General features: G+C 44.0%; 1 protein-coding gene and 1 long non-coding RNA gene across 4 annotated transcripts; both read left to right on the plus strand.

Annotated features, from left to right (window-relative positions):
• The first annotated feature begins 5,757 nt into the window (after positions 1-5,757).
• LOC134351011 (uncharacterized) lies at positions 5,758-23,595 on the plus strand. 3 transcript variants are annotated; one of them, XR_010019044.1, is made up of 4 exons: positions 5,758-5,998; positions 10,120-10,213; positions 21,501-21,639; positions 23,185-23,320. It is a non-coding gene; the product is annotated as an uncharacterized LOC134351011 (long non-coding RNA). The 3 variants fall into 3 exon arrangements; XR_010019045.1 differs by lacking the exon at positions 5,758-5,998 and adding an exon at positions 9,323-9,456; XR_010019043.1 differs by lacking the exon at positions 10,120-10,213 and having other exon boundaries at positions 5,773-5,998; positions 23,185-23,595.
• An 11,617-nt stretch (positions 23,596-35,212) lies between these two features.
• Positions 35,213-71,209, plus strand: LOC134350276 (beta-microseminoprotein-like). Its single transcript, XM_063055309.1, has 5 exons — positions 35,213-35,371; positions 54,463-54,697; positions 56,730-56,814; positions 67,749-67,851; positions 70,908-71,209. The coding sequence occupies exons 2-5, from the start codon at positions 54,689-54,691 to the stop codon at positions 71,014-71,016; spliced, it is 306 nt and encodes a 101-aa protein (XP_062911379.1). The 5' UTR covers positions 35,213-35,371; positions 54,463-54,688; the 3' UTR covers positions 71,017-71,209.
• The last annotated feature ends 72,970 nt before the right edge of the window (positions 71,210-144,179 follow it).

Genomic DNA, 144,179 nt, shown 5'->3' on the forward strand with positions numbered 1-144,179 from the left:
GTTCTCCCCTATCCACTCTACTAGTTACATCCTCAAAAAATTCTATGAGATTCGTCAGACATGATTTTCCTTTCACAAATCCATGCTGACTTTGTCCGATCATTTCACCGCTTTCCAAATGTGCTGTTATCACATCCTTGATAACTGACTCCAGCAGTTTCCCCACCACCGACGTTAGGCTAACCGGCCTATAATTCCCCGGTTTCTCTCTCCCTCCTTTTTTAAAAAGTGGGGTTACATTAGCCACCCTCCAATCCTCAGGAACTAGTCCAGAATCTAACGAGTTTTGAAAAATTATCACTAATGCATCCATTATTTCTTGGGCTACTTCCTTAAGCACTCTGGGATGCAGACCATCTGGCCCTGGGGATTTATCTGCCTTCAATCCCTTCAATTTACCTAACACCACTTCCCTACTAACATGTATTTCGCTCAGTTCCTCCATCTCACTGGACCCTCTGTCCCTTACTATTTCTGGAAGATTATTTATGTCCTCCTTAGTGAAGACAGAACCAAAGTAATTATTCAATTGGTCTGCCATGTCCTTGCTCCCCATAATCAATTCACCTGTTTCTGTCTGCAGGGGACCTACATTTGTCTTTACCAGTCTTTTCCTTTTTACATATCTATAAAAGCTTTTACAGTCCGTTTTTATGTTCCCTGCCAGTTTTCTCTCATAATCTTTTTTCCCCTTCCTAATTAAGCCCTTTGTCCTCCTCTGCTGAACTCTGAATTTCTCCCAGTCCTCAGGTGAGCCACTTTCTCTGGCTAATTTGTATGCTTCTTCTTTGGAATTGATACTGTCCCTAATTTCTCTTGTCAGCCACGGGTGCACTACCTTCCTTGATTTATTCTTGACTGTGATATGACTGTGGAGAGAAAAACTGCTGCCTCACAGCTGCAGTAATATTTGTCAAATCCTAACCCTGGTTCCATTTGTGGAGACTCTGCATATTTTTATAGAAATCATAGAACTCTACAGCACACTACAGGCCCTTCGGCCCGCAATCTTGTGCCGACCATACAACCTAATCTGGAAACTGCCTAGAATTGTCGAGAACTGCTTTTCCCTCAATTTTTCTGAGGTCTATGTACCTATCTAAGAGTCTCTTTAAAGACAGTATTATATCCTTCTGATGACCAGAACTGTACATAATACTTCAAGTGGGGTCTAACTAAGGTCTTATATAGTTTTAACATTAACTCACGGCTCCCGAACTCAATTCTACTGTTGATGAAGGCCAAAGACATCACAGCAAAGGCCTTCTTAACAACACTGTCAACCTGCTCAGCAGCTTTGAGTGCACTATAGGCACGGACCTGCACACTGGCTGATCCTCCGCACTGCCAAGAGTCTTACCATTACCATTATTCTCTGCCTTCAAGTTTGACCTCCCAAAATGAACCACTGCACACTTATCTGGGTTGAACTCCATCTGCTACTTCTCTGCCCATTTCTGCATCCTATCGATGTCTTGCTCTAACTTCTGAAAACCTTCTTCACTATCTACAACACCCCTAACTTTAGAGTCATCAGCAAACTTACTAACCCACCATTCTACTTCCGCATCCAGGGCATTTACAAAAATCACCAAGAGGAGGGGTCCCAGAACGATCACAGCAAATTACCACTGGTCACCGATTTCCATGCTGAATACGAGAAATTACAACCACCCTTTGCCTTCTGTGAGCAAGCCAATTCTAAATCCACAAAGCAAGGACTCCTTGTATCCCATGCCTCACCATTTTCTAAATGAGGCGTGGATGGGGAACCTTATCAAATGCCTTACTGAAATCCCGTGGCTGGACACTAGTGCTCCAGATTTTACTCACGTCTCCAACATGAACAGGCTGGGATCTGATGTGAATGTTTGGGAATAAAATAGGATTGAAGTAAGATTAAAATTGCCCCTTTATCTTTGACACAGACGTGGAGGTTCTGTCCCTCTGCTCTTCCTCAAAAACAGTACTCCATATCCCATTTCATTATAATATGCCATTTTTACACATATACACAAATCGTCGTGTAATGGAGGCCAATATAATCATTCTTTCTAACAATTGCCTGGATGCTTACTTTCAATAGGCTACTTCAAAATGGGGATATGACCATAAGACCAGAATGCATAGGTGCAGAATTAGGCCCTTTGTTCATCAAATCTATTCTTCCATTTCATCATCACTGCTTAATTATCCCTCTCAACACCATTCTTTTGCCATCTGCCTGTAAGCTTTGACGACCTTATTAATCAAGAAACTATCAAACACCAGTTTGAATACACCCAATGAATTGGCCACTATAGCAATGAATCCCACAGATTCACCACGGAAAACGATCCCTCTTGATCTCCATGCTAAGGGGATGTCCTCGTATTCTGAGACTGCGTCCTCCAGTCCTAGATAGGAAACATCCCCTCCACATTCACTTTATCTATATTGGACCGCGTGATCAGGTCTATTATCACTGACATATGTTGTGAAATGTGTAGTTCAGCAGCAGCAGTAGAGCGAAAGAGATAAAAAGTACTATCATTTTCGAGAACAAAATGATAGTTCAAAAGAGGAATGGTGAGGGGCTGTTCATGGGTTCCTGGTCCAATCGGAAATCTAATAGTGCAAGGGAAGAATATCGAAGCTTGGTAAAAGCAGCAAGGCAGACCTCCATGGTAGTAATCTCTGGATTGCTGCCTGTGACACATGCCAGTGAGGGTAAGAATAGGATGCATTGGTAGATGAATACTGAGGAATTAGTGCAGGAGGCAAGATTTCATATTTGAAGATCATCAGGATATCTCCTGAGGAAGGTACATTGTGATTTATATAAAGAGGATTGGTTACACCTGAATCTGAGGGGGAACAATATCCTTGCGGGCAAGTTTGCTAGAGTTGTTCTGTAGAGATGGCATGAGCATGGGAAGTGGAGTGATAGGGCTGAGGATGGGCAGTTGGTATATAAATAGATGCAGTGTGTAGTAAGACTGTATGGAAGGACAAGCAGAGTGGTTGTGGCAGTTCATCAGTGTTGGAATGGCTTTGGCGAGTTAAGTATTCGGTAAGTTTCTTCTTATTCTTCATTCCTCTTCTGTTTGGGTCGACTTACTGCAATGAGAATGGCTCCAGGGGCACTGTTTTGTTCTGTGTGTGAGAAATGGAAATTCTGGGAGACATAATAGGAGCTACAGGGAGGTGATCACCCCGAGGCTGCAGGATGCAGGTCACTGGGTGGCGGTCAGGAGAAGCAAAGGAAACTGACAGTAATTGCAGAGTACGCTTGTGGCCTTTCCTCTCAATAATGGGTATACAACAATGGATATGTTTGTGGGGGGTGGGGGGGGATGGTTGTGGTGATCTAACAGGGGATAGTCACAGTAACCAGGTCTCTGTCACTGACTCTAGTGCTACGGCTCATAAGAGAACAGAGATGAAGAGGACCTAATGGAGATTGGATATCCCATAGTCAGAAGAATAGAGACAAGATGCTGTGCACATGATAGAGGCATCTGGATGGCATGTTCCCTCCAAGGTGCTCAGTTCAAAGAAGTCTGGATCAGGTCAACTGTATTCTAAAGCATCCAGAAGTCTTGGTACATATTGGCCCAATGACATAGGTAGGAAAGGTGAGAAGGTCCTGAAGAGAGATTTTAGGGAGCTAGGTGAAACAATTAACAGACGACGCTCCAGGCAGTAATCTCTAGATTGCCACCCATGCCACACACCAGTGAAGATAAGAAGAGGATGATTTGTCAGATGTATGCATATCTGTGGAACTGGTACAGGGATAAAGGCTTTAGATCTCTGTATTAGTGGGATCTTTTTGGGGGAAGGTACGACAAGTACAAAGGGGACGGATTACATCTGATCGCAAGGGAAACCAATATATCCACGGGCAGATTTGTTAGAGCTGTTTGTGGGGGTTTAAACTGATTCAGCAGAGGGATGGGAAATGCAGTGAGAGGATTGAGGATGGGGTAGTTGGCTAAGAAACAGAGGCAGTGAACAGTGAGACTCCTAGCAAGGGGAGGATAATGATAGGGCAAAATCACCGTCAATGGGGTGAGTTGCAGTGTGAAAGGCAGCCGAAATTGAAAAAGGGGAATAAGTCAGCACTGAGGTTGCTATATTTGAACGCACACAGAATACAGAGAAAGGTAAATGAACCTGTAGCAGGGTTACAGATTGGTATGAATAACATGGTGGGTATCACTGAAACATGTCTGGAAGAAGATTATAGCTGGGACCTTAACGTTCAAGATATACGTTATATCGAAAGAATAGGCGGGTTGGTCTTCAAATTACAATGGATAAAGGCCACTAGCGGATCCGGTATTCCGGACTGAGTGTTCTGCAATGAACCAGAATTAGATAGAGATCTTAAGATAAAGGAAATAGGGGCAAGTGAGCATAATATAATAGAATTTGCCTTGCAAATTGAGAAGAAGAACGTGGTAATGGGGATCAAGGAAATAATGGACGAACTAATAAGTATTTTATATCAGTCTTCACTGTGGACGACGCCAGCAGTTTGCTGGAAGTTCGAGAGTGTCAGGGGCAGATGTGTGTAAAGTTGCCATTACTGGAGTGAATGTGCTTGGGCAACTGAAAGGACTGAAGCTGGATAAGTCACATGGACCAAATGATTTACACCTCGGCAGTCATCCTGGCCCTGCATCCTAGAAAGCATCCCGGCTCTGCGTCCTAGAGAGGCTCCCGGCCCTGTGCTCCAAGGAGGAGTTCCGGCTCCGTACCCAAGAGCCTAACCAAGCTGAGTCCAAGAGCCGAGCCGAGCCAAACATAGTCCAAGAGCCACGTCCTGCCCTGGAGAACCTCGTTCAGTTCACGTCCAAGGCTCTCAGCGTCCAGTCCGCGTCCAAGGCTCTCAGCGTCCAGTCCACGCCCAAGGCTCAGAGCGTCCAGTCTCTGGTTCCGGAGTAAGACCCCTTTATCTTTCCCCTTACTGGTTTTTCACCTGGAACCTACCAGCCTTCTCCTTCCCACCCTCCCACCACTTTCTTTATAGGGCCTCTGCCCCTTCCCTCTACAGTCCTGACAAAGGGTTCCAGCCCGAAACGTTGACTGATCATTTCCACGGATGCTGCCCGACCTGCTGAGTTCCTCCAACGTGTTATGAGTGCTGCTTTAACCCCAGCATCTGCAGAGTATTTTGTGTTTACTGTATTAGGTAACCGCAGGGCAGCATGACACCACACTCATCTTCACCATAGATCTGTACGGACACTCTTCTTTCATTGTACCTAGTTCTGTTTTGACTTCATCCATCAAAGTCCATTCCATTTACGTACAGGGTTTGGTAGTAGCGAACGCACACGCATTCAGCTAGCCTGGCAATATCTATGGAGGGGAAGGGGCAGCTGACATTTCGAGATCAGTCCCTCCTTCAGGACTGGAAAGGACTGTTTTCCTTTGGCGGGTGGGAGAACCGCTGAAGACAAATGGGACGTGGGATATCCCAATATAAAAGATTGATGACTCCTGAAGTCACTCTCCTGTATGAACATTGAGCTAAACTAACTCCAGAAATGGCCCAGGAGAGAAACAAAAATCTGTTGCATAGCAGAACTCCTTCCTCTCGTTCTCACCCGGGTTCCACGAGAGGTAAATAGGTTAATGGGAAATGTTTACCAAGGTCAAATACCTCTAGGGCCCGCGCAATATTTCCCGGCATTTATGTTGTTTCCCAACTGGGTTTGACCTCAGCATTCGCCACTGGTTTATTGAGCCTTGGGAAATAATTAAACAGACATTGTTTGAGTTGCCAGCTGTGGAAACCAGCCTCATGCAGGTCGATGGTACTGGTATCACTGGTTTTCGGGAACTCGCGAGGCACCCTGCCCAGTCGCGCGCGCAGATAATATTGCGGCCGATCATGAACACGTAAGCTGTCGCAATACTTGCGGGGAATCATGACTCCCAAATCGTGCACAGGATTATCTCACATAGCGAGTGATTGTCAGCAGACGTCGTGTTTCATATATTTCAGGTGAGCACTAATTCTAGCTCGGGACTGGACATAGGCGACGTTGTTTAGATGAGAGTCAAACTTATATTGAATTGGGGTAGCCTCCCTTCCAGTAGTATGAACACTGATTTCTTTTGTTACCTGTAACTTATTGTGCGGGTGTCATTTCTAACTTTCATGATTCCCACCCAAGGTTTCTCTCCTTGTGGGACTTTTCTCCCTGTCCTCCTTATCTAGATTCATCACCTCGTTTACCTGTCCCAGCGTTCGTTTCTTATAACTTATTTCAACGTTCCTGCTCCGCACTCCCAGCTAGTTCTATCTGCCATCATCCCTCGCTTATCAGGCTTTCCCGATCACCGGCCAACCTCTGTCTCCACCCTTCCTCCTTCCTCTCATACCTTGCAACTTCATAGTTTTGGATTTGCTTAACTTAGGTATCACTCACCATGCCCTCTCACCCCACCTTCAAATTTCTATAGAGTGTCCATTCACTCTCCACTCTCAGCTCTATGTAGGGTATCGACCCGACAAACTGTTACCCGTTTGTCTGTAGAGATGCTTCTCGAACTACGGAGTGCACCAACTTTTTGTTCCCAATTTCAGCATCTGCAGTCTCTCGTTTCTTCTTTCTAATCATGATACGGGTTAATAAACTGAAAGGCATCGGGCTGAATAACATTCGGTGGAATATTTCCGAGGGTGTGCATTTCTTGCGGTAGGAGGCGGATTACCCTCACTCACGTCTGGGAATTGCAGGCCCCATTCCACTCCCTCTGGCAGTGCAGGGTGAGAAGGAAGAGTTATCATCGGGCCCATCTGTCTCAGCAACCGAAATCCCAACTCTGGGGTGGTAGTGATTGCGGGAGAGTATACAGGGACGCCTACTTCAAACCTCTCCGCCCGTCATCCACCGCTGCCCTTCATAACCGAACGGGAAACAGGAAATGTTTACATAAAGTGAAGGATGTCCGAGGTAGAAACAATATTTCAGATTCGTCGACAGTTGCACTGTTTCGCGTATGGATTTGGCCAGACTTTGATAAACGTTCAAATTTTGAAGATAACTTCCCAACTGCTGTACTCAGTACTCTATGAAGACAATTGTTGCAATTTTTCTAGTTCTGTTTTAAATCCGTCTCCACAGTCCATTCCATTCCCGAGCGACTCGCTACATGATTGAAGGCTCCCGTCTGGTCACATTGGGCTCTCGACAGTTAACCTCATGCCATGCCATCGGTACCTCGATCACCCTCCCACAAGAACAGTTGTTCTCTTAATTTCCTGAACCAGCTTGATATAAAACTGCTCTATCTGATTCAATATCTACCAGCTGTCTTCCAAACAAGAAAAGCCTCTCCTGTTCCCGTATAAAAGTAGATTTATAAACCCAAATAAACTAAGACAAATAGCTGGAGGATCCGACTAAATCTGTAAGGGCAAAGGAATAGTCCTCGATACGGTTCAACATCCTGCGTTGAATATTAGGTCTAATGATCACCCACCCCACCCCACATTGCGTAACTGATTGCCTTTGTACCTGTAATCATTCTGAGCAGTATCGGCCAGTAAACATTTACATATGCTTCACATGGGAAGTCTCGAATCAGGGACTCACTCGGGTTATCGGAAAGGCTATTTGGGACTGAAATGTCTTCACCCAGATCTTCTCTACGCAAGACGTTCAGTCTTTAAAAACTGAAATCAATGGGCTTGCGGATATTAGAGGAAGCATGAGATCTGGGAATAGGACAGGTGAGAGGTGTTGACGTACAGGATGACCCGGGATGCAATTTAATGGTGGGAAAGTCCGAATGGGACAAATAACGCACGCCTACTGTCATTTATTATTTGAAATCGAATCCATAATGACAACCAGAAATTGATTGACAACCGTTCACAAGTTGCCTCATTCCAGACAGACAACACCTCAATTTGCACTGGAACAAAGACAGCAATTCACAGGGTTGCCAGAGAAGGACGCAACACGTCCAAGACCATTGCACCAGTTTGTCTCGGGTTTGGCTTCTCCGGGACAGGCTATGTTGGCTGAGCAGCGCAGGATTACTTATGTCGTGCAGCAAACATAACACTCAGCACGGCAGATGCATCTCCTGCATACCGGATCCAACCATGATTCTTCTCTTGGGTGTGACGAAACGTCGTATGGGTCAACGCAGTTGTTGGGGTGCTCTGATACACTCGCCTCTGTTGTTGATAAAGATAGGTTTTTGTCAGTGTTCTTGGGTTCTGGAGTCTTGGTTAAGGGGTTACCACAATACCTAAGCATTCTAAGAGAAGCCATTCGGACCTCTGGGGAAGGGCGGGATCCACGCCCGGTGTCCGCTGAAATGCACTCGGGACTTGAGGTCTACGGTTCAGCCGTGCTGCAACTGGTCAACGGCGCACGACCCAACACCCAGCTCCAGCGACCTCCGAGCCGCAGGTGAGAAATGGATGTTGGCATTTCACTCACTCCCTGCCAGCAATCGCTGGGGGATTAGCAGACACTAAATACGCTTAACAATGACAGCAGTGTAAACCCCTGGGCCAGTTTAGAACCCAGATCTGTAGGTGCTGAAACGAATCACAGGGTGCGGGGTTGGTGTAAGATCTTAGAACCTTTGGTGTTGGCTGAGATGAGGGGTGTGATACGGCCGGCAATTCAGCTGCCATCTATGGTAACTACCCGCCCATTCCACAGCCACAACTCTATGGGGAGAATAAATGCGATTTGACGTCGTGGCAGTGTTATTCACTGGAAGCGAGGCAGTCGCCTGACTGACACCAGCGGCTCGTTACTGATTTGGCTCTGGCTTGCTCATGTTAAGAATGTTGCCAGACAACTTATAAAGAACCTGAACTCACCATAGGGATGTACCGCGTACACGGGACTCCAGAACAGGATGGGATCAAATCCTCCACTCGTGGACTCGAATGTAACATTCACCCTTACATCTCTTGGGTGGTGGGGGGGGGGGGGGGCTCCCTGATGTGATTGAGGACTTACGCCATTCTGAAATACAGCGCATTTCCTGCCAGCAACTCGCTGATGAGGTGTCGTCGTTTTGGCAGGGGAAGCATGGCTTCCGGTAGTTGCACAAAATGATCCTCTACAAACAAATGATCGTCGCTGGTCGATTTGCTTAGGATGCGGGAGCACACGCACATAATTCTCATCAAATCCTTTAATGCGCACGTGGACACGGTAGAGTATTGCAGCCGAAAGGCGGCAGAGTAGCCCACCCCAAGCTAAGGACTGTTCGTGGGGCACAACCTCCAATACCGTCAGACTCTAACCCGACAGAGCTATAGGAGGGGAGCCAACAGCAGCGAGCGTTAGCGCTGCGCCAAGAGTATGATTACCGTTCAGTCCATTCAATGATATCCCAGTCTTGTGCAAATGGAGCAAATGGTTTCCGACAGCTGAGCAGCGAGCAGCAGCAGAGCGATGCGGTGTAGGAGTTTCTGCAGAGGAAGTAAGAGAAAGATTTCAGTGAGCGATATTTTTAAGTTATTAACACTGAGTATGTCCCGGTTACTTTAACTTCGGAGGAGGAAAGATGCAGCAGCTCAAAGCTTCGCTACTGTGTTTACCCAAGACGAGGCAAGCAGCAGCATGTACACAGTTGCCCCATGATCGTCCCAGGCAGGGACGAAGGTGGTAATTGATGTCCCCGTGAAGCCAAGTGCAGATTTTCCTTTTCCAGTTCCACTGCCACGCGGGTCGTTCAAAATTGGCTTATATTCTGAGCAGGCTGGTGTGACAGACTGAAAATTTCGGTGGTGCGGGGGGGGGGGGCGGGTTGGAGTGAAAACGGGATCAGCGGTGAGACTTTCCAATGTGGATTTCTTGTCACTGTAGTGGGTAAGCTTCAGTCTCGGATGGGAAATGGAAAATCCCCTATCTGTCTTCGTTATACCCAAAAAGTAGTGCAACAATTTTTAGCTCCTGGCCCTTCTTCACGTTCCCAATTAGATTCTGAATGTTACCCTGCTTTCATCAGACAACTTGTTGATATAGATTGTGCAGGCTTGGAACGTTATCTCTGGTGCCTTGCTCTTTAGCCTTTGCCTGTATGCAAGTAGGTACTGATGTTCAGCAAACTTGGATGAATTGTACTTTGACCTTTTTCCTCCAGGAAAGGCAAATGCCATATTGTCATTTATTACAAGAAGCATGGGTCTGTTGAATGTCTGCCGCACTACCACTGAGGCTGGCATATCCTTCTTCAGGTAAAAAGAGAACAATCATCATTATACTACTTCAGACGTGGTCTCGCCGAGATCTAATTAATAGTAGTAAATAACCTTTACCTTTCTGCTCAAGTCTTCCTACAATAAAGGCCAATGTACCATTCGGCCTTGAAATTACCTGCATGTTTACTTTCAGCGCTTGCATACAGGGAGATGCAAATATAGTTAAGCATCAACATTTGTCAATATTCGTCTTCTAAAAGCACACACCTTTGTAAAGTTTTTTTTAACTGAAGGAAGTAACATTTTATTATTCTACACTGTACTTCACAACGCTATTTTTGCATCCTCGGAGCTCCTCGGTTTTCCAATGTTTAGAACTCGGATACATCAGTCAGGTTGCTATCATGGATTGTGAAGTGTTCGGGCTCCACAGAGGATCTCTGAAGGAGCCCATGATTCACAGTCTGACAATTGGAGAATTTAATCCTACTCATTCTATTCTGTCTGCTAACCAAGTCTCAGTCTCCAATTTCTTGTACTTTAACCTTGGTCACCCAGCTACTGGGATCTTAGTGAGAGGTTCCTGGAAAACAAAATATGACACTTCATTCATTTTCTTATCATCTACTCTATTTGTTATATGTCCTTAAAGTATTCTAATCGATTAGTCAAACACACGAGGACTTACAAAAATTCATATTGACTCTGTTCAATCATATTATTATCTAATTATCAGACCCGGGCTACATGTCTGAGGGTTCTGTGATGTTTACTTGGCTCTGCGCTGAACTGAGGCTGAAGTTGTGTCCTGCTCTGGCTGCTCCAGGCTTTGTGTCTATGGGCTCACTTTTGTTCTGAATACTATGTGCTTACTTTGCACAATTTGTTTTTTTTTCTCTCTGCATATTGGGTGTTTGACGATTTGTTTCTAATGGGTTTTCTTTTGGAAGGTCTTTGTTTCATGGCTGCCTGTGGGGAGACGAATCTCAAAGTTGTATAATGTATACATACTTCGATAATGAAGATACTTCAAACTTTAAATTCTTTAGATTGCAGCTTCTTCCCACCTGCTGCTGTGTGTCAGCAGATTCCTATTTTCACTTTGTTGCCATCCAATCTGCATCAATCACAGGGACACAAAAAAAAAGACAAACTACTATAGGAAGTGAATGAGTCGGGCAGCATCAATAGAGGGGAATGGGCTGTCAAAGTTTCAGGACAAGAGCCTGCAGCATCCGTTTCAGGATTCGTTGAAGGAAACCAATGCACCCACATTTCTAAAGCTACTCCTTTGTGGATCCAGGGGATTTCATAGTGTTTAAACTATTAACATCTGTTATAGTTGTTATGAAATTGTAACGTTGTTGAAATGAACCAGCAGCAAGAGATTTCACACTGAGTCAGGTTTTAATGTTAAAACCACTATCTTTATTAGTATCTACTTATAATATAGTAACTCAACCAAGATAAACAAAAGTTAACAGTGTTATGCGTATATATGTGCGTAAATATAACTCCCAAACTATTGAGCTTTGGGGAACAAGGCTTAGAATCTTGAGATGGTAAAGTAGGAAAGTTCAGTAACCCACGAAATAAATGATGGGAGAGAAATATTTGTTATCCACGTTGTAAAGGAGAGGGAAGGTAAGTACGAAGTATAAGTATTCCATAAGTTCCACGTCAGGTAAAACGAGATAACAGTCGCTGTAGATCTTGTCCATCGTGACGTTCCAAATCCACATACGAATTATCACCAAAAGTGACCTGTCACAGGAATATCGTCTTCCAGTGGTTACCACACATCATACCCGGGCAAGGGCTACAAAAGTGGTCCCACGAGATATCCCCAAAATCCACTCCTATGGATTATACGAAGTGACAGTCACACATTCGTTGTGCATCTTGTGCCGATATTTAAACCAATCGTTTGGACTTAAAAGAGTTCCAAACCATCGCAGTGACCAGCCGACATCCCGACAGCTGGTTTCCTCTCTCTCTACTACGACTGAAGCGCTCTCTCTCTCTCTCTGTAAAAATCCGAAGCGAACTCCTTCAGTCTGTGACTGACGTCATAGTCCGCATCACTCAGGCGCAGTCTCACAGTACGACCCAGGCTCGTAACATAGTACTCTTTTAGCAAACTCGATTTAATTTACTTTCGCATTGATTAGCCGGTATTCTGTTTAATCGCTCTGCCTATTCGTTAGATATTCATCTGCCATCAGTTTCGAAATGTATTTGCTTTCATTTGCCTTCCTGGTGACTACCGCAGAATTAGATCTTTCAAACATTAGATTCCGTGCCCTCCTGCGTGCACTCAGGCACAGATATACAAACAAGCACACATACGTGGACAAATGCACACCTGCCTTTTTTTACTGAACACTGAATACATAGATCCATTCTTTTCACTAATTTCCATAAAGGTTTTGTCACACACTTGAGAAATCACACCCATTTCTAAATGAATGACGGGAAAATAAGAGAGGAATGTGTTTAATGTGAACCAAACATTTCATGCAGGATATACATCTATATCGAATTGATGGTTGCTTCTTCATTGGACTGGTAATCACGATCAGCTATTTATTTATTTATTTATCTATCTATCTATTTATTTATTTGTTTGATTGTTTGTTTGTTTGTTTGTTTGTTTGTTTAATTCGCTGAGGGTACAGGGTTAGGTTATACCATTGCCCGTGGTTACTGTGTGAATCCCCAGGTCAATTCTCTGCAAGCTATGTGTCCTGGAATAAGTCAAGCGTATGGTTCCACTCTTCTTTGAGACTTTGTAGGTGGTAGTAATGGAGGAAAGAATGGGAAAGGCTACATCAGAAAATTCAACTGGCATCTAAAGTAGCTTAAAAATCACTCTCGTTCCACAGTCCTAATTCTAAACTCTGGGTAGAGTCAAAGTGAGGTGAGGTGCTGACAGTGTTCTAACTGACACCCTCTGTCTCTTTATTTTTTTCTGGTTTATCCATGTTAGGAATGCCCCCAAATTTTTAGAAATAAATAACTGGAGCTTCGACTCAGGATGGCAATGTGCCAGGCGCTCTTGGGACTCCGGGACAACTCAGTGAAGAAATCCCTTCAACCGTCCAACGGTGAATGGCAAGTAATGGTGGGTCTAACGAGCCTGGAGGTCATGGGCCACCTAGCCTCTTCTCAAACATGATCCATCTGACGGCCAAACAAGAGCTTGTGAGGTGCCCTCATTCTGACAGGGAAGCGTGGCTTCTCATAGGTGCTCAGATTGCTCACTTGCAAGATCGTCGACAGCCGATTTATTTTATCCGTATCAGTTGAGGATCAGGTTGCTGGAGCAGCCCCTATTGTAATGTGATCCTTTAACGCACATGTTAACACTGTATAGTATCGCAACCGACGAAGGGCAGAGCAGCATTCCCTCAGCCAGCACGACCTCTACTACCGTCAGCACCGGCGTAACATGGCGTACTGCTGCGTAATTAGTATGATACTGCCCAGTTCAATCACTGCGATCGGTCGAGTATCTGAGAGTGGAGGTCCGGACCGCTCCCCTTGAAAAAGGCAACCGGATTCTGGCAGCTGAGCAGTTGAACAGTGCAGTTTCTGCCACGGAAGCGAAAAAGACTGAGATAACTGGGCGAGAAATATTGTTAAATTACGAGCACTGAAGTACTGTCCTGTCACGTTTTCCTCGGAGGAGGCAAGGTTCGGCAACTCGATGCTTCGCTATTCGCTTTAACGAAGACCGAGCAAGCAGCCGAAGACTTGCTTCCATCAATCAAGTTGTTCTCAAAACTTGTGAAGGGTTAGGGCGCATGCACGGATCTCTGCGAGACCACATGTGTCGCAGCCTCACAACGGGAGAATGACCTTTATTGTCAGTACTAATTGTTTTCTACATTTTAACAAATGAATGGGGTGGGCTTGGGGTGTTTCTGGAGCACAAATCCTTACAGAACAGGAGACCCGGGTTCAATTCCCTCCGCTGCCTGTAAGGGGTTCGTTTGTATGATCTCTCCGTGACTGCGTGCGTTTCCTCCGACATTCAAAAGACATACTGGTTGGAAGCTTAAACTGGTCGTTGTAAATTGCTTCGTGATTCGGCTAGGATTAAATGGGGAGATTGCTGGGTGGCGCGGCTCAAATGGCTAGAGGGGTCTGTTCCACACTGTATCTCAGTAAATAAATAAGTCAAGAAACTGCCGTACCCTCATACACTTTCTCAGAGCCTCTCGTTTTATCTCCCCCTCTCTCACACATATCTTTCACCCTTTTCTAATTGATTTGGCGATGACAGCAGAATTACTGGAAATTGTTTCTTATATTGTAGACATTACATGCAGCATATAAAGCTCCGATATCCCATTCATAAATAATTGTACTCCGGACGGGAGCTACCTGTTTTACTCAGCTGGCTTCCCAACAGCTGACCACACAGGACATTTAGAGCTTGGGTTGAATCTTTGGTGGGCTTCATACTGACAGTTTCTGCGTTTGAAAACTGTGACCCAATCATCCGGGTATCCAATTGATTTGTAGACCCTTGGAGAATGTCAAGAAGCCAGTAATAAAGAATGCAGAACTTCAGAAGTACAGAAAGGACCAGCAGAGAATGAGGCCACTAAGCCAATCGCGTCAATACTTGTTCTAGGTAGGAGTGATGCCCCCGCCCCCACCCACAATCATTCTCATCACCGTCCTGTAAATGATTTTCTTTCAAATGTGGATCCAGTCCTAGTTTGAATTTGTCTGCACTAGAGTTCATTCCAGACCTGAAGCACGCGTAATACGTCTGAAGGTTTCCCTCGCGTCACATTTTGGTCTCGTGGGCCAATTTCATTGCATAAATTCGGGATCTCGATGCCACTGTCAATAGGAACAGCTTAGTGTCTTGCTTTCCATAACATTCATGGTCTCAAATTTTGCCGTCGTACATCCCATCTGCTTCCGCTCTTCCAACGAAACAACCTCCGATGTTCCACTCTTAACATGTAAGGCATCCCCAACCTCTACCCCATACGCTCCATCCATATAGTGGAAATTGCCGCTCCTTCTTTGTCTATCTCTATAACTAATGGTCCTCATGTCTGGAATTATTGTGAGCAAGCATGGCGAATAAAAGTTGTCCCATATGTTTCATGACGGGGTGTCTCGGATCAGCGATCACACTCTTAGATTAAAGGAAAGGCGATTTAAGACTCAAATGATGAGTAATGTTTTCACCCAGAAAGTGAAGAACCTTTCAGATTGTCTGCTTCAGATTTCTTTGGCCATTGCATTGACACTCGAAGTCGGTAGTTTTCAGTAAATCAATGGAACCAAGCAACAGGAGACAGGAGTTAAATGTGTGTTTCGGTAGGCGTGAGTGGTTCAATGATAGAACAAGCACTGTCCCCTTGAGAAGTCTCAAATTGATTGCCAACCATTCACATCCATCCGACACGAACTCAGCGTCCACCTAGAGAGGTGCAGCGATTGACAGGTGGGCAGAGAAGGGATAAACTCCTTACATCCACCGCTTACAGCGGAGAGTTTGGCTGGGATAGTCCATCCTTGCTGAATGGAGGCTGTGCTGCTCGCTCCCAATTGACCCTCACTTTCTCTTTAAGTCCCATCCTAAAAACATCGTCGCCTTCCATCCCTTCCCAGACATCAGCATCTCTCTGCAGCCCTACCTCCTGCTTTACTCACGACCCCAGTCCATGTCTCTCCACAGTTTCCTTGTCTGCTACAGCTAACAAAGCTGTAAGGAACTGGGTTTGCTCCTGACCACAGGGTACATATGTGTGAAGTGTGCAGATTCTCCATGCGACCCGAGAGATTCCACTAAACTAAGGGAAGTTAAATAGAACATAGACACCTACAGCACATTACAGGCACTTTGGCCCACAGTGTTGTGCCAACCATGTAACCTACTCTAGAGACTGCATAGAATTTTCCTAGTGCATGGCCCTCTATTTTTCTAAGCTGCATGTACCTATCTAAAAGTCTCTTAAAAGACCCTATTGTATCCGCCTCCACCACCACCGCCGGCAGTGCATTTCACGCACCCCACCACTCTCTGTGTGGAAAACTTACCCCTGATATCCCCTTGGTACCTATTTTCAAGCATCTTAAAGGGTCAAATTAAGGAAATCTCCAAAGCGAATGGTGATAACACTTCTGATCAATTAGAAATAAATGATACTTTTAGAGAATTTTACTCTAAACTGTATAGTTCCGATTTCCCTAAAGCCAATTTTGCTATGAATAATTTTTTAGATCGTTTAAACATTCCCTCGCTTTCTGAGGTTAATCGAAAATGGTTAGATTAACCTTTTTCTTCTGAGGAAATTGCCCGGGTTGTCCATTTTCTGAGTTCGGGGAAGGCGCCCAGTCCTGACGGATTTTCTGGAGAGTTCTGCAAGGCTTTTGCTCCTTTGCTTATTCCTCACTTACTTCCGTCCTTTCTGACTCTTTTAAATTAGGTAGTTTGCCACAATCTTTTTAAGACGCCTCTATATCACTTATTCTCAAAAAGATCCAACTGATTGCTCTTCCTACAGACCTATTTCTTTACTTAATGTTGACGTTAAAATTTTATCTAAACTTTTGGCTCATAGGAAGTATTGCTAAAAATTACTTTACCTATCTTGGTATTAAAATTACTAAAAATTTTAAGGATCTCTACACATACAATTTTTTTCCATTAATTGGCTAGACCAAACATATGCTTTCTAATTGGTCGCCTATGACATTATCATTAATAGGTTGAATTAATGCTATTAAAATGATAGTTTTACCGAAATTTTTATATATATTTAAGGCAGTTCCTTCCTTTGTTCCTAAAAAGTTCTTTGACAGAATAGATTCTATAATCTTATCTTACATTTGGAACAATAAAAATCCTAGATTGAGTAAATTCTTATTGCAGAAATTAAAAAAGGATGGTGGTATGGCTTTGCCTAACTTTAGAATGTACTATTGGGCAATTAATATTCGATATATTACTTCTTGGATTCACTATTCAGATATACATGAATGTCCTTCATGGTTGGATTTGGAGGTAAACTCGGTGAAAGGATTCTCTTTGGCCTCTTTACTGGGAGCTCCTCTTCCCTTTTTGTTTTCTAAGATTAGTAGACAAGATTTTAATCCCATTATTATACATACATTAAGAATTTGGTTTCAGTTTTGTAGATTTTTTGAGTTAAATAATTTTATTCTTTCTAGTAATATCCATCGCAATTATTTTTTACACCATCAATTTTGGATGAGGCCTTTTTAATTTGGAAAACCAAGCGAATAATAACTTTTTCAGATTTGTTTTTATGGGAACCATATAACAATTACAGCACGGAAGCAAGCCATCTCGGCCCTTCTATACCGTGCTGAACGCTTACTCTCACATAGTCCCACCGACCTGCACTAAGCCCATAACCCTCCGTTCCTTTCCTGTCCATATAGCTATCCAATTTGACTTTAAATAACAACATCGAACCTGCATCAACCACTTCTACTGGAACCTCATTCCACACAGCAACTACTCTCTGAGTAAAGAAGTTCCCCCTCATGTTACCCCTAAACTTTTGTCCTTTAACTCTCAACTCATGTCCTCTTATTTCATTCTCCCCTACTCTCAATGGAAAAAGCCTATCCACGTCAACTCTATCTATCCCCCTCATAATTTTAAATACCTCTGTCAAGTCCCCCCTCAACCTTCTACGCTCCAAAGGATAAAGACCTAACTTGTTCAACCTTTCTCTGTAACTTAGGTGCTGAAACCCAGGTAACATTCCAGTAAATCTTCTCTGTACTCTCTCTGTTTTGTTGACATCTTTCCTACAATTCAATGACCAGAACTGTACACAATACTCCATATTTGGCCTTACCAATGCCTTGTACAATTTCAACATTACATCCCAACTCCTATACTCAATGCTCTGATTTATAAAGTCCAGCATACCAAAAGCTTTCTTCACCACCCTATCCATATGAGATTCCACCTTCAGGAAACTATGCACCATTATTCCTAGATCCCTTTGTTCTACTGCATTCTTCAATGCCCTACCATTTACCATGTATGTCCTATTTTGATTAGTCCTACCAAAATGTAGCACCTCACATTTATCAGCATTAAACTCCATCCGCCATCTTTCAGCCCACTCTTCTAACTGGCCTAAATCTCTCTACAAGCTTCGAAAACCTACTTCATTATCCACAATTCCACCTATCTTAGTATCATCTGCATACTTACTCATCCAATTTACCACCCCATCATCCAGATCATTAATGTATATGACAAACAACATTGGACCCAGTGCAGATCCCTGAGGCACACCACTAGTCACCAGCCTACAATCTGACAAACAGTTATCCACCACTACTCTCTGGCGTCTCCCATCCAGCCACTGCAGAATCCATTTTACTATTTCAATGTTAATACCTAATGATTGAACCTTCCTAACTAACCTTCCGTGTGGAACCTTGTCAAAGGCCTTACTGAAGTCCATATAGACAACATCCACCACTTTACCCTCGTCATCTTTCAATAATTCAATTAGATTCGTCAAACATGACCTTCCACGCACAAATCCATGTTGACTGTTCCTAATCAGACCCTGTCTATTCAGGTAATTATGTATAGCATCTCTAAGAATACTTTCCATCAATTTACCCACCACTGACGTCAAACTCACAGGCCGATAATTGCTAGGTTTACTCTTAGAACCTTTTTTAAACAATGGAACAACATAAGCAAACCGCCAATTCTCCAGCACCATCTCCATTTCTAATAATATTTGAAATATTTCTGTCAGAGCCCATGCTATTTCCACACTAACTTCCCTCAAGGTCCTAGGGAAAATCCTGTCAGGACCCGGAGACTTATCCACTTTTGTATTCCTTAAAAGCACCAGTACTTCCTCTTCTTTTATCATCATAGTTTCCATAACATCCCTACTTGTTTCTCTTACCTTACACAATTCAATATCCTTCTACTTAGTGAATACCGAAGAAAAGAAATTGTTCAGAATCTCCCCCATCTCTTTTGGCTCCACACATAGCCATCCACTCTGATTCTCTAAGGGATCAATCTTATCCCTCACTATGCTTTTGCTATTAATATAACTGTAGAAAACCTTTGGATTTATTTTCACCTTACTTGCCAAATCAACCTCATATCTTCTTTTAGCTTTTCTAATTTCTTTCTTAAGATTCTTTTTACCTTCTTTATATTCCTCGAGCACCTCATTACTCCATGCTGCCTATATTTATTGTAGATATCTCTCTTTCTCTGAACCAGGTTTCCAATATCCCTTGAAAACCAAGGCTCTCTCAAACTTTTAACCTTTCCTTTCAACCTAACAGGAACATAAAGATTCTGTACCCTCAAAATTTCACCTTTAAATGACCTCCATTTCTCTATTACATCCTTCCCATAAAACAAATTGTCCCAATCCCCTCCTTCTAAATTCTTTCACATCTCCTTAAAGTGAGCTTTTCTCCAATCAAAAATCTCAACCCTGGGTCCAGACCTATCCTTCTCCATAATTATATTGAAACTAATGGCATTGTGATCACTGGACCCGAAGTGCTCCCCAACACAAACCTCCGTCACCTCACCTATCTCATTCCATAACCAGGAGGTCCAACACTGCCCCTTCTCTAGTTGGTACCTTTATGTATTGCTGAAAAAAAAACTATCCTGCACACATTTTACAAACTCCAAACCATCCGGCCCTTTTACAGTATGGACTTCCCAATTGATGTGTGGAAAATTAAAATCTCCTACAATCACACCCTTGTGCTTAATACAAATATCTGCTATCTCCTTACAAATTTGCTCCTCCATTTCTCCCTCCCTATTTGGTGGTCTATAATACACCCCTATAAGCGTTACTACACATTTAATGTCTTTTTCTCAGTTAGTGGATAAATATGAATTATCTAATGTACACTTTTTTAGATATTTACAAATTAGGAATTTTTTTATGTGGTTTTTTGCCAAGTTACTCTTCTGCTTATCTATGACAGATGCTCTCTTTCAGTTTAAACTAATTTTTAAATGGGTTGATGGCTATAATCTATAAATGGTTGTTGAACTCATGAATGATATCCAATGATAAATTAAACACGCTTGGGAATCAAAATTTCAAGAGTTATTTTCAGATAATCAATGGAGTAAAATTTTTTATCTGTTTAACAACTCATCTATTTGTGCCTGTACAGTCCTTGATAGAGTTCAAGGTAGTGCAACGGGCCCATATGTCAAAGGAAAAACTAGCGCATATTTTCTCCAATATCAATCCTATGTGTGACAGATGTAATACTGAGCTGGCCACTTTAACTCATATATATTAGTTTTGTATAAAGCTAGATAACTTTTGGAGAGATGTTTTTAAAATACTATCCCAAGTTTTGGATCTGGATCTATAACCTAATTTGCTTACGACAATTTTTGGGATTATCCCATCGGAAGCAGGAAATATTCCTGTTTCTGCTCAACATATGATAGCCTTTTCGATCTTTACTGGCAAGGAGAGCCATTTTATTGAAGTGGAAGGGATCTAATCCACCTACGGTCTTTTAATGGCTTTCCTCCATTATGTCCTGTTCAAGTTTAGAGAAAATAAGAAGTCGGACATTTGATACATCCTTTAAATTTGAGCAAATCTGGCGACCTTTTATCCAATATTTTCATTTAATTTGATTTATTAATCTTTCAATTTTTTTTTGAAGTTTTAGATTTGATCAGAAAGTCTCTTTTTTTTCTTTTTTTTTGGTCATATCCTCAAAAAGGACTGCCCAGTCCCTTTTTTTTTTGTTTGTTTGTTTTTAATATAGTGTAGTGGGGGTTTTCCCTCTTCATTTAAAACTCAATTTTTTTTTCTTTTCTCATTGCTATTTTCATTTTTTATTATATATCTTATACCAGTTTAATAATATTTATGATTTTGACAATGTCTATCTTAATCTTGGTTTACATTGTTACTGATATATATATATATATTTATATTTGAGATAATTCTCCACGGTTGTATTTATGCTCTTTTAAAATCAATAAAAAGATTAATAAAGAAAGAAGGATGGAAAACATGCAGCCTTTTATTATCTTTGATGACCAGACCGGATTTATTAAAAATTGTTATTCTCATTTTAACATTTGTCCTTTGCTGAATGTTAATTATTCTCCCTCTAAAGAAACTTCGGAAGGCGTGATTTCTTTGGATGCTGAGAAAGCCTTTGACTGGGTTGAATGGAATTATTTATTTAAAATATCAGAAAAAAATTTAAATTTGGGTGCAATTTTATTCAATGGATTAAATTACTTTATTTATCTCTCACTGCACAGGTTCTTACTAACTCTTAGGGTTCTAAACCATTTAATCTCCAACGTGGAACCAGATAAGGATGTCCTTTGAGTCCTTTGCTTTTTGATTTGGCTTTAGAGCCTTCAGACATCGCGTTTCGTGAATCCGTTGACATCTCAGGTATTTTAAGGAGGGGTATCACTCATAAGTTGTTGCTTTATGCTGACGACCTTTTGCTGTACATCTCCAATGTGGAGTCCTCTTTACCCTCAATACTCTCTTCACTTTCTGAATTTAGTCAGTTCTCAGGATATAAACTTAATCTTCATAAGAGTGAACTTTTTCCTTTGAATAATTTGGTATCAGTCAACTCTGACCTTCCTTTTAAAATAGTAAGAAATCAATTTACTTATTTGGATATAACAATTACTAGAAATTATAAATTTCTTTTTAAAGAAAACTTTTATCACTCTTATGGAATATGTCAAGAAGGTACTATCAAATTGGTCTCCCCTTTCTTTATTGCTGATTGGACGTATTAATTCTACTAAAATGAATATTTTCCCTAAATTTTTATACTTATTTCAAGTCCTACCTGTTTTTATTCCTAAATCCTTTTTTGACTTTTTAGATTCGATTATATCTTCTTACTTATGGAAGAATAAAACCCCCCGATTAAACAAAGTTCATCTTCAGAAAACTTTTTAAAAAAATGGGGGATTAGCCCTACCCAATTTTAGGTTTTACTACTGGGCAGTCAACATATGCTATCTTACATCTTGGTTATTCTATATTAATCCTGAAAACTGTCCAGTTTGGGTTTCTTCTGAAGTTAATACTGTTAATAAATTTTCTATTATTTCTCTTCTTGGTTCTTCAATTCCTCTATCCTTAAGTAATTTAACTGATACTTATGTAGTTAAACATTCTTTGAGGATTTGGTTACAATTTAGAAAATTCTTTGGGTTATTTGGTTTTTCACTCTCTAGTCCCATTATTTCTAATTATTTTTTAAACCTTCTTTGACTGATATAGTTTTTAAAGAATGGAATAGACTACGTATTAAGTGTTTTCAGGATCTGTTTGTTGGAGGTAGTCTTTCCTCATTTGATCAACTATCTATGAAATATAATCTTCGTAAAGCTCATTCTTTTAGATATTTACAAATTAGATACTTCTTGCGTTCTCAACTTTATACATTTCCTAAATGTCCAGATAAGAATTTAATTGATACAATTTTTACTTTGAAACCATTTCACAATGGATCTATTTCTAATACTTATAGTATGTTGTTGGCAATGAGAAACATTCCGTTAGACAAAATTAAAAACCTCTGGGAACAAGACCTACAGATCTCAACTGATGAGGATACTTGAAATGAAAGTTTTAAACTTGTTCACAACTCGTCATTATGTGCGCACCACTCTCTTTTACATTTTAATGTGGTTCATAGAGCCTATATGACTAAAGACAAGCTCTTTCGTTTTTACTCAGAATTTTCTCCATACTGTAATAGGTGTAATGTCGAAGAAGCCTCTCTAATTCATATGTTTTGGTCCTGTCCGCGGCTTGATAAATTTTGGAAAGTATTTCAAACTTTCTCGGAGCTTTTTAAAGTAAACTTTAAACCCAACCCTCTGACTCCCTTGTTTGGCATTGTTGGAGGAAATGATTTTACTCATAAGCCGAATGATTTGCATATTTTGGCCTTTATTTCTCTTTCAGCCAGAAGAGCTTTGTTGCTTAGATGGAAAGATGCCACTCCACCTGCTCATGCCCATTGGTTGATGTTATGTCGCGTTTAAATCTAGAGAAGATTAGGTGCTCTATTTCTATACCTGGACAAGATTTTTTCACATTATGGGGACCTTCTTTGGAACTACTTTCAGAACTTTCGATTTGTTCAGCAATGATGATGACTATTATGTGTTTGAATTTACAACTATATGTCAGAGATTTTTTTTCTTTTCTTTTAACCAAACAGCTGTTTTTTTCTCCTTTTTTCTGTTTTGTTATGGGGTTTTGATTTTGCTTTAGATTAGAATAAAATATACCTTTTCAATATTATGATTAATTTACTATACATAGTTACGGGGCATTTCAATCTTGTTTCTGTTTCCATAATATCATAATGTATTATTGGTCTATGCAAGTAATTAATAAAAATATTGAAAAGAAAGAAAACTCTTCCCCCTCGTGTTCGCCATTTCAGCCCTGGGAAAAAGCCTCAGACTATTCACATGATCAACGTCGCTCATCATTTTATAAACCTCTATCAGGTCACCTCTCATCCTCTGTCGCTCCAAGGGGGAAAGGCCAAGTTAATGATCAGCATGGTTTCCGTGGGCTGAACCAACGGCCGGTATCGGTGTTGTGTGACTCTGTTATTTAGTGTCGATGTGATATTGCTGTCTCCCATCCAATTCACCCCTACACTCCCTCACTCACAGTTCACTATCCGGATGCCGGTCTCGCATCATGGTCTAATTCTGTTCGGATCACGGTTAGAACTGCTGGTTTGGGTTGTTCCCTCTAGTATGACCATCAATTTTCAATGCATTTCCGGCCGATACGACACCCTCCCTGGGATTGGTAACACCCACTCAAGTCCGGCGCTGTCAGTTCGTTCTTCGGCGTCGGGTCATATGCGCGGAACGGGGGAGGATTGCTCACTTGCTACGGCATCTGAGATTCCCCCTGCCCCCGAACACACATGCTCTACATCTGCACGGATCGTCCCAGCGACTTTGTCAGTACATCGGCCTGATAGCTTCAAATGTGTAGTAGCCACGGCCAGAGGTTTTAAGTGTGCTGTCAGGGAGTGGAGTGGCCCAAGGGTGTAGCTGGTCTGTGATGTTGACTTTGTTCCAACACATCATGGAACTGAGCCGTTCGGACTGTTGGGAAGAGCCAGGTTCTGTCCCGGACTTGGTATTCAGTTTTACCCAGGCCTGCAACGAACAATACGCAGATTCAGAGAGAACATCATCGGATCCCTCTATAGAACACAGAGCAATACAGCACACTACAGGCCCTTCGACTCACGATGTTGCATCATCATTTTATCCTACTCTAGGATAAAATAACTAACCTAAACTTTCCGTCCTACAGAGTACTCTTGATGTGTCTGCCTCTGCCACCACGGTCCACGCACCGTCAAACCCTGTGGAAAGAACGTACCTCTGAAATCACAACCCCGCCCCCCCCCACACACACACACACACGCTCGTAACTTTCCTCCAATAACCTTAAAATTATGCCCCTTGTAGTAGCCATTTCCGCACTGGGAAAAAGTCTCTGGTTGTCCACTCGATCATCATGTACGCCTGCATGCATCACCTCACATCCTCCTTCAATCCAAAGAGAAAAGCTCGGCCTATCTTCTTAGGACATTACAATAGACAATAGACAATAGGTGCAGGAGTAGGCCATTCGGCCCTTCGAGCCAGCACCACCATTCACTGTGATCATGGCTGATCATCCACTGTCAGTATCCAGTTCCTGCCTTATCCCCATAACCTTTGATTCCGCTATCTTTAAGAGCTCTATCCATCTCTTTCTTGAAAGTGTAACATTCCGTTATATTGGCTCGTGTATGTCTAGGGGAAATCCCACCCAGCACCTGCCTCAACACTCCCCACAGGGTCGGTCGCTGCCCGAATCAATCCCAAACATCAATCATCAGCCAGCACACCCAGTAAATTTTAACAAGTACATTTTATAGATATTACTAAATCTATGACATTAATATAAATTTGATACAGAAAAGGAAGTAATGAAAAAAAGGCGCCAAGACTTATCAAAGTCCAAGTTCTTCGCGCGCAACCGTTGGAGCTCAATCAATTCCTGACGACCACCCGGATCCTGTCGACTCACGGCTCAGAACCACCCGAAGTGATCGATCGGAGCCTTTATGCACGTCCACCGTCCTCCCTGTCTCTCCACCGTCCTCCCCGTCTCTCCTCCGACTCCCCGCCAAAAACCCCCGCACGTCCGCCGTCCTCTCCGTCTCTCCTCCGACTCCCCCCAAAAACCCCGTCCACCGTCCCCCGCCGTCTCTCCTCCGACTCCCGCCCCAAAAACCCCGTCCACCGTCCTCCTCGTCTCTCCTCCGACCCCGTCAAAAACCCCGTCCGCCGTCCTCCCCGTCTCTCCTCCGACTCCCCGCCAAAAACCCCGTCCACCATCCTCCCCGTCTCTCCTCCGACTCCCCGCCAAAACCCCGTCCACCGTCATATGATACAGCATTGTATCCGAAAACAAAACGATACATGACCACCCATTGGTTAATAACACCTTGCTATCTCTAATAACCCAAGCAACTGTCTAGTTAGAGACTTTCTAGCATTCCTCAGTATAACATAACAAAAGAAGCCATTTCAAATTTAACAAAAAAGAAAGACCCCGTACACTCTCCCCCCCCCCACCAATAAAAGTCATGTCCTCATGACGTTAACAGGGTTCACCAGTGCTCCTTGTAAAACACAAAACCCAACCCAGGTGCATAAAGCAGTGACATATCTTTCCAGGGCAGTAGAGATCACATCCTGCTCTCCCGGCGCTGTATAATTTAGTCTCTCCGAGGGATGCCTACTCCTCTGAGGCCTCTGGACTTCCTCCGCTGACTCTCCCTGTTGAGACACCCCAGGTGACCCCACGGGCCTATCTGTCGGACCCTCCCCCTCACCGGGACCCCTCGGCACCTGTGAGCCCTCTGCCTCAGGTTCTGGCTCAACTCGCTCCTCCCCCAATCCCGGCTGTAATACAGCCGGCTCTGCAACACCCTCCCTCGGTTCCCCTAACTCAGTGATGGAAGGGCCAGCACCGGGAACGAGTACGCGAGGGGTATCCCGCGCTTAAAAGTGATCTCCCGCTCCGTTATGTTCCTTACCATCACCCCCATCCGCCGTGCCCGTACAGCTGAGGGCCTCTGCAATTTAGGTCTCACCAGCGCCCCAGCCGGGAACCGGGACCCTTCCAGGTCGTCTGGGGCGTCTACTAGCAGGGCCTCGCCCGCCGGTACTCCGGGGAATCTGGGGGTGGCTATCACTAATGCCGCCTCCCCTGGCCGTATCACCTTAGGCCTCGCCTGAGTGCACCACACCGTCCCTCGTTTGCACTCAGGATCCAGCCCCTGGGGGTCACTCACTCCTGCGTACACCGCTCGGAACAGGGGTGTACCGAGAGGGTCTCCAGAAAGTTCTCCCCCGCCTTCTTCTTACAGGCTCCCAAGAGCCGTCGCACCAGAGGGGTGTTAGTCCCCACTAGCAGGGCAGCGCCACCGGTTTCCACCGGGTCCGGACAGACCAACACCAGCGTCTCAAAGGCTTCCGACGCTCCCACATCTCCCTCCGAAAATTCCAATCTCACTGACAAGTACCCATCGTACTGGTAATCACCATCACTTATGCCCCAAATCTCCAGTGCATTAAACGGAGTTACTGGCAAGTGCTTCAGATATTTGTTGTAGAACGACCGGTACAGTAAGGTAACCTGCGACCCGGTGTCAAGGATGGCTTTCGCAAAGATTCCCTCTATCCGTAGGGGCACGCTGGAACCGGGGTCCCACCAGTCCATCCGGAATTTGGGCTTGTACTTTCTGGGGTTCCATAGCTGTTTTCTGGGAATGTGTTCCTCCCGAGACTCCAGTCCGTTCCCTCACTGAGCCTCTCCTAAATTTCCCGACACCTCTCCCTTCTTCCCGGAGCATCTCGTCTCTCACAATCTCTCCGCAAGTGACCCGCTTCCCCACAGCTGTAGCACACCCCCGCCCACTCACATTCCCGCCGGAAGTGCCCCTCTCTCCCACAGTTATAGCACCCGCTACCCGCCGCCTCTCTCCTCCCGATACGCCCCCTGGGGGACCCCTTGGATTTCTCTGATCTCACCCCGGCTACCACCTCCTGAACCGCTGAAGACCGTCCCCGGGGGTCCGAGCCCCCTGTTCGACCCGAAGCACTCTCCTCCGCCCGCACCTCTCTAATCAGCTGCCCGAATGATGGAGGGGGGCTCCTCTCATATGACTGCCGGATACTCCAAGCCACCCTGTCATCCTCCCGGGAACCTCTACATATCTGGTTTATCCTCAGCTTCGCCACTTCGTCCGCCCTCACTACCCCTCGGCGCCGCAGCCCCGTAAGCTTGCCTTCCGGCCGGAAAACGTATTCTGAGAGCTTTTCCCCTCTTCTCTATCCCATTTGTTGAAACTCCGCTAAATGTTGCCAGGGATCTCCTGACAGTCCAAACACTTCCTCCAAAGTGTCCAAACACTCCGACAGGGAAGCCGAAGGATGTTCCGCTCTCAACTTGCGGACCTTTCCACCAATCGCTGTCTCTTTTCCTCATCCGAAACTGGCCACACCTCTAACAACTGGGATGCATCCACAACCCAGGTCTCATATTCATCCTCCCCTTCCGGGGTGGGCCTGGCTCCTGAGAAAATTCTCAGCTTCGGGCGGGGCCCCTCAACCCTTCTCGCCAGGGAGGTAATGGCAGCCGCTAACTCGGAGGTCTCAGCCCTAACTGGGGACGGGGCCTGGCCAAGCCTTCCCACTCCACACCTCCACCCCTGGCTACTGGCACCTCCCCTGGGGCCTCATCTAGCTCTCTCTCTCTCTCTCTCTCTGTATCTTGTTTTACGGCGGTTGGCATCCAGCTTAATGGTGCATTACTGCCACCCTCTGCTCCAGAATGTGCACTAGACATACATTCTAAATCCCTTCACCCAATCACACACACACACACACACATAAACCTACACTTCACCCTCCCATCTTTGACCATTCTAGTATCCTATTCCTGTTTATTCGTCATATTCTATAAAAAACCCCTGTACCCCTTAAAAACGCTAAAAATACCCGGACTTGTGCTCTCTCACCCATGCCCAGCAACCCTTTTAATGTGAATTCCTGCATCCCCAACTCCCTTAATTTATTTCTCATCATCTCTCTCTGTATCCCATACTTCCTGCAACACAAAACTACATGTTCTACTGACTCCTCTTCCTGACATTCTTCACACAATCCTGTCTGGTGTTTCCCTATCATTTTCAATGTTTTGTTTAATGCACAGTGCCCCAGCATTAACCTAGTCCACACAATTTCCTCTCTTCTGTTTCCATTACCTACCCTAGTAACTGCAATACTCTTTTGTATTTGATATAAATGCCTCCCTTTCCCCTCCCTGTCCCATCTTTCTTGCCACATTCAGTTGACCTTTTCCCAGATTACACACTTAACCTCTGCTTTACTGATACTAATGTGCATTTCCACATTTTCTTTCTTTAACGCCCTCTTTGCCAACTCATCCACCCTCTCATTCCCCTTCACCCCTACATGTGCTGGAACCCATAGAAATTTTACCTGACCTCCCTGATTTGCAATTCTTGTAACTAACTGAAGGACTTCATAAAGTACATCTTGCCGACTGTTTGTGTGAAAAGACCTTAAACTTGCTAGAACTGAGGATGAATCTGAACATATCAATGCTTTGGCTTGTCTGGCTTTCTGCACCCATTGCAACGTAACCAACACTGCCAGCATCTCCACTGTAAACACCCCTAACTTATTAGATGTTCTTCTACTGATTCCAATTTCTTTTGCTGGTACTACCACCCCAAACCCTGTCACTCCTGTTTCAGGTTCCTTCGCACCATCCATATAAATGTGAGTATAATCACTATACTTTTCCGTCACATGACCGTTAAATGCATTTACCAAATCTGTTTTATATCTTTCTTTCCTTTTTACCTCTAACAAATGCCAGTCTATGTCAGGCCATACAAGCTTCCATGGAGCTACAACCGGATAAACTACTGAAGGACTTATCCTCAGATCAAATACTCCACATCCTTTCACGATATCATTCCCTACCCGACTAAGGGTATCCCTCTGAAACCTCCCATTTTCCCAGCACTCCTGCAACACTCCTTTAGTAGGGTGAGAATCATTGTGCCCCTGCAAGTTAGCCCAGTAGTTTGCCATCAGTTGCATCCTTCTCAGTTCCAACGGCATTATTCCCATTTCTACCTGTAGGGCTGACACTGGTGACGTTTTAAAAGCCCCACTGCACACTCTCAAGGCCTGAGCCTGAATCACATCCAGTTTCTTTATAAGAGACCTAGCTGCTGATCCATATACTATATTTCCATAATCAAATACAGATCTTACTAAAGCCACATACATTCTCTTCAAACCTGAACAACTTGCTCCCCATTCCCTACCAGTCAAACATCTCATCACATTTATTACTTTTTTACATTTCTCCTCAACTTTCCTGATATGGTCTGCCCATGTTAATCGTGAATCAAATAAAACTCCCAGAAATTTAAATGATGCAACCCTTTCTAATTCAACCCCATACATCCTTAACTTCTTCCCTACCTCAACCCTTTTCCTGGTAAAAAAAATACAGTTTGAGTTTTGTCTACTGAAAATCTACATCCCCAATCATAACCCCACTCCACCACTCCATCAATTGCTTCTTGTAGTTTCCTGATTATATGGTCCATGTTCCTGCCTCTTTTCCACAAGGCCCCATCATCCGTAAACAGTGACCTACCTATATCCACTGGTACCTTTATGAAGACATCATTGATCATAATGATGAAAAGTAACGGGCTAATCACACTACCTTGAGGTGTGCCATTTTCCACTATGTACTGTTTTGATAATTCTGATCCAATCCGAACTTGAATTTTTCTACCAAACAAAAAATCTTTAATCCAATTAAAAACACTCCCACCAACCCCCATCTTGTGCAGTTTAATTAATAATCCTTCCTTCCACATCATATCATAGGCTTTTTCAATGTCAAAGAACACTGCCACTACTGACTCTCTATTTGCCTGGGCCTTCCTTATTTCAGTCTCTAACATAATCACTGAGTCCATGGAATTCCTTCCCTTTCTAAAACCACTCTGATAACTTGCCAGCATTCCCCTTTTCTCAAGCTCATATGATAACCTTTCTGTTATCATCCTTTCCATTATCTTACATATACTTGATGTTAATGCAATTGGTCTGTAGCTAGTGGGTTTTGACAGATCCTTGCCAGGCTTCCTTATTGGAATTACTGTTTCCATGCACTTGGTAATCTTCCCTCCTCCCACACTCTTATAAAAATGCAGCAACTTCAAGAGCGCTCCTTCTCCTAGATTTTTTAGCATCACAGAGCATATCAGATCTTTCCCTGGGGAGGTTGGTCTCGATCTATTTATTGCTCTCACCATTTCTGCTAATGTAAATGGATCATCAATTATATCATCTGTTCCTTCCCTCCTGCTTAACACACCTGGGTGTTGGCTCATTATTCTTTCCCTTCTTCTTCTCCCTTCTTCAGACAAATTTTCTGAACTGTGTATCAGTATAAATGACTTGGCCATGACCTCAGCCTTATCCCGACTGGAGACTGCAGTTTCCTCCTCAGATATCATTACTGGATATTCCCATTCCCTTCTATCTCCTCCCACCCTCTTAATCATTCTCCACATCTCTCCCACAGCTGTTGTTCTTCCTACCTTGTCGCAAAAACTCCTCCAACTTGCCCTTTTAGCTTGACGTATAGTTCTTCTCACCACTGCCTGTGCTTTCTTATATTGAACCAAATGCTGCATATTATGGGTTCTTTTAACTAGCCTGAATGCTCTATTTCTGTTTTTTACAGCCTGACAACATTCCTCTGTCCACCATGGTACCAGTTTTCTATTCATCCTATTTTTACTCCTAGGTATAGATCCTTCTGCTGCCATGATAATTGCTGAAGTCACCTGACTGTTTAATTCATCTACATTTCCAGAAATATCAATCTTTGTCAACCCTTCTTCACTCAACTTCTGGAACTTACCCCAATCAGCTTTTTCAAACACCCACTTTGGGGTTCCGCCACCTGGTCTTACTTCAACTCTTTCACCCACTGAACACAAAACTGGGTAATGATCACTGCCTACTGTTGAAGCAGTCCAAACTCCCCAGTTACTAATGCCAGCCAAGGTATTAGACACTAATGTAATATCTAACACTGACTCAGTTCCTGTTGTTATATCTATCCTTGTGCCGCTACCATCATTCATACACACCAAATCCCTTTCTTCCATCAAATCTTCAATTACCTTTCCATTTGGATCTGTAATCTGATCCCCCCATATTGTGCTATGAGCATTGAAATCTGCACACCACACTACTTTATGTCTGTTTTGTCCTTGTATCTTTAATAGGCTGTCCAAATCCAACCTTTTACATGGATTGTAGTAGTTAATTATAACTACTCCCTCCCCTCTCTCCCACACTTCCACCACTATGTATTCCTGATCATCTCCTTTTTCCAGTACCCTATATGGTATACCCTGCTTGATTAACATAGCACAACCCCCTCCTCCCCCTAGATTTCTATCTTTCCTTATCATTGAATACCCATATACCACAAAGTCTAAAGTTGGTTTCAACCAAGCTTCCTGAATACACACTATATCCGGTTTTACAACCATTTCTTTAATAAAGTGCTTGAATTCCTGGCTATTGGCCAGTAAGCTCCTTGCATTCCATTGTAAAAGAATCACCATAATTAGTATTAACCAACACATGACACTTCCTGGTTTGACTGATTACTGAGATTCTCCCTCACTTCCTCCCATGTCAGTCCTACTAACCCTAAATGGTTTACTGCTGCTTTTACGACCAGCTGAATTTTGTCACTTTTTGACTTTACCTCAGCCGTACTATTAATCACTCCTGCAATGAATGTTACTAGAGCCTTTTTGTCTACATAAATCCTGTCATTTGTTCTTTGTTGCATCTCTCGTATCCCTATTGCTCCCTGTTCATTAGGAGCATTATTCTGTTCTCTTGACATTCTTACAGCTTCTGCATAAGTGATCTTTCTTTTCACTCTTATTTCTTGAATTTTAGTCTCCCGTCTGACAACCTCACACCTACTATATGCAACATTATGAGCTCTTCCACAATTGCAGCATTTTGGTTGAACTCCTGTTCCGCACTTTCCATATTCATGATCACCCCCACATCTAGCACATCTCCTCTGCCTTTTACAGTTTTTAGCCACGTGTCCAAACCTTTGACAATTATAGCACCTCAGTGGCTTTGGCACATACACCCTTACTGGGTAACTCATGAAACCCAGGAACACCTTCCTTGGCACTCTTTCTTCTTCAAATTCAATCTATACTGATTCACTTTCCTTTTTCACTCCCTCCTTTGTTGTTTTCAGTCTTTGAACATTCATTACTTTCCCTCCTTTGATATTCCTCTTTATCTCCTCCATATTTATACTCATTGGCATCCCCGTGATCACTCCTTTACAACCACTGTTTTGTGCTCCCACCCTCCCAGTGCATTCCACCTTGCATTTTCCTATCTCTTTTAGCTTGAGTGCTTTCTCAAGTTGTTCCTCATTCGCACATCTTACCAATAAGTTGCCATCATTAAGGACTTTTGCAAATACTATTTCCCCTACCTTATTTGTCAGAGTTGTTGTTAGCACAAACGGATTAATTTTCTTCATATGTCCCTGAGCCTTCTCATTAAACCTAATTATGACAACACCTCCTCTCTGAGCTTGTTCATCTTCCTCACTTTCAGAGCTTTCTCCACCAACATTTCTTATTCTTTTATTCCCTTTGTCTTGGTTTTTATTCATCCAACCCCTCGCTACCTCCTCATTCCCTTTATTTCTCCCTTCACAATAATCCACCTCTCCCCAGCTGCCTACCTCTGGTCCCAAGTCTCTATCCCTCTCCTTCTCCACTTTCTTTCCCTCAACCCGCCTCTTATCTTGTCCGCCATTACCGGACCCACACAACCCCCTCCCAGCAATTTCCGTTCCTTCCCCACTCTCTTTCCCTCAACAGGTTCCAAACCACATTCACGCATCAAGCAAAACACAGCCAGCTTCCTGTCGAGCCAACTCACCACTGACCTCATCTAGCTCCTCCTCCGGCACCTCCTCACTTTGGTCCTCCAAGAGGGTGTGGAGACCCCACGGCCCTGCCTCCCCCTGGACGTGGACTGTCGCTGGTAGTTCCAACATCATGACGTCTGCACTCATCCGCACCAACATCCAGCTGGACTCCAGTTCTTTCCCACACCTTCTAGTTATAAGTTCTACCTGCCTGATACCTTTAATCAAACTCAACCCTCGCACCAGTGTATCTGCCGGAATGCGATAATCGACTCCACTTAGCACGCACACATGATTCACCGGTACCTCCTCCAATTCACACCAACTTACAATCTTATCTCGATCCATCTTCGCACCACTTAACGCAACGACTATTACAGCTTTACCGAAAATACAAATCCAGGACGGTAGCCCCCACTTGTAACGTTCCGTTATATTGGCTCGTGTATGTCTAGGGGAAATCCCACCCAGCACCTGCCTCAACACTCCCCACAGGATCGGTCGCTGCCCGAATCAATCCCAAACATCAATCATCAGCTAGCACACCCAGTAAATTTTAACAAGTACATTTTATAGATATTACTAATTCGATGAAATTAATATGAATTTGATACAGAGAAGAAAGTAATGGAAAAAAAGGCGCCAACGGTTATCAAAGTCCAAGTTCTTCGCGCGCCACCATTGGAGCTCGATCAATTCCTGACGACCACCCGAATCCTGTCGACTCAGGGCTCGGGACCACCCGGAGTGATCGACCGGAGCCTTTCCGCACATCCACCGTCCTCCCCGTCTCTCCTCCGACTCCCCCCAAAACCCCCCGTCCACCGTCCTCCCCGTCTCTCCTCCGACTCCCCGTCTCTCCACCGTCCTCCCCGTCTCTCCACCGACTCGCCGCCAAAAACCCCGTCCACCGTCCTCCCCGTCTCTCCTCCGACTCCCCCCAAAACCCCCCGTCCACCGTCCTCCCCGTCTCTCCTCCGACTCCCCGCCAAAAACCGCGTCCACAGTCATATGAGACAGCATTATCATCCGAAAAAAACGATACATGAACACCCTGCTATCTCGAATAACCCAAGCAACTGTCTAGTTAAAGACTTTCTCAGCATTCCCCAGTATAACATAACAAAAGAAGCCATTTTAAATTTAACAAAAAAGAAAGACCCCTTACAAAAGCATCCAGAGACTTGGCCTCCACAGCCTTCTGGGGCAGAGCATTCCATATATCCACCACTCTCTGGGTGAAAAAGTTTTTCCTCAACTCCGTTCTAAATGGCCTACCCCTTATTCTTAAACTGTGGCCTCTGGTTCTGGACTCACCCATCAGCGGAAACATGCTTCCTGCCTCCAGCGTGTCCAATCTCTTAATAATCTTATATGTTTCAATAAGATCCCCTCTCAGCCTTGTAAATTCCAGAGTATACAAGCCCAGTCGCTTGAGGACATGTCCTCTAATCGAGGTAGCATCCTGGCGAATCACCCCTACGCCCTCTCTAAAGCTTCCACATTCTCCCTATAATGAGATTAGAACTCAGCATGCCATGGTAGCGTAGCGGTTAGCTCCACTCTATTACAGCTCGGGACATTGGAGTTCGGGGTTCAGTCCCGGCGACCTCTGTATCAAATCATAACTATCATTCAACCATGCATAGATAGAGCCGAACCAGACACTATTTCTCGGGGGCCAAGACGCAGAACATACAATATAGCACATTCAAAATAGCGAGCAACATTCAATAGTCCAAGACCCTGAGCGACATGCCCCGCAATCAGTGGTATCGTCTCCCGGCAGTGTGCAGACTTGTCATTCCGCCGCTCGGGCACGCGAGGGCAGCAAGGACCGGAGTGGCCTGCTCCCGCTTCTCCTCACCAGATCAGAATCGGAGCAACACACACAAAATGCTGGAGCAACTCAGCAGGCCGGGCAGCTTCTACTGAAAAGAGTACAGTCGACGTTTCGGGCCGAGACCCTTCATCAAGACTGGAGAAAAAAAAATGAGAAGTAAGAAAGTGGGGGAAAGGGGATGAAGGAACGCAAAATGATAGGTGAAACCAGGAGGGGTGAAGTATAGAACTGGGAGGTTGATTGGTGAAAGCGATCGATACAGGGCTGGAGAAGGGGGGATCTGATAGGAGAGGACAGAAGACCATTGAAGAAAGAAAGGGGGAGGAGCACCAGAGGGAGATACAGTAAGGTGAAAGAGGGAACTGGGAATGGGGAATGATGAAGGAAAGGTGGCGGCATTACCTAAAGTTCGAGAAATCGATGTTCGTCCCATCAGGTTGAAGGTTAAGATATTGCTCCTCCAACCTTTCCAGCATCTGCGGGTTTTCTCTTGTTTCTGATCAGAATCAGGCTTAATATCACCGGCATATGTAGTGAAATTTGTTAACTTAGCTGCAGTAGTACAATGCAATACATGATAATAAAGGAAAAATGATAAGATATTAATGTGTGTATATTAAATAGTTAAATGAAAAATAGTGCAAAAACACAAATAATAAAAGTGAGGAATTGTTCACGGGTTCAATGTCCACTTAGGAATCATATGGCAGAGGGGCAGAAGCTCTTCCTCAGTGTGTACTTTCAGGCTTCTGTACCTCCTCCCTGACAGTACCAGAGAAGGGGGCATGTGCTGGATGACGGACGTGTACTCCCGCCCGAGAGTGAAGCAGCTCCGCCTGCCCTCGACGGTTGGTACCTATGGGACATCCCACCGGCGACTGGGGCACTGAACTTCAGTAGCAGCTGACCAGGAAAGACACAAGCAGCAAAAGTGAGCGCTCAATGACCGGCTTGGCGTTGAGACTCGGAAATAAATTTTACCGTCGCTGCCACGCTGCTGCCTGTCAGCTGAAACAGTGAACCGTGTCCACGAGTTGACAAAGGGTCTCATTAGAGCTGCATGGAAGCCTTTTCTGTTTCCTGACTAACATCTAACCCTCAACAGTCATTGATGAAACGAGTCATCTGCCGACAATCATTGGGCTGTTTGGGATCATGCTGTGCACCTACTGGAATCCATTTTTCCCCAACCAAATAAAGGATACCTCACAATTTCCTGACTAGACATAAAATGCGTTGTGCATGAGAAAGTGGAAGGTGCCTATTGTGTTTCCCCCAAACCAGAGACTGGTTGAAGACTCCACTGACTGAATAAAATGTGGGGATCAAATTAGCCCAGTGGTTCACACAGTAACAACGGGGCACAGCGAAATACCATGTCACAGAACTTTTTACCTGTCCTACTGCTATGCTCCTTGATTCTTCTAATATCCACCAGTCTTAGTTTTGAATAGTTGGGTAGAGAATTTAAGAAGTTCATCACTTTCTGGGTGAAGGCACGTCTCCTCATTTAGTTCCCAAGTAGAAGAAGAAGAAGAAGAAAGCCTTTAACTCCGAGTGGAGGCATCGGGACGCCGTCATGACAGCATATTTTTAGCGGGCTTTCTTATTTTTACGAGGCCGAGTTGCTAGCTCAACACTCAACCCAGCACGGATGGAAAGCGTGCAAGGGAGCCGGCTGGATTCAAACTCGGGAGCCTTCGCTCCAAAGTTCGGCGCTGATGCCACTGCGTCACCAGCTGGCTCAGTTCCCAACAGCAATTGATGATTCAAGACCCACCATCTTGAGCAAAGGTATGCATGTGATTTGTCTGATGTTTGCTCACAATGATTTTGGATACAAGGGACATTAGTTCTGTACTTAAACTGACTTAGTTCCATTAGTTATTTGACTATGCTGGGATGAGGAGTCATTGCTTTTATGGTTAGGCTGGCCAACAGGACGTTTGGGTTAGATTGAGATGCATTGTAGTGAAAGCAATTTCAAAAAGAACTCCATACATACTTCACAAGCATGAGAAGATCGTGCAAAGCAACACACACAAAATGCTGGAGGAACTCAGCAGGTCAGGCAGCATCTATAGAAAAGAGTTAACTGTCAACGTTTCGGGCCAAGAACTGGAAAGGAAGAGGAAAATTCAGAGTAAGAAGGTGGGATGAAGGAAGAAGTACAAGGTGGAAGGTGATAGGCGAAACTGGGAGAGGGGAAGGGGTGAAGCAAAGAGCTGGAAAGTTCATTGGTGAAAGAGATAAAGGGCTGGAGAAGGGAGAATCTATTAGAAGGGGACAGAATATGGAAGAAAGGGAAGGGGGAGGAGCACCATCGGGAGGTGATTGGCTGGTCAGGAGGTAAGGTGAGAAAGGGAAACAGGAATGGGGAATGATGAAGGGGTGGGGGGGCAACTACCAGAAGTTTGATAAATCAATGTCCATGCCATCAGATTGAAGGCTCCTCAGACAGAATATAAGGTGTTGCTACTCAAACCTGAGGAGGAACAGACTTGAAAAGAAAACATTTACAGGAAGTGATGAGAATGAATGTGGGGGTGTGCTGCACTGCTCCTACCTATACAAGCATGAGCCTTGCAACTCACTGGAGGAACTCCGCAGGCCAGGTAGCATCTATGGAAAAGAGTAAACAGTCAGCGTTTCGGGCCAAGACCCTTCATCAGGAGTGGAGAAAAAAAAAGAGAAGTTAGAGTAAGAAGGTGGGGAGATAGGAGGAAGTACAATGAGGTAGGTGATAGGTGAAACTGAGAGAGGGGTAGGAGTGAAGTAAAGAGCTGGGAAGTTGATTGAAGGGCTGGAAAAGGGGGAATCTGTTTGGAGAGGATGGAAGACCATGGAAGAAAGGAAAGAGGGAGGCGCACCAGAAGGAGGTGATGGGCAGGTTGGATATGGTGAGAGAAGGAAGTGGGAATGGGGGAATGATGAAGGATGGGGGGGGCAATTAACAGAAGTTTGAGAAATTGATGTTCATGCCATCAGGTTGGAGGCTACCCAGTCAGAATATAAAGTATCTTTTTACGTCTTTTGCCTTGGATTTCCAACATCTGCAGATTTTCTCTTCACAATTATCGGCCTAATGGTCCAAGTGACGTCCTTCTCTGCCCTTCCTTTCTGTGATTCTAAAGTTCTGAATTTTTTATGATTAGATTTCGGAGCTAGTCCGTAGATTCTTCAGACCAATAAGGTACTCAGAAAATTGGGTTGCAGTGCTTAATCCTGGCATTTACCAGTACAGAGACCACAGGAACGATGACTCGTCTGTCGAATGTCATACAGATGGATCTGCTGGGAAATGATACAAAATGGACAGCTCCTTTCCAACCTTTCATTTCCAAAGGGTGTGAGCGAGGAGACTGAGAAAATGTGTGGTAGCTTTTGCAAGTTGAGAGTGTGAAAAAATGCAATTTGAAATGTGTGCAAGTAAAGAGTCTAAGGAAATGTTTGGCAGCGAAGGCAGCTGTTCATCTTTCTGCGTGCATTTGTCTGCGTTTGACGAGAGATCCGGGCAAGGATGGTTAGGACCCAAATGCTGGAGTATCTGAGACACAATACGAGACTGAAACGAAGGCAGGGTTCTAAACTAGACGCTAGACAAGAATCCAAAGTTGAGCTGATAATTGAGCACGGAACCTCAGTTCAGGTACTCTTTGAATATTAAAATCCTGGTGCCAAAACATGGCCGCCAATTAGTCCAAACAGGACAGGCCTGAACCTTAATGGGAACACGCCAATTTTCCATATTCTGGTGAGTTAGAGCGTTTAAACACCGGAGGTTGCAGCATGCATATACCTGGGCATGTCTGTGTCTGTGTCTGTGTTTGTGCATCTGTCTGTCTATCTGTCTGTACATGTATGTGTGTGTATCTATTTGTAACTTTCTGAATTAGTCTCGAGCGCTCTATGTAGGTGGTGGTAAAGGAACTACTGTACATAGCATATTAGTTTCTTTGGAGGTTATTGAATAAGGTTAGAGCGCATCAAATTGCAGATAATATCCTACTTCCATGCTATAGTTAACATTTCCAAACTTCCTGATGTCACAGAATTACATGGGAATGTGAAGCACTGAGCGTCAGTATAACCTGAAATAATATGAGGGAATTCATTTCAGTAGAACAAATGTAGAAAGGCAGCGTGCTTTTTAGATGGTGAGAGATTGACAAAGGTTGATGCTCAAATGGACTTGCGTGTCTTTGTACAAAACTGATGAAAATAAACATGCAGACCTGTAATATGAGGACAAATGGTGCATTGGCATTTATTACAAAAAAAATTGAATACATGGGTAAAGATGGCTTACTTCAATTCAGCAGGATCTTGGTGAGAGATACATATTATTTTTGTCTCCTGATCTAACAAAGGATGTACTTGCTGTACTAGGGATACAGCAAAGATTCATCTGAGAGATAGCCAGACTGCCAGATTAAAAACTGAGAATTTTTGAAACACTCAGCAGGTGAAGTAGCATCTGTGTAAGGAGAAACAGTGTTATGTAGTTGTGATGATCAAAGATGGTGATGAATCAACATACAGGAGCTAGTTTGAAAATTTGGCTGAGTAGTGTCATAACAACAGCAACTCACTCAATGTCAGCAAGACCAAGGAACTGATTGTAGACTTCAGGAGAAGAAAACCAGAGGTCTATGAACCGGTCATCATCGGATGATCAGAGATGGAGAGGTTGGTAATTTTAAATTCGTGGGAGTTACTATTTCAGAGGACCAGGTTCATGAACAGTTACTACCCCTCAATCATCGGGCTTTTGAACAAAAGGGAAAAACTATACTCTCTTACCCATCCACTGAGATGTTCCCACAGCCAATGATCTCACTTTAAGGACTCCTTATCTTGTTATTTCATGTTCTCATAATTTTTCTTGGCATTTACACAGATTGTTGTCTCATGCACTCTACTTGATCTTCCATTGATTCTGTTATAGTTACTATCCTATAGATTTGCTGAATATGCCTGTAGGAAGATGAATCTCAGGTGAGATATATAATAAAATGTACTTTGAACTTCGCAGCATCTTCAACCTCAAATGTTAACTCTGTTTCACTTTCCCTGGGTGTAGGCTGCCCTCGTGACCATTTTTGGCATTCTCCATTTTTATTTTCATTAAATATTTTCTCCCCCTGCCCCTTCACCCGCTATTCCTTAGCTCCACCTAAACAGTTTTCACTTTTACATCATGATTTTCCAAGCCAAGATCAGGCCTGATGAGGACAGAATAAAATGGCAGCAGACATAGGGTACCTGTAGCTTCAGCCTGTTCTTTCAATCAGAAACAGCAAGTGTTTAAGAAAACAAATACTGTAGCCTATTTCCCTTTGTTACAAGAGAGTTAGGGTTCAGCAATGAGGAAGTATTGTATGAGGTTCTACTGAGACACACCTGGAATGATGTGCTGAGTTTTGCTTCCCTTATTTAAGAAAGAATACACTGGTATTGAGCACTAACCACAGATCCTGAAGTAAGCTACATCCTTACAGCTGAAAAGGTTCCACTTATTCAGGCTTTCTATCTTAAGAACTAGCCTTTTGTGTGCCACCTAGTCAAATGTCTTCCGAAAATCCAAATGCTCCACCTCTACAGCTACTCCATCAGCTCTACTTGTTACATACTCAAGAAGCTTTGGTAAATTTGACAAATAGAATCTACCTTTTATTGATTTGACATCAAGTTTCTTTAATTGAAAAGCCATTTCTTCACTGGTTATGGACTCTTATCACCTTGCCAAAAAATATGTTCGTCTACCAAGCCTATAGTTACCCACTTTTTATCTTCCTCTCTTGAACATCAGATTTGTATTTGTAAACAACAGGAATTCTGCAGATGCTGGAAATTCAAGCAACACGTATCAAAGTTGCTGGTGAACGCAGCAAGCCAGGCAGCATCTCTAGGAAGAAGTACAGACAACGTTTCAGGCCGAGACCCTTCATCAGGACTAACGAAGTTCTGATGAAGGGTCTTGGCCTGAAACGTCGACTATACCTCTTCCTAGAAATGCTGCCTGGCCTGCTGCGTTCACCAGCAACTTTGATGTGTGAGATTTGTATTTGTGTTTTTTTATTCGGTTCTGCTGGTACCTTTCCCAAATTCAGTGAGTCTTGAAAAACCTCAACAAATGGGTCCATTTACAGTATCTATGCAACCACTTCTTCTGAGGTATAGACTATTGACACCTGCTGACTTATTTGTTTTGGACCTATTAGTTACTCTGATACAATGTCCCTTGCAATGCCAACTGTTGCCAGATTTTTTATATTAGTTGAAACTAGCCCATCAGGAATCTTCAGGACTTTTGCCAATGTGAAGACTTTTGAAAAGTATTGATGTTTTATTTTTTATAAATAAAGTTATTTTTTTATTCATTAAAATGATGTTATTTATTCTCCAAACTCATTCGCTATGGGTCCCACACATACTTCGTACTCTTACTTAGTTTAGTACATATTCATAAAAGACCTTGTTATTTCATTAGATGTTACTTGAGAGTCAAAATTCTTCCTCCTTATTAATTTTTCAGTCTCTCATTGCTGCTTCTCATAAAATTCCCAGCCCTCTGGTTTTACTTCTAGGTTAAGGATAGGGTAAGGTTAGTGTGGTCATACTCCAATCTTTGATTTCTCAGTTTACTTTCCCTCCTTTATTAACCATCAATGGATAACTTCACTCCTTTTTTTTGATTAAATTTCTACTGAGGGTAATGAATGAGTCGTTTAACAATTTGCCATGGCTCAACAAACCAGTGTTATGCTGCGGCCAATCTCAAATGCAAAGCCTCAGGAAAATCTGAAATATTGGTTTGCGCCCAGGATCTCTTTGATAAGGAAGCAAATACAATGTCAGCATTCCTTTCGAGAGTTTAAGGTAATGGCTTCAATACCTCCCTATGCCCCTTTGCAATTGAATCCTGGATTTCCTCACTTAAAGACCTCAGTCAGTTCGGATTGGCAACAAAATCACCACCACTCACAAATGAGAAAATCTCCAGATGCTGGAAATCAAAGCAACACACACAAAATGCTGGTGGAACTCGGCAGGCCAGGCAGCATCTATGGATAAAAGTGCAGTTGCTGTTTCGGGCAAGATCCTTCAATAGGACTCCTGGCCTGCTGAGTTCCTCCAGCACTTTGTGTGTATTGCCAAAATCTCCTCCACTATCTCAATCAGCACAGGTGCACCACAAGACTGTGCGCTTAGCCGCCTGCTCTACTCACTTTATACTTAATGACTGTGTGGCTAAGCACAGCTCCAATGCCATATTCAAGTTTGCTGATAACACACACCAGAGTTGTGTGCTGAATCAAGGGTGGTGATCAGTCAGCATATTGGAGGGAAATTGAAAATCTGGCTGAGTGGTGTCATTTCAACAACCTCTCGCTAACGTCAGCAAGACCAAGGAGCCGATTATAGACTTCAGGAGAAGGAAATCTGAGGTCCCTGAGCCAGTCCTCATCAGAGGATCAGAGGTGGAAGGGTTAGCAGCTTTAATTTGCTAGAAGTTACTATTTTATAGGACCTGTCCTGGGCCCTGCACATAATTGCAATTACGAAGAAAGTACAGCAGCTCTTGTACTTCCTTAGGGGTTTCTGCATGACATCTAAAACTTTGTCAAACTTCTATAGATTCTGGTGGAAAATGTGCTGACTGGCTGCATCATGCCTAGTATGAAAACAGCAATGCCTTTGAATGGAAAATCTTTTTTAAAAATATTAGTGGATTCAGCCCAATACGTCATAGGTAAAAGCCATTCCAATCATTGAGCACATCTACGTGAAACTTGATTGTAGGAAAGCAGCATCCATCATCGGGCAAAAAATTTGCTGCCAAATCTGTTGGAATTCTTTGAAGAAATAACAAACCGGATAGATGAAGGAGAATTGGTGGATGTAGTGTACTTGGATTTTGAGGAGGCCTTTAACAAGGTACCTCACATGAGGCTGCTTTAACAAGTTAAGAGCCCTTGATATTACAGGTTTTACATGGTATTGGCATGAATACAGCATCGGCTGATTAGCAGGACACAAAGAGTAGGAATAAAGTTAGTCTTTTCTGGTTGGCTGCCAGTAACTCTTGGTGTTCTAGAAGGGTCTGTGCTGTGACCGATTCTTTTTACAAAGTGTACATTATATGTCAATGATTTGGATGATGGAATTGACAGCTTTGTGGCCAGTTTGCGGATGATACAAAGATAGGTTGAGGGGCAGGTAGTGTTAAGAAAGCAGAGAAGCTACAGAAGACCTTAGACAGATTAGCAGAATGGGCAAAGAAATGGCAGATGGAATACAATGTCAGGAAGTGTATGGTCATGCACTTTGGTAGAAGAAATGAAAGGGTTGACTATTTTGTAAACGTATAGAAAATCCAAAATTCTGAGGTGCAAAGGGAAATGGGAGTCCTTGTGCAGGATTCCCTAAAGGTTAATTTGCAGGTTGAGTCGTTGTTGTGGAAGGCAAGTGCAATGTTAGCATTCATTTCAAAGGACTAAAATACAAAATCAAAGATGTAACGTTGAGGCTTTACAAGACACTGGTTAGGCCTCACTTGGAGTATTATGAGCAGTTCTGGACTCCTTATCTAAGAAAGGATGTGCTGGTATTGGAGAGGGTTCAAAGCAGGCTCACTAAAAATGATTCCAGGATTGAAAGGCTTATCGTATGGGGAGCGTTTGATGGCCCTGGGCCTGTATTCACTGGAATTCAGAAGAATGAGGCAGGAACTCATTGAAATCTATCAAGTGTTCAAAGTCCTTGATAGTGTGGATGTGGGGAGTGTGTTTCCTATGATAGGGGAGTCTAAGACCAGAGGGCACAGCCTCAAAATAGAGGGACTTCCTTTTAGAATGGAGATGAGGAGGAATTTCTTTAGCCGGTGGGTGGTGAGTCTGTGGCATTCACTTTCACAGGTGGCTGTGGAGGCCAGTCATTGGGAATATTTAACACAGAGGTTGATGGGTTCTTGATTAGTTGGGGCATGAAGAGATACAGTGAGAAGGCAGGAAATAGGGGCTGAGAGGGAAAATGGATTAGACATGACGAAATGGTGGAGCAGACTCGATGGGCCAAATGCCTAATTCTTCTCCTATACTTTATGGTCTTATGATCTTATTGACTAGAATATAAAAGCAAAGATGCAATGCCGAGGCTCTATAAGGCATTCGTCAGAGAGCACTTGGAGTAGTGTGAGCAGTTCTGGGCCCCTTATCTAAGAAAAGTTGTGCTAGCATTGGAGAATGTCCAGGGAGGGTCACGAGGATGATCCAAGGAATGAAAGGATTAACATATTGTAAAACACAGGGAAAGGTTTCACTACTAACGTAATGGACTTTCTGTAGAAGCAGTGTTTGGATTATGGTTAGAGATAACGGGTGCTTTTGAATGTGAGCTGGGTCCTTTGTTTGGCAGGAGATGAAGAGGAAAGATGCTGGAGAGAACCAGTAATAGGATTTGACCCAGTGGGGGAGCGTGATTTGATGGAGCAAGGTGCCACAGTTGACTGAGGATCGGTGAATATTACTTTTGGAAGAGTTTAGCTCTAATTTGTGCACATTTGGCTGTTTAATTATAAAGGGCCCTTTTTGGATTTTTTTCTTTCATTTCTTTACTAACCCTTTAGTTAAGATTCATAAATATAATTCCTTTAATTGTATACAGTGTGTTGTCTGTTATTTCTTGGCACTGAGTTGTAACAGGGTAGCAGATTACACAGCATCCACATAAACCAGGGTTTGGGCTGGGAGAGCCGTCTTAGTCTCACGGGTTTGGCGGGACCGGAGTGTGTATTCCCTAGACTTACACAGCCAAGGAAACCAGTGGGTTTCCAATGTGAAAAGTATTTGATGGCTCTGGGCTTGTACCCACTGGAGTTTAGAAGAATGATGCAAAACTCTATCGAATATTGAAAGGCCTGGATGAATGTGGAGAGGATGATAAAGGATTTAGTGTGTAGTGTGGCCTCGTGGACTCCAGGCACTCCAACAGTTCAACCAGCATCGGAACAGCATATTCAATTTATGATGGAGATGGAGAAGAATGGTTGCCTCCCATTCCTGGACATTCCAATATGATGGAAACTGAATGGTAACATCGGGAATGGTGTTTATCAGAAAACCACTCACACAGGTATATAACTCAACAATAACAATCACCAACATGCCTCCCAAAGTAGAACAGCTCTCTCTACTTTGATTAACCGTGCAAAAACTATTTCGGACAAAGAGAGTCTCCATGAGGAAATAAGACAATTACGCATGAAGTTCCTACACAATGCCTACAAGGAAAAGGAAATCATTCAGGATCTTTAAAGGGCCAACAGGAAAGCCAGGAAACCTAACAATGAGGATGAAGCTGTCGCTACTGGCTGTCTTCCCTATTTTCCACGGTTTCGGGAAGGATCACCAGGATCCTGAAGAAATATCGGATTATACCACCCGAAAACCCAGAAGGAAGCTCAAATCCCAGTCTACGTATGTCAAGGATGACCTGGGACTCAGGTCAGCTGACGTTTACAGAATTCCCTGTGAGTACAGAGCAGTGTATATCGGCCAGACAGGGCACACAGTGGAAACCTGCATCAAGGAGCATAGAAGGTGTATCCGTATGGGAAATTGACGGTAGCAGAACATTGCATTTTCAATAGCCATAGGATTTACTTAGACTGCACAAAACTACTGTGCTACACCAATGGCTTTCAGGACTGCCTGGTGAAGGAAGCTATTGAAATAAAACTAGAGGAAAAGAATCTTAACAAAGACAGAGGTCCTGTTCTAATTAAGAACTGGTATTCAATTCTAAACGAGACAGCAGAAACCTGATTGGTTGAGGACTAGCCAATCAGGAGGGAAGAGCAATGAGGCTATATATACCACCGGACTAGACATGCCTAGGTATTATCCCTGATGAAGATAGCAGAGTTTGTCATTGAAACGTCTGTTAAAATCAATACCTGCACCCAGCTGGAAGCCCGAGAAGAGTTTATTCACATGGAGAGGATGTTTCCAATAGTGGGGGAGTCTAGGACTAGAGAGCATGGCCTTAGAATAGAGCGACATCTATTTAGAACAGATATGAGGAAGTTCTTTAGCCAGAGTGTGGAGAATCTGTGGAATTTATTGCCATAGAGACCGTGGAGGCCAAGTCACTGGGTATATTTAAAATGGAAGTCGATAGATTCTTGATTAGTCAGGGCATCAAAGGTTATGGGGGAAAAGCCAGAAGAATGGGATTGAGAGGGATAATCTATCAGCCATGATGGAATGGCAGAGCAGACCTGATGGGCTTAATGGCCTAATTCTGCTCCTATGTCTTTTGGTCTTATTTAGCAGCCAAGTCTTGCGGGACTGACTAATAGTGCGAGGCAGGCCAGTTCCCTTTCATTACGTCTGCCTGATAAACGAAAACATTTTCAAAATCAATGAGCACATTCGCAAATGTGTAAAAACCGCTATCACGTCAACAGGAACAGTCAGTATGTACACACTGAGATAGCACACATCTGTCAACAAGTCAAGTAGCTACAAATGAGTGAGGTGGCAAAGTACACCCTGCTGTACTCTGTCATGAATTCACAAACAAATTTGTGTCTTTGCCCTGCTTCTTTGGAGGCAGATTTGCAATTCAGGCCATGGATTAATGGATTCATATTACACAGAAATAGACCCATCAGTCTACTGAGTTTACTTGCGTTCTCGATATTTATTGTTTATTTATTATTGATTGTTTTTCTCTTTTCTTTTTGAACTTGCACAGCTTGTTGTTTTGTGCACATTGGTTGTTTGTCCATCTCTGCCGTGTGCTGTTTTTCATTGATTCTAGTGTGTTTCTTTTTACTTACTGAGAATGCCCACAAGAAAATGAATCACAGGGCTTTATATGGTGACATATATGTACACTACTGTGCAGAAGTCTTAGTTTGGGAGCCTAAGACTTTTGCGCAGTACTGTAGTAATTTTACGTATTGCGCTGTAAAAAGAAACAAATTTCATGACATATGTGAGTGATGATAAACCTGATTCTGATATGGGTCTCTATTGTGAACTGAGGGTCGGAAGCGGACAGGGAGAGGAGAACTATGGTTGGAAATAGGGAAGGGAGAGGAGAGGGATCAGGAAGCACCAGAGAGGCATTTTGTAATGATCAATAAGGCAATTGTTTGAAATCTAATTAACTTTGCCTGTTGTCTCAGGGCTGGGTGTGTCTCCACGCATGGCACCCCTGCCCCTGGCACTCTTTTTCTGCCACCAGTCCCGCACCCCTCCACCCTTGCCATTCCCAACATCTTTTGCTCTTACCAGATTTACAAATTCGCTCTCTGCTCCATATTGGCAAATACAGTATTGTCCAAAAGTCTTAGGCGCCCTAGCTCTATATACATTCCTAAGAATTTTGCACAGTACTGTACTTTGATAATAAATTTACTTTGAACTTTACTTTATACTCTGAATCCTCTCCAATAATCAGGTGTGCATTTACACAAGGCCTACACTAGTCCCAGTTGATCGTCTCTGCATTCTTATCATCCTCTTTCGTATTCTACGTTTTTACCTGCTCACTAGGACTGTTCGCAATTACCCTACCAACTTGTAAGTCTTTGTTATGTGGGAGGAAGCCAGAGTTTCCAAGGAAAAGCCAAGCTGTCTCAGTCCTTGTCCCATCTATCCCTCCCAACACCCTCTTCGAAACCTCAAGCTACTTCTATTTATCTCAGTTCTGACAAGAGGTCTCTGACCGGAAATGTTCCCTCTGCTTTTCTTCCCACAGCTGCTGCCTGACCTGCTGAGTATTTTCTGTTCTAATTCCATACTACAAAGGGGAAATAGGCCATTGTATTTGGTATCAAATCTGCACACCAGAATCTTTTTCTAGGTTTGTGTGGTCTCTCCATTATTCTCTCCCTGAGACACTGATGGATCTTTTCACTCTATGATAGAGACATGGATCATTAAGCTCTACAGCACAGAAACAATCCCTCTGGCCTATCTAGTCCATGCTGAACTGTTATTTTGCCTAGTCCCATCAACCTGCACCCGGACCATAGCCATCTATATCTCTCCCATCCATGTGCTTATCCAAACTTCTCTTAAATGTTGAAATCAAACCCATATCTATCACTTCTACTGGCAGCTCGTTCCACACTCACCAATCTCTCAGTGAACAAGTTCCCCTTAAACATTCCACTTTCACACTTAACCCATGACCTCTCATTCTTGTCTCACCCAACCTCAGTTCTAACATCCTGCTTGCAATTGCCCCATCTATACCCCTCATAATTTTCTATACCACAACCAAGCCTCCTTTCATTCTCCTACACTCCAAGGAATAAAGTCCTAACCTGTTCAAACTTTCCCTATTACTCAGATCCTCAAGTCCCAGCAACATCTTGTAAACTTTCTCTGTACTCATTCAATTTTATTTTTATCTTTGCTGTAGATAGGTGACCAGAACTGCACCCAATACTCCATGCTCACAATGATCAAAATTTTTAAAAGCAATGGTTTTAATGCACGGATGCAGTTTAGTGGAAGGCGGGAGGAGAAGATGGCGGCGCGACGCAGCTCGTAGCGGCCACTCCGGTGGTGATGTCTGTTATTTGTCAAGTAGGGTGCTGTGCACAATCCTGATTTGACGGAGATGGATGTGAGAGCACAGAGGAACATCTGGTGAAACCTCTGAAATGCCTGCTTCACTGCTGTTGTTACTGTGTGATCCAGAATCTCCAGAGGGGAAGGCCCCGAGTCCTTGGCTTTGCTTGTTGCTCGGCGGCCGGGGTGGGGTTGAAGTGCTTGGCAGAGGATGGTGCTCGGAGAGGCTGTGTCGCAGGGGCTGGTCGGAGGCTCGAAGTTTTTGGATGGACTCAGAGTCCGCTGCGGTCGAGTGCTTCCAATGGTGCTGCATTGGCAAGTTGGCAGCGCTTGGAGGTTCATGGCAGGGAGAGTTCCTCCCTTCTGCCGCCTGCGTGAGATGATGAGTCTATTGGGACTGAGAGTTTTTTTTACCGTGCCCATGGTCTGCTCTTTATCAAATTATGGTATTGCTTTGCACTGTTGTAACTATCTGTTATAATTATGTGGTTTTGTCAGTTTTAGTCTTGGTTTGCCCTGTGCTTTCTTGTGATATCATTCTGAAGGAACGTTGTATCATTTTTTAATGCATGCATTTCTAAATGACAATAAACGAGGACTGAGTGTCCTCATAATCTAATCTAATCTGCAAACCCAGACTTTTCAACAACATGCCTCTATGCAGAACTTTTAACAAAGTAAAGCATTACCAAGAGTTTCACCAGCTTCATGTCTGTAGTCTTGTCTGTCTATGTGATGTAAGCGCTCAGCTAGACACTTTTTAAATGCTGTTATCACCCAGGCACGTATAGAGATATTCAGACAGATCAGTTGGGGTAGATTGTCAGAAGCAAGCCAGAGAGGGAAGCAGACAGGTGGAGAGGAAGAGAATTCCCTCAGCGTCTTGGTAGCCCTAAGCCACTAAAGTCGGAGTAATTAGTATTTCAGATCAGAGACATTTTGGGCAGCTGTAGAGCCGGAGAAGCTTCTAGAAATGAGGAGGAGAGAGCCCGAGGAGGAAGTGAGAAAATTAAAATGGAAGCATAGTTGGATGAAGGGAAAGTGAGGGCCAATGAGCAGAGGCACAATGGATGGGTGACACGGTGCCAGTTAGGATGTAAGTAGCTTAAGGTTGTGAAGCATTGGTAATGGGAGACCTATCTGCTGAACGCGATACAGGAGCAGGAATAGACCCTTCTTGGCAGTGCCTTGTTCAGTAGATCATTTTACCTCAGCACCACCTTCTGTCCTAATTTCATCATTCTCAGATCCCTTTCATTATGGTGAATCGATTAAACTCCATCTTGAATATAGTCCATCACCACGGCTCTTTTGTCCAGTGAATTCCAGACTTCACCACCTAAGCTGCAAAGGCAAGTTTCTGCATCTCAGGATCCTGTCTCTGCTATTATAAAAAAAGGAATTTCTTAGGAATTCCCTGAGCAGCCAACCATGGTTTTAGAAGCCCCAGAAAGGGAAAACATTAATGCCAAATCACTGTGAGTATTTTCAAACTTCAATGATCCCTCATTCTTCTAAGTTCAAGATAGTATGTAGTCCAACAACAAATCAGACTGCTGAGCCTCTACTCCATTCCCTTTATCTCAAGTACAGCCTTTGTTCGGTAGGTAGACCCAACCAACACACCATATTAAAGATTAAATATTAAAGGTTAGCTTTATTTGTCACATCAAAACATACAATGAAATGCATCTTTTGTGTCATCATTTGCAATGTGCAGGAGGCAGTTCACAAGCGTTGCCATACTTCCAGTGCCAAATAGTACACCCACAACTCTCTAACCATAACTATTCATGTTTAGAATGTGGGAGGGTGGAAACTGGAGCATCCGGAGGAAGTGCACTTGGTCACAGGGAGAATGTACAGCAGCCGGAATTGAAACCCGATCAATAATTGCTGGCACTGTAACGCAATTGTACGAACCAATTAGGTCACTTATACAGTACCTTGCAAAGCTGTGACCTATGCAATCTATAAGGACAAGAGCAACAGGTGCATTTGAACACAACCGCTGATACATTTCCCAAAGTTACCATGGTTCTCACTTGGAAACTTACTGTAGTTCCTTCATCGTCACGGGGTCTCAATCCTGGAATTCCCAAACCAACAATTGGCTTCAATGGCAATACCCAGACTTTGGAAAATGTTATCAATAAGATAATATGTCCACTGTCTCTCACAATTACATATTCCATGAACGTGTTAGATGAACAAGTCAAACATTCTCCAGCTGTGTTCCTCAAACCTATTACCATAGGAATGAGAGTGGTCATATTGGTACCCAACTGTGACCAACATTGCTTCATTGTTGGAAGATATCTTCATTTGGAAGTATCAGCATCTTATCACCAGGTCTATATCTGGAATTGACTCACTGAAAGAGCTTCATCAGATGGACTTCAGAAGCGAAAGGCTCAGGAACACTTTCCCAGAGAAGATTTGGACTGGAGAATAAATATCAAAATGTAAGGAATACATGCTACTTGAGCACAAATTTAGAGAAGTATAAAATGTTACCAGTGAAGATCCCTGGGTTGATGATGTGTGAGCAGGAAAAAGGGTGTCATCTGGGTCTATGTGGAGAGGATCCAAGGAGTCAATGGGCATTGCCTATCAAGCAGATGTGATTCTACCAGGCCTGGTGACCATATCCATGTGCAGAGACAGCAAAAGGGAACAATGGTGATGAGGGACATGGCATCTGGTCTAGATGGTCTCTTGTAATGTACACAGAGAGCTCCCAGCACTCTATGTACAGTACAAGAGTGAAAGGACGTTCGCTGTTCTAACAAATAATCATTGTTGAGTTGATCATAATGTACTGAAGCATAGTTGGAGTTATAAAGTTACAAAATGCCTCCTGACGGCCTTGGCTGGATCCCTAAGAAGCTCCTTAGCACATCCTCAAAGAGCAACAAAATATAAAGGACTTTCCCTCATTTTCACTCCCTTGTCTCTCTAATATGAGAAGCAGGTATAGATTTTCCTTTGTATTTGCTGTGAAGGAGAAAACAAAGAAGATTTTGAAAAATAAACAACCAGTAAACTTTCATTCTCATGAATCTCATCCCTCCCCCCCCCCCCCACCCACTGAGCTTGGCTTAATGGAAGTGCTCAGACAGAATGTGCGCTGGCAATATCAGAACCCAAGTGGGGAGGAAAACAGACTCCAATGTAGAGACAGCGACAAAAGTTTATTCATAATTCCAAAAGAACATCGATGGTGGGGCCGAGCAACACTATGAGGAGTCAACATTCTCAAAACAATGACCCTGCGATTAGCACTAATCAGGCATCTTCTTAAATAATATAGGTAACATGCAACTTCCAAGCCCATCAAAATAAACTTAACCAGCTTAAACAGAAAGCACTAGGAGACTGCATTGCAAAGAGAGAGTCACTCAAGAAAAAACACAAAGAACTCTAACCAAGTAATGATTCTTGATTAAAACAACATTTAACTAATTCTGATGCTCTAAAAACATCAGAGCCCAATGGTCTCCAGTGCCTCGCACAGTCCTGAAGAGCTCATTATAAAACAAGGCTGGTACAGTGTCGTAGGACGCACTGTCTCACAGAAGGGTCACTAAATGAAGGACCTATCCATCTCAGGGGCTTTCTTGAGAAAAAGTAGTGGTGTTCCTCCTAGCGCTGTAACCTGTTTCTCTCTCAACCATAAATCTAGTCATCTTCACCTTGTTGTGAGTACTAGCTACATTGCAACAGAGTCTGAACTTATGAGCCATTTGGGCTGTCCAATCACTGTGAACGCTGCTATAAAATCATGTCTCTTTCTTTCTCCAATACAAGTACAGCCAACATCATCATGGACACAGTCCCAGCCCAGGAAAAATCTTCACCTCCATCCAGCATCAAGAAGGTCTGAAAGCCCTCTGCTTCTTACTGAAAGATTGTCTCTCATCATGAACCATATGCATTCTAAACCAGGTTCCTTCTTTGTACGCCCTTGACTAGGGAGCCCTTACAAAAGACAACGTTCCCAAATTAGGGCTCAGAAAATGCATCACTCGCCTATTGCAAGCAACACTGGCTTCATAAGGTAGTGTCTCAAAGAGGATCAGAACATCTTATGAGATGATCCTATATTTTCTTGCAGAACTCTCACCTCTAACTGCCTGACTTCTCTCAAAGCCCAGCAGGCTGTAAAGCAGCAAATCCATAAGGCCCCTATCACTACAGCAAGGGAAACGCAAACCAGGGAATACTTAACTCAACATTTATCACCTGCCAGTTCATGATTCACCCTTTCCACCAGCTAATTATTCTGACTTTCTCCCCTCTGTCTTTCAGTCCAGATAAGACCATAACACATAGGAGCAGAATTAGGCCATTTAGCCCATTGAGTCTGTACTGCATTCCATTGTGGCTGATATGTTATCCCATTCTCCTGCCTTCTCCCTATAACCTTTGACACCTTGACTAATCAAGAACATATCAACCTCCATTTTAAATAGACCCAATAACTTGGCTCCACAGCCACCTGTGGCAATGAGTTCTCAAATTCCTCCACATCTCTGTCCTAAGTGACGTCTTTCTATTCCGAATCCTAGATTCCTCCACTACAGAAAACAGCCTCTTTACATCCACTCTGTCTATGCCTTTCAATATTCAATGGGTTGCCCCCTCATTCCTCTAAACTCCTGCAAGTACGTGCCAAGAGTCATCAAATGCAAGTCGTACATTAACCCTTTCATTCCTGGAATCATTCATGTGATCTTCCTCTGGACACTCTCCAATGCCAGCACATCTTTTCTTGGATAATGGGACCAAAACTGCTCACGATACTCTCAAGTGCAGTCTGACCACTGCCCTATAAAGCCTCAGCTTTACTCCTTTGCTTTCATATTCCAGTCCTTTTGAAATGTAAGCTAACATGGCATTTGCCTTCTTTATCACTGATTCAACCTGCGAGTTAACCTTTAAGGAATCTTACACGAGGACTCTCAAGTCCCTTTGCAATTCTGATTTCTGAATTGTCTCCTATTTTAGAAAATAGTCTATGCATTTACTCCTTCTACCAAAGTGCATCACCTTACATTCTCCTACACTGTATTCTATCTGCTACTCCTTTGCCCATTATCCTCAGCTGCCCAGTCCTTCTGCAGACTCTCTGCTTCCTCAGATGAAAGGTCTTGACCTGAAACCTTAACCTTACATTTCCTTCCATTGGTACCGCCTGACCGGCTGAGTTGCTCCAGACTTTTGTGCGTTGCTCAGGGTGAAACACCACCCCTTTTGCCCAGAATCCAGGCTGATGCTCCCAAGACGTTGTAAGAGAGCGCTACTGTCTTATAAGTGCAGGGTCAAATGCAGCCCAATGTTTTTGCGAGAGAATGTGATAGATCCCAAGGCCAATGCTTCTCTGGAGACTTGCGCAAGACGTCCTTGAACCAACAGCACGTGACAGAGTTGTTAATTTCCCATCATTTTGGGGTGGGGGACTGCACCGTGTGCAAACCATCTCAGCATTTGTCTACATTATAACAGTGAGCTCAAGTAAGAAGCATTTCATTGGCTGACCTGTACCTTGGAATGTATCAAAGAGTGATATAAAGTGCATGTTTTTTTTTTCTCTTCCAGTGGTTGAGAAGGGTAACCAAGAGCTGCCTCTATCTCTGTCCTTTTCTGTAGATACCAGGAACTTTTTTCTGAATATGCACATGTTGCAACTAGTGTGCTCTGGGTTCTGATGAAGGGAACTTCCCCTGTTGCTCTGTTAAGTTGGAAGAAGCATAGCCAAGCTTGCGCCTGGACAACTTGTCATCCATGCAGATTGGCTGAGACTCCGATCCAGCACTGAGATTAGCACAGCCGGCTGTGATCTCACTGCCTCGCCGAAGACTCCAGAGCACCGATAATGGCCCAGGTCAGTCTGTATTTCCACCTAATTCTTAATGTGTAGTCACTGATGGGAGATTTGAAGGGCTGTATGAATGCTCCTGTCCAGATTGGTGAGACCAGATCAATGGGACAATATCCTCACTATTTAGGATTAAAGCATTTCAGTGCTTTCTGCAAAGGGTAAGATGGGCAAAGTGCTCTCCCACAAGGAACAGAAGGCTCCAGCTCAGTATGTCAGTTTGGGAGAATTAGATAGATAGATACTTTACTGATCTCAAAGGAAATTACAGTGTCACAGTAGCATACAAGTGAATAGATGTACAAATATTAGAAGAGAAGTAAGAAAGAATAAAAAGTGTTACCTCAAACAGTCTAGCGAGAGGGGGTCATCACTTCCCCGGCTATAGATTGACTCATTATAGAGCCTAATGGCCAAGGGTAAGAATAACCTCAAATAGTGCTCTTTGGAGCAGCACAGTTGTCTATTACTAAAAGCAATACTCACATCCTGGCGTATTAGTAGGTTTGTAACTGAGACAACTGGAAGGAGTTCAGATGAAATTCTGCCATGAGTAACAGAACGGATTTCAGAGACTGCCTGGCCTCTTTGTGAGGTTAGCTTCCAAGATCTGTGGGTCTCTGAGGTAAGAGCAAGGTGAGTGGGAGCACTCTCAGAGAGTTAGAATGGGCGGAAGGGGCCAAATGGTCTCCCTCAGTGTTGGGTGTAATTGCTCCCTGCTCCAGTGAGCTCAGCAGTAAAATCACTTGCTCACGAGGGACCAAATCACCTGAAGCGCTTGAAGGAACTCAGCCACTTCAGCACTGGAGCTTTGAACATTGCCTCAGATCCCTGGACAGGAGGGAAAGGGGAGCATAACATGCCTCATTAGAGTCAGCCCTTCAACCCATCATGTCAATGCCAAGCATCCATTTTCCAGGTATACCAACCCTTTTACCAGCACTTGATGCATAGCTACTCTACCTTGGTGATTGAAGTGCTTGTCTTGATACTTGCAAAATGCTGTGAGAATTGCTCCTCCACCACCCACTCAGGTGGTTCCTTCCAGATTCCAACACCCTATGCATGGGGAATACATTCATCCACAGATCCCTTTTAAACCTTCCACCCCTTACCTGCAACCTATGTCCTATAGGTTTAGATATTTATGCAGTGACATGAGGTTTCTTTCTGTGGTCCATATCTATTTCTTTTATTTTGTTCGTCTCTGTTAGGTTCCCCTTCAGCCTCATATGCTCCAAACAAAATAAACCCAGCCTATCTGGTCTCTCTTGTTACACAAAATATTCTACTCCAGGTTATATCCTGGAAAATCTCCTCTGTACCCTCTGCAGTACAACCAGATCCTCAGAATCAGGTTTATACTGCTGGCATATGTTATGAAGTGTGTTATTTTGTGGCAATGGTACATAATAATTTCAAAAAAACTATAAACTACAATAAGATGTATATATTAAAAACTTAAGTTAAATAAGCAGTGCCAAAAGAGATGAAAAAGTGTGGGGATAGTGTTTATTGATTCATTGCCCATTCAAAAATCTGATGGTGGAGGGGAAGAAGATGTTTCTGAAACGTTGAATGTGTGTCTTCAGGTTCCTCCTTCTTGTTGGTAGCAATGAGAAGAGGGCATGTCCTGGGAGGTGGGGATCCTTAGTGATGGATGATGCCTTTTTGAGAAATTGCTTTCTGAAGGTTTTGATGCTGGGAAGCTAGTGCCCATGATGGAGCTTGCTGAGATTACAACTTTCTGCAGCTGTTTCCAGTCCTGTGCAATTGCCCCTCCATACCAGACAATGATGCAACCGGTTAGAATCCTCTCCTTGGTACATTTGTAGAAATTTGTGATCCTTCCTGCTGGTTTACATACATAGCCTTATCGTCTCTCAGAATCTACACTGTCTTTGGACTTTGGACTATGGCAGGGCTGAACTTGTGACACATCAGGGCAAGATGCTGACAGTGATTTCATAGGCAGGTTATGGGAGGTGACAGATAGTCTCATTTTGTCACACATTAAAACTTACATGTGTTCTTGCAGAGAGTCATTATCTGTGTCACACTGCTCCTGATGGCTTTTGATTTGTGCCACGGTGATTGCAAGTTTGTGATGAAGACTGGGAGTGGTAAGTCAAACTCCAACATATCCAACCCCTTCAATGTCCTCTCTTCCACCTGTTCTCCAAAGAAAGGAAGGCAGATCTTAAGTACAACAACCTGATTGTGTGTGTACGTGTGTGCACGTGTGCATGTGTAAAAAGGAGGGCAACAAGAAAGGGAGAGAAAGAGCAAGAAAGCTAGAGAAAGAGTAGAAAGGGAAGAGAAAGGGAATAAAAGGAACAAAAAGAGACGAATAGATAAAACGTGACATAGAGAAAGAAAAGAAGGGAAAAAAGAAAGACAAACAAAAGAGAAAAAATGTGAAAGTGGGAAGGGAAGAGGGAGGAGGAGAGTGAGAAAGCTGGTAGGCTATCACCAAACTATCACCAGCATCAAACAACCGCACTCCATTACCCTTGCATTTATATCATGGTCTTTGGGTATCCCAAGGAGTTTTTTAATGAATGAGGTATCTCTCAGTTGTTGTCATTGTTGTAATAAAGGAAATAATGCTGCTTAAAATGTGCAGAGCAAACTTCAACAATCTTCACTGTGATAATGAACAGATTCACTTTAATCAGAAAAATGATGTCAATTGAAGCATGAGGTCATCAGGTTTCAGCCGCCAGCGTTTCTTTGACATACTGCTCTGGAACTTCTTGATGTTCACCTGGGAGGGCAACTAGTCGTCAGTTTCAGCTCAATGATGGCACTGCCCACGGCATTTCAGTGTCAGTGTCAGTACAGACCTCAGTAACCTGTGTGGGACTCAAATCACTGACCCAGAGTGCACAAAAGGGTTTTGAATCACTTCTGACTGACACAGTGCATAGGGCAGCAATCCTCAGTACAACACTGTCATGTCAGCATAAACTTGAACATTATTTCTAGTATGGTACTGAGGGAGTCCAGAGTCTCAGAACTTGCCTCTTCCAAATGGGATCTTAAGACAGAACCTTGTTATCCCTCTCAAGTGGATACAAATGATCCCACCATCCTATTCTGAGGAGGGTATGGGGTTTTACTCTGATATGTTGGACAACATTTAGTAAAGATCAAAAACATTATCTGTGAGTAGTTAAATAACTGTTAGACCTTGTTGTGCACATATGATATTAGTGCCGGCGTTACTCCTTCCCCTCCCCTCACCTCCTTATTCCTCTTCCTTACAAACCTGATGAAGGGTCTGGGCCCGAAGTATTGACTGTTCATTCCACTCTCAGGGTTTCCGAACCTTTTTAGTGCCAAGGACCAATACCATTCAGCAAGGGGTCCATGGATCCCAGGTTGGGAACCCCCACTAGATGCTGCCTGACCTACTGAGTTCCTCCAGCACTCTGTGCAAATTGCTCTGCATTTCCAGCATCTGCAGAATCTGCTATGCTGATGACTGCACAATTCCATCACAGTGAAGAAAGTCTGACGAACATGCAGTCATGGGCGAATGTGGTACGTTACAAATATGCCAGGCGATGGCTATCTTCAACACCAGGTCTAGCCACCTCACCTTGCCACAAAACCATGGACATCCTGAAGGACAACACTGATAAGAAACTTAGCTGAAGCCCCCAATAAACAGTGCATGGAACAAGAACAGTCAGAGGCTGTGTACAGGGCATGAATTATCTCTCCATTGGTGCAACCTGACCTCCTGGAGTGTCCCACACCCCTGCAATCAGCCACCCATAATACAGAAAACAAAACTGCCTCTATCTGCTACATTGGGTCATTTGGTTCCATCCTATCAAAGATATTTCCTTTGTCCTATCAGTTCCTCCCAACACCTTCTCTGCAACGTAAAATTACATTTGCCACTTAGGAATTCAAGGACAGTTGGTGCAAGGGAAGTGAACCACCTCAAATTGCACGTAACCTTGACTTGAAAATATACTATGTGTCTTGCATCATTGTTTGGTGGAACTTCGTGAGTTCCATTACCACACAGATCTTAAAAAGTTGCATCATGATTCATTAGTAATGGGCAATGAATGCTGAAATTGCCGGAGATACCCACATCCCAATGAATGAAGAAACAGAACCAGTGAAGAAACAGGACCCAAACAATCAGCATTCATATCATAGCTGATCATTTACCTCAGTGCCACATTCCTGCATTTGCTCTGTATCTCTTGATTACCTAAGTACTGAAAAACATATCACTTTTTGTCTTCAGCACATTCTGTGACCTTCTCCCTTATGCAGACAGTCCCGGAGATTCAGGACTCTCTGGTATGAAGACATTTATTTTTGTTCCCTCTTCATTCTGTGCTCCTGTTCAGCCACTGAAGACTCACCTTCACTATCAGGTCCAGTTACCTGACGGTCCTGGGATTTGCAATGTGAATTGGATGGAGAAGATAGCCAACATGAAACAGAAACTGAAGTTGTGAGGGAGGGCGCTGTTCCCTCTTGATGATCATTGGGTGCAAGGAGCTCTAAAAGTTTGAAGTTCAAAGTCCAAAGTAAATTTATTATTGAAGTATGTATCTGTCACCATGTACCACCCTGAGATTCATTTTGGTCTTGCTGTGACCAAAACCCTGCTTGTAGACCAAGGCAGTGACTCCAGCCAACTTTTGGTTCATCTGGAGATCTGGGATCAAGTCTGCAGGGATGAAATTTTCAAAGTACTGGAGAAGGGGTAGGAAGGAGTGGGGAGGTAATAAAGCAGATGTTCCCTTCATCCTGAATTCCACCTTCTTGTGTAGTTGAATCTCTCACTGTGCGTGGATGACATACTGAGTGAGCCCCTTGCTGTGAAGGATAGACCCTGCCTCGTGACATCAGAATGTGCCACTCATCCTGTCTATGTCATACCACCTGCCCTTTGTGGAAAAAATACCCTTTGGGCACGTCCACTAAGCATTGAAATTCCTGGAGGCATAGTGGGATAAGGATGCAATGGATCTTGTGGGATGGACATCCTAGTCGACTATCAAGCCATTGGGCAAAATATCCCACTGCCAGGAATTTCAAACAAGCAGTAAGACTTTACTTGGATGTTGGGCAGAATACACACTCCCAGATAGCTCCTTAATGTCCAACCAGTCTCAGTCACACTAGATGCTGCTTCGGGGTGTCTGCAATGCAGACAAGACTATCGCCCATGTTCTCCAAGTGTGCAAGTTCCATTCTGTTGCACAGCCAGTCCTTGGCCTCGGGTGCACTGGTTATCTCCCTGCTCACTGTTGGTTTATCGAGCCCTTTCCAGGCTGCTCACACCTAGGAGTACAGATCAAAAGAGAAACAAGCAAAGGCTGGAGATTTGAAGGGAAATGGAAATTACAGGAAGCACTCGGTCATGGCAGAATAATCCTTTCTGATGCCAAATATCATTTCTCGCTCTGATGGGCAGTCTGAGTGCAGATGGACACAAGGGATTCTACAAATGCTGGAAACTTTGAATAACAAACACAAACTGCTGGAGGAAATTAGCAGCTCAGATAACATCAATGGAAGGGAATAAACAGCTGAGATCCTTCAGGAGTTACTGTTGATTCTGAGCCCAGGACAGTACCCAATCAAGGCACTAGAGTGCAGCAGCACCTCAGCAGCAACTTCAGATGCCTACACTCAGTGGCCACTTTATTAGGCACCTCTTGGTCTTCTGCTGCTGTACACATAAAGGTTCAATGTGTTGGGTGTGCAGAGAGGCTTTTCTGCCCCCCCACTGTTGTAACGCATGGTTGCCTTACTGTCGCCTTCCTGTCAGCTTGAACCAGTCTGGCCATTCTCCTCTGACCTCTCTCATTATCAGGGCATTTTTGCCCACAGACTGCCACTCAATTGATTTTTTTTTGATTTAGCACCTTTCTCTGTGAACTATAGAGACTGTAATGCATGAAAATCCCAGAAGATCAGCAGTGGCTGAGATAGTCAAACCACCTTGTCTGGCACCACAACCATTCCACGGTCAAAATCACTTAGAACACATTTCTTCCCCATTCTGATGTTTGCTCTGAGCAACAGTTGAACCTCTTGACTATGTGTGCATGATTTTATGCACTGAGTTGCTGCCATATGTTTTACTGATTAACTATTTCCATTAAAAAGCCATTGTACATGTGTACCGTAATGAAAAGACTGCTGAGTGCATGTATCCAAGTTGCTTGAAGTACAGAGTATTTATTTTTATTGTGCTTTTGTTATTGTATTCTTTACCCTTACAATGTTTTTTAATGCTGCATCAGAACCAGAGTGACAATCATTTCACGTTCCTTCACACTGACGTACAGAAGAATGACAATAAACAATCCTGAATCTTAGACATAGACGAGTGGAAGAATCTGGGGGAGGTGATGGGAGTGTGGAGAGAAGAAAATGAGGTTTATTTTAGGATGAGTGTAAATGGGTGCCTGTGGGATGACATGAAATCAGTGAGCTGAAGAGCAACACACACAAATTTCTGAAGGAACTCAGCAGCTCAGGCAGCTTCTATAGAGGGGAATAAATAGCCGACTTGGATATGCAAGACCTTTCATCAGGATTTGGTCTGAAATGTTGACTGTTTATTCCCCTCCATAGATGCTGCCTGTATTAGTTGTTGGTTTATTATAACAACCTGGCCCTCAACACCCAGAAGACCAAGGAGATCATTGTGGACTTCAGGCATGCCAGGAGCCACACTCACATCCCCATCTACATCAACGGAGCTGTAGTGGAGCATGTATCAAGCTTCAAATTCCTTGGTGTCCACATTTCCGATGATCTCACTTGGTCCCTGAACTCCTCCGTCCTGGTCAAAAATGCGCAATAGTGCCTTTATTTCCTGCGGATCATCAAGAAAGCTTACCTCTGTCCCAGGATACTAACAGACTTTTACCGCTGTATCATTGAGAGCATACTCACTAACTGCATCTCAGTGTGGTATGGCAATTGTCCCGTATCAGACCGTAAAGCACTCCAGCAGGTAATGAAAACTGCCCAGCGGATTATCGGCACCCAATTGCCTACCATTGAGAATATCTACCATAAGCGCTGCCTGGGAAGGGCGAGAAGCATTATCAAGGATGCATCTCACCCTAACCATGGACTTTTTACTCTCCACTCATCCGGTAGGTGCTACAGGAGCCTCCGCTCCCACATCAGCAGGCACAGGAAGAGCTTCTTCCCTGAGGCTGTGACACTGCTGAACCTCACATCACAGCGCTAAGCAGTATTGCACCCATATTGTACTGTCTCAGTACTTTTATATTTGTGTGCTGTAGCATTTACTTTTTATTCGCAGTTATTTTGTAAATAACACTATTCTTTTGCACTTCTGGTCAGATGCTAATTGCATTTCATTGGCTTTGTATCTGTACTCGGCACAATGACAATAAAGTGGAATCTAATCTTACTGTCACATGTAGCAAGATACAGTGAAATGCTTGTCTTGCATATGGTTTTATACAGATCAAATCATTACACAGTTCATTTAGCTAGAATAAGGTAACACTATAACAATGCAGAAAGAAGTGTAAACCTACCGATAAAGTGTAAAACAGGTAAATAATAAAGATCAAGACCATAACAAGGCAGATTGTGAGGTCAAGGATCCAATTTATCATACAAGAGGTATATTTAAGAGTCTGATAACAGTGGTTATAGAAGCTGGTGATCTTTGAGCCAGGTGGTTCTTGCTTAATGGCTGCATTGATAAGATGCATTGTTTATGATCTTTCAAGAATCATTTGACACTGGCATAGTTCCAGAGGACTAGAAAATTGCTAATGTCACTCCACTCTTTAACAAGGGAGGAAGGCAAAAGAAAGCAAATTTTCCTCAACCATTGACCTCAATGGTTGGGATATTGTTGGAGTCCATTATTAAGGATGAGGTTTCAGGGTAATTGAAGACTGATGATAAAATAAGTCAGAGTTAGCATAGTTTCTGTAAAGGGAAATCTTGCCTGACAAATCAGAGTTCTTTGAGGAAGTAACAAGCAGGGTGGACAAAGGAGAGGCAGTGGATGTCATTTACTTGGATTTTAGAAGGCAGTTGAAAAGGTGCCACTCTTGAGGCTGCTTAACAAGATAAAATCCCGTGGAATGATACTGGCATAGACAGAGGAATGGCTACAGGCAGAAGGCAGCGTGTGGGAATAAAGGGGGCCTTTTCTGGTTGACTGCCAGTGACTAGTGGTATTCCTCAGCGGTCAGTATTGGGACCACTACTTTTCACATTGTTTGTCAATGATTAGATAATGGAATTGATGGCTCTGTGGCAAGGTTTGCAGATGATATAAAGATGGGTGGAGAGGTACAGAGTGCTGAAGAAGCAATGCATTTGCAGAAGGACTTAGACAAATTGGAAGAATTAGCAAAACAGGGGCAGATGGACTACAGTGTTGGGAAATGTACGATACTGCATTTTGGTAAAAGGAACAAAAGTGCAGACTATTATCTAAATGAAGAGAAAATTCAAACATCAGAGATGCAAAGGAACTTAGGAGTCCTTGTGCAAGACTCCCAGATGCTTAATTCACAGGTTAAGTCTGTGGTAAAGAAGGAAAATGGCATTCATTTCAAGGGGAATAGAATATAAAAACAAGGAGATAATGCTGAGATCTTATAAGACATTAGTATTGGAGTATTGTCGACAGTTTTGGGCCACATATCTTAGAAACGATGTGTTGTCATTGGAGGAGTCCAGAGGAGGTTCACAAGGATGATTCTGGGACTGAAGGGTTTAACATATGAGGAGTGCTTGGCAGCTTTAGGCCTGTACTCACTGCAGTTTAGAAGAAAACAGGGGGATCTCATTGAAACCTACCAAATGTTGAAAGGACTAGATTAGGTGGATGTGGAGAAGATGTTTCCTGTGGTGGTGGTGTCCAGAACTAGAGGGCACAGCCTCAAAATTGAGGGGCAACCATTTAGAACAGAGGTAGTGAGGAATTTTTTTAGCCAGAGCATAGTGAATCTGTAGAATGTTCTGCCACAGTCAGCTGTAGAGGCCGAGATCATGGGTATATTTAAAGTGAAAATTGATAATTTCCTGATTGGTCAGGGCATCAAAGGTTATGGCAACGATGGGGTCCAAGCCTTCAAGGGTCGAGTACATAAACACCTATCATCTCTGGGAGGGAAGTCACATGCTTCTCCATAGCTATCATGAAGGGGATCAGGATGGCAATGCTTGGTTGTTGGTGGGTAGGGTTAATACCTGACTTTCAGGAGCACTTGTGAGTTTTGTTCCGGCTGGACTTAGTCCTTAAACTGCTGGAGAACAGTGCGGAAAGAACTGTTTTCTCCCAGTAGGGATTAGTTTTTAGTTCCAAGTGCTCCTGCCATGTTTTGTTACCCTGCAACCTTATCCTTCAATCTCTTTGAATTATGGAGGACAGCACGTGTATAAATGTCTCTCTCCAGCAGACTTCATCATGATCGTCATGACTCCAGTATTTCTACTATTTTTTAATGTTTCTTAATTGTACATATGATTTTTTGTGTTCTATCGCTGAGCAGCAGTGAACCATCTGATTGGCCTCTCAGAGTTCTCTTTGGGAACTAGTTGACTTGATCAGCATTTCTGATCTGGCTATTGTTCATGATTGCACTTAATAAAAAAAAAGACAAGTGTATATGGTTGAGTGGAATCCAGAATCAGCCATGATGAAATGGGCTGAATGGCCTAATTCTGCTCCTATGTCTTATGGTCTTAAAGGAATTTGTATCTGTAGTTTATTTAATTTTTCAGTAATATAGTAAATCGATTGTTTGATTAAGCATTCTCTTTTTGGGTTACTTGTAAAAAGCACATGAATGGCAAAAGTCTGCACCCACAACCCACCAAGCGAGCAGTAGGAAAGCCCCCAGACAGAGACCATGATCTGCAGTACAACAAAAACTGCAGTCCATAACCCAGCACTTTCATATGCCACATGCTCTCTCTCTCACTAACAAGGGATAGAGAGGTGTCCCCTTTCCACAGCAAGAGAGAGACCAACAGATCGCTGTTTTGATATTATAATCTGAAGCGAAGATTATTCGAGCTCAGCGGACTCTAGAAAGTGATCCCCTGAGTGCAGAGGTCTCCAACAGCTGCACCTGCTGTCTTGATGTCATGATCTCCACAATGTTCCAGTTGGCAAGGAATTAAGTCATCCGCAGAGGCCGCCCAAGGCAGCATCACGAAGGCCCCAAAGGTGCCTGTCTTCCAGGCCATTCCTGGAGAAATCGAAGAATGCTAAGAGACTCGGCAAGCTCCAGAAGCAGAAACTTACCGCCGTATGGAGCCGCAGTTTGAGTGCAGCTGTAGACCACGGACTCCGACAGGACCTCAGCCACCCTGAAAAGGAAAAAAAGAGACATTAAAGAGAAGAATTTAAGCTGTCTTGCAGGTGAGCTCGAAGAAGTCGCCCTCCGGTACCACCTTAGCTCCTCTGGTCGTACTATTGCCGCGCAAGCATTACGCAAGTGTGCTGAGAAAATTCAAGCATTGGTGGATGCCTGAAGGCTAAAAGATGTGTGGTCCTTTCTAAGGATTTGTCAATAACTCTAACAATTCCTTCCAAAGCTTGCTACTGTGCTCCACCCTTAAACTCATTAATACAGATTGGGAAAAAATGGAAGTGCAGAAAGTGTGAATTGGCTTTCCAAAAGTCAAAAGAAATAGTGATGTCAGACACTGTACTCACACATTGTGATCCACATCATCTAGTGAAGCTTGCCTGCTTTGCCTCCCCGAATGGTAAGGGTGCAGTCATGTCACATTACGAGTGATCGAAGTGAACACCCCGTAGCCTTTGAATTATGCTCTCTTACCACTGAAGAGAAAAAATACACACAGATTGACCGATAGACCTTGAGTCTGGTTTGGAGTGTAAAATGTTTTAACCAGTACCTGTATGGGAGAGGGTTTATCCTTGTTACTGAACATCAACCACTAGTGTTCATCTTCAATCCACAGAAAGATGGTTCACTGACAGCCGCACTAATGCAGGGATAGGCTCTGTTTCTTGGAGGGCGCAATTGCAGGATCACATTCAAGAGGATAACTAATTAGTGGAAATGCTGATAGATTATCCTGTTTACCCTTGGCAAATGAAATACCTGAAAACTTGACATAAGGAAACACCCTTCTTGTCATATTCTCCCTAACGCAAACCGAATGTCTCCCGATTACAGTGGAGATGGTCCAAAGGGAAACCAGAAAAGACCCTACTCTGTCTCAGGTCTGCATGGCCAGCCAAAAGGTGCAGAAAAATATCCAATTCCCCATTGTTACCAGCATCAGGAGGAACTTGCCCCTGACAGGGGTTGCCTTATGTGGGGACTGAGAGTTGTTGCACCATCCAAGCTGAGAGCTGAAGTGATGAAGGAGCTGCATGCAGGTCACATTGGCATGGTCAGAATGAAAGCATTGGTTCAAAGCTTCGCCTGGTTTCCAGAGATAGATCGGCAGATTGAGCAGTTTACCATGCACTGTTCAGGATGTCAGCACGTCCAGAAGTTGCCATCAGCTCCCCAGCCCTGGTAATGGCCTACATTGCCCTGGCAGAGGATTCGTGCGGATTTTGCCAGGCCATTTATGGGCACAAATTTCTTGGTAGTAGTGGATGCAGCTACAAACTGGCAGAAGTGTTCCCAGTGGCCTCCACTACAGCCTTGCACACAGTTCATATGTTGAGAAGGCTGTTCTCAAGGACTGGTATTTCAGAACACTTAGTCAGTGACTTGGCAGAAAGGGTTGTCCACAGTCTAAAGAACACGCTGCCAGCAACGTCGGCAGAACGCACAAACCTGACGCTGAATCAGGAGCTCGCCAGTTCCCTCCTTCTGTATTGCAATGCGGCACACTCCACAGACAACTCAGCAGCTATGCTGTTCCTGGGTCATCCCTTATGCTCACACGTGGGTCTACTCAAACCCACTCTCGGAAGGAGTATGCAGACAAACAGCTGAGGCAAATCATGGGCTTCGCAAACAAGGAGGTTTGCTGTTTCACTCCTGGACAAGCAGTCCTGGTGACGGACTGCAGAGCCGATCAAAAGTGGGTACTTGGAAAGATTAAGGACAGAAAAAACTGGACCACTCTCATACACAATGGAGATTGTATCTGATGTCATCACATCGATCAATTGTGGAGAGCAGAATCAAATGTTGGAGAAGAAAGGTGTCCGGAACCACTTCCTGCAGTCCCAGAGTCAACTCTTTCAACCACCATGGAGGAGGCCGCAGAACCTGAGATTGTTTTACCACCACAAGTCTCACCTGCCAAGTAGAGTGACCCCCCTGTCAGGAAAGATGTTATCCCACAAGAGTAAGAAAACCTCCACAGCGATTAAATCTCTAGGCCTGAATGGGACAATTTAAAATTTACTATGCTGTGGATGTACAGTATATATAGTAGTTGTATTATACGGTAGACTGTGTATATAGATGACGAGAGAGAAACATATTGCATATTTGAGTTGAGCTGCATTCTATATAGAGTTGGAATTTATAGCTAAGCAAGGAGGACTGGAGCATATTTAATATTTTCAGTAATAGTTGAGGAATATTGTGAATATATTGTTTGACTGAGCTTTCTTTGTTTACACAGTTCATTATGTAAGAATGAACTGTGTAAACACAGTTCATATGTAAGAAGCACGTGAATGGCATACGTCATTATGGCACCAAGTCATATGTGAGCGCCTTATTGAAGAAACAAAAACTTAATACGCAAGTTCCTGGGCTTTCTTTCAATTAGTTTCTAAAGTTACAAAACATAATAGTAGCTTCTGCAAGTCTTTTAAATGGGAGAGAGGAGAAGAGAGAACGTCCAGGGTTGGCTGACTTTCTCCAGCACTTTGTGTGTGTTGCTCAATATGTCCAGTATCTGCAGAATCTCTAGTGTTTATGCTGAGCCAAAGAGCCTGTTTCTAAGCTATTTAGCTTTATGATCCTACGACTGAAACTCGATCAACCATCCTGATCTGAGACAGGCTCTGATTTTGCCAGTGGTGTCTGACAGTGAGATTTCTTGTTTGCAGAATGTTTGGAAAAAGGAATTTCGCACAGCATTGGTTCCATGTGGAAGGGTGATGATTGCTACTCCTGCTACTGTGGGAAGGTCACTGCGATATGCTGCACAGAGTAAGTCGCACACGTCTGACTCCTTAGGACAAGAATGCAGGTCCTATTAATTTGAAATTTCCATGTCCTTTAAAACCTAGAATTGTTTTACATTTAATTGGCATTTTTAATTTTGTGTGCATGATACCTGTCAAGTTTAAAAGACTTGTAGTCCCTACACCTGAGCATTTATTCTCTACAATACAACATCACCCCCCGCCGCTGACACCAGACATAAGAAATAACCCCATATTCATAACCATAAACGTTGTGTAAGGAGGAGGAAGATCCCAATAAAGGCAAGTGTTGGACCTGGTTAATGAAGACGTGGGCCAGATCAGAGTGGCAGGGACACAGAATCCCAAGCAACAAGAGGAATGATTTTCCCACTGCCCACATAAGTACAGTCTAACTAGATAGTGACATGCATTTCATTATCCCAGTTCATGAAGCGCCAAAAAAAGCCAAGATACCAAGAAGGCAAAAAGGAACTGGAAAGTTAAACCCAAGCTGAGACCACAAAGAACAAATCACTACTGAACACAAAGTGACAAGGTTGAGTGACACAGAATCGCCAGTAAACCCTATTAATTTAATCCTGGGGATCCCCACACACTCAGCTACAAAATAAAGATCAGTGCAAACTAAAAGTAGGGAAGTTACTTCTTACTTTGAGATGAAGCCCATTGACTAGGTCACAAAACAATCTCCTGCCCAAATGGTCGAAATAAAGTTGTTTGTTTGCTTGTTTTGGCTTTCTATAGCCTATAAGGGAATCAGTGGTGCAGCAGTTAGTTCTGCTGTCTCACAAGACTTCACCTAAGATTGGAGCATCCACCAAGGTCACTGAAAGGGATGTTATAATGTAGTTTGGGGTAAACCTGGAATGTGCTGCTAAACTCAAACCACTATAGTACCTACCCGACACCGGGAGTTTCAAACCTGAACCTTTTTGTTGAAGGAAATGTGGAGAAAATATGGGACAGCACGGGAGTCATGTGTGCAATTCTTTTTACCAATGTGCCATAGAGAGGACCCTAGCTTGGCATGGCAACTGTTCTGTACGCGACCGCAAGAGAGTGCGGAGAATTGTGAACACCACTCAGCGCATTATGGAAGCCAGCCTCCTCTCTATGGACTCTCTCTATACTTGTCACTGTCTGAGTACAACAGCCACAATAATCAAAGACCACTCCCATCCCTGGACATTCTCTCTTCTTCTCCCTCCCATCAGGCAGAAGATACAAAAGAATCTGAAAGAACGTAACATTGGGTTCAAGGTCGGCCTCTCTCCCACTAATATCAGATTCTTGAATCAGAATCAGATTTACTATCACTGGCATATGTTGTGAAATTAGTTAAGTTTCAACTGTGAATTACAATAAGTGTATACATATATAGATTTATGTGACCACGCGATGACTACGTGATGACCAGGTCACCAAAAGCAGTACTCCACAGAGAACTCTCTCAGGACAAGAGAGATCGTGGTGCCCCGCGCAAGAGGCACAAAGACCAACTTAAGCAGCAGCTCTCTCAGGCAAATATTGAAGTCAATGAGTGGCAGCAGCTGGCTTGTGACAGAAACCGCTGGAGAACGCTGATTCATGGAGGAGCCAAGAATTTTGAGGAATCCTGAAGAGCATAAATAATACTTAAGTTAAATAAGTAGTCCAAAACCAGAAATTCAAATGCAGTGAGGTAGTAGTGTTCGTGTGTTCAGTGTCCATTCAGAAATCAGATGTAGAGTAACCTGTACTCATTCTACTTAGTGTTCTCCATGCTCCTGTCAACTCCTGCCAGATTCTGTCACTCACCTAAACATTCACTGCTGCTGGGTCTGAATCATGGACTTCCACGTCCAATTCACAGTGGCAGAACCTTCACTAAAAGGGCTGCAACAGGTCATTCCATCTTCTTAAAGGCAATAAGTTGTGACCTTGGATTAAGTATTGGTACTGGTTTATTATTGTCACAAGTACTAAGATACAGTGAAAAAATTGCCTTGCATATTGGTCATAGAGATTATTGAGGTAGATCAAGGTAAAACAATAACTATGCAGGATGAAGTGTAAAGCTACCAGAGCCAGTGCAGGTAGACGATAAAATGCAAGATCATGATGAGGTAGATTGTGAGGTCAAGAATTCATCTTATTGTACAAGACGTCCTTTCAAAAGTCCGATAACAGTAGAATAGAAGCTATCCTTGAGCCTGGTGGTATGTGCTTTCAGACTTTTGTATCTCCTGCCCAGTGGGAGAGAGGAGAAGAGAGAAAGTCCAGGGTGTGTGGGGTGTTTGATTATGCTGGCTGCTACACTGAGCCAGTGAGAAGTGTGGACAGCGTCCATAGATGGGAGGTCGATTCCTGTGAAGTGCTGAGCTGAGTCCAAACCACATGCAGTTTCTAGCAGTCACGTCAAGAGCAGATACCATACCAATCCTTTACGCATCCAGATAGAATGCTTTCTATGGTCACTGATAAGTATTGATAAGGGGGGCAGAGACATGCCAAAGTGACACTCAGATCCAGAAAAAGCAAACGAAAGGAGAGGTCATGCCTTTGTTTTGAACGGGAGCAGGGCAATTTGCTCTGACTTTATTTCGTAGCGCATAAGAGAAGGAAAGGAGATTCGACAGAGGAATAAAAAATTATGGTGGGGGGGGAGTGTAAATGCAATTCGGCTTTTTCCACTAAGATTGAGTGAGACTTAAACTAGGCATCATGCTGTATATTAAGTGTGAAAAGTGAAATAGTTTAAGGGGAACCTGAGGGGGATCTTCTCCACTTAGAGCATGATAAGAGTGTGGAACAAGCTGCAAGTGGAAATGATCTACTTCGAAATTTATGAGAAATTTTTAGTAAGTACATGGATAGGAGGGGTGTGGAGAGCTATGGTCCAGGTGTAGATCAATTGGACTAGGCAGATAACCGTTTGGCACTGACTAGATGGGCCGAAGGGCCTGTTTCTGTTCTATAGTGCTCTATGATTTTCTATGACTCTATAAATACTTGCAGCATTACAACACATGTGTGAGTGTGATCACTAACCCAGTGTCTCCCTTCCTCTCACTTCAGGTACGTTCAACCTCCTGATGTCCCCAACAGCTGCGAAGTAATTTTTGACAAGAGACTTTGCAGATATAAGACCTACAGGAAAGACAACCCGAATATCGTGTGTAACTAGAAATTTGGAATGGAACAGTGGGATTCATGGGAGCAGCTTGACCCTTATCCCCTAAGCTGCCTCCATACCCTTGGACTAACCAGAACACCCAGCCATCCCTCAATAGACCTTCGGTACAATCAGGAGTCTAAATGTCATGCTGTAACCTCATCCACTGCCTGTCAAAGCCTTTAAGTAATTAAATAAATCCTATCTGATCAGCTTCTGTTTGGAACATAAACTGAATGCACACTTGCAGCCTTTTCCTGGAACTCCTGAAAAAAACGTGGAGATTTTCTCCAATATTCCAGCGATTTTTATGCTCGTGGCATTTGTGGGAAGGCCTGCATTTCTTGCCCATCCCGAGAAGGTGGTGGTGAAGTGCCTTCTTGAACCGCCGCAGATCGTCTGGTGAAGGTACCTCCAGCAGTGCTGTTTGACAGGGGTTTCCTGGAACTCAGTCTAGTGCTAATAAATACAGGGTTTGAATCTAGTATTAATGGAGAAACAGACCATTAGTATGCTCCAAAATCAATCTAACCCATCCCTCCCACATAGCCCTTCTTTTTTCATTCATTCATGTGCCTATCTGAGTCTCTTAGGTGACCCTAGTTTATCTGCATCTACCTCTTTCCCTAGTAGCACATTCCATGCCACGCTCTGTGTAAAAACCCTACCTCAGAGCATTCCTCTGAACTCCTTAAAGTTATGCGCCCTTGTATTATCCATTTCTGCCCTGGGAAAAAGCCTTTGGCTGCTCACTCTATGTGTGCCTCTTATCATCGTATACACCTCTGTCTAGTCTCCTCTTACCCTCCTTCATCCGTTAGTCTTGCGAGACCATGGATCTGCGCCTGGAACGTCTTCACTCTCCAGGGCGCAGGCCTGGGCAAGGTTGCATGGAAGACCAGCAGTTGCCCATGCTGCAAGTCTCCTCTCCCCACGACACCAATGTTGTCCAAGGGAAGGGCATTAGGACTCATACAGCTCGGCACCAGTGTCGTCGCAGAGCAATGTGTGATTAAGTGCCTTGCTCAAGGACACAACACGTTCCCTTAGCTGGGGCTCGAACTCACGACCTTCGGGTAGCTAGTCCAATGCCTTAACCACTTGGCCACGTGCCCTTCAATCCAATGAGCAAAGCCATAGCTTGCTCAACCTATCCTCGTAAGACATGCTCTCTAATTCAGGCAGCAGTCTGGTAAATCACCGCTGCATCCTTTCTAATGCATCCACATCATTCCCATAATGAGGCAACCAGAACACTGGCATATTGCTAGGTCAAGAGGAGAATCCATATGGAGCTGGGTTGCTCATGCACCGACTAGCCTTGTCTCAATAAATGGTAGAGATCACAAGTTGGGTAGATTTTCAGAGATTATCTTAAACAGGAATGGAGAGAAATGGAGAGGATTAACAAGGGAATTCCAAAGCTCTGAGCATGGACACTTAAGGCATGGCCACCGATGTTTGATGCAATGCAAAGTGCCAGAAATGAAGGAGGACAGAGATCTTAGAGGGTTTAGAACACAAGTGAAATGCAGGAGAACAAGAAGCACAATACTTTGAAATTAGAAGAGATTTTTTAAAATCGGGCTCCAGTTTATTTGATATTTTGGGGAAGATTGTCAAATTGGAGACAAGCTTTCAGCCTCTGGGAGATTATATAGATTTTCTAAATCCACCTTGGTGCACATGGAGGTCTGATAACTCTCTCCAAGTTTCCCCTTTGTAAGGAGCTCATGACATCAAACAGGTTACAATGAAGCCTTGCCTTCTGCTGCAGCCTGAGGCTCTGCGTTCCTACTCCTTTTTAGGTAATCTCTCAAGATCAATGATAACTTGTTTTAACTCCCGAATGTATCTGCTTCTACAATCACACCTGGCAGCACATTCCATGCACCTGCTACTCTTTCTGTAAAAAAAGATTATCTTTAAAATCCCCCCTATACTTTTCTCCAGTCACCATAAAATTGCTGTTCCATGTTAGCCGTTAGAGCCCTGGGAAAAAGGCTTTGGTTGTCCACTCTACTTAAGCCTCTTATCATAAGACCTTAAGACCATAAGACATAGGAGCAGAGTTAGGCCATTCAGCCCATTGAGTCTGCTCTGCCATCCCATCATAGCTGATCCTGGATCCCACCGAACCTCTTACACCTGCCTTCTGGTCATAAACTTTGATGCCCTGACTAATTAGGAAACTATCAATTTTCACTTTAAGTATATCCACAGTCCTGGCGTTACTGCAGTCTGTGGCAGGGCATTCCACAGATTCACTTCTCTCTGGCTAAAAATATTCCTCCTTACCTCTGATCTGAAGGGTCGCCCTGAAATTTTGAGGAAACATTCTCTCTACATATTATCTAGTCCTTTTCAACATTCGGTGGGACTCAATGTGACCACCACCCCACCCCCCGGCATTCTTCTAAATTCCAGTGACTATACGCCTAAAGTTGCTAAACATTCCTCATGTGTTAACTCCTTCATTCCCGGAATCATCCTTATGAACCTCCTCTGGATTCTGTCCAATGACAGCACATCCCTTCCGAGATATGGGGCCTAAAACTGATAACAATACTGCAAGTGTAGCCTGACCACTGTCTTATAAAGCCTCAGCATAATCTCCTTGTTTTTATATTCTATTCCCCTTGAAATGAATGGCAACATTGCATTTGCCTTCGTTACCGCAGACTGAACCTGGAAATTAACCTTCTGGGAGTCTTGCACAAGCTCTGCTAAGACCCTTTGCACCTCTGCTGTTTGAACCCTCTCCCCACTTAGATAATAGTCCACACTATTGTTCCTTTTACCAAAATGCATCATCACACATTTCTCAACACTGTAGTACATCTGCTACTGTTTTTCCCATTCTTCCAATTTGTCCAAGTCCTGCTGCAATTGCAGTGCTTCCTCAGCACTACCTACCCCTCCTCCTATCTTGTTATCATTTGCAAACTTTGCCGCAAAGCCATCAATTCAATTATTTAAATCATTGACAAACAATATGAAAAGTAGCAGTCCCAATACTGACTCCTGAGGAACACCACTAGTCACTGGCAGCCAAACAGAAAAGACCCCCTTTATTCCTACTCACTGCCTCCTGCCTGTCAACTATTCCTCTATCTATGCCAGTAACTTTTCTGTAACACCACAGGATTTTATTATTTTAAGCAGCCTCATGTGTGGCACCTTACCAAATGCCTTTGAAAATCCAAGTAAATGACATCCACTGCCTCTCCTTTGTCCACCCTGCTTGTTATTTCCTCAAAGAACTCTTAACAGATTTATCAGGTAAGATTTCCCTTTACAGAAACCATGCTGACTTTGACTTATTTCATCATTAGTCTTCAAGAACCCTGAAACCTCATCCTTAATAATGGACTCCAACACTTCCAGCCACTGAGGTTAGGCTAACACACCTATAATTTCCTTTATTTTGCCTTCCTCCCTTCTTAAAGAGTGGAGTGACATTTGCAATTTTCCAGTCCTCCAGAACCATGCCAGAATCAAGTGATTCATGAAAGATCATAACCAATGCTTCTGTTAACACTTCAGCAACCTCTTTCAAAACTCTGGGATTATAGTCCATCTGGTATCCAATTTAAGATCTTCTAGTTTGCCTAGCACTTTTTCCTTTGTAATCAGGGTTGGTACTCACTCACAAACAAGAGAAAATCTACAGATGCTGGAGGAACTCAGCAGGCCAGGCAGCATGTAGGAAAAGGGTACAGTTGACATTTCAGGCCGAAACCCTTTAACAGGACGTCGTGGCACTCGCTCCTGCCCCCTGACACTCACTGACCTCTGGCACACTGCTAGTGTCTTCCACAGAGAAGACTGATGCAAAATACTTCTTAGGTTCATCTGCCATTTCTTTGGCCCCCATTACTACCTCACTATTTTCCAGTGGTCCAATATCAACTCTCACCTCCCTTTTACTCTTCATAAAACTGAAAAAAACTTTTGGTATCCTGCTTTATATTATTGGCTAGTTTGCCCTCATAGTTCATTTTTTCCCATCTTATAGCTTTTTTAGTTGTCTATTGTTGGATCTTAAAAACTTCCCAATCATCCAACTTCCCACTCACTTCTGCTGCATTATATGTCCTTCCTTGGCCTTTATGTAATCCTTAACTTCCTTGTCAGCCATGGTTGCCCACCCCTGCCACTAGGGAACTTCTTCTGTGGGACATAGCTATTCCGCTTCTCATGACTTATACTTGTCCCTCTCAAATTGCAGTATTAATTGAATCATATCATGATCACTGTCTCCTAAGGGTTCCTTGACATGAAACTCCCTAATAAAATCTGGGTTGTTACACAACACCCACAAAGATAGCGTTTCCCTGAGTAGGGTCAACCACCAGCTTGTAGGCATTCAACAAATTCCCTCTCTTGCAATTTGACACCAACCTGATTTTCCCAATCCTCTTGCGTATGGAAGTCCCCCATTACAATTGTGACATTACCTTTATACATTCTTCAGCCACGTATTTATCTGCCATCTCACTCTATTCCTATCCTCACTGTCGCATGACACAGGCAGCAATCCCAAGGTTACTACCCTTGAGGTCCTGCTTCTCAACTTCCTTACTAACTCCTTCCATTCTCTTCGTATTCTTATGCACCTTGTCATGTCATCTCTCATCCTTCTTCGCTCCAAAAAGACATAGATACATAGAAACATAGAGAGCCTACAGCACAATACAGGCCCTTCGGCCCACAAAGTTGTGCCGAACATGTCCCAACCTTAGAAATTACTGGGCTTATCCATAGCCCTCTATTTTTCTAAGCTCCATGTACCTATCCAAAAGTCTCTTGAAAGACCCTTTTGTATCCGCCTCCACCTCTGTTGCCGGCAGCCCATTCCACGCACTCACCACTCTCTGAGTAAAAAACTTACCCCTGATATCTCCTCTGTACCTCTTGTGGCAACCATTTCAGCCCTGGGAAAAAGCCTCTGACTATCCACACGATCAATGCCTCTCATCATCTTATACACCTCTATCAGGTCACCTCTCATCCTCCGTTGCTCCAAGGAGAAAAGGTCAAGTTCACTCAACCTATTCTCATAAGGCATGCTCCCCAATCCAGGCAACATCCTTGTAAATCTCCTCTGCACCCTTTCTATGGCTTCCACATCCTTCCTGTAGTGAGGCGACCAGAACTGAGCACAATACTCCAAGTGGGGTCTGACCAGGGTCCTATATAGCTGCAACATTACCTCTTGGCTCCGAAATTCAAATACACGATTGATGAAGGCCAATACACCGTACGCCTTCTTAACCAGAGAGTCAGACTGCGCAGCTGCTTTGAGGATCCTATGGACTCAGACCCCAAGATCCCTCTGATCCTCCAGACTGCCAAGAGTCTTACCATTATTACTATATTCTGCCATCATATTTGACCTACCAAAATAAACCACTTCACATTTATCTGGGTTGAACTCCATCTGCCATCAGTAAACACGAGGAATTCTGCAGATGCTGGAAATTCAAGCAACACACATCAAAGTTGCTGGTGAACGCAGCAGGCCAGGCAGCATCTCTAGGAAGAGGTACAGTCGACATTTTGGGCTGAGACCTAACTGAAGGAAGAGCTAGTAAGAGATTTGAAAGTGGGAGGGGGAGGGAGAGATCCAAAATGATAGGAGAAGACAGGAGGGGGAGGGATGGAGCCAAGAGCTGGACAGGTGATTGGCAAAAGGGATATGAGAGGATCATGGGACAGGAGGCCCAGGGAGAAGGAAAAGGGGAAGGGGGGGAAAAAACCCAGAGGATGGGCGAGGGGTATAGTCAGAGGGACAGAGGGAGAAAAAGGAGAGAGAGAGAGAAAAAAAGAATGTGTGTATATAAATAAATAATGGATGGGGTACGAGGGGGAGGTGGGGCATTAGCGGAAGTTAGAGAAGTCAATGTTCATGCCATCAGGTTGGAGGCTACCCAGACAGAATATAAGGTGTTGTCCCTCCAACCTGAGTGTGGCTTCATCTTTACAGTAGAGGAGGCCGTGGATAGACATATCAGAATGGGAATGGGATGTGGAATTAAAATGTGTGGCCACTGGGAGATGCTGCTTTCTCTGGCGGACAGAGCATAGGTGTTCAGCAAAATGATCTCCCAGTCTGCATCGGGTCTGCCAATATATGGAAGGCCACATCGGGAGCACCAGATGCAGTATATCACCCCAGCCGACTCACAGGTGAAATGTCGCCTCACCTGGAAGGACTGTCTGGGGCCCTGAATGGTGGTAAGGGAGGAAGTGTAAGGGCATATGCCACTTCTCAGACCATTTTTGCATCCTATCAATGTCCCACTGTAACCTCTGACAGCCCTCCACACTATCCACAACACCTCCACCCTTTGTGTCATCAGCAAAATTACTAATCCATCCCTCCACTTCCTCATCCAGGTCATTTGTAAAAATCACGAAGAGATCCCTGAGGCACTCCACTGGTGGCCGACCTCCATGCAGAATATGACCAGTCTACAACCACTCTTTGCCTTCTGTGAGCAAGCCAGTTCTGGATCCACAAAGCAATGTCCCCTTGGATCCCGTGTCTCCTTACTTTCTCAATAAGCCTTGCATGGGGTACCTTATCAAATGCCTTACTGAAATCCATATACACTACATCTACTGCTCTTCCTTCATCAATGTGTTTAGTCACATCCTCAAAAAATTCAATCAGGCTTTTAAGGCATGACCTGCCCTTGACAAAGCCATGCTGACCATTCCTAATCATATTATATCTCTCCAAATGTTCATAAATCCTGCCTCTTAGGATCTTCTCCATCAACTTACTGACCACTGAGGTAAGACTCACTGGTCTACAATTTCCTGGGCTACCTCTACTCCCTTTCTTGAATAATGGAACAACAGCCGCAACCCTCCAATCCTCCGGAACCTCTCCCATCCCCATTGATGATGCAAAGATCATCGCCAGAGGCTCAGCAATCTCCTCCCTCACCTCCCACAGTAGCCAGGGGTACATCCTGTCCGGTCCCAGTCACTTACCCAACTTGATATTTTCCAAAAGCTCCAGCACATCCTCTTCCTTAACATCTACATGCTCAAGCTTTTCAGTCTGCTGCAAGTCATCCCTGCAATCGCCAAGATCCTTTTCCGTAGTGAATACTGAAGTAAAGTATTCATTAAGTACCTCTGCTATTTCCTCTGGTTCCATACATACTTTCCCACTATCACACGATAGGTCCTATTCTTTTACGTCTTATCCTCTTGCTGCTCACATACTTGTAGAATGTCTTGGGGTTTTCCTTAATCCTGCCCACCAAGGCCTTCTCCTGGCCCCTTCTGGCTCTCCTAATTTCCTTCTTAAGCTCCTTCCTGTTAGCCTTATAATCTTCTAAATCTCTAACATTACCTAGCTCTCTGAACCTTTCGTAAGCTTTTCTTTTCTTCTTGACTAGATTTATTACAGCCTTTGTCCACCACAGTTCCTGTACCCTACCATAACTTCCCTGTCTCATTGGAACATACCTATGCAGAACTCTACACAAATATCCCCTGAACATTTGCCACATTTCTTCCGTACTTTTCCCTGAGAACATCTGTTTCCAATTTAAGCTTCCAATTTCCTGCCTAATAGCCTCATAATTCCCCTTACTCCAATTAAACGCTTTTCTAACTTGCCTGTTCCTACCTCTCATTGTCATAGTCATAGTCATAGTCATACTTTATTGATCCCAGGGGAAATTTGTTTTCGTTGCAGTTGGCACCATAAATAATAAATAGTAATAAAACCATAAATAGTTAAACAGTAATATGTAAATTATGCCAGTAAATTATGAAATAAGTCCAGGACCAGCCCATTGGCTCAGGGTGTCTGACCCTCCAAGGGAGGAGTTGTAAAGTTTGATGGCCACAGGCAGGAATGACTTCCTATGATGCTCTGTGTTGCATCTCGGTGGAATGAGTCTCTGGCTGAATGTACTCCTGTGCACAGCCAGTACATTATGTAGTGGATGGGAGACATTGTCCAAGATTGCATGACACTTTTACAGCATCCTCTTTTCAGACACCACCGTCAGAGAGTCCAGTTCCATCCACACAACATCACTGGCCTTACGAATGAGTTTGTTGATTCTATTGGTGTCTGCTACCCTCAGCCTGCTGCCCCAGCACACAACAGCAAACATGATAGCACCAGCCATCACAGACTCATAGAACATCCTCAGCATCGTCCTCTCCAATGCTATTGTAAAGGAGATAGAATTATGACCACTATCTCCAAAATGCTCTCCCACTGAGAAATCTGACACCTGACCAGGTTCATTTCCCAATACCAAACCAAGTACAGCCTCTCCTCTTGTAGGCTTATCTACATATTGTGTCAAAAAACCTTCCCGAACACACCTAACAAAGCCACTCCATCTAAACCCTTTGCTCTAGGGAGATGCCAATTGATATTTGGGAAATTAAAATCTCCCATCACGACAAGGAACTCAGCAGGTCGGGCAGCCTCCGTGGAAACGATCAGTCAATGTTTAGGGCCAGAACCCTTCGTCAGGACTGTAGAGAGAAGGGGCAGAGGCCCTATAAAGAAGGTGGGGGGAGGATGGGAAGGAGAAAGCTGGTAGGTTCCAGGTGAAATACCAGTAAGGGAAAGATAAAGGGGTGGGAGAGGGGAAGCAGGGAGGGGATAGGCAGGAAACGTGAAGAAAGAATAGGAGAAAACACAATGGAAAACACAGTAGAAGGAGGCAGAACCATGAGGGAGGTGATAGGCAGCTGGGGGAGGGGGCAGAGTGAAATAGGGATAGGGGAAGGGAGGGGGAGGGAATTACCGGAAGTTGGAGGATGCTATGTGCATATCTTCCCCCTTACTGATTCTTCACTTGGAACCTACCAGCCTTCTCCTTCCCACCCTCCCCCCACCTTCTTTATAGGGCCTCTGCCCCTTCCCTCTACAGTCCTGACGAAGGGTTCCGGCCCAAAACATTGACTGATCTTTTCCACGGATGCTGCCCAACCTGCTGAGTTCCTCCAGCGTGTTGTGAGTGTTGCTTTGACCCCAGCATCTGCAGAATATGTGTTTCCATCACGACAACTCTGTTATTATTACACCTTTCCAGGATCTGTTTCCCTATCTGCTCCTCGATATCCCTGTTACTATTAGGCGCCCTATAAAAAACACCCAGTAAAGTTATTGACCCCTTCCTGTTCCTAACCTCCACCCACAGAGACTCCGTAGACAATCCCTCCATTGCGTCCACCTTTTCTGCAGCCGTGACACTATCTCTGATCAACTGTACCACACCCCCACCTCTTTTGCCTCCCTCCCTGTCCTTTCTGAAACATCCGAAACCCAGCACTTGAAGTAACCATTCCTGTCCCTGAGCCATCCAAGTCTCTGTAATGGCTATCACATCATATCTCCAAGTACTGATCCACGCTCTAAGCTCACCCGTTTTGTTCACAGCACTCCTTGCGTTAAAATAGACTCATCTCAAGCCTTTGGTCTGAGCGCATCCCTTCTCTATCACCTGCCTCTCCTCTCTCTCACACTATCTACAAGCTTTCTCTATTTGTGAGCCAACCTCCTCTTCCCCAGTCTCTTCAGTTCGGTTCCCACCCCCCAACAATTCTAGTTTAAACTCTCCCCAGTAGCCCTAGCAAACCTCCCCTCCAGGATATTGGTCCCCCTGGATTCAAGTGCAACCCATCCTTTTTGTACAGGTCACACCTACCCCAAAAGAAGTCCCAATGATCCAGAAATCTGAATCCCTGCCCCCTGCTCCAATTCCTCAGCCATGCATTTATCCTCCACCTCATTCTATTCCTATTCTCACTGTCGCGTGGCACAGGCAGTAATCCTGAGATTACTACCTTTGCGGTCCGTCTTCTCAACTTCCTTCCTAACTCCCTGTAGTCTTTTTTCAGGACCTCTTCCCTTTTCCTACCTACGTCATTGGTACCAATATGTACCACAACTTCTGGCTGTTCTCCCTCCCACTGCAGGATATCCTGGACGCGATCTGAAACATCCCGGACCCTGGCACCTGGGAGGCAAACTACCAACCGAATTTCTTTCCTGCGTCCCCAGGATCGCCTATCTGACCCCCTAACTATAGAGTCATTTAAGAGACTCTTAGATAGGCATATGTAAGATAGAAAAATGAAGGACTGTTAGAGAACATTCTGGACTTCAGCCATCGATCTCATGTTGTGATGTGAACAAAGTCACCAGAGAGATGTAGTTGGTAGATGTGGAGTTGTCTTTTATTCCACAAAATGAGGCAAAGCATATTGAGATCTTTTTGGAGAAAGTGGCCTGTTCAACCCAATATTACTTGACATTTTATATGCTAAAGACTAAAGGACAATTCGATATTTACAATGTATCTACAATGCTTCCTTTGAATTGCATACATCTTTCACACCTCCTTCTTCACACCCCAAAATGAATGTTAAGTCAGCATTGTCTGGTTTCCCAATTAACGGCGGTTCACAGCTCTTAGGAACCCATTGTCCAGAGCACATCTAAAATTTAATCTACAGTCCATATTCAGATCTGAAGATTGGTTGTTGTAGTTGCTCTAAATGCAGAATATTTTAACAGGGCTATGTGGGAGGAAAGGATTAGATTTGTCTTGGATTAGGTCGAAAGGTCGGGACAACCTCAGAATCAGAATCAGGTTTAATATCACCGACATATGTCATGAAATTTGTTAACTTTGTAATAGCAGTACAATGCAATACATGAGAAATATAGAAAAAACTGAAGGAAGTATACATATGTATATTAAATAGTTAAATTAAAAGAAGTAGTGCAAAAATAGATGTTAAATATATATATATATGTTCTATCCTGTAGACCATAGGCAGGACACTTGAACTTTTCACCTTCAAACACTTAAAGGATTTCTCCAACTATCTATGTGTGAATTTGCTGGGAGGAGGCTCCCAAGGTATGGACATTAAGCTTTATATCTGCACATAGACTGAGCCAGGCCACTGGCTTACCGAATATGCCAGCCAAGAGAAGATCATTCAGCTCAAAGTTGGCTCTTGGAAAGGAACAAATACCTCCTGTTCTGTAAAGGATTATTTCTTTTCAGAGCAAAGATCTGCAGTTCACGATATTACTGTAAATTGAAATATTCTGGTAAACTGCAGTGCCATGGTTAAACCCGCACAACTCCAGAGAGAATGAGAAGTCCAAAAATACCTTTCTTCCATGAAAATTTGACCCAGTTCCGTGCTTCTGTGTGAGCTTAGTGTTTGGCTTGGGGAAGAATTAGGCCAACCACGAAGAGCAGATTGTATCACAATTCTCAATAGCTGACTGCTTTTGAGCACTGCAAGAGAAAATGTGTCAGAGGAAGAGAGAGACATGACGAGTGAGAGTGAGAGAGAGAGAGAGAGAGAGAAAGAGCAAGAAGAAAGCGAGAGGAAAGTGGTGGTAGGGGTGGAAGGATATGTAGAGAGACAGATTAGGAGACAGTGGTAGAAAGAAAAAACAGAAAATAACCAAGGGAAATTTTCGTCTGGCTGGCAATGTCCCATTCTGATATGTAGTCAGCTCGTATTGATGCATTAGGGTTAGGGTTTGACTCTGGAGAGAAACCACATGAAAATAGGCTGTTCAGTCCACAAAGAACCCATTTTAAAGTCTCAAGTGAGAATGAAAGTTTATTCTCATATATTCCCATCAACTATCCTGCATTCACCCACTCATCTATTCTCCATTTTCACTGGCCAACATGCATATCTTTGGGATGTGGGAGAAAATCGTGGCACCTGGAGAACAAGGAGATTGGACTCAGGAAATTGTGCAAACATCACACAGTGTACTCGAGATCAGCATTGAACCTGGGTTACACTGGAGCTATGAGGCAGCCCCTCTACTCACTGTGCAATTGCATTACCTCCTAATGCTCTTACGGACTTTCCTCTGCCCCTCACCCTTTCAGAGTATCTCTGACCAAATTTCATCAAACCAATCATCATACAAGAAGGAGAATTACGGTTTCAGATGCACAAAGCTAGCAATCAACATGAACATTCCTGTGCACTCTGTCAGTGTTTGCCAAGAAATTCTTGATCATAACTTCCACATCCCATGTGGATGGCCATACCAAGCCAAAAAGCGTGAATACTCAGAGCTTGACAGCCACCCAAACATCTATCTCCTGTCTGGAAATATCTACATTGTCTCCAGTTCGTCCCCTGCAAGCTTGGCAAAACTATGTTTAATCTTGCCAGAGGTTCTTCAATATTCCAGTCAGTTACACACAAGGCTTTGCATCAACAGAAATGTTTCATTTCTGGACCTTCTGACTTGTTGTCCATTAGCCAATACATGAAAGTCTCTTTCCAAATCTGAGTTGATGTAGTTTGGAGGTGTAAGACAGTATTCTATGCTGTGCACAAAACTTCCCCAAGTTGCCTAGGACAGAACTATTGCCCATTATGAACACAAGAGATTCTATGGATTCTGGAAATGCAGAGTAACTAACACTCACAAAATGCTGGAGGATATCATGAAGTCAGGCAGCATCTGTGGAAAGAAATAAACAGTCAACATTTCAGGCTGAAACACTTCATCAGGACCTCATGGATGATCTCAGCCCAAAAAGTCCACCATGTTCTGAGATACATGTAACAAATAAAGCTAATCTTTATCTTTAAAATCTATTTCTGAAAATGCTTCATTTTTTTCCATTCATGGTGTCCTGTGTTTTTTAGTTTGCAGTTAACACTTTAGATTAGATTAGATTATGAAGACATGCAGTCCTCTTTTATTGTCATTTAGTAATGCATGCTTGAAGAAATGATACAATTTTTTTCCAGAATGATATCACAGAAACTCATGACAAACCGACTTAAAAACTAACAAAAACCACATAATTATAACATATAGTTACAACAGTGCAAAGCAATACCGTAATTTGATAAGAACTGACCATGGGCACGGTAAAAGTCTCAAAGTCTATTGAAAGTCCCATCATCTCATGCAGGTGAACCTCCAGCGCCGCCAATTTGCCGATGCAGCATCCTGGAAGCATCCGACCACAGTCCAACTCCGAGTCCGTCCGTAAACTCCGAGCCTCCAACCAGCTCTCCGACACCGAGCACCGAGCACCATCTCTGCTGAGCGCTTCGACCCCGGCCCCGGCAACAGGAAATAGGCAAAGCCGAGGATTTGGGGCCTTCCCCTCCGGAGATTCTCGATCGCACAGTAGCAAGGGCAGCGAAGCGGGCATTTCAGAAGTTACTCCAGGTGTTCCTCCGTGCTTCTCATGGCTGTCTCCATCAAATCCGGATTGTGCACAGCCCCCTAGTTAACACATACGGAATATTCATTCGGAATGGCCGCGTGCGCTGCGTCGCGCCACCATCTTCTCCTCCCTCCATCAGATATTTGACTAGGCCACACTGTAAACAAGAAGGACTCCCAATTCCCATGTGGCCTGCGACACTCCGCAATGAATTAAATGCAGTGTAGTCCGACAGAACCAGCAAAGGGTTAATGGGCAGGTGACACTGCTAACAAATGCAGTTCTACAACAATGGGCAACTTTAGTACAGCTGCCTCACTGCTCTACCAACCTGTGCTTGACGCTGATCTCAGTGTTGTCTGTGTGGAGCTTGCACATTTTCCTTATGGATTTTCCTGGCGCTCTGTGTTTTTCTTGTGTTGTCATCAGTGTTGGTGAGCGGTAGAACCAGTAGGGGTGTTAATGAACAATTGAGAGCGTATAGGTGAACAGAAATAAGATTGCTATTGGAGCTGGCATAGAATTGATGGACCAAATGGCCTCTTTCATTTCCCAGGGTGGAAATGGCTAAGATGAAGGGGCATAATTTTAAGGAGGTTGGAGGGAAGTATAGCGGGTGTCAGAGGTAAGTTTTTTTGACACAGAGAAAGGCAGGTGTGTGAAACGCCCTGAACGGGATGGTGATAGAGGCAGGTACATTAGGGACATTTAAGAGACTCTTAGATAGATACATGGATGATGGAAAAATGGAGGTTATGTGGGAAAGAAGGGTTAGATTGTTCTTGGAATAGGTTAGAAGTTTGGCCCAAAGGGCCTGTATGTGCAGTAATGTTCTATTTTAATGTCATTTGAGAATAGGAATAGTTTCTACTCTCTTCTTACCATATCAAAGTGAGAACCATGATCACTGCTAGACTACTGAATATCCTCAGCTTTTTGTTTTCTTATTTCAGATCTAGCACCTAGAGGCGTCTGCTTTTCTACGCAACATATAACTACTGCAGATGGCAGCATGACACACTCAGGAGCGGTCAAACTATCAGTAAGGCAGTGGCAAAGAAAATAAAGCAGATAGCAACTTATCATTATTATTCTTCAACACATTTGTTTGTATCTTATTCCAGTGTTGCTTAGCAAAGTAAATTGGTCCTGGAAACTTAATCCTTCAGGTGGTCAGGTGACCCATTCAACCTGTCTCCTCTGAGTGTTTTTAGTAATTAACCAGAATAATGGCTCACGACATTTGCTGAAAGCTTTCATTAAGTCGGTCACATTTGCAATGCTATTCAGGAATAGCAGAGTGTGCACACTCTCTCCTTGACCAAAGCCTTTCCCCCACCATTGCACACGTTTACAAAGTGCACTGCCACAAGAAAGCAGCATCCATCATCAAAAGATCCACATCACCCAGGCCATTTACTCTTATCGCTGCCACCATTTGGGCACAGAAACCTTATGTCCCAACCTTCCAGGTTCAGGAAAAGTTATTAACCTACGACCATCAGGCTCCTGAACCAACGTAGATAACATGACTCACCACAACCCTAAAATGACTCTACAGTCTACAGACTCTCTTTCAAGGATTCTACAAATCGTGTTCCCAGTATTATTTTTTATTATTTTTATTTGCAGATTACTTGTTTGTCAGTTTTTGTTTACATATGGCTTTATGTTGATTCCATTGTATTTCTTCCCTTTCCTGTAAATGTCCTCAAGAAAATGAACCTCAAGGTAGAATACAGTGCCATATATGTATTTTGATAATAAACGTACTTTGACTTTGCTCTGACTTTGGACTTGTCCCGGACAAATCTCCAACATCCCCAAGGCGTGCTTGTCTGTTAGGCACCCCCTCAGTTTAGATTAATGTCAAAATGTATCAAAGGAGAAGTGACAGGCATGACTGAGAGAGAAATCATATGCAGGCATACAAGGAAATAAGCAAGCAAGCTCTGAAGTTCATGGGATTCAGCTCCGGGAGAAAACCAAATGGCCTCTATCTGTGCCAGTGCACAGAAATAGTCCCTTCAGCCCAACTCACCGATGCTGGCCAAGTTGCCTACCTGAGCTCACTGGCCCCTATCCCTCTATATCTTTCCCATGCACGTGGACTTGTGTAGTTGCTAGAAGATGGCCTTTTTTACAAAACTTAACCACAGGTGTGGGGTCATCCTATCACTTTCAGTTGTCATGAGCAACATTGCAGACATTCACCATCCCGCATTTCACCTGGAGGGCTTCCTAACATCCTGTTGCTTTGGATTCACAGTCGAAATGGTGTCCCTTGACTGTTCATTATAAAATAAGCTAAATAAATAGCTTGGATGGTTATCTTATTCAGCATGAACCAGCTGGGACAAAGGGCTTGCTTCCATGCTGTATGAGTCTGTGACTGAGGAACACCGAAATAAGACAAGTCTTCTGGTCAAGGTGGTGCCAGCAAACTAGTCCTCGGGCGACACTTCCAGATAGTCAATCATTTCAGTTTTTCTATGTCTTCTAGATTAGATTAAATTAAATTCAACTTTGTTGTCATTGTGCCAAGTACAGATACAAAGCCAATGAAATGCAATCAGCATCTGACCAGAAGTGCAAAAGAATAGTATTATATACAAGATAACTGCGAATAAAACGTAAGTGCTACAGCACACAAATATGAAAGTACTGAGACAGTCTAATATGGGTGCATTACTGCTTAGCGCTGTGATGTGAGGTTCAGCAGGGTCACAGCCTCAGGGAACAAGCTCTTCCTGAGCCTGCTGGTGCGGGAATGGAGGTTCCTGTAGCGCCTACCAGAAGGGGGAAGAGTAAAAAGTCCATGGTTAGGGTGAGGTGCATCCTTGATAATGCTTTTCGCCCTGCCCACTACTTGTTCTTTTTATCTTAATTTTGTTTTTGAAACTGTTGCAGCCCATGACTTGCAGTCTGTAGTTCAATCGAGCGAGCTAGCGCTCTGCTGACCCCGACAAAACTCCAGGAGAGAAATGCAAGCATGAGCTACCACGAGGAGCTCAGGGACAATATGAGGGGCTGTGATCAACTACATTTCTCGCTGATTAAAGAGTCGAGGAAGATTGAAACATTGAGGCAAATTCAGACGAGAGCGAGCAGTTCTCAGAGAGGCCATTGGTTCGAGTCGCTACCTTCAGAGTGGCTGCTGATTCATGTCACTTTCCTTAAAGGGGCCATTGGTTCATCTTGCTTCCCCTTGGAGGGGCTGCTGGGTCCCAATGCTCTCGGAGATGTTATCAAAATTCTGAGATTTATGGATCGGACTGTAGTTCATATTAGCCTCTTTCAGTTCTATGTTTTGTTCATGTTCTTACCCCTTTATTGTCTTGTTGCTGATTGGTGGGCTGGGGATTTGGCTGTTCTCTTTGTTTTTGTGCGAGGGAGGGGTTGGCAGGAGAGGGGATTTGGGATTTGTGAGTTTTTGTTTTTTTTTCTTTTCATACAAGGAGGGGATTGCTGTCTTTCTTTCAACTACTTCTTTGGTTTTCAGTATTTTATGGCTATCTGGAGAAGAAAAACCTCAGGGTTGCATTCTGCATAAATACTTTGATAATACAATGAACGTTTGAACAATGGGGTCCCAGTACAATGAAAAGCTTGCTTGAAGGTGCATCATAGGATAGAACACAAATTAGACAAGACAACAAAGAAAGCAACTGCTAAGCAAGGCAACACACACAAAGTGCAGGAGGAACTCAACAGGTCAGGCAGCAATGGAGTGGAATAAAGAGTCAATATTTCAAGCCAAGGCCCACCATCAGAACAGTCTCATTAATGTCAAACAAGATTGGTGCAACAAACAATCAAAAATGAGTCCATGGTAGCACTATAAGATAGTAGTTTTCATCTTAAACATTGAGTTGCAATCATGATTGGGGTTAGATTTGTTTAGAACATAGAACATAGAACATAGAAATCTCCAGCACATTACAGACCCTTTGGCCCACAATGTTGTGCCAACCATTTAATCTATTCTAGAAACTGCCCAGAATTTCCCTACTGCATAGCCCTCTATTTTTCTAAGCTCCATGTACCTATCTAAGAGTCTCTTGAAAGACCCTATTGTATCCAACTCTACCACTGTCACTGGCAGTGCATTCCACACACCCACCACTCTCTGTGTGAAAAATTTACTTCTAACATCCCCCTTGTACCTACTTCCAAGCACCTTAAAACTGTGCCCTCTCGTGTTATCCATTTCAGCCCTGGGAAAAAGCCTCTGACTATCCACACAATCAATGCCTCCCATCATCTTATACACCTCTATAAGGTTACCTCTCCTTCTCCATCGCTCCAAGGAGAAAAGGCCAAGTTCACTCAGCCTATTCTCATAAGGTACACCCTCCGATCCAGGCAATATCCTTGTAAGTCTCCTCTGCATTCTCTCTATGGTATCCATATCCTTCCTGTAGTGAGGTGGCCAGAGTTGAACACAGTACTCCAAATGGGGTCTGACCAAGGTCTTATATAGCTGTAACATGACCTCACGGCTCTTGAACTCAGACCCACAGTTGATGAATGCCAACACACCATACACCTTCTTAACTACATTGCCAACCTGCACAGCAGCTTTGAGTGCCCTATGGACACAGACCCCCAGATTTAGGTCAGGTTAAACATCTCTGGGTGGCCATCCATTTCAATTTGACTTCCCATTACTATTATGTTTTGTAACTCCAAAACATAAAACAAATTGTAAGGAAACACAGAGCCGGGACTGTTTGTCTTAGTTTAGTTTTTACTTTAAGCAAGGTGCACACGTATGATGGGATGACAATGATGATGGTTGGCATTCACATACTTTTACATATACTGTAACCCTTAATGAATTATTTCAAAACAAAGAATGCTTAATCAAAGAATATATTTACAATATTACTCAAATTTTTTGAAATATTAAGTACACAACAATTCCCATTGTCCATGGCCTTTACTGTCATAATGAGGCCAAACTCAGATTGGAGAAACAGCAGTTCATATTTTGTCTGGGTACCTTCTAACTGATGCCACGACCTTGATTTCTCCAACTTGCGACAATTTCTGCCCTTTCCTGCTTCTCTCTTTTTCCATTCCCCATTCTGGCTGCTCTCTCATCCCTGTATTTCTCCTTACCTATCCATCACCTCCCTCTGGTTTCCTTCCTCCAGCATTTTGTATGTGTCGTTCAAACACTTAATGGCTGGTTTCTTGTTTTAATGAAGGTCTTAAATTCCACCGCATACCTGGGAACTTTAGCTGAGCTGAAACTCCAACGCAATGGTGAGAGAGCACTGCACTGTCGACTTTCAGTGAAGATCATGAACCAATACACTTTATGAAGTATGATCTTGTGCAAGTGTTATTGCTGGCTTCTATCATGTCTACCAGGGGGCAGCAATTAGCTGCTTCCTTGGACCATGGCAGCCCAGCCATGCTCCACATTGCAATGCACTGAGATTGGCAGGTCTAAATTTTGACATGACAACAATAAAAGAAAAATGACGTTTCTCTAAGGAATGCTGGCATACGACTTGGAGAGGATGTCAATCTCATTGGCAAACTGCCCCTGACATTCAAGGAGGTGGAGGTCACAGGTTTGGGAGGTGCCTTTGCAAAACCCTAGGCAAGTGGATTTTTCTCTCAGATGTTCTCCACCTGTTGCGAGGACAATACAGGAATTATGGAGCGAGTAGAGACTTATTTTTAAAGGAAAATAGAAAACAACCAACAGATCCCAGAAATCTGAAACAGAAAATGCTGGGGAAAACCTCAGCAGGTCAAACAACATCTCTCGAAAGAGAAACAGTCAAAGTTCAAAGTTCAAGGTAAAATTTATTGTCAGAGTACATATGTGTCGCCACATACAACCCTGAGACTCTTCTTCCTGCGGGCATACTTAGCAAATCTATAGAACAGTAACTGTAAATAGGATCAATGAACAACAAACTGTGCAAGTGCAGATACAAATAAATAGCAATCAATAACCAGAGCATGAGACAACAAGATAAAAAGTCATTAAAGTGAAACCATCAGTTGTGGGAACACCAGAAATACAATGAGTGTAGCTATCCTCTTTCATTCAAGTAACTGTTCTTGAATTGTTCCCGAGGCACTTGCACCTTCAACCTGATGGCAGCAGTGAGAGAAAAGGATGGCCTGGGTGGTGAGGATCTTTGAAACCCAGGTGAGGATCTTTGACGATGGATGCTGCTTTTCTACAGCAACATTTCATGTAGATGTGCTCAATGATTGGGAGGGCTTTACCTGTGATGTACTGAGTTGAATCCACTGCCTTTTGTAGGATCTTCCACTCAAAAGAAGCATTGGTGCTCCCATATCAGGCTGTGATACACTTTCCATCACACATCTATAGACGTCTGTCAAGGTTTTGGATGACATGTCAAATCTCTACAGACTCCTAAGGAAGTAGAGGCGTTGTTGTGCTTTCTTTGCAATTACATTTTGATGATATGTATTACAATTATATGATGTGTGTCCACATTTCTGGTCTGTGATTACTTCTTCATAACTGGGACAGACAGAGGAGCACATAGGTTTCCAGCAGGAGGGAAGGTTGGGAGAGATGTGTAGAACAAAGGGAATTTCTGTGATAGGAGGAGTCAAAATTGTGTATTGGGGGCAGTTAAGGGTTAAGCTACTAGCCTGTGTATGTGTTGTCAGTGGTAAAGTTGGGACTTGAGTTCCCATTAGAGTTATGCATGCAGGATAAGAATAAATAATGAGAATGGAAAATGTTGGAAAAATGGATTCGCCATAAACTGACTGATTCATACAGCACAGAAATGGTCCTTCAATCCAACCTGACATACTAACCAAGATGCCCATCTAAGCTAGTCCCATTTTTCAGCATTTGGCCCATATCCCTCCAAATCCATCTCATGGATGTACCAAATGCAGCTCAGGCATTTCACACGTCTGAAAGTGTATTGCATTCAGTGAGCTGTTCAGAAGTGCAGCCTTATTTTTTTTTTGTAGCCTGAGAACTTCATCTGTATACTTTGGTACTATTCCCAAAACAATTTTATTCAGGCTCTCAGAGTCCCTTTACAACCATGTGCATCCTGAATCATTGGACAGGCAGTGCTAGATGCTAACCTGCGCTACGTAACTGATCTTTCTTTTATTTTTCAATCTTTTTATTAGTTTCAACATCAAACACATGACAAAAAGTAAGTACAGAGCAATTGGAATTATATTAATTGATAATAATTATTGAAATTTACAATCAGGTAACACATAGTTAGTAAACATCCCAAAATCACACAGATTAGCAACAAAATGTATAAGGAGTATACATAGAATACAAAAATATCATTAAAAAAACAGAAAAAGAAAAAAAACCCCTAAAAAAAACTAATCTACCCAAACTAAAGAAAACTAAGGGAAAAAAAAAGACAAGGAAGGGCTATTTTGATACCTCAGATAGAACCAATATTGTCACCGCTTCCGCTCCTCTCCCCATATATTGAAATCACAAAATAGATTTGGCAAGGGCATAACTGATCTTAAAGTGGGCAACAGGGCTGGGAGAGCCACTGTTCCACACCAGTGATGCAGCTCCAATCCTGACCTCCAGGGCTATACGTATGGCACTTGTGACCACATAGATTCCCCCGGGTGTTTCAGTTTTCTCCCGCATCCCCAAAATGCGCAGGTTGATGTGTTAATTAGCCACTCTAATTGTCCCTGGATGGAGCGGGTGAAGAGTGAAATTGGATAGGGAGGGACCAGTATAAAAACTGGGTGCATGATGGTGGGCATGGACAGTGGCTGAAGGCAGTGTTTGAAGGCAGCGTTTTTGTCCTATATATCTCTATGACTCGTAAGATGCATTGAAGATGGCCTCAGTATGCTCAGATTATGACGTGCAACTCAAGGTAACTTCCAAGACTTCAGGGGCAGCACCGTTCCCTTTGCTGCTCTGACACAACATTCTTTCCTCTCAGCAACATCAGAAGACAAACAATAATCATTTCCAACAAACAATTCACTGGAGGAATGCAGCGAATTAATCAATATCTGTGGGATAAAAGGAATTGCTGGCATTTTATGTCAAAACCTGAAACCTCACAGGGTGTTGACCCAAAATGTCGAGAACTCCTTTCCTCCCACACATGCTGCCTGACCCTCTCGGTTCTTCCAGCAGATTGTTTGTTGTTGCAGATGCTAACATTTGCAGTCCCTTGGATCTTCAATAAAATTTCCACATCTGAAAGCCTGCCTGGTTAACCCGTTATCAGAACCCTCACCCTTCCCTCTAAACCAATCACAATTTTTCTTTCTCCATCCGCCCTTTGTAATCTTAAAATGGTAAACTTGCTCTAGTGGCATTTTGCTTATTTTGTCACATTATGCATGTGTAAGTTATGTATAGTTTATGTTAATTTAAGTTTATGTTAATACATATTTGTCATCTTGTAATATAGAGTGCTGTTGCTGCTGCATAAAGCTAGTTTTCATGTCATTTCTAATCTGAGCATATATACACAAAAACCACTTTATTAGGTACACCTGTACTACTGCATGTCAATGCAAATATGTAATCTTAAACGTGCCGGTTATATCAGAGTGAGTCTCAGTCTCTCAGTCTCTCTCTCTCTCACGCACAAACTGGAGAGGGTTCAAAAGGGGTTTAGAAAATGATTCCAGGTTTGACTGGCTTGTCATATGAAGAGCATTTGATGGCTCTGGGCTTCTATTTACTAGAATTCAGAAGAATGAGGGGTGACCTGATTGAAACCTACCAAATGGTGAAAGGCCTAGATAAAGTGGATGTGGAGAGGATGCTTTCGGTGGTGGGAGAGTCTAAGGTCAGAGGTCACAGCCTCAGAAAAGAGGGACGCCTTTTAGGACCGAGATGGGGAGGATTTTCTTTAGCTAGAGAGTGGTGAACCACAAATTCCACAGGCAGCTGTGGAGGCCAAGTCTTTATTTATATTTAAGGCAGAGGTTGGTAGATTCTTGATTGGTCAGGGCATGAAGGGATATGGGGAGAAGGCTGAGAGGAAAATTGGATCAACCAGAAAGAAATGGTGGAGCAGACTCAATGGGCCAACTGGCCTAATTTTGTTCTTATACCTTATGGTTTTATGGTCTTCTGGGACAATAATAAACCAATTGCAAACTAACAATTCTTTGTCACTATTTAAGGTCTACCTTTCTGAACAAACTTCAGAATTTTCCTTCTAATACTTCTGCATGACACTGTATGCATTTTTTCCTGCTCACACTCCTGTGATGAACCTTGCGACACTGATTCTTGCGTCAGAGAACTTGAAGTAAAAAGTGACGCTGCGGACTCTAACATGGAAACAGTGAGTTACTGGTATCCCTTTTTGCTGTGGCGGGATTTGATACCTCTCTCTCCCTTGTTAGTGGGAGAGAGAGCCTGTGGCATGTCGAAAAGTGGTTTTTGATGGACTTTTGGATCAAAGTCTCTTTGGGGGCTTTGCTATTGATTGCATGATGAATGATATGGAGCCCTATGGTTTTTGCTGGAATAAGTGGTGGGAGGGGGAAGGCTGATGATTTGCTGCTGCATGTGTGCATGGGAGGGGGAGGAGAGCTTTGGGGTTCTAACTTTTTTCTTACCATTCTTTGGGGCTTTTCTTCTGTTTAGTGGACGTCTGTGTAAAGTAAGAATTTCAGGTTGTATTTTGTATATTTTCTCTGACATTAACTGGAACCATTGAACCATTGACACTTGCAATGCTACAGTAAATGTCATGTAGAAGTAGCTCAACCATGACCAGTAGCGTGTACCAGTTCCTGACTGCTTGTCTCAGCTACTGATGATAGGGGAAGCAACGTGAAAATGCACTTCTTTGACCTTGCAGTTCTTTTTACTGGGGAAGAATGGTCCTCACGGGATATGCACAGTTATGTGTGGCCTCCGTCGGTCGTGTTTGACCATGGATACTGCGCCTCTGGTAGTCACTGGGAGTGGCTTCTCCAGGGTGCAAGCCAGGGCAGAGTTGATATGGAGATCCGTCTTTTGCCCATGCAGTGGGATCCCCCTCTCCATGCTGATGACAGGTCCAAAGGAACGACGAAAGTTGATACAGTTTGGTGCCAGCAGCATCACAGGAGTTGCCGTGCTGGTGCTGTGTACAGCAGTCAGCCGCCTTCGGGACTCCGACTCCAGATTTTTCCTCCGAGTTTACTCCCAAAGCCTTTCCCGTGAGCAGGTATAGCCGCAAGGCAGCGGAGGTTTGAAATCGGAGTTTTCCCTCTCCTAGATGAGCTACCATCCATGGTTAATGAGCCCCATCTTCCCAGAGCAACTGGTTTTAAGGCGCCAGTGGCCCGCCTTTGCCCCTTCTCCTGTCAGTGAGAACAGCTCCGCCGGGCATAGGAACTATGCCACACGTGAAGGCCAGGAGTTGGACTTGGTTGTCAGAGGCTGTTTGAGACGCACGCCATGAAGAGCATTTGTTTAGCAGTGGGAGCTCATCCCCAATACCACCCTTCGGCTATGACTACCCTTGGAGCCATGCACAGTTAAGTGCAGAACTAAACCAAAATGTGTAATTTATTGAAATAAATATTCTAATAAATATTAATTGAAAAAATACACATTTAGTTTAATAACTTGTTTGCTGAATCACGATGACATCACATATTTAATGAAAGCTTTCATCAAATACCAATAATTCTACAGACTAATTTCTAAAAAATGTCAAAAGGGGTGAGCTAGGTTGACATCAGCAGCCCAACTGTTAAAACAAGTTTTCAGATCCGATTGATGGAACTAAAAGATGTTTCAAAATTCCTTGGCTGTCAAAGGCTTTCAGCACAGGCATTCACTCAGTCTGAATTGAACTAATCACTCTTCTTGCAACCTGTGCTCAACACTGATTTTTGGCCCATTATCATCTTTCTAGCTGTCTCCAGCTTCATCCTCCCCCGCTTGATTCCATCTGCTTTTTTTCATTGTTCCCTCCATCTATCATGTACAGCCATTGTCTCCCAACTCCACTCTTCCCCTCCTCTACTTGGATCCATCTGATCATCGTGCTTCACTCTTCCTTTGTCCACCAATTAACTATTGCCTCCCCCCCCCAGTCACACCACTCCACCTCCCCAACTCCCCTCCTCTCTTGCAATAACCTCCTTCCTACTCCACTCTGAGGCATGTTTTCCATACTGAACATCAAGGCCATTCTCAGGTTGGAGAAGCAACAGCTCATATTCTGCCTTGGTAGCCTGCAAACTGACGGCATGGACAACTATTTCTCTAACTTCTATTAATTTCTCCACCTTCCCCCTTATCTCTTCTTCCATTCCTCATTCTGGCTCCCCTCTTAGCTCTTCTCTTCTCCTGCTCATCACCTCCTTCTGATTCCCCTCTTACTTCCCTTTCTCCCATGGCCCCCTCTCCTCTCCCATCAGAATCTTTCTTCAGCCCCTCACCTCTTCCACCTATTATGACCTTCCAGCTTCTTATTTCATCCTCCACTCCATCTGCCAAAATCGGAATTTCCCAACGGCCAAACATTTTAATTCCAATGTGTTGGTCCATGGCCTCTTCTTGTGCCAGGATGAGGCCACTCCAAGGGTGGAAGAGCAACACCCTTTATTCTGTCTAGGTAGCTTCCAACCTGATGACATGAATATCAATTTCTCCATCTGGTAATTTTTTTCCATTCCCCTCCCCTCTTCCTCTATTCCCCTCTCTTTCCGCTTACCTGTTCTCACCTGTTTATCACCTCCCCCAGTGCCCCTCCGCCCTTCCTTTCTCCTATAGTCCACTCTTCTCCCCAATCAGATTCCTTCTCCTTCATCCAGTTACCTTTCCCACCCACCTGGCTTCACCTATCACCTTCTAGTTCGTACTTCCTCCCCTCCCCCACCTTCTTATTCGGGCCCTTTTCTCCTCCCTTTCCAGTCCTGAAGAAGGCTTATTAATTTACTTGGATGCATGCCTGACATGCTGACTTACCTTCTTATTCTGTTTTTTTCCCTTCTTGACGAAAAGTCTCAGCTTAAAACGCCGTGCCCATTTCTCTCCATGGATGCTGCCTGACCCGCTGAGTTTTTCCAGCAAATCCTGTTTTTATTTCAGTCAAGAGCTAATCTCTTCAGGGAAGGATAGCAGAAGGATATTCCTCAAAAAGTTCAAAATTTAAAGTAAGTTTATTATCAAAGAACATATATGTTGCTAAATACAGCCCTGAGATTCATTTTCTTGCGGGCATACTCAATAAATCCAATATATAATAGAATCTATGAAAGACTACACTGGAGTAGACAACCTGTGTGCAAAAAACAACTAACTGTGCAAATATAAATGAAATATTATTATCATCTCTGAATACAGGACTCAGCTCTCCACTTGAGCATATGCAATTCTGATAAGAAATACACACTACCAAACTTAATGAAAGCACAACCCAAAAAAAAAAGAAATTATCACTGCAGAATAAACAGTTAACCAATGGAAGAGCATGACCCCCCATGGAAGACGTCTCCACGATCTGAGCAGACTAGATGTCGACAAGGAAGCATCAAATGCTTGGCTCAGAGTTGGAGACCTCTTCCCAGAAACAGAGGATTTCCTGGTGGCAATACAGTACCAGGTGTTTAACACAATAAATGATCAAAATACATAATAAAAGACCACCAAATTCAAGACGATTTTTTCCATAGATGCTGCCTGGCCTGCTGAGTTCCTCCAGTATTTCATGTGTGTTAGAAGTGTGAGGTGGTACACTTTGGAAGGACAAACTCCAAGGCAGAGTACAAAGTAAATGGCAGCATACTTGGTAGTGTGGAGGAGCAGAAGGATCTCAGGGTACATGTCCACAGATCCCTGAAAGTTGCCTCACAGGTGGATAGGGTAGTTAAGAAAGCTTATGGGGTGTTAGCTTTCATAAGTCGAGGGATAGAGTTTAAGAGTCATGATGTAATAATGCAGCTCTATAAAACTCTGGTTAGGCCACACTTGGAGTATTGTGTCCAGTTCTGATCACCTCACTATAGGAAGGATGTAGAAGCATTGGAAAGGGTACAGAGGAGATTTACCAGGATGCTGCCTGGTTTACAAAATATGCATTATGATCAGAGATTAAGGGAGCTAGGGCTTTACTCTTTGGAGAGAAGGAGGATGAGAGGAGACATGACAGAGGTGTACAAGATAATAAGAGGAATAGATAGAGTGGATAGCCAGCGCCTCTTCCCCAGGGCACCACTACTCAATACAAGAGGACATGCTTTAAGATAAGGGGTGGGAAGTTCAAGGGGGATATTATAGGAAGGTTTTTCACTCAGAGAGTGGTTGGTGCGTGGAATGCACTGCCTGAGTCAGTGGTGGAGGCAGATACACTCGTGAAGTTTAAGAGACTACTGGACAGGTATATGGAGGAATCTAAGGTGGGGGCTTATATGGGAGGCAGGGTTTGAGGGTCGGCACAACATTGTGGGCCGAAGGGCCTGTACTGTTCTATGTTCTATGTTACTCTTTCTCTTTTGAATGATGCTGTCTGATCTGCTGGGTGCTTCTCGAGTGAAGCCAACCAAGTGGCTCAAAGACAAGCATCTTTTAAGTGCCAATATAACTATAATTACTGTTTGAATTGCCTTTCCACTTAGGGCAATTTAGCCTTCCTCTCAGCTGCTCATGACTATACACCCAAAGGCCATATCAATTACCCTTTTCTTCCTGTGGACATCATAAACCACTATCATTCATCAGATGGAAGTTAAAGGAGAATTAGTAGTCTCCCAGGCTGGGCAGACTGGAGAGCTGTACAGAAGTCTTTGGAGGATGTGACAAGTGAGTGCAGCCGTAGATATGAGGTTTGTGGAGAACATTAGAACTGATCTTCTGACAATAGCGAATCTTCCAGATTCTTCACAGCCAAGACCCTCCCCACCATTGAGCACACTTACATGGAGCACTGTCACGAGAAAGCTGCATTATCAAAGACCCCCACTAGACCATGCACTCTTCTCAGTACTACCATTGGGCCTTAGGCCCTACAGCACGAGGTTCAGGAACAATTATTACCCTTCAACCATCAGGCTCCTGAACCAGTGTGGATAACTTCATTCTGCTGCATTGATTTTCTTTCCTGTGATTGCCTGAAAGAAAATGAATCTCAAGGTAATATATTGGTAAAATATAGGTGCTTAAATCATAAAGTTACTTTGACCTTTGAACTCTGTACTGTGATATGATGACTCTGACAGTCCCACCCTGTTCACCTTGCTATAACATTCCTCAAGCATGCGCCCACGCTGCAAGGGAATATCATTCCAGTGTAGTTAACTCTCGGGCTCCTACTGCTACTGCTGAATTGGTTATTGAAATCCACTAACAAATTGAAGAATTGCCTTAGTCTTTAACCCCCGCTACATGGCTCTTGCTTTGAAACAGTCAATTCCAGACTCAACCGGATGACTATTTCCTGTAGATGAGTGTAGATTAGTCAGGAAATTGTAGCTGGGAAGGCGACGGAGAATTTGCTTGTTGCTAATTTTCATTCTTGGGCCAGAGTTATTCAAATTCAATCAGTACTTTCTCCCAGGAGTGTGAAAGAGAAAAAGAATTCAACTCAAAAGGCAAGGGAGGAAACTTTATTTGGAAACAGCTCCCCTCTATAGACTATGCTTACACTCCTGTCTGCTTCAGTCAGGCAGCCAGTATAATCAAAAGATCCCACGGATTCCCACTTCCCATGGGGCAGAAGTAACAACAGCCTGCCTGAAAGCACAAACCACCAGGCTCAAGGACAGATTTTAATCCACTTTTATGAGACGATTGAATAGTCCACTACTGTGATAAGATGGAGTTTTGGCCTCACAATCTACTTTGTTATACCCTTTCACCTTGTTAGTTACCCACACCACACTTTCTGTATTACATTCTATTCTGCATTCTTCTGTTATTGTACTACCTCAAGGCATTTTTGTAATGCAATGATCTGTATGGACAACATGTAAAACATGGGAACACACATAAAAATTGCTGGTGAATGCAGCAGGCCAGGCAGCATCTCTAGGAAGCGGTACAGTCGACATTTCAGGTCGAGACCCTTCGTCAGGACTAACTGAAAGAAGAGATAGTAAGAGATTTGAAATTGGGAGGGGGAGGGGGAGATCCGAAATGATAGGAGAAGACAGGAGGGGGAAGGGATGGAGCGAAGAGCTGGAAAGTTGATTGGCAAAAGGGACATGAGAGGATCATGGGACGGACAGGAGGCCTAGGGAGAAAGAAAGGGGGAAGCCCAGAGGATGGGCAAGGGGTATAGTGAGAGGGACAGAGGGAGAAAAAGAAGAGAGAGAAAAAAATATATAATAATAAAAGATAAATAAATAACAGATGGAGTACGAGGGGGAGGAGGGCCATTAATGGAAGTTAGAGAAGTCAGTGTTCATGCCATCAGGCTGGAGGCTACCCAGACGGAATATAAGGTGTTGTTCCTCCAACCTGAGTGTGGCTTCATCTTGACAGTAGAGGAGGCCATGGATAGACATATCAGAATGGGAATGGGACATGGAATTAAAATGTGTGGCTACTGGGAGACCCTGCTTTCTCTGGCGGACAGAGCATACGTATTCAGCGAAACAGTCTCCCAGCCTGCCTCGGATCTCGCCAATATAGAGAAGGCCGCATCGGGAGCACCGGACGCGGTATATCACCCCAGTCGACTCACAGGTGAAATGTCGCCTCACCTGGAAGGACTGTCTGGGGCCCTGAATGGTGATGAGGGAGGAAGTGTAAGGGCATGTGTAGCACTTGTTCCGCTTACAAGGATAAGTGCCAGGAGGGAGATCAGTGGGGAGGGATGGGGGGGACGAATGGACAAGGGAGTCACGTAGGGAGCAATCTCTGCGGAAAGCAGAGAGAGCTGGGGAGGGAAAGCTGTGCTTAGTGGTGGGATCCTGTTGGAGGTGGCAGAAATTTCGGAGAATAATATGTTGGACCCGGAGGCTGGTGGGGTGGTAGGTGAGGACAAGGGGAACCCTATTCCTAGTGGGGTGGTGGGAGGATGGGGTGAGAGCAGATGTGTGTGAAATGGGGGAGATGCGTTTGAGAGCAGAGTTGATGGTGGAGGAAGGGAAGCCCCTCTCTTTAAAAAAAGAGAACATCTCCTTCGTCCTGGAATGAAAAGCCTCATCCTGAGAGCAGATGCAGCTGAGACGGAGGAATTGCGAGAAGGGGGTGGCATTTTTGGAAGAGACAGGGTGAGAAGAGGAATAATCTAGGTAGCTGTGAGAGTCCGTAGGCTTATAGTAGACATCAGTAGATAAGCTGACTCCAGAGATAGAGACAGAAAGATTAAGAAAGTGGAGGGAGGTGTCGGAAATGGACCAGGTAAACTTGAGGGCAGGGTGAAAGTTGGAGGCAAAGTTAATGAAGTCAACGACCTCAGCATGCGTTCAGGAAGCAGCGCCAATGCAATCGTCGATGTAGCGAAGGGAAAGTGGGGGACAGATACCAGAATAGGCTTGGAACATGGACTGTTCCACAAAGCCAAAAAAAGCAGGCATAGCTGGGACCCATACGGGTGCCCATGGCTACACCTTTAGTTTGGAGGAAGTGGGAGGAGCCAAAGGAGAAATTATTAAGAGTAAGGACTAATTCCGCTAGATGGAGCAGAGTGGTGGTAGAGGGGACCAAAAAGAAGTGGAGAGCTTTGAGACCTTCCTGGTGGGGGTTGGAGGTATATAGGGACTGAACATCCATGGTGAAAATAAAGTGGTGGGGGCCAGGGAACTTTAAATCTTTGAAAGGATTCAGAGCATGAGAAGTGTCACGAACATAGGTAGGAAGGGATTGAACAAGGGGGGATAAAACAGTTTCGAGGTCTTTGTTATCCCTTGATACATGTGAATATAAATTTACGAATTTATAACATCTTTTCAAATGTTTAGAAATTGGGGGCAGCCCAATAGTGCAACAGTTAGCATAACACTGCTACAGTGTGAATGATTGGGGTTCAATTCGTACCACTGCCTGTAGATGTTTGTTTGTTCTCCCTTTGACCGTGTGGATTTCCTCTGGGTGCTTCAGTTTCCTCCCACATTTCAAAGACTTACAGTTATAGTTAGTGACTTGTGAGCATGCTATGTTGGAGCCAGAAGTATGGCAACACTTGTACAATCCTCACTGATTTGATTTGATGCAAACAGCACATTTCAGAATCAGGTTTAATATCACCAGCATATGTCGTGAAATTTGTTAACTTTGGGGCAGCAGTACAATGCAATACATGATAAATACAGAAGCAACAACTGAATTATATATATGATATTAAATAGTTAAGTTAAAATAAATAGAGCGAAAACAGAAATAATTTTTTTAAGTAGTGAGGTAGTGTTCGTGGCTTCAATGTCCATTTAAGAATCAGAGGGGAAGAACCTGAATTGCTGAGTGAGTGCCTTCAGGCTCCTGTACCTTCTTCCTGATGGTAATAATAAGAAGAGGGCATGTCCTGGGTGGTGTGGTCCTTCAAGATGGGCACCACCTTCCTGAGTCACCACTCCTTGAAGATGTCTTAGATACTACAGAGGCTACTACCCATAGAGCTGACTAACTTTACAACATTCTGCAACTTACTTCGGTCCTGTGCAGTAGCCCCACGCCCTCCCCCGCCCCTCCACACCACTCCATACCAGACTGTGAGCAGCCAGTCAGAATGCTCTCCATAGTACATCTGTAGAAACTTACAAGTGTTTTAGGTGACAAACCAAATATCCTCAAACTCCTGATGAAAGGTAGCCCCTGTCTTGCCTTCTTTATAGCTGCATCAATATGCTGCAACCATGTTTCACTCCATACTATGATGTTTCGATGAACACGTGACAAATAAAGCTCGTCCTGTCGTAGATGCATAAGGCCACGCAGTATAGAAGTAGGCCTATGATGTTGGTGTCACCCAGTAGGCACCCATTGTATTAATCCCTTCTGCTAGCATTTGCTCCATAGCTTTCAATACCTAGGCAATTAAAGGACTCAACTAGACACTTCTTAATTGCTACTTTGCTTCCACCACACCCTCTAGTAGTGCATCCCAAGAACTCGTCTTTCTCTGAATAGAAAAAAGTTTTCCTGAGGTACTTCACAACAAATTACATTCAGGCGTATGAACCACTCCTACCTGACACTGGTGCTTGCATTCATACCCACAACAAACACATTCAAACATGCAGGGGAATCCATAGCTCTCTGAAAGTGGCAACACAAGTGTTAAAGGCATGTAACATGCTTTCCTTCATCCATTGGCGCACTGAGTATCAAAGTTGGGAAGTCATAGCAGAGTTGTATAAACTTGCTTTACAGTTGTCACAAGAATGGACATGGAGCAGATGTTTCCAGTAGTGGGGGAGTCCAGGGGCAGGGGCACAGCCTCAGAAAACAACGACGTCACGTTAGAACAGAGATTAGGAGTAACTTATTTAGCCAGAGGATGCCGAATTTGTAGAATTCATTGTAGTGGAGGCCGAGTATTTGGGTATATTTAAAGCGGAGGTGATCGGTTCTTGATTAGTAAGAGGGTCAAAGGTTAAAAGGAGAAGGCAGAAGAATGGGGTTGAAGGCAATAGTAAATCAGCCATGGGAGAATGGCGAAATTTTGCTCCTATGTCTTATGCTCTTACAATCCTATGCAGACCTGGGCTGTCTTTGTGTCAGTCTTAACTACGAGAGCTGGCAAAGAGTGGAAGGTAGTGGAGCATGTGATTGGAACATTGCCATTTAGCCTGGTGAAGTATTGAAATTACAGAGAAACCATTACTTTATCAGTAAAACCTTACAGCGTGTTACACATATAGCAACACCAAGACCTCATCATCTATTACAAGGCAGACCTCGCTTATTGCCCTGAACACCCTCTCCTTTTATCACCAGCACATGCAGTGGTTACTGTGCATGCTGGGCACAAAGTACACTGATTACTTGCTGAGCAAATACTTGTAACACCATTGACACCAAGAATGACACCAGCAATGGACGAGTGAGAAGCATCTCCTGCAGACTCCCCTCCAAGTTGCTCACCATGCTGACTTGAAAATGTAGTGATGTTCCTTTACCATCACAGAGCTCCCTCCCCAGCAGGATTGGAGGAGCACCTTCACCAGGAAGGCAGCAGGGGTTAAAGTTGGTGGCTCCTCATCAACTTCTCAAAAGCACTTGGAGATGATCAATACAATGTGAGCCTGCTATCAATTGCCTGTCTGGAAAACAGCTCATCCGGCAAGTAACAAGCTACTTCTTTCCCAAGAGGCTAAGAAATTTACAATGTGCTGCTTTGTTGGCTCATCGATAAAATACCCCAATCAATATCCTGTGTAAACTGTTCCGTGATTGATGTGTTAATGATAGTCTAGCTTTTATAACAGAATGGTACTTTCAGAGAAAGCGGCCTAAAACAGATCGGGTGGTGTGGTACGTACTGAAGGAGAAGGTGAGATAAAAAGCCTTTGTGTTATTGCTTATGATGTCACTAGGACCACATGAGTAATTCTGACTTGACTGTTGCCCTGATCAAACATCAAGCTTAAACAAAAGAAAGCACACAGAGATACAACACAGAAAAAAGGCCCTCCGCCCAACAAATTAATCCTATTTACACAAATCCTTCATTAATCCTTTCTTTTATCCTCCTCGCTTTCTTATCAATTCTTTGGATTTGACCACTCACCTACAAGTACACGTATGGACAATTTATGGTGACCAATTAGCTCACCATCCTGCACGGCTTTAGAAAGTGGGAGAGGAAGAATTAGACGCAGAACATCAAACTCCACGCAGACAGCACCCAAGGTTAGGGTTGAACCAGGGTCTCTGGCACTGTGGGGCTGGTGCTCTACCTCTGTGTGGCAGACAGGAAATGGAGGATGGATTCTGATGGAAGGTCAATGACGAGGAAGTCTACTTCTGTTTCTCTTTGCAGATGCTCAGCAAGTCAGACAGTATCTGCATCACTTCCTGCTTTTATTTCAGATTCCCAGCATCTGAGTTTCTGTTTTACTTAAAATGGATCAAGATATCTTATGCAATAAATACTTTAATTTTCAGGAGCTAGGCTCCAGCGGCTTGGGGTGAGAGTCACTGGACTGTTCTGAAGCAAAGCTAGGCCAAGTGAGGCAACTAAAGGCTGACCAGCTGATGGTAGTGATGCTCCAGCGACCGGGGTTCAACTCTCACCTCCTGAGCTCTCTGTGTGGAGTTTGCACGTTTTGCCTGTTTGTGTGGAGTTTGCACGTTTTGCCTGCTTGTGTGGAGTCTGCATGTTCTCCCTGTGACCTCTGGGAGCTCCAGTTTTCTTCCACTTCCCAAAGGCATGCGGGCTGGTTGGTTAATTCAGCATCATCATTATATTATGTTACGTATGATGTGGGCGATCATGGCCTCATGACCATGATTATTCTTGGCAAGTTTTTCTACGTAAGTGGTTTGCCATTGCTTTCTTCTGGGCAGTGTCTTTACACAGTGACCCCCCCCCCCCACCATTATTAATACCCTGCCTGGCATCAGTGGTCACATAACCAGGACTTGTGATATGCACCAGCTACTCATACAACTATCCACTACATGTTCCCATGGCTTCATGTGACCCTGACTGGGAAGCTAAGAAGGTCCTACACCTTGCCCAAGGGAGACCAGCAGGCTAGCAGAGGCAAGGTGCACCATACACCTCCTTTGGTAGAGATGTATCTCCACCCTGCCACCATGGTTGGTTCATCGGCCACTGCCATTACACCTAGTGTGTGCGTAGGTATGTAGTTGCATGTGAAGAGGATAGAATGGAATGAATATATGATTATGATTTTGATTATGAGGACACACAGTCTCCTTTTATTGTCATTTAGTAATGCACGCATTAAGAAATGATAAAAATGTTTTTCCAGAATGATATCACGAAAACACATGACAAACCAACTTAAAAACTAACAAAAACCACATAATTATAACATATAGTTACAACAGTGCAAAGCAATACTGTAATTTGATAAGAACTGACCATGGCCCAGTAAAAGTCTCAAAGTCTCTCGAAAGTCCCATCATCTCATGCAGATGGTAAACCTCCAGCGCCGCCAACTTGCCGATGCAGCATCCCGGAAACATCCGACCACAGTCCAACTCCGAGTCCGTCCGAAAAACTCCAAGCCTCCGACCACCTATTCGACACCGAGCACCGAGCACCATCTCTGCTGAGCGTTTCGACCCCAGCCCCGGCAACAGGTGATACGCAAAGCCGAGGATTTGGGGCCTTCGTCTCTGGAGATTCTAGATCGCACAGTAGCAGCAGCAGTGAAGCAGGCATTTCAGAAGTTTCTCCAGATGTTCCTCTGCACTTCTCACGGCTGTCCCCATCAAATCCGGGCTGTGCACGGCACCCCTAGTAATGGGTGCTTGATGGTCAGCATGGACTCAGTGTGCCCTGTTTCCATGGTGAATGAATCTAAAAGCTAGGGCAACATGGTTGTGTAGGAACCATCGATTAGGGTTCGATTCCCACCACTGTCTATAAGGAACTTGTACATTTTCCCCATGACTGCAAATTTCCTCCAGGTGCTCCAGTTTCTTCCCACATTCTAAGAATGTAAGGTTAGTGTTAGTGAGCTGTAGGCGTGCTATGTTGGCACCAGAAGCATGGCGACACTTGCAGGCTGCCCCCAGTGCAATCCTTGGACTGTGTTGCTCACTGACACAGATCGACTCATTTCACTGTATGTTTCAATGTTTATGTAACAAATAAAGCTAGTCTCTAATCTAGTTAGAAACCACCAAGGAGGAGTGAGGTGTAGAAGGAAAATCAAAAAACTACAGGTGTTGAAAATTCTCCAGAACTCAAAGGAAAACCAAGTCAAGGTTTCGATGCAAAGATTGGCCTCTCCTCATGTTCGAGACTAAACGCATGTGGGCCAGGTCTGGCCCCAGATGTGGCTTCGCAGAAGGGTTTGTGAGCCAGTGATTTAGCAGAGGGCACAGAGACATGGGAGGTGTAGTCCACCAGCAAGCCCACAGAAACAACAGGGAGATCCTTTGCATGAGTGAGCATAGGGACTGGTAAATGACTGGCAATTATTACTCTTTCTAAACCGCCTTTGAAACCATTGAATTACTGAGCCATTTCTGAGCTTGGATTATGGTCATCCACACACCAGACCTGAAGTTACATATAAACCAGAACAAGTAACTCTCTACTCTGCTGCCTACTGGCACTTAGGGCAATAATGAAGATCTTCTATCAATGCCAGTGCTCGGGGCTTCCTTCATTATGCCAATAGCTTCCTCTCTGTTTCCACTTCTGTCAGTCATGTAAGTCCATAGGAGACTCAGGAATACTGCCACACTCAGATGTAGAAGGAATCATCATTGATGTTTTCATAACCGTTTTGTTTTAGTAGTCAGGGTTGTTAGCCCTGAGCTGAACCTCTGAACCTGGAGGACCAGTGGACCACTCTTAGGCTGGCCTCTACCCTTTGAGCTGTTTGGCATGGGTGACCCTACCAACAGCTAACATATAAAGCCCTGAATCCAGCTAACATCCAAAGCCTCCAAATCCCATGACAAGCTGTGGTCCTCTTGGAGGAGACCAAGTAAAAACAGGCATATTGCTTCCCCTTTTTTGATTGCAGTTACAGTTTAATTTCAGAATTAAGTAATTAATCACATTATATTTCCTCAAAAATATTGTGGGAAGCAATAATTATAGTGAGTTGTGGAGCAGTGACAAGACGATGTGCTGTGAAGTCAGGACTTGGAGCACGTTCTGTGCCCCAAGCTGGCACTCGACTGGGCAGCTCAAAAGCTCAGCAGGGAACTTGACACAGCTCCCTGTTGCCTAGATGTGGGCTTCGTCAGATGGTCAGACTGAGTGCCAGAAGTTGCTGGTTATTGATTGTCACCATGGCAACTTAAATAGGATTAGTATCTTTACGCAGAATGGTGGTGACTGCTGGTGAGAGTTTACCGTGAGGAACTGGATTACGCACACTGGTGGCATGGGGAGAACTCCCTCATGTGGAGGATTTAGCTGGATTTGAGCAGCACACTCATCATTTCGAAGTTTTCGGAATATCCTGCATATCTTCTTTTGACTTAATAATCGAAAAAATGATTCTTATTCCACACCCTAAGATCCAGCAGGCATTTGATTGTCTTCTGTCAAAGATTAACCATTTTAACTGGAGTCATGGGAAATTAGACCTATTCTATTTATAATTTTATAAAATTATATTTTGTCTTTATAAAATTGTCTCCTTTTAATTTGTTTACAGAACTGCTTTTATAATTATATTTATTGTTTTTTTACTGTGTTCATTATGCTTATTGTGTTTTTTATGCTACATCGGATCTGGAGTAACAATTACGTTGTTCTCCTTTACACTCACGTACAGAAGGGTGGCAATAAACGATCTTGAATCTTTTGTGTGATCGTCACTTGTGAGGGTGTCGAATCTTCTTTCTCTTCTACTTTGTTTAAATAGCAGCTTGCAAAATGCAGTTTATACTCGTGTCATTCAGTCTAAAAGTCAATACAGGAGATCGATAATTGATCATTCAGCTATTGCAACATGAACGTGCTTGGAACACATGTTTACCCTGAAAGTCATGTCCAGGAGTCTGTTGGAATAATTGTCAGAAAGCACTTTCCTGCTAGTTTATAACTTTAAGGGCTAATTTAATTGAAGCTTCAAAGAAATGGAAGGAAACTGATTGAGAATAATCACTTCTATTGACTTGGGAAAAACAGAACGGGGCCCTGTGTCTAAACATAAGAGGTATGGTTTCATAAATGGGTGGGAGAACATTGGAACTTCCCATTGCAAACTGCAATTATTGTCAGTTTAATTAATATTTTGATATCCTGAGATCTGTAAGCTTTCATTAACCTGAAATATGACAAGACATGGGGAATCAGTACAGGGTAAGGTTCAAGGTTCATTTATTATCAAAGTATGTAGGCAGTATACAACTCAGAGATTTATCTTCTGCAGACAGCCACAAAACAAGAAGCTATTCCATGAAGCTATTCAACCAGAGTGCAGAGGGCCCAGAATGAATTCTGCTCAACGGCAACCACTTATCAGGGCATTCATGGATGACCTCACAGTCACCACAGAATCAGTCCCAGGCTGCCCCGGGATCCTGCAAGGGCTCGAAAAGCTGGTGGAGTGGGCCCAGATGCATTTCAAACCTGCCAAATCAAGATTGATAGTGCTGAGGAAAGGGAAGGTGGAGAACAAGTTCCAGTTCAGCATCGCAGGCACAGCCATCCCAACCATCACAGAAAAGCCAGTCAAGAGCTTAGGCAAAGTTTTTGACAGCTCTTTAAGGGACACAACATCCATTCAGGCAACCTGCACCGAGTTGGATGGCTGGCTGAAATCTGTGGACAAGTCTGGCCTACCTGGGAAGTTTAAAGCCTGGGTGTATCAGCATGGCATTCTTCCCAGAATCCTGTGGCCCCTCCTCGTCTATGCAGTTCCGATCTCAACAGTCGAAACCTTAGAGAGGAGGGTTAGCAACCACCTCAGGAGATGGCTGGGGCTGCCAAAGAGCCTGAGCAGCATCGCACTCTATGGACACCACAACAAACTGCAACTGCCCTTCAAATCCTTGGAGGAAGAATTCAAGGTAACAAGAGCCAGAGAAGTGCTACAGTATAGGGATTCAAGTGACCCAAAGGTGGCGAGAGCAGGGATCCAAGTAAGTACTGGCAGGAAGTGGAGGGCAGAGGAAGCTGTTCAGGAGGCAGAGGCGAGGCTGCGTCACAGGAGGCTGGTGGGAGTGGTCACACGAGGCCGATCTGGGCTAGGATCCTTTCCAACTCCCCAAATGGACACCAGAGGGAAGGAAAGGCGTCGTCTAGTTCAGGAGGAGATGAGAGCCTGCAAGGCGGTGGGAATGAAGCAACAGGGAGCTTGGACAAGATGGGAGAATGCGGTTGAGAGGAAAGTGACCTGGGCTGATCTTTGGAAAGCTGAACCACACCGCATCCAATTTCTCATCTAGGCAGTGTACGATGTGCTTCCAAGCCCATCAAACCTGCACACATGGGGCAAGAGAGAGTCATCTGCGTGCCCACTGTGCTCCAAGTGAGGAACCCTGGAGCACATCCTCAGCGGCTGTGCAAGGGCACTTGGTGAGGGTCGGTACAGGTGGAGGCATGATCAGGTCCTGAAGACCATCGCTGAAGCCGTCAGCGCAGGAGTTGAGTGGGCGAAGCGGTCCCGACCCTCCAAGCAAACCATTGCCTTTGTCAGAGCTGGGGAGCAGCCAATACCTGCCAAAAGAACATCTGCAGGCATTCTGACCTCTGCAAGAGACTGGCAGCTGTTGATGGACCTCGAAGGGCAGCTGAAGTTCCCCAACCATATTGCAGCCACCACCCTGAGACCAGACATTGTCCTAGTGTCTGAGTCTACTAAGCAAGTGGTACTGCTGGAGCTGACAGTCCCATGGGAAGATAGCTTGGAAGAGGCCTTTGAAAGGAAGCTCTCCAATTACGCAGGACTGGTCAGCAACTGTCAGCAGGCTGGATGGAGAGCGAGGTGTCTCCCGGTGGAGGTTGGTTGTAGGGGATTCGTAGCCCATTCTTTAGTTAGAGCCTTCAGCATCTTGGGCATGGAGGGAGAGAGGAAGAGGAGAGCCATCCGCAGTACCACCGATGTGGCAGAGAGGGCCTCAAGATGCCTGTGGCTCAAAAGAGGGGAGCCATGGAGTCATAAGTAGCTAGCCATCTGGACACAAGCTGGGGTCTGATCAGCCCCGGCTGGGTCACCTGGAGGAGGTTGTACGATGTTGAAAGACCCGAAACACCCGATGATTCCAGGAACATCACTGAAGATGTGTCCAGAAGCATCAATAGATGTATGTACACAGCAAAGAAAAAATATTAATCACCCCATGCACAAAAAAAATATGCAGACTGTAATATATGGAACTATTTCTGTTAGAGCAATGAATCCCCTCCCCCCAACTCTACATATTGATCTGTTGTCTACCCATGCGCATTGTTCTCTCTCTCTCTCTCGCTGAATACACAAGTTAAAACCATCTCCCGTGTGCGTGCTTTTTATTTAACTGATAAGTAGTTGTGCACAGACACAACAAATTGGTGATGAGTACATACCTGAATGTCAGAAAATATCATAATCTGCACCAACAGTTATGGCACAATAACAGGACGAAACAACGAGACTTAAACAGTAGCGTGAAAGTCCTCATGGATGCTAACAAGAGATGTGAGTGCAGAGCATAGCAAAAGTGAAAGAGATGCTGAATTTAAAGTGAAAATAATGTGATGATGGCTTCATTCGGGAAAACTGACAAATTGAATAGTGTTAATAAAGGCTGGGAGTCGTATATCGAGAGGGTGGATCTATATTATATCACGAACAAACTGGAGGAGCAAAAGAAAGCCCCTACATTTCTTAGCTTAATGGGCCCAAGAATGTACAGTCTCTTACACAAATTAGTAACCCCTGAAAAGCTAGCAAGCAAGATGTTCAATGAAATTGTTATAATTTTACAAAATCTCTTGAGACCTAAACCACTGGTAATAGCTGAGAGATGGAGATTTTATAAAAGGAAACAGTCAAAATTTGAAAGCATTTCTGAGTTCATTGCAGAACTGCGCAAACCTTCTTAGTACTGTGACTTTAGAGATGGAGTTTCTGATGCATTAAGGGACAGGCTTGTATGTGGCATGCATACTCAAAGCACTCAAACGAGGCTACTGGCAGAAGGCGACCTTACCTTAGAATGGGCATTGGCCATTGCAACATTATTAGAGACAGCAGCAAAGGATGCAACAGAACTACAGAAAAGGAGGTTAGAATGCGAAATGCACAAAATGTCTTTGAATGGTGCAAAAAGCCAAAAATGTTATCGATGTGTCAAATCCTCCCATAATGCAAATGACTGTTGGTTCAAAGAAAAAGTTTTCAAAAAGAGTCACAGACAAGGTCACAGAGAGAGAGAGAGCGCAATGCAGACAAAAAAGCACAACCGAGTGAAAAGTCTTAAACACAAAACTAAGCAAATGCATAAAGTTACCGAATGTAAAACAGAAACAGAAAACATAGAGTCTGACAAAGGTGAACTGTTGTTCCTAGAACTGTGTAGTATTACTGAAGCAGATTGCAATATAATATGGATCACAATAGATGGGTCTGGTGTAAAATGGAAAATGAAAAACAGAAAATGGAACTGGATTCAGGGTCAGCTTTCCATAATCCCAAAGGCTGACTATGACAGACTGTTTTCTAAGATACCATTAGAGAAGACCTCAGTGATGCTAAAGACTTACACAGGTGAAAAGGTGTCTCCCAAAGGCAAACTGAAAATAAATGTGACCTATGGAGGCCAAACACAGCAGTTTGAACTTTATGTTTTGGAGAAGTATTTTTCAGACGTGAATAGTTGAGAAAATCACAACTAGACTGGAATTCAGTTGGTAGCACTAACCAGGGACTGGCACAGCTGCTCAATGCTAATAAGAAGGTGTTTGAGAAGGTGACTGGTAAACTCAAAGGCATGAAGGCCAGAATTGAACTGGATGAAACAGCAACATCAAGATTCCATAAAGCACGTCCAGTGTCTTACACACTACATCCTAAAATAGATGACGAACTGCGAGCTTGGAGGCGCCTGCAATTCTCTTCAAGGTTCAGTAGAGTGATTGGGCCTCACCCACTGTCCCGGTGATCAAGAAAAGGGAAGGCCGGAGCCGTTTGCGTATGTGGGGATTTCAAGGTGAGCATCATCCCGGTACTCCGTACTGTGCAGTATCCCCTACCACAAACAGAAGACATTTTTGCATCTTTGGCAGGCAGGGAGAGGTTTTCAAAGATTGACTTGTCACAAGCTTATCTGCAAATGGACATTGAGAAGTCAAGCAGAAAGTTCCTCGCAATCAAAACTCACAGGGTATTGCTCCAGTGTAATTGTCTCATCAGCTCCAGCAATTTGGCCAAGTACTCCAAGATATTCCAGGAACACAACGTTACCTGATGGCATCATTGTGATTGGCAAAAATGATGAAGAGCACCTCCAGATCCTTGGTAAAGTGCTTACCAGGCTGAACGAGTATAGTCTGCATGCAAAGAGAGTGAAGTCTCAAATTGTGGACAGGTCATTGACAAGCATGGTTTACAGAAGTCTCACTTCTCCGTGGATTGTCACCTTGTCGTGGTGGAGAAGCTTGTGTGGTCCTGTGATCCCAAGAGCAATACCGTCTGGAGCTATGCTCCTGGTAGGGTCACACATGGCGGTAAGGTCGAGGGTGAGGTCCCTGACAAAGAACAATCCAGCCAAGACCTCAACGGTGGAACAGGCGGACGAAGTTACTTCGAACTCAATGGCTGTGAGGGCGGATGAAGGCTGCAACAGATCCATCAGCTCCAGTCGTCGTGGTTTCCATGCCATTGGAATCAGTTGGTTGTTTTGTGAAGTATTGTGTGCTTCTTGCAGTGCAACATCAAGTACACGTTAAACAAATACACGCACAGGCATCTTCACCCTGTGGGCCACTTCTTCAGAACGAAGACCGTCATCATCAACCTTGAGGGATAGCCACAACGACGACGACAGAAGTCCCAAAATGTGTCACACTTGGGTCATACTTGGGCCTTGTAAACTACTACCACTGCTTTCTCCCAAACATTGCAAAGTGCCACATCCATTGAATGCACTGTTACAGACAGGAGCAAAGTGGGAATTGTCAGAAAGATTTGAAAAGCATTCAAGGAAACAAAGAGACTAATAACATTCACCCATTCTGACCCATCACTGCCCATCAGACTGGTGTGTGATGTGTCCCCTTATGGCATTGGAGCTGTTTGCTCACACATTATGAAAGATGGATCTGAATGCCCAATTGCACTTGCTTCAAGATCACTGACAAGTGCAGAATGCAACTATGCACAGATTGTCTAGTATGGGGAATAAAGAAGTTCCACCACTACCTCTAAGAACAAAAGCTAGTGACAGATCACCAGCCCCTGGTGGAATTCCAATCCCAGGAAGGGAATTCCAGTGATGACTGCTACCCGGTTACAACATTGGGTCCTATTCCTAAGAGCCCACTCTTATGACATAGAGTTCAATGGCACCAAACAACTCAGCAACGCTGATGGCTTGTCACATCCTCCACTATTAGCGACTGAAGAAGAAAAGTCTTCATACTGTGACCCAGCAGAAGTGTTCCACGCCATGCTGGTGGACTAGTTGCTGGCAACAAATTCTAAAATACAAAGGGAAACAAGGAATGACCTAACATTATCAAATGTCCATGAAATCACCATGCAAGGATGGCCAGCTCGTGGTAACCCTATGTTTCCAGAGTTCTCAGTGAGATGTGACTAAATGTTAGTACGTCAAATATGCTGATGTGTAGATCTTGTGTTGTGGTTCCCTCTAAACTGTGTACCGGATTGTTAGAAAATCTGCATGAAGGACACCTGGATACAGCCAAGATGAAAAGTCTTGCCCAGAGCTATGTGTGGTGGCCGGGAATGGATGAACAGATTGAAGACTTGTCCAAAAGCTGTTCGGGTTGCCAATAAGTTCAAAATGCACCCCCACAGGCACTGTTACTTCTATGGGATTGGCCATTATCACCATGGCAAAGAATTATTATTGATTATGTTGGCTATTCATGGACTCCATGTTTCTGATTGTTGTGGATGCTCATTCGAAGTACCCAAAGTTTCTACCAATGAAGTCAATGACCTCAGCAAAGACTGTCTCCACTCTGAGGACTATCTTCACCAGTAACAGCTTACCAGATCAAATTCTGAGTGACAACAGACAACAATACACGTCAGAAGAATTCCAAATGTTCGTGAAGAAAAATGGCATCAGACATCTCACCTCCTCTCCACCCAGCAACAAAAGGGTTAACTGAAATGTTTATCCAAACCTTCGAGAAATCCATTAAAGTGATGGACAAGAAGGACATTTCTCTACAGCACAAGGTGGACAACTTCCTTTTTATGTTTTGGAACTCTTTTCATACAACGACAAATCAGACACCTGCAACGCTGTTCATGAACAGGAACCTGAGATCTCACATAGACCTCCTGAAATCAGATCCACGGAGGAAGGTACAGAAAAACTAGTTCTGCCAGTTGCCAAGTGAAGCAGCAAGGAGCTTTGAGATTGAACAGGAAGTCCTAGCACCGAGAGAACAAGTGAACACCCGGTAGGATAGCTACAATAACTCGACCACTGATGTACACAGTGGATGTTGGAGATCAGACATGGAGACGTCATGTGGACCAGATCCCGGATGCTCAACCAAAGAACACACCTGAGTCGATAGCATCCAACAAGACAAACACATTACAGTCACTGGACCTACCTCTCAGTGATGATCATGTTACTGATAGCAATGTGACGCTGCAAACCGAGAACGTTGTCTTAGACAAAACATCTGCCAAACCTGACGCTGCTCAACAGGTGCAAAGGCATGACGAGAATGTTATCATTGACAAGACACCAGAGGTGCTATCCTGAAAGAAGCAGAACACCACCCAAAAGACTGAACCTTTAGAACTGTGAAGTTAGTTATGGACTGTTATTGTGAAAGCATGTTTATTTGGAATTGAATTGAATGATCTTTACTGTCAGTATACATAGGTACAATAAGGGTTTATGAAAGGACAATTGAATGTTTTGTACATATGCAGCTTTATATTGCAGTAATATAAAGGGGGAGGAAGTGTAATGTATGGATCTATTTCTTTTAGAGCAATGAACCCCCCCCCCCCAGCACTACGTATTGATCTGTTGGCTGCACATGCATTGTTGTCTATGCATGCACATTCTTCTCTCCCTCTCTCTCTCGCTGCAATGTGAATATACCAGTTAACGCCACCTCCCACATGCATACTTTTGATTTAATTGTTATGTAGCTGTGCTCAGACGCAACACAGATGGCAACAAGAACATCAGACACATGTCACAACTTCACAAAAAGGTCACAACCCCATTGAATGGTCTCAGGTTCCTATATCCTATAGCTGCCTCTGATATTACCAACTGGGCACAGAGCATAGGACCATTAGGCATAAAAAAGCAGAATTAGGCCATTCAGGCCATCAAGTCTGCTCCACCATTTCATCATGGCTGACTTGTTGAATCAACAGAATCAACAAACTCATTCGTAAAGCCAGTGATGTTGTGGGGATGGAACTGGACTCTCTCACGGTGGTGTCTGAAAAGAGGATGCTGTCTAAGTTGCATGCCATCTTGGTCAACGTCTCCCATCCACTACATAATGTACTGGGTGGGCACAGGAGTACATTCACCCAGAGACTCATTCCACCGAGATGCAACACAGAGCGTCATAGGAAGTCATTCCTGCCTGTGGCCACCAAACTTTACAACTCCTCCCTTGGAGGGTCAGACACCCTGAGCCGATAGGCTGGTCCTGGACTTATTTCATAATTTACTGGCATAATTTACATATTACTATTTAACTATTTATGGTTCTATTACTATTTATTATTTATGGTGTAACTGTAACGAAAACCAATTTCCCCCGGGATCAATGAAGTATGACTATGACTACAACTATTATCCCCCTCAAACCCATTTTCCTTCCTTCTCCCTGTAACTTTTGACTCCCTTACTAATCAGAAACCCGTCAGCCTCTGCTTTAAATATACCCAGTGACCTGGCCTTCACAGCTGTCCGTGGCAATAAATTCCACAGATTCACCACCCTCTGGCTAAAGAAAGAAAGTGGGACTCAGCCCAGGGAGATCCTTGTTTGACAAGTGTGTCTGGAATGTTGAACCTCCATTTCCATCAGGTGGCTGTTCTTCGTTGCCCCAAGGTATTGTGTGGAGAGTTTTCAGGGATCATTCACCCCTCACCTCTGTCCTATCTGATCCATTCCTACTCATCATCTGGCAATCGTGTTTTTTTTTACTAATTCTATAAATTATCATCTTATTGTTGGTTGTTTTTCAGTCTATGTCCCTTCCTAACTCTACAGCTACGACCCAATTCAAACTGTTCAGTCACCATGATCCTGTCTGCCCTCTGTGTCGCTTTAACTGCCTTTAAATACGTCAATGCTATAGACATATTTATAGCAGAATACGCAGGAGCTGACCAAAATGTGAATTCTGCCCCCCTTTAACAAGCTGATGCTCTGATGCAAAGAGCTGAATCATTCATGCTACTGTGAAAAAAGAACAATTTTACTCTACAATAAATCATTAATTTATTTAACTGACTCACCATAGATAAGAAATTGACATGTACAAGTTGTAAATGTTAAAAGCAGAGCCTTCCTATTTGCTTTGGTTCATTTGATTTTATCATAAATTTGATGGGCTTACAGGCATACTCTGAAGCCCAAGTATAAATTGCATCAAAATTCTGAATTTATATAGCACCTGCTTCAAAAGGGCAACAATTATCTTTCTTTTTCAATCTTTTTATTAATTTCAAAATATAGAAACAAAACATAGAAATAATACAAATAGTAGGAGATATATTGTTACACTTAAGAAAAGTAATTGTAAAATCAAATAGTGTAAATTAACAAAGTAGTATAAATTAATAGTAGTATAAATAGTATAAATTAACAATCATGTAGAACTAACAACGGATAATACAAAGCAAAAAAAAACTGAAAATAAAATCATGAAAAAGAAAAAAAAACAAAACAAAAAAAAAGCAAACCCCATCCCCAAAGAAAAACAAAATTAATCAACTAAACTAAAAGACTTGGGCAAAACTAACAACTTAAAAATGGAAAAGAAGAAAACCTTAGTGTCGATGACTCCATTCCCCTCCAACAACAGTACAGAGAGATAAAACAAGTTTGGAAATGATCAAATTACATCAAAAAAAGGGGCAACAATTATACCGGTGCCCGAGCAGAGTACAGTGAGCTGCCATAATGACTATCGACCAGTAGCGCTCACATCTACGGTGATGAAATGCTTTGAGAGGTTAGTTATGGCTAGAATTAACACCTGTCTCAGCAAGGACCTGGACCCACTGTAATTCGCCTAACGCCACAATAGGTCTACAGTAGATGCAATCTCATTGGCTCTTTATGCGGTCTTGGATCACCTGAACAGTACAAACATCTATATCAGGAGGCTGGTTATTGACTACAGCTCTGCATTTAACACAATCATTCCTACAGTTCTGATCAATAAGCTCCAAAACCTGGGCCTCAGTACCTCCCTGCAATTGGACCCCTGATTTCCTAACTGGAAGACCACCATCTGTATAGATTAGTAATAATATCTCCACCTCGCTGACAATCAACACTGGCACACCTCAATGATGTGTGCTTAGCCCTCTGCTCGACTCTTACTACACCCACGATTATGTGCCGAGGCACAGCTCAAATGCCATCTGTAAGTTTGCTGACAGTACAGCTATTGTTGGCAGAATTTCAGATGATGACGAGAAGCTATACGGAGCCAGATATATCAGCTAGTTGTCCAACAACCTTGCACTCAAAGTCAGTAGGACCGAAGAACTGATTGTGAACCTCAGAAGAAACTCACACCAGTCCTAGTAGAGGGATCAGAAGTGGAAAGAGTGAGCAGCTTCAAGTTCCTGGCTGTCGCTATCTCTATCCTGGGCCCTACGTATCAATGCAGCTACAAAGAAGGCACGACATTGGCTATATTTCATTAGGAGCTTGAAGAGATTCGGTTTGTCACTAACAACACTTACAGATGTACCATGGAAGGCATTCTAACTGGCTGCATCATCATCTGGTATGGGGGGTGGAGGTGGGCTTTGCCATTGCACAAGTTCAAAATAAGCTGCAGAGAGTTGTAAACTTAGTCAGTTCCATCATGGGCACTGGTTCCATAGTAACGAGGAAATCGTCAAGGTGTGATGCCTCAAAAAGGAGGCGTCAATCATTAAGGACTCGCACCTCCCAGGTCATGCATTGTTCACATTTCCACCACCAGGGAGGAGGTACAGAAGCCTGAAGGCACACACTCAACTATTCAGGGACAGTTTCTTCCCCTCTGCCATCCAACTTCTGGACGGATATTTAACACATGAACACTACCTCACTACATTTTTATTTCTATTTTTGCAACACTTATTAATTTAACTATTTAATATATATATATACATATACCTCCTGTAATTCACATTTTTTTCTATTAGTATGTATTGCATGTGCTGCTACTGCAAAGTCAACAACGTTCAGAAGCTGGGAAGTTGCAATTACAAAAAACGTTGGCGGGACCACAATTGGAGCATTATGTATAGTTTGGGTCACCTGGTTATAGGAAAGATGTCTTTAAACCAGAAAGAGTGCAGAAAGGAATTACAAGCCTGATTTATAAGGCAAGGTTGTGTAGACTGGAGCTTTATTCTCTCTGATACAGGAAATTGCAGGGTGACCTGATGGAGATCATGAGGGGCATGGACAGGGTGAGGGCACATTGTCTCTTTCCAAAGGAGGGGAGCGTTAAAAACAAGATGGCATAGATTTAAGATCAGAGGAGAGAAATTTTAAAGTGACATCAGAGGCAGCTTCTTCCTAAATGTGTAGCCCTAAATCTCTGTGGAGGTTGTTATAAGCTATTGGAAAAAAAGTAGTCGTGGTGGGCACAATACCTATATTTAGGAGGCATCTAGATAAATAAATAGAGGGCTATTGCCAAATGCAGACAGATGGGACTAGCTCACTGAAACAACAGAGTTAACATGGAGGATTTAGGCCAAAGAGTTTGTTCCATGCAATATGACTCCGTGACTCTCTGGGCCTGGGAACCAGCAGAGGACAAGTGTGCTAACTCAATTGATGTAATGTGTCAAATTATTGGAGCAGGCTATTTGTTTCCCTTCGTACTTATTGCCGTGAACGCTGAGGAGGCACCCTGGAGCTATGTTCAGAAACAGCAATAGGGTCAGCAAGGACCTGACGGGCCAAAGTGCCCATGTCCATTGCGCAACCTAGTGATTAATATGTTATTTCTATTCAGCATTAAATAAGATCATTCAACCCATGAGGTTCACGACAGCTCTCACAGTAACCCCATCAATTCCACTCTCCTGTTTATTTCCCCAGTGACCCACTTTCTCCCACGTTCCCCTTTAATATCCCTCTGATTCTTCTGCCACCCACTTACATCAGCGAGAAAATAACCTGCCAACCCACAACATTTTGGACAGTCGGAAGAGCCCCAAACACCTGGAGAAAATGCACAAGGTCCACAGGGAGAACATGCGAAACTCCACGCTACAGCATCCAAGGTCTGGATTCAACGCAGGTCACTGGAGCTACAATGTGGCATTTCTTTCAGCCACACTGCCATGTAGCCCAATACCCACATTGCAAATCCCTGTTACCTTCAATCTTTCCACTGTTAAATGCAGAATCCTTGCTGTCCAAGCATCAGTTGTACCCAAGAGTATAGCTGATGCTTCCTCCCCTTCAGTTTTGTCCCAATGTGGCTTCAAGACTTCAGACCAAAGTGCCAGGAACATCAGCCGTGAAGAACTTCACAACAGCTCTCTAACATGATTTCCATGTCTCTCCTGCCTTGTTCACTACCTTTTTCTGTTGCATGTATCTTCCTTTGTGTCCATAGAACCATTGAACCATAGAACCATAGAAACTACAGAAACTACAGCACAGAAACAGGCCTTTTGGCCCTTCTTGGCTGTGCCGAACCATTTTCTGCCTAGTCCCACTGACTTGCACACGGACCATATCCCTCCATACACCTCCCATCCATGTATCTGTCCAATTTATTCTTAAATGTTAAAAAAGAACCCGCATTTACCACCTCGTCTGGCAGCTCACTCCATACTCCCACCACTCTCTGTGTGAAGAAGCCCCCCTTAATGTTCCCTTTAAACTTTTCCCCCCTCACCCTTAACCCATGTCCTCTGGTTTTTTTCTCCCCTTGCCTCAGTGGAAAAAGCCTGCTTGCATTCACTCTATCTATACCCATCATAATTTTATATACTTCTATCAAATCTCCCCTCATTCTTCTACGCTCCAGGGAATAAAGTCCTAACCTATTCAACCTTTCTCTGTAACTGAGTTTCTCAAGTCCCGGCAACATCCTTGTAAACCTTCTCTGCACTCTTTCAACCTTATTTATATCCTTCCTGTAATTTGATGACCAAAACTGAACACAATACTCCAGATTCGGCCTCACCAATGCTTTATACAACCTCATCATAACATTCCAGCTCTTACACTCAATACTTTGATTAATAAAGGCCAATGTACCAAAAGCTCTCTTTACGACCCTACCTACCTGTGACGCCACTTTTAGGGAATTTTGTATCTGTATTCCCAGATCCCTCGGTTCCACTGCACTCCTCTGTGCCTGACCATAAACTCTGTATGTTCTACCTTGGTTTGTCCTTCCAACGTGCAATACCTCACACTTGTCTGTATTAAACTCCATCTGCCATTTTTCAGCCCATTTTTCCAGCTGGTCCAAGTCCCTCTGCAGGCTCCAAAAACCTTCCTCACTGTCTACTACACCTCCAATCTTTGTATCATCAGCAAACTTGCTGATCCAATTTACCACATTATCATCCAGATCATTGATATAGATGACAAATAACAATGGACCCAGCACTGATCCCTGTGGCACACCACTAGTCACAGGCCTCCACTCGGAGAAGCAATTCTCTACCACCACTCTCTGGCTTCTTCCATCGAGCCAATGTCTAATCCAATTTACCACCTCTCCATGTATACCTAGCGACTGAATTTTCCTAACTAACCTCCCATGCGGGACCTTGTCAAAGGGTGTCTTCTCACCTTCTAACTTCCTATGCTCAAACCCACGTTTGCTTTCTCAAAATAAATTGTCTCTCTTTCCAAAAACAATGCCTGATCCACTGAGTGTTTCTAGAATGTTTTGTTTTTGAACAAGCAGTGCTTTTTGATTGCTGTCACCTGTCTCAACACTCCCTCATCTCAACCCGGCCGTCCTATTAATGGAACACCGAGACCCTAATTAACAGACGATCTGAGCAACATCCTGTCGGAGTGTTGGGAGAAGCTCGCTTCAACAGGAAAATCTTCCCTCAAGGCAGATTTTAAAATATTTCATCAGGCAGGATGCTTAACACTGACGAAGAAATTAATGTTTTTATACTGACATCTGCACTAATCCCACACCAACCAAAATAACTTTCAGTTTTGTTGCTGATAAACAGCTGCAGATTTAAGAAGGAAATGCACCTGATTATTTTATAAAGGATCATGAAATAACTGATAGGACTTTTAAGGATGTAAGAGTAGGCCATTCAGCCCATTTACTGTATGCTCATGTCTTTACTCAACCCAAACCCCTTCCTGCCCCACCTTACTTTACTCTGCTAATGTTACGTTTCTGTCAAAATGTTGAGCCTACCCTGTGCCAAATGAAGTGATCAGGTTTAGGGATTGACTTGTTTTCCCTATTGAGAGCAAACATTACTTTTATCCATTGATTCCTGCAGATTTGTGCAAATCTCAATAGCATGTTCTAGGGCTGTGGACACAAATACCAACTCTCAGCTTTAGTTTTATCCGCCATAGAGTTTTCGAGCTACACATAAGTTAAACTAATGTCCCTATCCTGGTGAATAAAAATCAGGTCTACCATCACTGGCAAATTGTAAAATTTGCTGGTTTGCAGTAGCAGTACAGTGCAAAGTGCAGGACATAAAATTTATTATGTTGCAAAATAATTAAAGAGTCAGTCAGTCAGTCAGTGGGTGCCAGTCCAGGGTTGGCGGCTATGCACCTCCATCTTCTTCGATCTTGCGACAGCCTCTCCTCCAGTTTGTTCTCGCTGGCCGCCTTGGTACCGCCCGCTGCCACCCTGCTGAACTCGAGCCCGAGGCCGTGTCAGCCTCCAGCCACGGCCGCCTCTTCGAGCTTGGCCTTTCCTTAGGCGGAGGCCCCGGACAGGTCCAGGCACACGGTGCAGCGCCCAAGTTCATCATGTCTCTTCTAACTAGGTGCATAGCATACGATTCGTAGATACGTGGTGAGGCTCTAATCTCTTCCACGGAAGATGGCCATTGGCTCATCTGCCCTTGGTCAGGTCTTGTGTTTTTTTAGTCCTGCTGGATGTCCTCACACCCTTCTCACTAGACTAAGTCCGGTGGGGGAACCAGACCAAGTCGCTGACCACTCGACCACGGCCCAATTAAAGAGTGCAAAAGACCAATAATGAGATAGTGCTCATGGACCATATGCTGAAATCTGATGCTGGAGGGAAAGAAGTGGTTCTTAAAACATTATGTGTGGGTCTTCAGGCTCCTGTACCTCCTTCTCAATGGTAATAATGCAGAGTTCTGACTGTTTATATTGTGGCCTGGAATGGAAACCCCTGGTGCCCAGAGATGCAAGAGGATATAGAGAGTAGTGGACACGGTCAGTTTTAACATTTTCTCAGAATTCAGGTTGTTCCTTGTAGAATGAATACAGAAAGTGTTGGATAGACTCAGTAGGTCAAGAAGCATTTGATGTCATTGATCTGACATCTAGATTCTGTTTTACTCTGTCCACAGATGTTGCCTGACTTTCTGACTGCTTCCTGTAATTTTGTTCCCAATTTCTGATTTTCATTTCCTACTGGGAGTTAGCAATATGTGAATATATGACTGTTCTTCCAATGTTGCCACAGAGCCAAACATTTCAAGAGCTAAAAAGTGCTTTGGAATGTACTGAAAGAGATGGGAAAGGCAAGATTTCCCCTCAACTAACCACATACTGTATTCCTTTGTTTTGAAATAACAAGTGTCTGTGTTAACACTCTAAGCATTAAGCTTTGCATCAGATTTTTTTCCAGTATTGTGTTGTCAGTGAGTCTGTTCTTGGCTGCTAATCAGCAGAGTATTTTTAGAGACAGTTCAATGAAATCTATTGAAACGTGAAAGACTAACTCACCACATTCATTAAGGAGCCCATATGCTTTTCCTGTTTATTCAGCAAGAAGAACTGTTCCTTTTCCATCATTGACCAATCGTTTGAACAGTGGTGATACTCCAGAAGCGACTGATGTACAGATATAGAGATCATTGCATCCATGTCTTCCACAGCTTGTCTCTCCTTAAGTGTCAACAACGTAGTTGCAGACATTAGCAATGTTTAAAAGGCATCTAGATAGGTACGTGAGTGCAAGAGGTTGAGAGGGCTATGGGCCAGATGTAGGCAGATGGGACTAGCTTGCTGGGTAACACATTTGGTGTGGGCAAGTAGGACCAAAGGACTTGATTCCATGACTCTGTTACAACTCCCGAGGAGTCTTTCAGCTGAGAAACAGACCCTTTGACCCACTGAACCCCCGCCAAACATTAGCATCCATTTACACTAGTCCAACACAAATCCCATGTTTTCTCCTCCATGCAATCCCATCAATTTCCCCAGATCTTTTCTATTACCGATGTTATTGCGCAAATAAAGTCACCGGAGAGATATAGCTGGTAGATACGGACTAGTCTTTTCTTGGACAAAAGGAGACACAGCAGGCATTATATTGAGACCCTTTCAGAGGAAGCGGTCTCTTGACCCAACATTACAAGACATTTTATATGCTAAAGATCAAAGGACAATTCTATATTTACAACGTATCTACAATGCTTGCTTTGAATTACATATAACTTTCACACCTCCTCCTAGCTCCCACACTCCAGACAATGCTAATCAGCATTGTGTATTTTTTCAATTAACTGCTGGCGGATAGGAACCCATTATCCAGAGTTGCATTTTAAATTTAATCTACAGTCCATATTCAGAACTGAAGTTAATTGGAGGAGTTAATGTTTTGCTATACACTTTATGTCCAGAATATGCTCTAACAAACACGCAAGAGACAACTTACAGTAGCCTACTGGCCTAACAGTCTGTATTTCTCTAGTAAGTGGGAGGAAAGTAGATCACCCAGGGAAAACCAGCACAGTCACAGGGAGAACAACACAGACTGAACCGGACATCAGTACTAAACCTGGGTAGCTGGAGCTGTGAGACAGTAGCTCTACAGCATCTCCAATGTGTCAGCCTCTCTCACCATCTCCTCAACACTAAATACTGGGCTGAGAACTACATTGCTGATTTTTCCCCTGAGGAGAATCGGCTACTTTTAAACAAACAATTCCTGAAGCGTAGGAGAATGAGGCAGGATTTGACAGAGGTATACAAAGTTATGAGGGGAATTGATAGGAAAAATGCAAGCAAGCGTTTTCCAATGAGGTCGAGTGAGTGTAGAACTAGAGGCCATAGGTTAAGTGTAGAAGGTGAAATATCTAAGGGGAACTTGAGGAGTGACTCCTCCACTTAGAAGGTGATGCGAGTGTGGAATGAGCTGCCGGCATAAGAGGTTGATGCAGGTTTGATTGCGTCATTTAAGAGACATACAGTGATGGGAGGCAAATGGAGGTGCAGGTCAATAAGACTAAGCAGCACATAATTCTCCGTAACTTCTGCCATCTCCAACAGGATCCCACCACCAAGCACATCACTCATCCCCCCCCCGCCAACTCCTCAACTTTCCACTTTCAGCAGGGATCACTCCCTATGTGACTCCCTTGTCCATTCACTCCCCCGCCCCCTTGTCCATTCAACCCTCCCTACAGACCTTCCTCCTGGTACTTATCCTTGCGAGCAGAACAAGTGCTACACCTGCACTCACTACTATTCCGGGCCCCAAACAGTCCTTCCAGATGAGGCGACACTTCACCTATGAACCTGTTGGGGTCATCTGCTGTATCGGTGCTCCCAGTGTGGCATCCTATACACCGAGCACCTACGGTCGATTCACCAGAAAAGATGGGATCTCCCAGTGGCCACCCATTTCAATTCTACCTCCCATTTCCATTCCGACATGTCTGTCAATGGCCTCCTCTACTACTGCAATGAGGCCACACTCAGGTTGGAGGAGCAACATCTTATATTCCATCGGGGTAGCCTTTAAATCAATGTCACGAACATCAATTTCTCCAACTTCCAGTAATTACCCACCTTCTCTCCTTCACCAGTGCCCATTCCCATTTCACTCTCTCACCTTATCTCCTTACCTGCCCTGGTGCTCCTCCCCCTTCTCTTTTCTCCATGGCCTCTGTCCTCTCCTATCAGATTCCTCCTTCTCCAGCCCTTTATCTCTTTCACCAATTGACTTCCCAGCATTTTACTTCACCCCTCCCCTCTCCCGGTTTCACCCTCACCTACTACCCTGTACTTCTTCCTCCCCGTCCCCACCTTCTTACTCTGACTTCTCATCTCTTTTCCCACTCCTGATGAAGGGTGTCGGCCCGAAATGTCGTCTGTTTACTCTTTTCCATAGCTGCTGCCTGGCCTGCTGAGTTCCTCCAGCATTTTGTGTGTGTTACTTTGAGTTCCAGCATCTGCAGATTTTCTCCTTGTCTGTGAAGCACAGTAACAGTTCAGCACAGGCTGGATGGGCTGAACGGCCTGTTTCTGTGCTCTAGTGCTCTCTGGCTCTAAACGTGATTTGGGAGTGAAAAAAATAGCACATGGTTTTCGAATACAACCCACAGATTCTGATGAAATACTGTTAACTTGAAACGTTAACTCTCATCCTCCTTCCACAGATGCCACCTGACCTACAGACTAATCAGGGTGCTTTATGTTCTTAGTTTAAGTGCATGTTCTTGTTTCACACTCACAGGGCTAAACTCTAGAATTTTATTTGTAGATCCACTGACTCACAGCTCCAGAGATCCTGGCTCAGTCCTGACGTGGGTGCTATCTATGAGGAGTTTGTACCTTGCCCCCGTGTTTATGTCTAACTACTGCTACTTATGCCACTGGTCTTTAGATCAGCAATAAAAGGTCTTCCATCTCTGGCGGTGCTCAGGGCTTCCTTCATCATACCAGTAGCTTGGTCTTTGCTACTGCCAACCATGCAAATTCTGAGTGGAGATTAAGGAATACCATCACACTCAGATTTAGAAGAAATTTTCATTACTGTTTCCATAACAGTGTTGTTTTACCAGTGAGGATTGTTAGTCCTGAGCTGAACCCCCAAACCTGAAAGACTGGAGGACAACCCTTAACCTGGCCTCTACCCTTTGACCTGTTTGGCATGGGTGATCCTACTAAGAATCGAAGCATTAAACCCTGATTCCAACCAACGTCGCTTTCTGGGTGAATAAGGCACGCAAGTCTCCAAGCCATGACAAGGTTATGGTCTGCTCAGAGACGTGCTTATGTGGGTAAACCCACAGCGCAGTTCCAGGACTTTGATCCAGCCATGGTGAGGAACAGCAATATATTGCCAAGCCGGGATGGTGTGTCAGTAGAAGGGCAGCTTCCGGCTGCTCTTGTCCTTCTACCTGGCAGATGTTATGGGTTTGGAAGTTACTCTCTAAGGAGTCTTTTTTGGTTATTGCAGTGCATGCGGTCAATGGTACAAACTGCTGTTGCTGTGCATTGGTAGTGGAGTGAATGAATGGTTGTATATGGTGTGTCTCTCAAGCAGGTTGCTATGGATTGTATGGTTTTAATTTCATTTAGAGATACAGCACAGAATGGGCCCTTCTAACCCTCTGAGCCTCCCAGTAAACCCCAACAAACCCGATTTAACCCGAACCTAATCATGGGACAATTTACAATTACCAATTAACACATCTTTGGACTATGGGAGGAAACCCATGCATTCCACAGGGAAGATGTACAGACTTCTTACAGAGGATGGCAGGGTTAAACTCCAAACTCTGACGGCCCGAGCTCTAATGATGTTGTGCTAACTTCAATGCTACCATAGCGCCCACCCACGGATGTTGAACCTCTCAAGTATCATTGAATTTGAACTTGTCCCAGCCCAGCAAACGGAGACCATTCCATCGCAGTCATGACTTGAGACTTGAAGATGGTGGACAGGCTTTGGAGAGATATGAGGTGAGTTACTTGCCACATGATTACTAGTTACTCACTGCATGAGACTCATACGAACATATTTTTCCGGCTCAGTGTCTGGTCAGTGGTGACAACCCAGGATATTAAGAGTAGGAGATTGTTTATGTCAATACTATTCATTGTCAGGGGTTGGAAGTTTATTTTTACTTGCTGGATATCATCTATGCCTGGCACTTGTGTGGTGCAGTGGTTAGTTGCCACCTATCATGCCAGGCCTGCATAATGTCCTGTCCTTGCTGCATTTGCTTGTGGACTGCTTCAGTACTTGAGGTGCTGAACATTATGCATTTGTTAATGAACAGCCCCCAGTTCTGACCTTTGGATCTGGAACTCCTCGGAAATGTCCCAAGGCAGAGATGATTGACCTCCAACCACCACAACCACCTTCCATTGTTCGAGGTATGACGCCAATCAGTGGCAGGATTTCCCCCACTGCACCCTAATTAGCCAGGTCTCTTCGATGCCATAATCAATCAATTGCTGCATCGAAGTCAAGGGCAGCAATTCTCACTTTACCTCTGGAATTCATGTACGGACCAAGGCTGCAATGAATTCAGGAGCTGAGTGACTTCGGTAGAATCCAGACTGGGAGCTGGTTGTATCTAAGCAAGTGCCGCATGACAGCGCTACTGATTATCCCTTCTCACACTTTGCTAATGTTCAAGAGTAGACTAATGTCCCAGGTTGGATTTGCCTTGCTTCTTTGCACAGAGCTTATCTGGTCAATCTTCCACTCTGCTGGGTAGGTACCATTGTTATTGTTAGGTTAAGAGTCACAACGGCCTATTTGTGTACAGTAAGTGTGTGAGAGCAGTGTGATGATTATCCCATCTGGGTGGCTTCCAACCTGATGGCATGGACATCGGTTTCTCAAACATTCTGGTAATTACACTACCTCCTCTCCTTCACCATTCCCCATTCTTGTTTCACTCTCACACCTTCTCTCCTTATCTGCCCATCACCTCCCTCTGTGCTCCTCCCCCTTCCCTTCCCTTTCTTCCATGGTCTTCTGTCCTCTCCCTTCAGATTTCCCTTCTCCAGCCTTTTTTTTCCTTTTCCACCAATCAACGTCCCAGCTCTTTACTTCACCTCCCGGTTTCACCTATCACCTTCTACCTTGTACTTCTTCCTCCACTCTCCCCACCTTCCTATTCTGCTGTCTTCCCCCTTCCTTCCCAGTCCTGATGAAGGGTCTTGACCCGAGATGTTGACTGTTTATTCCCATCCATAGATGCTGCCTGACCTCCTGAGCTCCTCCAGCATTTTGTATTGCTCAAAACGTCCAGTATCTTGTGTCACTGTGCGGATAATTATCCCACTATTTTTGGATTGCTGAATAAGGATTCCCAGTCTTTTCAGGTGTCACAAGATCCTTGCTGACAGAATGCGTGTCCTGTCTACTTTCATCTTTGCTCCTTGGTGACGTTTGACAGGAAATCCTCTGTGATTAAAAAACATTTAATGATTAAGTGTTCATTGTATAGCTGTTGAATTTATCGGTATCAAAACAGCAACAGTGATTTGAACGTGGCTATATTGTTCGTTTTGGATCTTGGCTTCCAAAGATCCCTTCAGATATGGTTGTAATGGGAGACTTGTGTAGTCAATTGTGGATTTCAACATATGGTCAAACAGAAACTGGTCTGCAAGTGAATGGGATCATTGTCCCAGTGGACTGACTGAGGACAAACTGTAGGAGCTCTCTGCCAAATATTTTTCACAATTACAATAAAGAAGTTTCACTCCTGTACGGCAGGAACCTTGCGAGCGCCAGGATAAAATCCCATCCCCAGCCCCCATCCGAAACTCACACAATGGGACTGTGGTACAGGTAGTAGAGCTCCTCCCTCACAGCTCTGGGAAACTGAGCTCAATCCCGGTCTCCGCTCCTGTTTGTGTGGAGTGCGCACCATGATCCCGTGACTGCGTGGGATTTCCTGCAACCCACACGAGATGGCGGAGGAAGCTAGCAACCTAGCAGGTCAGGCAGCAGCTACGCAGGGGAAGAAACAGTCGACATTTCGGGCTGAGACCCTTCATCAGGGCTGGAAAGGAAGGGGCCAGAAGCCAGAGTAAGAAGGTGGAGAGGAAGGGAAGCAGTGAAAGCTGGCAAGCAATAGGTGAGGGGGTGGGTAAGGGGAGATAAGTAAGAAACTAGGAGGGGATAGGTGGAAATGTAAAGGGCTGACAAAGAAGGAATCTAATAGGAGAGAACAGTGAACGATGGAAGAAAGGGAAGGAGGAGGGGAACCAGAAGGAGGTGATTGGAAGGTGAGGGGAAGGGAAGGTGTGAGAGGGGCAGCAGGATGGGGGGGAGGGAATGGAAAAAGGAGTTCAGGAGAGTAATTACTAGAAGATAGAGAAATAGGTCTCATGCCATCAGTTTGGAAGCAACCTAGAAGTAATACGAGGTGTTATTCCTCCAAACTGAGTGTGGCCTCATCGTGGCAGCAGAGAAGGCCATGGACTGGCATGTCACTTCAGGGAAAGGGACGTCAAACTGAAATGGGTGGCCACTGGGAGATTCTGTAATTTGCGGTGGACAGAGTGAGGGTGCTCGATACAATAGGTCACCCTGGCAGACTCGCAGGTGAAGTGCCGCCTCACCTGGAGGAACTGTTTGTGAACCCTGAATGGAGGTGGAGGTGTTCGTGAATTTCCTGCAGTTGCTCAGGTTTCCTCCTATATCACAGGTTTGCAGGTTAATTAGAAACACAGAAACATAGAAAACCTACAGCATAATACAGGCCCTTCGTCCCACAGAGTTGTGCCGAACATGTCCCCACCTTAGAAATTACTAGGCTTACCTATAGCCCACTATTTTACTAAGCTCCATGTACATATCTAAAACTCTCTTAAAAGACCCTATCATATCCACCTCCACCACTGTTGCCGGAAGCCCATTCCATGCACTCACCACTCTCTGAGTAAAAACCTTACCTCTGACATCTCCTCTGTACCTACTCCCCAGCACCTTAAACCTGTGTCCTCTTGTGGCAACCATTTCAGCCCTGGGAAAAAACCTCTGACTATCCACAATATCAATGCCTCTCATCATCTTATACACCTCTTTCAGGTCACCTCTCATCCTCCGTCACTCCAAGGAGAAAAGGCCAAGTTCACTCAACTTATTCTCATAAGGTATGCTCCCCAATCCAGGCGACATCCTTGTAAATCTCCTCTGCACCCTTTCTATGGCTTCCACATCCTTCCTGTAGTGAGGCGACCAGAACTGAGCACAGTTCTCCAAGTGTGGTCTGACCAGGGTCCTATATAGCTGCAAGATTACCTCTCGGCTCCTAAATTCATTTCCACAATTGATGAAGGCCAATACACCGTACACCTTCTTAACCACAGAGTCAAACTGCGCAGCTGCTTTGAGCATCCTATGGACTCGGACCCCAAGATCCCTCTGATCCTCCGCACTGCCAAGAACAAATCCCTGCAGAACACCACTAGTCACCGACCTCCATGCAGAATATGAACCATCTACAAACACACTTTGCCTGCTGTGGGCAAGCCAATTCTGGATCCTTAAAGCAACATCTCCTTGGATCCCATGCATTACTTTCTGAATGAGATTCCCTTGGTGAACCTTATCAAGTGCCTTACTAAAATCTATATACACTATATCCACTGCTCTACCTTCATCAATGTTTTCTGTTACATCCTCAAAGAATTCGATCAGGTTCATAAGTTATGACCTGCCCTTGAAAGAGCCATGCTGACTATCCCTATTCAGATTATATCTCTCCAAATGCTCATAAATCCTGCTTCTCAGGATCTTCTCCAACAACTTGTCCACCACTGAAGTAAGATTCACTGGTCTATAGTTTCCTAGGTTATCTCTACTCCCTTTCTTGAACAAGGGAACAGCATTTGCAACCTTCCAGTCCTCTGATATTTCTCCCATACCTATTCATGATGCAAAGATCTTATATCATCTCTCACTATTGCCCTGATCTCATCTTTAATTAGGAGCACTACCCCACTTCCCTTACCTTCCTGCCTATCTTTCCATATTACATGATACCACTTTGTTCTGATTTGTGCCACAAGTTCACTGACCCTGTTTCAAATACTACGGGCATTCAGTTAAAGTGCCCTTACACTCCTTGGGCTTTTAAAATCTTGTAATCTTTTACTCTTTTGTTCTTGACTTTTCTTCCCTCCACTCTTATTTTTCTCTTTTTTTAATCTTTTTTTTCTTTATCTTTATCCACACATTTCTTTTTTACTTTATTCATACTTCTCCAACCTGTTGAACCCACCCCCCACTATTTAAATGTAATTATGGCATCTGCTACCACTACCTCAAGCTGCCCTTTCCTGGCACCCACCCTTCCCTGTGGAAAAATATCACCCAATACACGTCTCTATTAACCTTTCCATCCCTCACCTTAAGCGCATGCCCTGTAGGATTTAACATTTCTTTCAGAGGAAACTCTAAACTCAATGCTCTCTCAGCTGGATATAGTAAATTTTCTTGCCTTATTTCAAAAGACACCTTTCAAATATCAAATAGGCCAAGATTTCAACCAGCAACCAAAACTGTTCATTTGGCAGCTCTTCACCTGCGAATCTGCTGGGGTCCTCTATTGCGCCAGGTGCTCCTGATGCAGCTTCCTCTACACTGGGGAGACTCATCGTAAGCTGGCGAACAGCTTTGTCAAGCACCTCTGCACCAACCGCCACAAGCAGGACTTCCCAATGGCTAAACATTTTAATTCTAATTCCCATTCCCATTCTGACGTGTTGGTCCATGGTCTCCTCTTGTGCCAAGATGAGTCCTTCCTCAGGATGGAGGTGCATCATCTTATATTCCATCTGGGTACCCTCCAACCTGATGGTATGAATATTGATTTCTCCTTCCGGTGAATAAATTCACCCCCCACCAAACCTGCTATTCTGCACTCTGGCCTTCTACTTCTTCTCATCTGCCTATTACTTCCTTCCTTTGTCCTATTGTCCATTCTTCTCTCCTATTGGAGTATTTCTTCTCCAGCCCTTGACCTTTCCCACCCACCTGGCTTCACCTATCACCTTCCAGCTAAACTCTTTCCTCTCTTTCCACCTCTTAATTCAACTATCTCCCTACTTCTCTCTTAGTTTAGTCCTGAAGAAGGGTCACAGCCCAAAACATTGCCTGTTCAGTCTTTTCCTTAGATGCTACCTGGCCTGCTGAGCTCCTCCAGCATTCTGTGTGTTGCTTTGGATTTCCAGCATCTGCAGATTTTATTGTGTTTCTGTTCATTAGGTGATCTTTATCATATTGATGTTTGTGGGATCTTGCTATGCATGTACTGGTTGCCTCGATTCTTATATTAGAACAGTGACTAAAAAGAACTCAGTTTGTCTGTCAATCAGTTTGGGACTTTTTGAAGTTTTGAAACTTTGTCTCCTTGTACAAACGGTTGTATATTCTGAAGTTTAAAGTTTAAACCGCAGGTCACGGACACAGGAACACAGAACACATTATTCGGCGGGGGGCGGGGGGAGAGCGGTGCAGAGCTAGTTAACAGCAACTACCCACATGATTCACTCTCTGAAGCCAAATTGGGAAAGAGTGCAATCGACAGAGGGAAGAGGGAGGGCATTCCCCCCCCCCCCAAGCTGGAGCTATTACCCAAAGTCCAGTTGGAGATCTGCCAATGCCACAGTCTACTCACATCATTCAGCTCCACTGTCACAAGGGCCGTTACAGAAAATCTTTCCAGCCAAATGCAATAAGCATATACAACAGTTCATCTCTGTGCAACAAGAGATCGCACATCATAATACAACAGTCTCTATTTTACTATTCTGTACATTATAATTGTACATTATATTATCGAAGTATGTATGCCATATACAACTCTGAGATTCATCTTCTCCAGATCGCCACAAAACGGAAGGAAACCATGGTAATCAGTTCAAAGGGAAACTGCAAATTCAACACCCGCACAAAAAAGAGTGGCAACATGCCCATCTATCCCCCTCCAATCCCCCCTCCCACACAAAGTCCAACAAGAACATTAACTCCCCAATCCCTCTCCCCCCACACACACAAAAATGAGAAAGAACAGGTGAAAACGCAGAATATAAAAACCATAAGACTATCATAATCATAAGCTACCGAGATGTCGCAATCATTTCGGGAGCTGTTTATCCACACTCTCACATCCAACACTGTTATATTAGCCTATCTTTTCCAATGGGAGCTGCAATGCTCTGTCCCTCTTACCCACTGCAGAAACAACCTATTTTGCTGATACTGAGGCAAGTGCTGTCTGCGGGTGGGGTGGGGGAGGGGGAAACCTTTGCATGTTCTCCCTGTAACCACATGGTTTTCCCCTGTTGCTCAGATTTCCTCCTGCACCTCGAAGACATGTAGTTTGCCCGGTTAATTGGCCGCTGTTAATTGCCTCTAGTGTTTAAGTGAGCAGCAGGATCTAGGAGAGTTGCTAGAAACGTGAAGAAAACTGGTTACAAGAGAAACGAGAACAAAGAGCAAACTCCTAGATGAAATCAGCAGGTGAAAACAGAGGCAGAGGTGATGTTTCAGGGTGAGTCACTATATCGGGACTGAAAGAGTGCTGCAGCCTGTCAGATTGATCTCCATGGTACATCAATAGAAGATTTTGAGTGTGTTTGTTGACATGCCAAATCTCTTCAAACTCCTAATGAAGTATAGTCGCCGTCTTGCCTTCTTTATAACTGCATTGATATGTTGGGACAAGGCTAAGTCCTCAGAGATCTTAGATAATGGGATGATGGGAAAGTGGTGGTTTTCTGGTGAACTTCTGGTTTGAGATGACACTGGTAAAACACAGCAAAGACTTACTGGCAGCAAACAAAACAACTTACTACTCTATTAATCACACGTTTTCTGGTAAACGATCACTGCAATCAATAGCCTGTAGCTTCTCTTTCAAAGTTGAGCTTTTGAACCACCTGTACAAGCTGGAATTTTTGTGGCGTAAACTAAAGTCTCGAAGGTGCGGGACCATTGCAGCGTAGCAAGTATGGGCCGAATCAATGAGGTCAAGCTCAGGCCTGAGAACAGGGAACAAGCCGATGTTTGGCTGATTTAAGCACTGGGCCAGATTGAAAAGATTGTGCACTGGCCAAATTGAGGCTTACAGGACCCAAACCCGAGAGCAGGGAAGCTGATGCATGGCCATTTCTGAAGTGGACTTGGAGGTGATTTGAACTGCTGGGCCCGATTGAAAAGGTCATGTTGTTGGGGCCAGAGGGGAGGAATGGGCTGGTGCTCAGCTCATGAGGTTTACTTGTCTCTGCGCTGAACTGAGGCTGAGGGCTGCAAACTAATAGGCTCCTGGATCGGCTGTGAACTCACTTTCATGAACTTCAGTCCCGAATATTACCTACTTACCTACTTCTACTGTGTGTGCAATTTGTTTTTTCTCTGCACGTTTTGTGATTGACGGTCTTATTTAATGAGCTCTATTGAGTTTCTTTTGTTTTGTAATACCTACAATCTCAAGGTTGTATGTATTATACATACTTTGATAATAAATGTACTTTAAACTTTGAACTTTGGAAAGAAGGGGAGGGTGTTGGGTGAGAGAACCTGGGTGGCTCAGGACAGAAAAAAGAACACAGGGGTGCAAGTTACTTAAATTCGGACAGTTTGATGTTTATACTGTACTCCATTAGGCTGTGGGCTACCCAGTTGGAATCGTAAACACAAGATACTCTGCAGATGCTGGGGTCAAAGCAACACTCACAACACGCTGGAGGAACTCAGCAGGTCGGGCAGCATCCATGGAAACGATCAGTCAACGTTTCGGGCCAGAACCCTTTGTCAGGACTGAAGAGGGAAGGGGCAGAGGCTCTATAAAGAAGGTGGGGGTAGGGTGGGAAGGAGAAGGCTGGTAGGTTCTTGTATTCCCAGTTGGAATACAAGGTACATTTTTTTATCTTGCACTTAACCTCACCCTGGCTGTGCAGAAGGCCAAGGACAGACTGGGTTGCTGAGGAAACAGGAATAGAGCTCATATTAGCATGTATCTGATACATTAAGACGGCCAATGAGGAAAGCACATGCTTGGCAAAGTGGTTCTGCTTGTTCATTGGGGTAGAGATGGAAAATGGGATAGACATCATCAGCTGAATACCCCCCTTCTGCATCATAGGAAATAAGATTCAGCGCGGAGTTGCCCCTTCGAGTAGTGTCACCCCAACTACCCTGATTTAACCCTAACCTTTATCATAGGACAATTTACAATGGCCAATTAACCTACAAAGTAGGTCTTTGGACTTTAGGAGGAAACCAGAGCACGCAGGATAAACCCACACATTCCAGAGGGAGGACAGACTCCTTACAGAGGCTGACAGGATGGAACTCCGATCTCCAACACCCCGAGCTGTAATAGCATTGTTCTAACCGTTACACCACAGTGGGGCCCACTGTTTAAATACACTGATTTTTTATTATATATAAAAAAAATCAGTGGACTTAAACATGGAAGCCACTCCATAGCCCCAGTATTGACTGGGGACAGGCGATGAATGTCCAGCACTATCTAGTGGCTGCTCTTGATGAGAAGCCATAATGTGACCAAAAGGAAGAACTTCTATTTCTGTACTGGTCTGTCCATGCCTTTCAAAGTTGCCTAAATAGTTAATAGCTAATGAGACATCTTTGAAATATCTGAAGTACACTCACTGTGATGATAGAGGAAACACAATGAATCTGGGCTCAGTGAACTCCCTCAGTGACCCATATACACTCATCCACTTCTCTGGTGTTGTCTGAGGGATCAGCCTTGACCCAAGGCAAAGGTAGGACTCCTCTGCTCATCTTTGATCAAAGCATTGAAGGATTGCTTTCCTCCATTGTAAGAGTAGAAGGGAACATTCAATTGATGTGTCACCCAGAAGGTGGCACCTCTGTTGGTGAACCAACCCACAGGAACCTCCCTATAGGCCCAGTCCATATCCAACCCTTGTTTATGTGGATCTCATGGAAATCTATTATCTATATAGTGCAGGTTAACCCTACCAACAACTTTTACACCATCAGTGAACCGAGACCAGAATCAAAATCAGGATCAGGTTAAGTATCATGAAAGTTGTTACTTTGTGACAGCAGTACAGTGTAACACACAAAAAATTACTGTAAGCTACAATAAGAAATTTAGAAAAAAAAATATGTAGTGCAAAAAGAAAAACCAAGAAGTGACGTAGTGTTCATGGGCTCATAGTCAATTCAGAAATCTGATACTGGAGGGGAAGAAACTGCTTCTAAAATATTGAGTGTGTGTCTTCAGTCTCCTGTACGTCCTCCCTGATGGTAGTAATGAGAAGAAGGCATGTCTTGGATGGTAAGGGTCCTTAATGATTGATATTGCCTTCTTGAGGAATCGCTGTCTTCATCTTCAGTAAAATTTACCTTCACACCAAGGGAGAAATTACTCCTGATTTAACCCACTTTTCCCACATCCAGGCCCTCCAGGGAGATTGCTTTGGGGGCCCACCTTACTAGGAATTGTGGAGGCAGAATCCTCACCCCTTCCCCATGCTTTTCTAGGAAGAGAGCTTTTTTTTAATGTTGAAGATGAAGAGGTAGGGCTATTAAAGATCCCCAGGACTTCCTGCATTGTAAGGAACCTGAATGAGGCCTTGAGGTCGAGAAAACATGTTATCAGAAGAAAGTATGAACAGAAGTCAGCGGCTTGTCCCTCATCCGAAGCCATGACGGCTGATTTAATCCAGCCCTCAATTCCTTTTCTGTGTCCATTCCCCACTGCCCTCACTTCACATTCTTTCAAAAGTTTATTCCTATAGCCCCAGGATGTGTTTCCCATGGTAGGGGCTGTCTAAAACGAGACAGTATTGGTTTAAAGTGGGAGGGAGGAGGTTTAAAGGAGATCTGAGGGGTAAAATATTCACACAAAGAGTAGTTGGTACTAGAATGGGCTGCCAGAGGAATTGCTGAAGGCAGGGAGAGTAACAGATTTTAACAGGCATCTGGACAGGGACTTGAATGAGCAGGGCATAGAGTAATACAGGAGTGAGATAGACGGCTGGTTGAGCAGTGCCACAATAACAACCTCTTGATCAACATCAGTAAAACTGAAGAACTGATCGTTGTCTTCAAGAAGGGGAAGGAGGGTGAATATGCAGCTGTCCACATTGGCCAGCAGTTTTAAATTCCTGGACATTATCATATTGGATGACCTGTCCTAGGCCCCATACAGATGCAATCCTAAGGAAGGTGACCCAGAGTCTTTATTTTCTTAAAAGGTTAAGGAAGTCATGTTTTGTAACTTTGAGACATAAAGCTAATTGAAGAAAAAACAAGGGAATCCAGTCTAACTTTGTTTTTACTTTAAATGAGGCATGCATGCATAATGTGGTAGTGTAAAGACGTATGCCATTTACATTCTTTTACATATAACCCACAATGCATTATGTAAGCAACAAAGAATGCTAAATCAAATAGCGTATTTGCAAGCAACACACACAAAACGCTGGAGGAACTCAGCAGGCCAGGCAGCATCTATGGAAAAGAGTATTGTCGACCTTTCAGGCCGAGACCCTCAGCAGAACTGGAGAAAAAAAGATGAGGAGTAGATTTAAAAGGCAGAAGGAGGGGAGGGAGAAACACAAGGTGATAGGTGAAACGGGGAGGGGTGAAGTAAAGAGCTAGGAAGCTTATTGGTGAAAGAGATACAGGGCTGGAGAAGGAGGAATCTAATAGGTGGGAACAGAAGGCCATGGAAGAAAATGAGGGAGGAGCACCAGAAGGAGGCGATTGGCAGGCAAGGAGATAAGGTGAAGAGGGAAAAGGGGATGGAAGTGGTGGGGGGGGGGGAAGCATTGTATCTCTTTCACCGATCAACTTCCCAGCTCTTTACTTCACCCCTTCCCCTCCCAGTTTCACCTTTCACCTTGTGTTTCTCCCACCCCTCCCTACACCTTTTAAATCTACTCCTCATCTTTTCCTTTCTCCAGTCCTGCTGAAGGGTCTCAGCCTGAGATGTCGACTATACTCTTTTCCATAGATGCTGCCTGGCCTGCTGAGTTCCTCCAGCATTTTGTGTGTGTTGCTTGGATTTCCAGCATCTGCAGATTTTCTCAGTTTGCAATAAATTTACAATATTACTCAGATATTAATGAAATATGAGATACAAAACACTCCTCCCAGCTGAGCTATGTAGCACTGAGTGCCTGGGCAGCCTTGGTGCACCTGGTCCATAGCTTCCTGCCAGAGTGCAAGTGCAGATGCTACTCCAAAACTAAACCTATTATAGCAAAGAAGTTCTTAGTGAGTGCTTATGGTGAGAATCTCTTTTGACTCTTCTTCCATCTCCAAGTGCGGTAGGTCTCAGCTAAATCCACTTTGCTGAAGCACTTCCATCCAGAAAGGTTTGCAAAGATATCCTCTGTGCTGGGCCTACTTTCAGTACTAGGCTGATGGTGACCTTAAAATCACTACAGATCTTGATAGACCCACTCTTTTTGGCTTCTGGGACCACTGATGTTGCCTGTGGGCTCCACTCAACCTTGGAAAGAATTCCTCCAGCCTCCATGTAATCCAGCTCACTGACAACTTTATCATTGGTGGTATAAGGAACTGGACAAGCATTGTAAAATCTGGGTGTGGCATTTTCATTTAACACCACTTTATTCTTGATATGTTTGAGTTTTCCAGTGCCATCCTTGAACACTGCTGTGGCATCATCCAGTAGCTTTCTCAATTCACCTTCTGTTGACTCTGTTACAGGCGACGTTGGCATGGAAATGGTGGACGAATCTCCAGTCAAGTTGCAGCTGCTTCAACCACTTACGTCCCAGCAAGACATTATGTAAAAGCAAAGAATGCTTAATCAAACAACATATTTACAAAATGACTCAAACATTACTGAAATAGTAAATACATAACAAAGGAGGTTTGACTTGTCACCAAACACTGACGAATTTAGAGAGATTACTATTGAAAGTATCCTGAGAGGCTGCATTATTTGGAGCAGCAATTCAAGTATGCAGGAATGTAAGAAGCAGCAGAGAAGTGGATTCAGTTCTATTCATCATGGGCACATCTTCCCCATCATTGACAGTATCCACATGAGTTGCTGCCTCAGGAAGGAAGCACCCATCATCAAAGACCACCAACATCCGGGCAATGCCATTTTGTTGCAGCTATACTTTCGGGCAAGAGGTACAGAAGCCTGAAACTCCGCTCCACCAGGTTCCAGAACAGTTACGAACAAGAGACGCTGAAAATCCAAACAAATCACACAAGGTGCCGGAAGAACTCAGCAGGCCAGGAAGCATCTGTGGAAAAGAGTACAGTCGATGTTTCAGGCCGAGACCTTTCAGCAATACAGCTACCTCCCTTCAACCAACCTAGAAAATCTCAGTATAGCAACACTGTGACCACTTTGATCACCTTGCACTACAATGGACACTTTCTATGTTCCTGTAGTCCTTCTAATAATGTTATGTACAATATGCTTTTTCTTGTGAGTATTGTGTATTTGTTGCTGCAAGTTTTTCATTGCACTTGTGCTTGTGCATGTTATAATAATCTTGACATTGACTTTGATATGGAATTAATGAAGGCAAATAGATTTACTATGATCATCAGCACCATTATGTACCATGTCGTATGATGAAGGTCACAGTCTCATGGCCGTGATTGTCCTTGGCAAAATTTTCTACAGAAATGGTTTGCCAGTGTCTCTACAGGATGGGTGGCCCCCAGCCATTATCAATACTCTTCAGAGAATATCTGCCTGGCCTTGTGATATGCACCAGCTGCTGATACGACCACCCAAACCTGCTCCCGTGGCTTCTCATGTATGACCCTGATCGGGGGCAGGGGGTTCAGGCTGAGCAGTTGCTACATCTTGCCCAAGGGTGGCCTGCAGCTAGCAGGCGGGCGGAGGGAAGGAGCACCTTACAGCTCCTTTGGTAGAGACACGTCTCCACCCATAGGATTACAGCGGACAAGCATAAAACTGAAGAGACTCTGCAGATGCTGGAAATCCTGAGCAACCTGCACAACGCTGTGGGGGAACTCAGGAGGTCAGGCAGCATCTACGGGGGGGGGGGGATAAATTGGTGATATTTTGGGTTGAGACCCTTCATGGTTGTTGACATAGACTCCTTTTTATGCTGTACAGCCATATGACTCGATAGCCTCCTCTCTAAATACTTCCGGAGATGTAGCTTCCACAATTTTCCAGTAAACAACTTCAGATAATCAGCACTAACTGTGAGAGGGCACAGGAAGCCTGTCCAGATTTCACTGTAGGGACGTGCTCGGCACAGCTTTGTGGGCCAAAGGGCCTGTATTGCACTGTAGGTTTTCTATGTTTCTATGGAGGTGTAGGTGGTGGTCAGGGTTGTGTCGAACCTGGGTCGCAGAATGCTCCTGTCCAATTTCCAGTGAATGTGAGTCACCACTGCAGTTCAGTCACGCACAGAAATAATCGGTGGAGGAACAAACACTGTTAGAGAACATTGCCTGTTTACCTGGCAGGAAGGGGAACAAATTCCTCCTTAAATGACCCACTTCCATTTCTGCTTACGGTAGACAAACTTACTGTGCAGCGGTGAGAACTAATGATGCATTAGTGACTCATAACAGCGGTCAGATACTCAACTGTTAATAGATTAGATCCAGTTTAGTGCTGAATAAGTCAACGAGCCAGGGAGCAAAGGCCACCCTTTGCAGTGTCACGTTCCTACCTGAATTGTCACATCAGAAGAGAGCGGTAAGTGCCAAACATTGCAGCATGGTTGAGTAGAAACAGTAAAAAAAAATTCTATTATTGTGTGGAAGGACAGGCCCAGGTATAATCCTTACCTTATACTGGAGGCATATTCTCACTATGTTTGTAATTTTTCCCTGTGAAACTTTTGGGTTTCTTCTGCTCCTCATGTGCTCCACTTTCCTCCCATGTCCGAAATACATGCGGATTAGTAGCTGCTGTAAATTCTGTCTTGGGTTTATCTTACTGGTTCTCTTAGGGTTCTCCCGTACCTAATAAAGTGGCCACTGTGTGTGCGCCTGTTGTCTTTTGCTGCAGCCCATCCACCTCAAGGTTTGATATGTTTTGTGTTCGCCCTTTTACACACCACTGTTATAATGCGTGGTATATGAGTTACTGTCGCTTTCCTGTCAGCCATTCTCCTCTGACCTCTCCCATTAACAAGATGCTTTCGCCCACAGAACTGCTGCTCACTGCAAGTTTTCTGTTGTTTTTTGCACCAGTGTCTGTAAGCTCTGGACACTGTTGTGTGTGAAAATCCTAAGAGATCAGCAGTTCCGTGATACTCAAACCACCCCATCTGGCACCAACAATCATTCCTCTGTCAAAGTCACTAAGATCACATTTTTTCCCTATTCTGAATTTTGGTCTGAGCAAGAACTGGACCTCTTGAACCTTTTATGCATTGCATGGCTGCCACATAATTGGCTGATTAGATATTTGCATTAATGAGCAGGTGTACAGGTGTACCTAATAAAGTGGCCAGAATGTATTATTCTGTCTAGTCCCATCGATCTGCACCTAAACCATAGTCTTCAATACTGCTCCCTTCCATGTACTTATCCAAACCTCTATTAAATGTTGAAATTGAACCAGCAACTACCACTTCTGCTGACTACTCATTCCACACTCTCACCCCACTCTGAGTGAAGTCCTTCCTCATGTTTCCCTTAAAATTTTCACCTCTTACCCTTAACCTATGACCTCTAGTCTCATCCAATATCAGTGCAAAAAGCCTGCTTGCTTGTACCCTGTCTATACTCCTCATAATTCTGTATATTTCTATCAAATCACCTCTCATTCTCCAGTGCTCCTGTGAATAAAGTTCTAACCTATTCAACTGTTCCCTATAACTCAAGTTCTTAAGTCCTGGAATCATCCTTGCACATTTTCTCTGGATTCTTTTAATCTTATCAGATCACTCCAAACGTCGAGCTGATTTTGAGAGGTTAAGAACGCCTTCTTTGGCAGCGAAATCTAGGCCTGAAGCAAATCGTTGGGCGGCGTGCTCTAGGCCCAGAATGATTCGCCGTGGTGAAGCACGGATTCTAATGCGAGGTACAATCCACTCCTCTCTCCATGAGGCTGAGGCTGTGAGAAGTCCTCCGGCTTTGTGTCTGTCAGCTTTGCAATGATTTGCCTCGCTAGTATGATGAATGGCATACCAAGGCTTTGGGCCTACTCCACTCTGCTCCAGGGATTTGGATCTAAGGACTCAATTTGGTTCGGAATGCTGTTGTTGTTGCTCACTTCTATAGTTTGCATGATTTGTGTTTTTTTTTCCTTTCGCTGTGTATTGCCGGGGGGGCAGGGGTAGTCTTTATTTTTTTTTTATTTGGTTCTTTCTAATTTCTTGTTTTGCAGCTGCCTTAAACCTTGAATCTTTCCTGAACTGCACACAACACTCCAATTTAGACATCACCAACATCTTATACTTAGTTATTGCCCTTTACGTTGCTGGCCTTTGGGACAGAAATAAAGGCAGTGCTCAGAGCTTCCTTCATCATGTCATTAGCTCCCTCTCGGTTTTCGCTGCTGTCAGTCATGCACGACCTGACTGGAGGCTTAGGAACACTGTTGCACTCAGATTTAGATGTCATGGTCCGGATCGGGGTCTCTTTAAATTTACTTTGTTTATGTTACAATCCGGACCGTTGACTCCCTGTTTCCCTTTGGTTCCCAGTTCTCCCGTGTCCCTTGGCCTTGGTGATTAGAGGCAATTTACTCTCGGCTGAACCGGTAGTTTATAGTCTCCGGCTTTCAGCTGTTCAGCGCGAGAGCGTCTGCAAAGTCACCGAAGGTACGGTGTGCCAATGTCATCTGGCCAGAGCAAGCTTAGTCTCCGCCTGAAGCAGGTGCCAGTAATTCGCCTTTCCTCACCGGAGCAACCCTGTCAAGTTACCTCACCAAAGCGAGCCTGCAAAGTTTCCTCGCCGAGGTGGGTCCGTCAGTTAACCCGCCGGAGGTAATCAAGAACCGCTGTCTACTGTTCACGGGCCGAGTCGAGAGCTCACCACTACCCGGAGGCTCCAAGTCAAGTCCCGGCCCTGGCGACATCCAAGTTCCGAGTCAAGTCCCGGCCCTGGTGGTCTGTGATTCCTGTCCTTACCCCCTGTCTGAATCCCTTCTCTGCCCCTCTCGCCTCTAGCCCTCGTCTGCAGCCCTCGCCTGCATTTCAGTCTAGTTCTATCACCGGAGCTACTTAGGTACTGTCTGGTGTTCATTCGTGTTGGTCTTGTCTTGTCCTTGCCTCCGTGGGGTAAGTCAGGCCGTCTTGCCATTGCCCCGCGGGGGTCATGTTTTGTCTTGTCTTGTCCTCGCCTCTGTGGGGTAAGTCAGGCTGTCTTGCCCTTGCCCTGTGGGGGGTCATGAGTCCCGGCCTATGTCCTGTACCCAAGGAGGGGTCCCGGCTCTCTGTTCTGTGTGTGAGTCCCGGCCCTATGTCCTGTACCCAAGGAAGGGTCCCGGCTCTCTGTTCTGTGTGGGAGTCCCGGCCCTATGTCCTGTACCCAAGGAGGGGTCCTGACTCTGTGTTCTGTGTATGTGTCCATGGTTCTATGTACCTGCTCTCCTGAGACCGAAGCTCTGTTTCTCCATGTTCCTCCTCTCCCTAGCCCATGTCATGTCCACGCCTGGTTCTTGGGGTCCGAGCCCGGGGCAAGACCCAGGTATTGGGTCCTTGCCCAGTCCCTGGCTCGGAGTCCATACCGTAGCCTCTTCATGTCGCCTCTACTGGGATCCGATTCCGAGTCCTAGCCCAGATCCTTGTCCCAGCCTAGTCGTAGTCCTGAGTCCTTGTTCAGTTCGCTATTCCTGCTTCTGCTTTGCTCTCCTGGTATCAAACAATAAACTAAATTTAATTAACCTCACAAGATGTGTCTTGCATTTGGGTCCACCCTTGCTCCCTATGCCCCCCCCCCCTACTGTGACAGAAGAAGGATTCTTCATTGCTGATTTTGTAACAATTTTGTTTTACTTGCCAGGATTGTTAGCCCAGAGCTGAACTCCCTGAAGCTGGAGCACCGGTGGGTCACGCTTAGTCTGTCCTCTGACATTTTATCTGTT

This window comes from Mobula hypostoma, chromosome 8, assembly GCF_963921235.1.
Source record: "Mobula hypostoma chromosome 8, sMobHyp1.1, whole genome shotgun sequence".
NCBI classification, from domain to species: Eukaryota; Metazoa; Chordata; class Chondrichthyes; order Myliobatiformes; family Myliobatidae; genus Mobula; species Mobula hypostoma.

Bases quoted from the DNA above. Each gene is read 5' to 3' on its own strand.
- LOC134350276 (XM_063055309.1), top strand. The intron at 56,815-67,748 runs GTAAGTCAAACT...TCTTGTTTGCAG, and splicing joins TGTGATGAAGACTGGGAGTG to AATGTTTGGAAAAAGGAATT. The intron at 67,852-70,907 runs GTAAGTCGCACA...CTCTCACTTCAG, and splicing joins ACTGCGATATGCTGCACAGA to GTACGTTCAACCTCCTGATG.